The following is a 141212-nucleotide window of genomic DNA, read 5'->3' as shown; positions in this document are numbered from 1 at the left end:
CGAACCCGAAACGCCTGCAATCATAAACACCACTAATAAGACCACAACGCTTAACACTGCGTCAGGGAGGTCGTCCTTGTAGTCATGATTGCATTGTATTCTACAATCCTACTCAGTAGGTACTCATGTTTAGCAGTGAAAAGGTGGACGGTGCATATCGCATGGTGACGTTGTACCATACCTACAGATTTTGTCTGGTTTGGGGGATCATGGCCATGGGCTCCCGCAAAGTGACGCCTACTTCAATGCGACATTTTATTTCTGTGTAGGTTTTATTTTATTCAGATACAAGTTAGCCCTTGACTGCAATCTCACCTCGTGGTAAGTGACGATGCAGTCTAAGATGGAAGCGGGCTAACCTGGGAGAGGTATGGCAGTTTTTGCCCACCCATGCCCCTTTGGTTTTACACGGCATCGTACCGGAACGCTAAATTTCTCACGGCTTTGCCGGTAGGGTGATAACTAGCCACGGCCTCCCACCAGATCTGACCAGAAATTTAGAAATTATAAAATTCCAAATCCTGCCAGGAATCGAACCCGGGACCTCCCAGCCCACTAATAAGACCACAACGCTTATCACTGTGGCTCTAGGGAGATGTGTAGGTACACGTAATCGTTCGGAAGACAACTCTGTGCGGTATTTTGAGTAGGTATTCTAGATAGATAAATATATAACATTGTATAATTATACAGTAGATATTTTACTTTCGATCAGCCCGTGATATAACTAGGGGTCATGCCTGAAAACCAGCGCTGCAGTCGACTGACTGAGACATCAAGCTGAGGTAGTAGCGCCCAGTTCAGCCAACTTAGATACCTAAAGATTTAATTTCAATTTCAATTTTCATTTATTGCATAACTCATTACATCATATTGATCTTTTATCGTTTTGTATTTTATGTCTTTTTTCTTGTACCTTTATTTGTATTTAAATTTATTATTAATCATCTAGTTAGTGTAAGTGGCACTGCCGTTCTAATTAGATATAAAATAAATAAAATAAATAAATAAATAAAATAAATATTAAGCATGTACAAAGTATTATGGATACCCAGTTTGGGTGTCGCAATTTGGTCCTTAGACCTTGGTAGGGAGACCGATATTATTATTTATTTTTATGTTCGTCGTTTAGGAAATCATTTACGGCATAGTAGCCCTTTTCTAATAAAAAGTTTTTTAATATTTTGTTGAATTTATTTTCATTGTTTATGTTACGAATTTAAGAAGTGGGTACCTGGGTATAGCTCTATCTTTGTTTTTTTTGGTGGTTTGGCTGAATTAAGAACATTTATTTACCCATAAAAATGTGTTGGTGAAACACCGTATTGATACTAAAGACATCTATAGCGCGGTATTAATATTGGCCTCAATAACATGAATATGGATAATCATTAGGTTAGTGAATTACTGAGGTTACTTGGTTGGATAAGATGGGTCGGAATACTAATTAGAAGGTGTGTAGTGTGTACTTTAAATAATATGAAGGTAATTTCTATTAGGTACCTACTTATACAATAAGCGGTGATAGCGTTGTGGTTAAGTTAAGACGTCGGCCTTCTATTCGGGAGGTCGGAGGTCGGAGGTTCGATCCCGAGCTCCTCTAACTTTATGTTTGTTTTATCCAATTAAATATCACTTGCTTTAACGATGAATTAAAACATCGTGAGAAAACCGGGCATGCACCTGAGAGTTCTCCATAATGTTCTCAAAGGTGTGTAAAGTCTGCCCATTCGCACTAAGCCAGCATAGTGGACTATTGACTAAGGCCAAACCCTCACTCTCACTTCTCACTATGAGAGGAGACGTTCCCAGTAGTGAACCGGCGAATAGATTGATCATGATGATGATGATGACTATTACCACGGAGGAGAGAAATTATTTTTCTAGTCCGTGCCTACTTACCTATTTCTTAGATAGGATAGATAGTTTAGATAATTTATCTCTATGCTATTGAGTATCATAAACCTAGAATTATTTTAAAGTGCCTAAGTTAGATACCTACCTATTTAAGTCGTCATCGTCCGACAGACATTCACTGCTGGACATACTTAGGTCACTTGTAGGCATTTCCACACTTGCGTGGTCTTGGATCCAGCGGCTCCCATCCCAGCTCCCTGCGACTGGTTTGATGTCCACCTATAGTGGTTTGCCATTTGTACTTTACTTAGGTACTGATACTTAATAATTATACTTGACCTTCATTTAACTTATGTAAAGGTGCTTCAAGTTAAGTGAAGTCATCCGTCTTCATTCAAAGCAGCTAATTAGGTACCTATTCAAGATGCCTTGGGTGAATCACTTGTTAGGTAGGTGTCTACCTACCTACTAAACGAAAAATAGTACCTACATAGTAATAATGAATACGTAAGGAATTATATTGTGTGATTACTTACTTAGTTTGGTAAAAAGGAAGTTCATATAGGACTGATATTTATAGTAACTACTTACGGCGAACATCATACTTGCTAGGTACATCTTGTATCTACCTAATATTATAAATACCTACTCTTTTTCAATAAGTTAAGTATCTACACACGACGATACAAAATTCTAATCACGATTTCGTGAGCTATTTGTATCTACTTAGGTACCAAGTAAGTTTAATTTTTTACTTAGATTTTTTGCTACGTCCAAGATCTTAGATCCTAGATCTTAGAGACGACCTACTTCGACTAAGTATTAGGTGCCTAAGTAGTTAGGTACCACTTCCTGCCTAGGTACATCTACCTACTGATTTATTTAATTAGGTAGTCAGGATTGTAATTTATCATATTTATAATTTGTTTATGATAGTGTTTTTACTACACCATACACTTCAAGATCGGAATTGCGGAATCGGCAGGAGCGTCGGGTGCGATACCAGGAGACGCAGATTCGAATCCTGCCGGTTCCGCAATATTCAATATGTATTTATCTAAAAATTATTTGTAACTAGATGATACCCGCGACTTCGTCTGCGTAGATTTAGGTTTTTAAAAATCTTGTGGGAACTCTTTGAATTTTCGGGATAGGTATAAAGTGGCCTATGTCCTTTCCCGGGACCTATCTCTGTACCAAATTTCATCAAAATCGGTTAAACAGATGAGCCATGAAAGGCTAGCAGACAGACAGACAGACACACTTTCGCATTTATAATATTAGTATGGATTTATCACATTTATCCAGCAGAATCGGCTATGCGATAAGACCAGTCCCGTTCTACCATAAAATAGTCGCGGGCTAGTGTTTAAAGTTATCGTAGGTATAAGTAGATCACATACTTAGAAGCATTTGTTATTTTTTGTACCTTTTTTGCTGCTTTTTTGTCAACACATAGGTAGGTACTAGGTAGGTACTTACCTGCTGCTATAAATCTCCTAAAACGCGTAGGTACTTGCATCTATTGTTACGTACAGTGATCCGGGTGTAAATATGGAGATGATGGTACTCTTAACGTCTTTAATGCGACATTGTGAATATCATTTATGTCTGATATCATTGAACATCGCAGTCCGTGTGGTGATTAGCTTTTCCGAGCACGGACGGGACATTGTTCTTCGAACACCTATATAAGATTGGGAAGCGTCCGGAGCTGCATTAGAGTCACAGCTGTTGACAACAATCCCGTCTAGACCTAGAGCCTCTAGATTTGGCCTTGTTGCGAAATTTTCGGATTATTTTATCATTCACCATGTACAAACTGGTAAGATTATTACTTTCTTAGCCTATAATTACTAAGTATATAATCCGCGATTCACCCACACGTCAAACTGCATTCAAAGGTTTTCTAAAATTCGCTTGTCTCACCCGGGAATCGAACCAGCTAAAAATTAAATTAAACCCGCTATTTTACTTTACTAGTCGATACAGTCAATGTTAAACATAAAATTTCTCCAACAACATTAGGTCTGTCGTACAAGATTGCTAATTATTTCTAAGTAGGTACCTTACCTTGTACCTAAGACTTTAGACAAGAAAATCGTTTAATGGTAGAATACCTAATTATTTAATGCTATGCACATTCCCTTCTTATGAAAAGTACGAGGCGTTCTGACGAAAAGTTAAAAGTGGAATGTTTAACTTTGTTTGCGGACAGTAAGTTTTGAAATTTGAACGAACATTTTGAACATTTTTATCGATTTTGTTTTGTTAAAAAATCTGTTGCAAGTGAACAGTTCTAGATAATGTTGATTAAAGAACTTGTATACTAAATATCCGATTTTATGGAAATTTTGTACGACAGACGAATGTTTCTTGGAGAATTTTTTTCTTTAACATTGACTCTATCGACATGTGGATTAAAATAGCGAGTGTAATTTTTTTTGTTTTTTAGCTGCTTCGATTTTAAGAAAATCTTTGAATGCAGTTTTGCTTCTTTTTAAAAGTAAGAGAAAGTTTTCTTTGGGTGTAATGATCTAACTTCAGGCTTTAAGGTTATTCCCCTGGAGGACCCACACTTTTTTTCCACTCTGTATAAAATAATCCCTGGGTCTCTCAGTCTCTTTCGATTCCGAATACTTAAATGATTATTGATTTTGACCTCAGGTCAATGAATCTAATTTTAAAAACCTCAAACCTCAATAGCTCAACGACTGAAATCCGCAAGGTCGGCGAGGCGGTTGAAACCCCACCCGTTGGCCAATTTTCTTTTATTTTCGAAAAATCTTGTTGACAGTTGTTGCTGCTCGTCGCCGCCGTGCTGCTGGTAGCCCCGGCGCTCGCCAAGCCACAAGTGCTTTACGACTACGGCTATTACGCGCCCGCCTACGTCTCCTCCTACAGTGTGCCCCTCGCGTACTCCTACCCCTACGCCTACGCTTACTCTTACCCCTTAGCCTACTACTAGACATATAAAAATACGGCACAAGTAAGTACTTGTAATTTGTTACAATGTGTTAGTGAGACTTCATCATTCATCATAACTGCTAATTTGATTGTACTTAGAACGTTACTAAATTAAATTAATGGGTCTCAAAGTATCTTAGTAGCTATTTTTTCCATGAGGGACACTGTGAAAAGCATAGGACTATATTTAGAGAGATCGTGTTCAACAGAATTAGCACCATTGTGATATTCCGCCATATTTAAAATATAAACTTAGGTAGTCATTTATCTTACTTATTAATAAAAAATACTGCTTCCTACTTTACTTAGGTACATAGGTAATAGCATGGTAATAAGTATTCCTCGTGTGTAAACAAAGATATACCTAAGTCATGAGATAAGAGGAGCAGTGCAGTTTATTAGTAAAAGCCACTAGAGATAGTGAGTGGTCTTCCAGGTCATGAATCTACCAGTAGGTACCTTATTTTTATATCTTAAAACACGTGTGCAAAGCGTAAAAGTGAGTAAAAAGGTTGCAGATGTTGGTGAAAGTAGGTAGGTACCTAGGTAACAGTTTACCTACAAATGTAAAACCTACCTGTACCTAAGTGTAAAATTTTGTATTATGTTCATCATTAATTTATATCCATTGATAAATTAATTATATTTCACGGCCAAGACGATGTTTAAAAATTGTTTTAATGACAATAAAATATATAATATATTATAATTACTATAGGATTTTATTTAGAATTATCAGATCCAAATATTGTATAGGTACACGCAATCTCTAAAGACCGATTCACATTTTCTGCGAAATGTTACCTAACTGTTTATGGCAGCAAAGTGCCGCTAATTTATGTGGCGTCCTTACCTGCGAGGCGACAGCAGTCGTTGATAAACCGTCTGTCGTTCCTTGTCCACGGCTCCCAACACCATCACTTTTTCTGTTCACTTATTAAGTAGGAACCTATATTGACAACTTGCAATTTGCCTGGCACTCTAAGAGTCCAGATCGGGCGAAATGATGTGTTGGATATACCTACTTATTAGTACGATTTACTTATTATCTACTCTATACAATTTTCCATACCTTAATCGCATTTATATTATCACACCTATTTTAAAAGTTTATGCCATAAGTCGTCACTGGTCAGGCGAGCTAAGATCAGTAAGGCCATCATTAGTAAATCTATGTAAAGCTTTACCATGAGTTTGCACCAAAAAACATTAAACATGTAAAAGTTTGATATGTCGTCGTATGTAACGAATCTTATGTTTTGTTGAATTTACTATCACACTGCAGAAAATCGGGTATTTTTAAAAATTAAATAAATTAATTTAAAAAATAATTGAAATGTTATATCAACAGAAAACAGAGTTTTCAACATATTGTAAATCTTAATATTTAGTGCAAACTCAGCGTCTAAAGTCTCGGTTTAAGACTATTGTAGCTAGGTGACAATATGAATTTTGAATATAATCACTATCAAAGAGATAGGTCATGTACCTATAAATCCGGATTAGTAGACGCATTGAGGAAGATGACATAGTCCATGACACAATATCGTGGCATGCTCAAGGTTTCCTGTCATTCATTCATCATTTGTATGCAGGGATTGAATCGATTTGACAGCTCACATGGCTCACATCATTTAATTGTGAACAGTGAACAGTCTGTTGGTAGCTAGGTAGGTATCCTTATATGCATTATGCACGTAATAATATATAGCCCAATTTTTGCCTTTGCTGCATACCTACATATCTAATCACGCTTTTTAGGGTTCCGTACCACAAAATGGAAAAACGGAACCCTTATAGGATCACTTTGTTGTCTGTCTGTCTGTCTGTCTGTCCGTCTGTCTGTCAAGAAACCTACAGGGTACTTCCCGTTGACCTAGAATCGTGAAATTTGGCAGGTAGGTAGATCTTATAGCTGACATTTGGGGAAAAATCTGAAAACCGTGAATTTAGGGTTAGATCACACAAAAAAAATTAAATTGTGGTCATGAACTAATAATTAGTATTTTCAACTTTCGAAGTGAGTGACTATATCAAGTGGGGTATCATATGAAAGGTACATTCTAAAACACATTTTTATTTATTTTTATGCATCATAGTTTTTGAATTATCGTGCAAAATATCGAAAAAATACGACTGTAGTACGGAACCCTCATTGCGCGAGCCTGACTCGCACTTGGCCGGTTTTTTTTTGTTTGAGCTCGATTTTTATCATCAGGTAGGTAGTTATAGCTATGTTGCCATAGCTTTGCACGGATCGGTATTTACATATTCTATAGATAAACATCTATCTATACTAAGTAATATTCTAAATGCCAAAGTGTGTTTGTTTGTTTTGTCTTTCCTTCACGCCTTAACTAAGGACCCAATCGACTTGATTTTTGGCATAGAGATAGGTGAAAGAACGAAGAGTAGGTAACATCGCGAGAAGTCGCAGGCATCAGCTAGTATAGTATACAAACAAAACTTCTTGAAATGTTCTAAATAATGATGAAAACCATATTTGATATTAGAGTCCATGAAAAAGAGATAATAAGCGAATTCACAGAAAAATTCGGATTATGACTTGTGTAGATAAATAAACTAGATGACAAACCCATCGATCGCCGGCCCATACTGGACATGGACGTCTCCTCTCAGCATGAGAATGGTAGAAGAGAAGATATAATAGGAACGTATAGTAAAAATAGAAATACACTGGAGTTTGATGGTATGTGAATGATGGATAGATAATGAAATTTATACGACTCCAAGTAGGTACATTTTTAAAAGTTGGTTGACTATTAAGTTCATTAACTTGTAAAGCCTACTTAGCTTTGTATAGTGTGTGTGTGTGTGTGTGTGTGTGTATGTGCGTGTGTGTGATAGTTGTCCAATAACTATTTAGCTAGCAGCAACCATTTAGCTATTAGGGGGTGGGGAGCACTTAACTCTAGAACAAAAATTAGCACTTTAAAGCTAAATATTTTGCAAACGGATCCCTGAATCGAAAAATAATTTTCACAGACTGACAATATTTTAAGATCTATCCAAAGACTTCCCAGGCCACGAAAAAAATTTGACCCACTTTACGTGTATATTTTTTTTTAAGTACCACTTTGTCCACATGTTTAATATGTATAACCATGCGGCGTGCCAAATAAAGCTTTCTCGTACTAATAGTCCCTAAATTAAGGCGCGGACGGGTGGACGGACAGGAAAGCTGAACATAGCGATGTTACTTAAGAGTCCCTTTTTTCTACGGAACCCTAAAAATGCACATGGTTTCCAGTTCAAATATAAATATAATTTAATTGAATTATCTTATACTATTGTAATTTGGCTCCGACAAAATAAACATTTAGTTGCCACCAATAAATCACTATTTTAAACTAAACTAATTTTAATTTCTCGAATATTAGAGTTCAACGCGCTTTTGTTTAGTTGCTTTGCTACATGGATGCTACGAAGATTGTTATTTTGGGGTTAATTTTATTTTTGTGTTTAGGTTTTACAGATATATCCGAAAATTTATTTGCATCCAACTTTTATCTACTTCGCAAATGTGAAATTATATTGCAAATAAATACTTAGCTACACCTATAGGTAATAGCAGCCTAAGGTAGGCTTACTTAATCTCACAAAATTGATGGTTTCTCTGATGTTGCTGATGTTCTGCTGTAATTATAACTCATATAACACTACACTACGTACCTACGTATAATAGATAATAACTTAATATCACGTGATTCTCTTGCATGCTTAATTCATATTAATAAAAAGAAACAATGCGGTCCGAACTAACAAAGGGGAAAAGGCTCCGCCATGTTGTGACGTCTTGGAAGAAATAAAATATTTTGATTCAGTACATTATTTTAGTGGATTTTGTAGGGCCCTTTGTTAGTTCAGACGCACGATATAACTTTCAAGTTCCATGAAATAAATAGACTTAAGTATGTGTTCGACTTTATTTATTTACTCTTAATTATCTTTATTGTATATTGCCAATACCTAATATACTAAATAGGTACTCATATATTATTATGTAGGTATATGCTTTTCAATTATTAATGTTTTGTATGTTTACACAATAAACTGATAGATACTATATTGAGTTATCTAATAGCTTACCTCGCTAAAGTCTACTAAATCGGAATTACCAAGGTAATACATAGTTATAGTGGTTAAAGACGTAAGTTTACACAATATAAAGGTCTAAAGAAAATGGCACACCCAGTTAATTATAATTTCAATTTTTAAGTTTTTTTATTTTTACTATCATTTCTTGTAGTGATATTCTCGTGAGTCTCTTGCCGGCGGCGGCGCTTCTCAGTAGATTCTGCCTTCCGAATCGGGCAATCGGTGGTTGAGTCTGACATACTTACCTAATATCATCAGTACCCATATACTTAAATAAATGCGAAAGTGTGTTTGTTTGTTGGTTTGTCGTTCAATCAGGCTGCAACGGAGCCATGGATCGATGTGATTTTTTGCATTGGGATAGTTAAGACCTGGAGAATGAATAAGCTACTTTTTATCCCGGAAAATTACAGAGTTCCAACAGGATTTTACAAACCTAAATCCACGCGGGCGAAGTCGCGGCATCAGCTAGCTAATACATAAGTGGCACATGGTGTCCTACATGAAATAAATTTCCTTTCATTTCCTTTCATATATACTTATTCATATTTTCATTCTCATAATATTTTGATTTTTTTGAAAATAGTAATTCATTTGCTTCACAAAACCAAGAACCAAATGAAGAGACCTAAGGATGAGCCCTGATTGAAATTTTTGAGTGAAGTAAGCTTCAGTTTCTTGTTTTTAAAATTGAAACAATAATGAATAATTGAACAAAACATTCTGAAAATGTTTTTATTTTATTTTATGAGTGATTTATATTCCACGGTGATATTATTTGGCAATTTAAAAAGTATTAAAGTAAGTAACGAAATTTACTAAAAGTCCTTTATTGGGATTGCACAAATCGTTGTAGGTATTTGTACAATATTTTAGGTAAGTAGGTAAGATTTTATATTTTCGGTAACGAAACGTAATTAAATCTGTTTCTTATAGATGTATGTATTCCCAGTATATGCTTATATTCTATGTATGTAGATTGTAGGTACCATGTAAAGAATAAAATGTATAAATAGATGTACCTATACATTATTTTAAACAGTGGGGGACACTACAGTTAAGTTAAGATCAACACATTTCGCTACTACTTATTTACGAATAATTACAACCAATAACTTAAAATCACTATACAGAATCTTAAAATCGTAAAATAGTAAGTACTTACAAGGAATCTTTTTAAAGTAGCTGTACTCGTATTTAGCTTTAACAATTGTTATTCCTATAGATAAATTAATAGGTACACTGAATTACAGACGGAACAACAAAATCCTAAGTTTATATTTTTTCTAAAAGTTTTTTTATAAACGGAACTGTCTCACCTCGTCCTTGCCGAGTCCTTAACGTGAATCTATTTGTGCACTTTATTTAAAGATATCTGTCGAGTTTTTAACCGACTTAGTAAAAATATTTATTAGTCATTTATTTTCAAACTGAATCCTGTTATGATTATAAGTTTATCACTTTTTCACTGGCACTTAAGCAACTTCAAGATCAGAGTCTTCAGAATCGTCGGTGGTAAGGTCGAGGGGTGGCGGCGCGGGCGGCGGACGCGCTGGAGAGGTGAGACGCGCCCGCGCCGACGCCATTGCGCGCCGCAAGCTCTCTCCTCTTGAAGCTTACGAAGCCGCTCTTGCTCTTCGCGCTTTGCTTGCGCCATTTCGCGCGGCGATTCTTGAACCATACCTGTAACAGAAATTTCTTTTAATAAAAAATACTGAGTACTTACATGTTATTATATTATTGCAAGCATTGATGCCATTGCCGTGTTCAGAAACTGCGACTGGATCGCTGTTTATAACTATCACGAATAAGAGCTTCGCTCATGTGCCTGTGGGCTGATCTACCTTATTTTGCGCACGCCCACACAGTGAGAATACAGGGTACCATCACCTTGTGATTATAGGAAGCTGGTCTATGCTCCGGTCACGGAAAATATCCTGTTCAATCCTCATTTGTATACCTACTTGTGCAAGTGTCATAAACTGTTAATTTAAATTACCTAAATATTTGTTTGTACAGTAAATATAGGTACTAGTGTACTGTGTAGGTACCTACTTTAGTTTATCTATTACCTACTATGCTTTTTATCATACAAAGGTTTTTCGAATAAACTCACTCAACCACCTGCAACACACTATACCTGTACACTTGTAGCTGCTTTACTACCTTTAGTATACCATTACATATTGAGCTAGTCTCAGCAAAGTCGACCAGGCAAAAGTTAGTTCGTATCAAATTAAGTACTTATGTGTCACCTTTCTGTTCAGCATCAACATTCTTAGGAGGTATAATTTAATAGGTTATGCCTAAAGATATTTCTGAATGTCAATTGAAAAGCAAAAAACAAATCTATTCCTAAAATAGACGTAGAGTATTAACAAAATTGTTCAAGGTATGAAAATTAATACCAATGCATCTGAATAGATCATTCAAATATCAAGTCAATATTCAATTTGCTGATTTGAAGTTCCACCAATATGTTTATAATACAGCGTGTTTATTCGGGACAATTGTGCGACCCAGTTTCATTTAGTGATGACCGCGCTACTGTACTAACAGCTACGAGTAAAAAAATTTGTTTGTTAGATGATCAATGACGTTCTCAGTACGTCTCAGCTTCCACTCGACTTAGCATCGCACAAGTGTCGAAAAGTTGAGCTGCTGGGTGGTCGGAGCGGCTTACAAGTTTACCTTCAGTCACAAACACTATGCGGCATCTTTGCTACGCCCCCTCATTCATAACTTCGGAAGATGACCTATTATTGAGTCTACCAATATCACTATTCATTACCAATATCATAATAATGAGTGATAGGTAGTAATTATTTCTGACTGGTAGCTTAGTTAACTCTGCTGGTAGGGTATATTCTAATTAAAAACCTAATAAGAACTTAATACAGTGAAAGTTATTCTTTAATCTACTTTATTTAATTAGAATAGAGAATAATTTTGTTAAGTTAATAAGAATAAACATCCCTACTTACTAATCTGGGATTTTTAAACTACCAATAAGTACGATTATCGTTTGATAGCTGATATTTAGTTTAAATAGAGGCGGAAATGAACACAGAGAGTTTTTTTATTCAAAAGAAATTATATTTTTAACTTAAGTATTATTTCTTATTTCCATAGAGGGATTTCAAGTTAATGTAATGCTACTTATTTTTAGGTGTATCTAGGTAAATTTTCAAGTAAGTAGGTATCTACTTACTCGATACAAGAAAAGTGCACCACTCAACCACAGTTTTTTTCGTATCGCAACCCTGAACACAAAGTAACTAGCGAAACCCAATAACAAAACGTGCCGAGTTTTAATGGCGTTGGAAGCTTAGAATTAATTCGTTAACGATACCACCATTGTCGGAGTTAATTGCATTACAAGTGTCGGTCGGGAGCTCGACAAAAGCCCCTATTAACTTTCGGAAAATGAGTGAGGAGCTTTCGCACTCATCGAGCGTAGGCCATTGTGCTGCGCTCATGCGGCAAATATGGCCGATGCCAGCGGCAGACCTGAGGGCTCCTTCCTCAGAGAATGCACGCTCCGTCTCCGTTCCTGCCGTTGTTGTCGATGCTCGCCCGCAACAAGATTAGCCAACGCCCTTTTGTCCGACACGCATTGTACTCAGTTTAACCCATTTGTTTGTTTTATCGAGTTTTGATTCATAACTTTATCTAAGCAATATTTAGATATTTGTGCACAAAATTCAATCAAAATCGGCCGCGAAAAGCTAGCAGACAGAATATTATACTCAGTCAGACTTTTCCATTTATAATAAGAGTATGGATTTAAATTTCTGTGAATATACCTCGTACCCGGACCGCGTTCCAAAAGAAAAAAATTGTTACTTATACTATCTCTTTGCTCGTTTCTAAGTATAACAACTTTATCGCAAACTGAGTTAATACTATATACCTAGTTCCTATTGTTTTAAGTCCTACACACAGGAAATTACCGAATTCTAATATATAGGCGCTGCAGCGCGCCAACATGCATGTATAACCAGCTCGGAGCATAACAAAGACAAACAGAGCTTCATTGAAAGGCTAAACTGCATAGTAAATGTGTATAAGTTTCGCCTTTGTTCCGGTTTAACTACACTGTGCTATAAGTACTTAACCGGTCTAGCTAGTCAAATCTTTAAGCTAATTAAACATAATTAATCAGTATACAACCAATATAAAGTTTAACACTATAATAATAGGTACCTACGTACTTGCGTAAACAATATCTGACAATAGGTAAGTAAGTATATGAATTTCAGGATAGTCTAAAAACATTGTGAGGAAACCTGCATGTCTGAGAGTTCTCCATAATGTTCTCAAAGATGTGCCCTCAGACACAGCACACATGGTCAGCCGCCAGCCTTGTGGACTATGGTCTATGACTTGAACCCTTCACATTCTGAGAGGAGACCTTAACTCAGTAGTGGGCTGATGATGAATCAAAATGATGATGATGTATCAACTGCATTTCTACGCATCACCAGGTTTTCCTCATGCATCAACTGTTTTTTTTTGCTTTTTTGGTTTATAGACTACGACAGTAAATTTAAAATACTTAGTAGTCTTAGTATTAGATTATCTTATCAACGTTGATAGAATTCGAGCATCGAAACACTTTAGCATCAAAGTATAATGGATCTTAACTGCCTTGTTTTGAAGTTCAAGTTCGCCCATGTATCTACAGCAAACGCTATATCTGAGGGGAAACGTTTCGAAATCAAACTTGGCGGTAGGTACCTACCTACTGAATTTTTTACTTCGAAGTTCAAATACTTTCAGGTCCACTTTTACAAGACTGCTCAAAAAAAGGTGTAGGTTTGTTTCTGGATGTAAGTATATGAAACCTTATTCCACCCAAACTTCTAAATGCCCTGAACAGATTTAGATATAGGTAGGTATATCGTTAGAATCCTTACATCATCCCGAGTGACATTGGCTATAAAATTGGAGAAAAATCAATATTGTATGGCGTCATTTTCAAGTAAAGGAGAAATCTTAACGACGTGAATTTGTGGTTACATCACAAAAATAATGTGTGATGAAAGACTAGGTAAGTAATTTTCTAAATCACATATAAATATGGCGCAGTCTGTGTTCTTCATAAAAGTGTGTGTTCGATATATCTTTTATGATGGTAAGGAACCCTTCGTGTGCCAGTCCGACTCGCACTTGTTCGGTTTTTTACTACTTGTACACTAACGTTAGTCGTGTTTCGACGATCGGATTCTATGAACTTTGTTGAGAAGTAAAATCTCATACTAACCACACGTATTGTTGTTTAGTTTGCGATGCGGCACAGATGTAGAGCTCACTCGCCCGCAGCTACGCACTACGCCTCGACGCCTGGCATCGGGACGCGCGCGCCTGCGGCTCTTTAATGTAACGCTCATTATCCATTTATTATCATTTCAATCAGATACTACCGCGATTAATTATTGTCTTGTCAGGTGAGGTGACAGAAGGGCCGGCTTTTTTTAGCGCAAAGAATCAGAGTGTTCGGTGCAGTAATGCAGCCAATATTTTTTGCAACATTCCTACGTGGGTATGACATTTAGTACTTTATAAGATACCCAGTTACCAGTCAACCTTATAAAGAGTACTACGAGTACCTACATCATTGTCATTTTTGAACCAAATAGGTATCTAGCGCGAATGAAGTTTTCTACGAGAATGAATGATGAATGTGTGTTTCTTTTAATTTATCGATTAGCGCTTGGCTGCAATCAGAGTACCTGCTGGCAAGTAATGATGCAGTCTAAGATGAAGCACGGTTGCCTAGATATACGTTTACTTATACTTTTTATTATAACTGCACCACATAGAACAATACAAAGAACGAAACATAGTAGGTAAGCATAACAATGTACTTATCGCTACGTAGGACAGCCTAATTGAAGTTAAAAAAAGGTTTCACAAATTAACTGCATTCACAAGAATTAATAGTTCAAATTAACTTTGTATTTTCATAACTTGTTATCTTGTCCGACGGCAGAATATCCGACGCTGCCGCGCGACGACGCGGCAACGCGCGACGTTCGGCTTTACGCCACTTGCTACGACGTAGACGGCCTCGTAGCCAATTTGAACGTAAGCTTTTCTAAGTCCAGACCGTACAGTGTTTTTTGTGATAATATTTCTCACAAATAGTGTGTGATACAATAAGGAAAAAAGCAGTATTTATATAAACTAGGCTTTTCTCGCAACTTCGTCCGCGTGGATTTAGTTTTTTAATCACGTTAAAAATTCTCAGAATCCTTTTAGTAGAGGTTCTGAGAGCTATGTTAGGTATATAGAAAATTAACATGCAAAATCTCAAGTTAACCACTGGGTGAGCCCTAGATATTTGAGCTGCCATTGATATACTTATGTCAGTCAGTCAGTGTGTGAAACTTTAAATTACGGAGGTATGCATACTGACTCGTGCAACCCACTGGGCTGTTTTGGTGTGGTCACAGTTTAAACACCTAAACATAAGCAAAATAAGGTACAACGCCCATAGAGATAAAAGTTACATTGGTTGATTCATAGATTCCTTCGTTGTGTGATTTACAATTGCACATAGAGAATTATTTATTCATTAGCCTTTTTTTACAAAAATAGTTTTCATTTAGGCAGGGCGCCCTAAGATGCTCAAGATAGCGAATATGTCCGGTTTTTTTAAACTGCGCCATCATCATCAACCCAACAACGACTGTTCATGAACAGAGTATGGTCTCCTATCAGAATGAGAAGGGTTTGGCCATAGTCCACCACGCTGGCCAAGTGCAGATTGGCAGACTTCACCCACTTTTAAGAATATTATCGAGAACCCTCAGGCATGCAGGTTTCCTCATGATGCTTTCCTCCATTTTTGACGCAAGTAATATTTTAATTGCTTAAAAAGTACACAACTTGTTAAAGTTGGCGGTGCGTACCCGGGATCGGATGCCTGACCCCCGAATAGGAGGCCGAGCTGTATACAAATGTAAATTAGTAAAACAATAAGATTTCAGAACGTTTTGAACGATAAAACTGGTGTAGTGCTCATGGCTATTCTATGATACAGAGCAAAAGCAACGAACGGGGGCTAGAAAAGCAGCAAACATGCGACAAAATATAACTAGTGGAGTAGGTATGGATCAGCAAGCGGTAAGGGAGCAGCAAGGGAGCAGCGTGTGAACCGCACGCTGAGCTCGAGTGCGGCGGAATGCCGCGGCGAACCGAACCCGAACTTATTGTAATAATGTTGTTAGAACAAACCACCGCCGTTCTCTCGCTCCCTCCGCTTGTTTGAGATTACAATTACGGTTTTTAGCGAACGATTGATTTTATAATGGAACCGCTTGATCACCTCTGATACTTTAATTTCGATTTAATTTACATTCCATGCTCCTATTGTTACTTCGTTCATCGAGTGTTGTTCTAACTTGTATGTATAACCTATAGACAGCAGCTCATTATGTAGGTAGGTACTTACCTTACTTACTAATTTGTAGGGTAAGTACCCTACCTATCATAATGAGTATGTAGGTAGGTACTTACCCTACAAATTACTCATAACCCTTATAAAATAGCTAATTACTTATTAAATAAAGCTCATTTCACACCACAGGATATAAATTATACCTATTATGGTCCGGTCAATATTCGTGTTCCCAATAGCTACCTATTCGTACCTATTTGGAGAGTGACTGGTTTATATGTCATGACTAATAGATATATTTAGTTATAATTGTTATAAATCTGTTATATTATTATTATAATATGTTACCCAATAGATAACTAAAACAAAATTAAGAAAGACAATATTTGTCTCTGCATCCACCTCTTAATAAGATAAGATGAGTTGTGTGCAAAATTTTAATTTTATAAAATATTAAATTAAAACTTTCGCGCAACTCATCTTATCTTCTGCCAGCAGATAAACCTACTTATGAAAAAATCTGAGTGTGGGATAGCTAAATAGTTTCTTCAGCCTTTCCGCTATCAATGGTTTTATAGTTGATTTAACTAGGTACCAACGAAGGTATATAGAGAAAACTTGGAATCGCATAAACTACTAAAATGGTGATTGGTCTATGTAGGTACATATTATGTATGCGTACCTATTTTTTAATATATTTCAAAATAATACAAAATAGGTAGATAATGCTTATAGCTGTCAACAATTTTCCACGTAAGCCGCGTCTAAACTCTCACACCTGTCGTGTTCCGACTCCCCATTAGCTGTGAAATGCATTAGTCAATATTAAAGATTCCGTCCGCGAGTATAATTCCACAAAGGGCACTTCAAATCACACCCATCTCTTTTCGGTTAATGTCAAAACATTACTCCTCTTCGCGGCCGGAGGCTGAAAAAGTATCCCCCAGTATCTGTCACTTCGTATCAATTACCACACGCAAACAGCCGTGCTAGCGCCCCATAGCCCCCATACTGCCATAAAGGCCTATCTGCGTACAATGCAGCAACCAAATCGAAATTCAATTGTCAAAAGATTGCTTTAATGGTACGTCTGAATTAGCTCAGATGGAAAAAGTACTTTGTCATTTGTATTATGATGTAAAATAAAACTTATTTTCATGTTGATAAACGTGAAAATCGTAGAGTAGCACCGCTCCGCAGGGTATCCCGGAGGGCTCTTTTGCAAACATCGGGCTCCCCTAAACGTTATACTTTGAAAACAATAATTTGTATTGCGTATCGAACGCGTCCATAAATAATAGAGTGATACATCGGCTGAAGCCGAGGTTGAAGCGGAATATTGCTCGAATTAAACAATGAACTTAACACACTCAATTGATGATTATAAGATTAGGCACACAGATGAGGTAAGAAAAAGTAAGTTTACCCCTGCTAAATTTGTTAGGTTTGCGCAACAGGATTGGTAGTACCAATTTAATTTACTTTAGTTTGGAAAGTTGTTTAAACCAAGATAGTGTAGCATCTCGGTGTTATAAATGACCTTAAACGACAAACAAGATGACAGATCGAATTGCAACGACAAAACATACACACATATTTTAATAAGTACAGGGTCTGCATTTAAACAGGTAAGGTACGGATAATCTTCTAGCTAGATTAGATAACTAATGGGTAATGAATCTAATATGGTAATCTACCCATCCAGAGGCTTTGGTACGTGAATAAACATAGGCTATATCATTAGTGAGAGATTAGGTACACACATTTAATGAAATAGAGCGTCAGAACATGAAGCCTAAGGGGATAATTCGTAACAAAAGAAAATATAACGATTAATTAAATTATTATTAAGTATTATACATCGCTCAGAAACCCGTTGTGGTCTAAAAATAGAATAGCGTAACGTAAATTCATCAAGTAGTTTTGCCAATCGACTTTGGGTTGATTCCCAGGAGACGGAGACTTTATCCCAATCGTGAGGCATTAGGCATAGACTGACGATCGATGTTTATACCTTGGAGCACCCTAATAGTGTAAACTTTTTACTCTCCTTAAAAATAAACTGCCCCAAATTCAAATATTTCTATTTGACTTTGATCGGACGTTTAGCTTGTTAGTTGTTTGAGTATTTCATCCAAGGTTGTTTGCAAATTGCAATTGGCTACTTACGATTCTAACCGCTAAATCCACGACAGTTAAATGGTTAGTTTTATTCTATTTTAAAAAAATTCGACTAACATGCTAACAATTTACTCTAATTTAGTTTATGAACTTTTATCTAGGACTAGGTACCTACACGATTCCGAAAAGTAGGTAGGCACGTGTTTATTTATATATAGACACATATTTGCTTACATTTTTGTAGAGATAGGTACGAGTAGTCTACCTATATCTCAGGTATCACTTTAAAATGTTTGTTTTTAGGAATTGCATAAAAGAGTGATTCAAGAAAATATTGTGTTATCGAGAGTAACAGTCACACAAAACAATCGAAAGATTGAGTTATGCACGTTTCGTTTGTCAATCAGAAATGGGCAACAAGCGGAAAATGAAACGGGACAGAACCTTTGATCAGCGACGGTGGATGTTCAACTCATAAAGGCGTTATTGCTCGTTGTCGACACGGAAGCAAAGACAAAATGGCGCCGCTTTATTACTTAGTAACACATTGCGAGCGTATCTCTTTTATTATAGCTCTATTACGAGATAAGTCCTGTCAGGGAGGCTGCAGTTGACTAGGAAGCGCCCGGGTCGCCGCTTGGCGCTGGGCGGAGCGCCACGCCCACTTTTTCTTGCTCTTGCTGTTCGGGGATGCTTTGTCATCCTGATGTTCGCATCGCATGAATTGTAATGGTGTACCTACCTACCTACGTAGCTATACTTACATTGTTCTGTTTAACTTTTATTTCAATAAGCAGTGAGTGCACATGTTTCAATATGATTCAATTTTCATATTGCGACATTTTGATCTCCGTATTAATTTATTAAGTACCTACCTACTATTACTAACTATAATTTGCTTAGCTATACCGACGAGTCGCAAGGAGCCGCTGGATTTGCGGCGCGAGACCGTGGCGTGTGGAAGTTCCTTCGAGAGACCTATGTCCGACAGTGGACGTCTTCAGTTGATAACGATATGATGATAGTCACGCAAACAACATTAGGGGAAGTTTTCCCTAATGTTGTTTGAGTGATTATTACTAGGTATAAGTATTAAGTTAGTATAAGTAGGAAAATTAAGCTTTTGCTTATTTTAAAAACCGGTGAAGTGCTTGGCGGGCCACACGCAGTGTAGGGTTCCGTAGTCACAATTAACCTCGAAAAACAGATATAACTCCTTAACCTGTGAACCCTACTTAGGCTTGATAGTTTTTCTTTAAAATTGATTATATATACTACTGCTGTGAATTTTTTCACCTTCCTATATACTAGGGTAGGTGTGCAGGGCGTCCCCCCGGCTCATACCCCGATTGCTATCTCGACCTGACGCGAACTATTACGTACCTACGTGATCTTATTATGATTTCATTACGAGAAATTTTAAAACGAAATACAAGCCAAATTAGTGTAGGTAAGCCTCGCATATCAGACCGTATGTAGATACATTCAGTTATATCTAAGGCTAAAGCAGACTAGCATTAGGTTGATTATAGCAATAGTTAATTTGGAAACACAGCCATTTTTAGTTTTGACAAATTTTAAACGGAAACATTAAACTTACGGAATAAGGTGTACCGTATAACGCATAAAATTTAACTCCTCACGCGCCATTTTAACTTTTTATGTCAAATTTCATGTCAAAAGTAGGTACATTTTAGTCCTTATTTTAAAGGTGAACCGTACTTTTAACATGATGTTAAAATGGCGCGTGAGGAGTCATTTTTTACGGACTATAAAAATAGATACTTGAAGTAATGGACTCTGGACCTTCTGAGGACTGTCTGAGACTTTTTCACCAAACTTTCCATGTGCGTAAAGATCAAAACTCTTGCTCTAGAAAAACATAGAGAGAGTTGGACGTGGAAAACAATCAAAGGTTCTCAAAAACTAAGTATCAATCGGAGAGGTACGGTGCTAAAACAAAAAATTCTTAAAATCTCGAACCCACACTAAAGTATAATATTATACTACTTCATTTTTCTATATTGCGTGTAAGTACTATCCAACACACCTAGTTTCTCCTTTCACCAAAGGTTGCCTGGTAGAGATTTCTGTGAGCAATAAGGCCGCCTTTGCATACAATTATTTTTTAGTTTTAGTTTCTGTAATAATTATGTAATATTTTTTGTGTGCAATAAAGTATTTCTATCTATCTATCTATCTATCTATCTATCTAAAGTGGCCCGTCAAAGGGTTCAAGATTTACGCGCGATATACTAGTTATTTTATGTAGGTAATTCTTAAAAAGCGTTTTCTTTATTCATTTCCAAGTAAGTAGGTTGAAGATTCAAGGTTTTAAGAGTCCAAGTACCTAGGTAATTAGGTATAAGTATATGACGCGCCGCCGCCGCACTGCTAGTAGGTAATGCTAGTATGGCTTCAGCCTAAGATTAATATTGGAGTCTGTCGCCCGCGGCGGCGAGGTTACAGCGCTCGAGACTCGAGACAACCCGAGATGTGTAATCTCATTTTGTCTCTTTAATTATTAACTGTGTAAAGAGTTGGAGTTACATTACAGCAACGCCACCCTTCCATTGTCTTTGCGTTTGGGTACATACCGCTGCTCATCACATTAAACAATGGAGAAAAGGAAAAACGTCTTTTTCGTTAAGTATTTATTAAGGAATTCACGTAGGTACTCAACCAAGAAATTCCGTATTATTTCTGCGAAATTTCGAGATAATTATGAATATAATATTGGAAACCAGATTCCCCGTTAAATACTTAGTTACCTATGTAATATTATATGTAGGTATATACATTCCCCTAGAAAACTCTATATCGATGAAAATTAGAACAATCTTTGCCGGTATCTTCTCAGGTAAGTCTGCTTTTCAAACCGGGCGGAGGTAGGTAATAAATAAGTATTAAGGTTCTGGTAAGGATAACTGATTTAGATTTTTAATAAAATCCAATCAGTATTTTTGAGATTAGCGCTTTCTCTATCCATTAAGTATCTCTTCAAGATTGTTTTAAACAGACAGGAATGGCACCTAATTTTTATGTACCTACCTAGGTAATTGTATACCTACCTACCAACACTAATACAATTTTATAAATTCAAATCTGTCAAGATTATTGTTTGACTTATTGTTTGTTTGTTTCATCTTTACGATTTAACTACTTAACTGATTTCAGCGAGCACAAATCTGGAGACATATACTTTATATCCCGGGAAAATAAAAAGATTTCTATAGAAATAAAAAACCGGTCAAGTGCGAATCAGACTCGCGCACTGAGGGTTCCGTAGTACAATCGTATTTTATCGACGTTTTGCACGATAAATCAAAAACTACTTACTAGATCTCGTTCAAACCAATTTTCGGTGGAAGTTTGCATGGTAATGTACATCATATATTTTTTTTAGTTTTATCATTCTGTTATTTTAGAAGTTACACACATTTTACAACTTTGGAAGTGTCTCTCATAAACTATTCAGTTTAGAAAAAAATTATATAAGAAACCTCAATATCATTTTTGAAGACCTATCCATAGCTATCCCACACGTATGGGTTTGATGAAAAAAAAAATTGAGTTTCAGTTCTAAGTATGGGGAACCCCAAAATTTTTTCTTTTTTTATAATTATTTAAATCTTAATGCGGTTCACAGAATACATCTACTTACCAAGTTTCAACAGTATAGCTCTTATAGTTTCGGAAAAAAGTGGCTGTGACATACGGACGGACAGACGGACAGACGGACAGACAGACATGGCTACGGAACCCTAAAAAACACGTGAATCATCAATTAAGTAAATCGCAGACAGAAGCTAGATACAAAATAGAGATGAAATTAATCAAACGTGAAAAAATTAAAACAATGAAATTATAACAAAGCATTTGGTCGTGCGCTGAACTCGATTTTCAGCAAGTGTTGCGGTGTCTAAACAAAAGCGTTTTAATAATGCATTTTCCAATTGGCGCTGCGCAAATAGCGGGCGCGCGGCCACCGCGTACCGACAGCGCACCGCCCGTCGCCGCGCCGCGCCGCGGCAAAAACAACCTTTTGACAAATAACACGAATTGTTGCAGAAGAAAACCTCGTACAACACATTACTCTAGTTGATTATTTACTTGCTTACTTGGGTACTTCCATGGTACTTCAAAAACGATGGTAGGTAAGTAGGTACGTAATGAATTGTAAAATGTACGTGATGAAAATATTTTTAATAGACATTTAGTCTTAGTAACATAGTAGGTAACCAGTTCCTACCTAACTGACTGTGGCGAGTATCAAATTGTTGATAACTTAATTATTTTTGGGTTCCGTACCAGAAGGGTGGCAACGGGGCTATTACTAAGATTCCGCGGTCCGTCTGTCTGTCTGTCAGCGGGCTGTATCTCATGAACCGTAACAGTTCACAAGGTTCCCAATATGTCCGTGTCACAGAGTTTGCCGCTATCGCAATAACAACAAATCAAACAGGACGGCATAAAAAAAGGTTATTTTTTGTACGATGGTATACCTACCCTTCGTGTGCGAGTTCAATAGTCCGATTTGAAAATACTAAATAGTATTTTCTTTAATATATTAAGGTACTTTGCGATTTGACTGTGATCAACTCTTGGTTCTTGGTAGGGACATCTACCTCAGCTACATTCTACGTCAGCTAGGTAGTGACAGTGAATCATTGACTAGGGTCACTAGGAAACTATAATTTTTTTTTTTTTTTTTTCCTAAAAACGCAACTTTATCAAACAGATTATTATTGAACCATACACGCACCCGGAAAATTAAATCAATACTTATAATGAAACCTTCGGATATACCTACCTAAATCCTTATCCAGAAATATAAAAATAATACATAAAACCATTCGCTTTTTATTGCCTTTTTATAATCTTTGAATTCAAATGTACAAGTGTATCTAAGTAATCGACTTTTTATCAGCCGACATTTCTAATATAAAAAGGCTTCACACAATATCTTTGATCGTACCTACACCCAAGTCACGAGTTACGCAAATCGGAAAAACACTGTTATCCGAGGGAAAGCCTTAAAAGTGACCCTCATTAGCCTCATTGTTGTACTTTTATCGTTGCCGGCGCCCTCGGCTCGGGATAGCATAAATAAATCAAATTTAATTAACTCAGATTAATTTTCGCGGCGCCACCGTCTCACCCGCCTCAGCGTCCCTTTTTATTTGCCCCGAGGCAAAATTCTCAGTTCTACACTCGGCTCTCGGTGATTTACTACGGATTCTTTAATAAAAAGTTTACACTTAGCTGTAACGTGTCGCCCATTACTCGTACTTTCCCGCCGCAAAGCCGTATAAGGTCACTTAAATTAAATCTATAACTTTTAGCTCAAGTTTATTTGGAAATTATTTTAATTTGTGAGTATACACTTACTACGATATAAAAGAAGACCTTCGTACAAATCCGTGTTAATGGATTTGAGTTTTAATTAGGAAATGGACCGACCGAGATGTACCTACCTAAAGTATATCTCTTATTCTATATCAAATCTCTGAATCATCTAGTTGATAGAATTGACATCTAAAATGTTCTCATTATCATAATAAACATAGGTATATTTTTGTACAAATCCGCATTAGTGGATTTGAGTTTTGATTAAGAAATGGACTGATCGAGATGTGGGTAGGTAACTTATTATAACTCAAATATCTTTATAATTATATTGGCCATCCATCTAGGTGTATTTTTGTAGTTTATTATCGAAGTAATTTGCGCAATACTTAGTATAAAAAGGCGGGCATGTAAACAGTAGACGAAGCGCAGTCTGGGTGGCTCGCTGGAGTGGTCGGCACACACTTGACCAACACCGGTAGCCGCAAACATCCAATATCCCAAATTCTAGCTAACCGGACAGTTAAGCTGGACAAACATTGAGTAACGATTTATTTGAGCCACTATACTTGCCTGATAAAACAGTGTTCCTACATAGTTTTAAAATTTGAATAAGTTAACAGTAATTTTTTTCTTTTGTAGCGTAGTAAGTAGCTTTGCGATACCTATACAGTATGCATAATATGTAAATATACAGTATTTTACACCAAGCGAGAAAAAATCTTATAATGTATAACATAAACAAGATATAGTATTCGCAAAGAGCAGTCGAAAAATGTTAATTTCAGTATATAAAATTATCTAAGGTACTTGATACAAATAAGGCCTATGCTCGAAAAAGGCCTACTCTCCCGAAAACCCGGTTACCTTAATTTATTTTATAATTCATTTTAAAGATTTCACTTTTTTATTTGTTCTACAAATATCCAAAACGCATGATACCGTAGCCGCCATCCAACTGTGACGTCACATGGATTGAAATTGTAATATTATTGTAGGTATTTCACTAAGTAAACACCGTTGCTTACCAATCCGTGTGACGCACGTGTGACGTCATCACAGCTCATAAACTTAAATGGCTACGTAGCGTTTTCGGGGCAAAATTTAAAATGCAAAATTTAAATGCACTATTACACTTATCAATCGAATAAATTTTTGGTAAATTTTTTGGTAGTTTATTATCACTTTAGGATCAAATTAAGACACTTTTCTAAAACCGGCCAAGTGCGTGGCGGGCCACGCGCAGTGTAGGGTTCCGTAGTCACAATTAACCTCGAAAAAAAGATCTCAGAAAAGAAGAACTCCTTAACCTGTGAACCCTACTTAGCCATGATAGTTTTCCTTATTAGAATTAGAATAGATTTGTCTCTGAGATTAACCGAGGACGGACGGACCGACAGACGGACGGACATGGCGAAACTATAAGGGTTCCTTGTTTACTACGGAGCCCTAAAAAGGGTAATACCCTATTGCGTAGTTGTTGATTTCTGATATTGATAAGTATTGATAAGTATTTGATTTTCATATTGATCTTAATTTTTAGACAAAACCTATGAGTATAACATTATTACTACCCATGTTATAAATGCGAAAGTATGTCTGTCTGTCTGTCTATCTGTCTGTCTATCTGTCTGTCTAGCTGTCTGTCTATCTGTCTGTCTGTCTGTCTGCTAGCTTTTCACGGCCCAACGGTTTAATCGATTTTGATGAAATTTGGTACAGAGGTAGCTTACATTCCCGGGGAAGGACATAGGCTGCGTTTTATCCTGGAAAATCAAAGTGGTCCCACAGGATTTTTAAAAACCTAAATCCACGCGGACGAGATCACGGGCATCATCTTAGTGTCTAATAAATTTCTTCTATTTTTTTCTTTTTATCCAATAACTTTTAGAGTCATTTCCAGAAGCAAATCAAAGATTATACTTAAGTAATAAGTAAAAAAAGAGGGCAGGTTAAACAAAACTTAATATGTTTTTGGATGGGCCACCCACATAATGTTGGCACAAAAAATGTCACGTCAGCTCTATTGACTCGTAGCGCTTACCTCGTCCAAACTATCTGCCTCGACAGTAATCTCATAGTTGAGCTATACAGCCAATGGAAATAATCGACTTCTTTGGTGAATGAAGCGAACGACTTCGTTTAGACCTACTCGTGCAATTACAGGGTAGTACAGTAGGTACCTACATCGAATCGACATTTAGAAAGAGATAGCGGTTTCATGGGTATGTTGACAGAGACAACGCTCTACGAAGCCGAAACCTCTTTCTAATAGTCGATGTAGGTAGGTACAATATATCCTGCCGGCTACTAATCTCGTATAGTTGAGGTATAAGCGAATGAGAAAAATTACGCTTCTTTAGGTCTACTCGTACAATTACAAGGTAGTAAATGATCATCATCTCGGTGATCATCATGATCTACCCATCGACGGCCAACTACTGACCACGGTTGTCCTCTTAAAATGAGAAGGGCTAAAACCATAGTCCGCTACGCTGGCTAAGTGCGGATTTGTAGACTTCACAGACCTTTGAGAACATTATGGACCTTTGAGAACTCTCAGGCATGTAGGTTTCATCGCGATGTTTTCCTTCACCGTTAAAGCAAGTGTTTTATTTATTTTTTTAAATGCACACAACTCCGAAAAGTTAGAGGATCGAACCCCCGACCTCCCGAAACGTCTTAACCACTAGGCTATCACGTTTATATGTGATATCCACACTTGATATGCGGAAATGTGTCTGTCTATCTGCAAGCTTATAACTGGCTAATAATAAGGCTATGAAGGATATAGGCTACCTTATGACCAGAAAAATCAAAGAGTTCCTACGGGATTTATAAAAACCTGAATCAACGCGGACCAAGTCGAATAAAGATGACAAGACTTTAGGTACGTACATACCTACTTTGTAGCATTTAGCTACGCCAACGTTTTCTACGTAAGTCCTATTAGGGTATGAAGGATGCTAAGTGTTCGTACAAAACCCTTCGTATACGAGTCTGACTCACACTTGTTGTTATTCATTTCTTCTGTAATAAGTCGCAGGACTCGTAGGTATAGATATTTTTGAGAGAAGCACCGAATATACGGTTAGGTGACCGTAAGTAGCGACTAGCGACTAGCTACTAGCGACGCGCGATGCTTTGGGCGTAGCAGTGAGCTTGGCGGTATATGCATCCGATCTAGGTACAGTAATTGTACCTACATCAATGTTCATTTTTAACCGACTTCAAAAAAAGGAGGAGGTTCTCAATTCGTCGGAATCTTTTTTAATTTTTAATATTATCAAAAGTTTACATTTATGTATGTCAATAAATGCATGTTTACGTAAGTTTATAATAACAAGTTTTTTTTAACTTACTTATACCTACTTACAAAATGCATATCAGTTCTATTTTTGTTGTACCCAGCTATTCTTCTTCTTTTTCAAACTCTCCCAATGCGAAGGGTAGAGACTGCTGCGAAGGGTACAGATCTTTTATAGAGATAAGTGCTAATGCACTGTTATCTTTTTACTGTTAATAATTTTTGGTACAAAGAAATAAAAATAGGAATAAAATAAAGGGTAGGTAAGTACTTTCTCTACAAGATTTTGCAATTTTATCGCACTGCATAACATCTTGTACTTTATTGATCAAAGGTAAAACCAAGAAAAGTAGGTCGGTATGAAAGTTGAGAAACATACCTCTACACGCTCCTCTTTCAAGTCAACCCTTAAAGCGAGTTGCTCTCTAAGCACAACGTCGGGGTAGTGCGTCTTGTCGAAGGTGCTCTCCAGCTGCTCCAGCTGCTCCTCCGTGAAGATGGTTCGGTGACGCCGCTTCCGCTTGGGCGGCGGGCCCGACAGCCCCGCGAGCGCCGCCGCCGCGTAGCCGCTGTACAGGCCGGCGTAACCTCCGGCTGACGTCACCGCGCTGCCGACACCTACACAATTTCAAAATTCAAAAACAAAAAAACACGACATTTTATATCTGCCTAGCCTATGCCCACGACTTCGTCAGCCTGGACTACACAAATTTCAAATCTCTATTTTAAATTTTAACTTAATTTAACAAAAAGCGGGCAAGTGCGAGTCAGACTCGCGCACCGAGGACACCGTACTGCGTACTACACTAAGTACACACGTACACGTATTACAGAAGAAGAAAAACGGTAAGAATCAATTGTGCTAATAAACCGAAAAAACTAACTTTGTTTGTAGAGGATTGTTAATATCACAAAAACTATGAGTAAGAGATAAGTTAGTAAGAGAATTGAAAGGTCGGACATACATAAATGTAAAAGCCTATTTATAAAAGATTTAAAAAAACTGTTTATTTTTCCTTTACAATCACTTCTATTGACCATAATTATTTCAGATTTGCCGATTAGTAAACTTTGGAGATAAAGGGGCGAGCGGTATTATTTTCAACATTTTGCACGATAGGTATAAATTAAAAAATATTTTGCATAAAAATAAATAAAAATCTGTTTGTCAATGTAGAGATAAAGTCCTTTCTTATGATACCCTACTTGGTGTACTTAGTTATCTTACTTTGAAAATGGAAAATACTAATATATAATATATATTAATTTTTTTCTTGTGATGTAACCATAAATTCTCGGTTTTCGGATACGTACCTGCCAAATTTCATGTTTCCATATCAACCGGAAGTACCCTATAGGTTTTTTTTGACAGACACGACATACGGACAGACAGACAGACAACGAAGTGATTCTATGAGGGTTCCTTTTTTTCTTTTAGAGGTACGGAACTCTAAAAATACACTAAAGCTCAGAAAACTTGAACTATCTATTTGAATTGAACAATACTTGCCTACCTATTCGTCACCACCAAATAGACGATTCGAACATGTCAGCGTCTATTAGAATTAGACTAACATTAGAACAGCCGAACCGTGAATATCCGAGCTTAGGCCCCATAAGCACTCCCCAGGCGCGGTCCAATCCGTCTGAACAATTCAAAATATATTAACGCTGCAAAGAAAAATTGAATATTTTTGCATACTTCCGGCGTTGGCAGGGTATTACACTGTATTATTTCCGATAGAAATATAAAAGCTTTTAAGGCCGCCAGCGTATTTGTAAGGCGCCATCGGTGGTTTCCTACTCGCCGTCTTTGCATTTACGCGAGCGCTCGCCCGCCTAAGCCGTATTGATTTAAAAATACCTTGCTTGTAATGTGGAACAAAATATGACACCGAGAAGACGAGTCATATTTTATTCTCGTATTCTGTTTATTTTACAATGTTACAATGTTCTTAATCCATTAGACCGATATAGTCTAGTGTAGGTACATACACTGTAATCCTGGCAGGGTCGCCATGTACCTAATGTTGGAGGCCCAAAACAAGAAAGATGTTGCTTTTGTGCGTGCTTTATTGATAGGTATTGTTCTCTTATTCTAAGGTTCATCAGTACCCTTATTTCAGTACCCTTATTATAAATTCGAAAGTGCGTTTGTTTGTTGGTTTTACCTTCAATCACGTAGCAACGGCGCGGTGCTACGGTTTGACGTGATTTTTGCATAGGTATAGATAAAGACCTGGAGAGTGACATAGGCTACTTTTTATCCCGGAAAATCAAAGAGTTCTCACGGGATTTTTAAAAAACCGAATTCCACGCGGACGAAGTTGCGGGCATCAGCTAGTTACATTATAATTAGTGCTTAATTATGTACTACTTCAAGTGCCGTGGGTCGGGTCACACACTACAACACTACACCCGAATAATTAAAATACGGTTCTCGAGCTTACAAGTTCAATAAAGATTTTATTTAAAAAATCATTTTTAGGGTTCCGTACCCAAAGAGAAAAACTATCTGTCTGTCTGTCCGCATGTCACCGGTCTATAGTTCGTAGACGAAATGAGTTTCAAACCTGAAATTTCGTTATTTGGTGTAGAACGTTAACCCAAAACCAAATATTGGATTCAATTAAATAATTTTTTCAGGGGGCTCCCCTCTCATACATGAAAAGGAATCCGGAAAAATTTCACTTTTTCTCACCCTTGCATGAAGGATAATATCATTGTTTAGAGATCATTTAGAGTAGGTACCTACCTACGTAAAAATATTTTTTTTTTAATTAAAAAAAATTGTCTTTCAAAATAATGAAAAAGGACCGTTAAAGTCATGGGCGCCGCCAGGATTACTTTCAGGGAGGTGCATCTGCTACCAGGACCTTAACCGACTCCATTCATGAGAAAAAACTTGCTTGGCTTTATGGGGTTACCTAGTGGATGTATAGCTCGCGACAGGTCGAAATGGCGACCAAGATATGAGGCGGGCACCTGCGCACGTCACCCGTGCTCGCCCGCACCGGGTTAGCGCGGAGGCTGTGCAGATGTGCGGGGCGTTCCCTCCCCGATTTCCATCTCAAGCTGGCGCGTAATATAACCTGGTTAATTGGATTTTACCTTCCGATTTATCAGTAAGATAGAATTTAACGATAAAAAGTAGCGCGAGCGCAATTTTTTAGGGTTCCGTACCTCACAAGGAAAAAAGGAACCCTTATAGGATCACTTCGTTGTTTGATGTAAGATTGCTATACCAAGTGGGTTATCATAGAAAGGGCCTTACCGGTACGTTCTAAAATAGATTTTTATGCGTAATAGTTTTTTATTTATCGTGCAAAACTTCTAAAAAGTACAACTATACGGAACCATCGGTGCGTGAGTCTGACTCGCACTTGGCCGGTTTTTCAATTCAGCTACACTGAAAAAAAGAATCAACCAAACTAGTTTTGTTGCTTAAATTTTAAACAAACTTTAGTCGTTAATAAATAAACTTTGACTATTTATTACATAACTAGTTTAGTGTGTGTTCTCAAAGGCAGTTGGGTTAATGTAGTAGGTTAATAAGTTACAAAACGTTTGGTTACTAGTTACTGAAACAACGTAAACCAATTAGTTTTTCTATAGCAACAAAACCGATGTCTAATACATAACATAACTATTTGCTTATTATTTATTTAATATTTGATCATATTTTACAAAACGTGTACATTTAGTGAATTACCAAACTTTTGTAGACATTAAAAAGCTCAATAAATTTGATAATAACATGTTACTTTATTTATTATCTACAAAGGTTTTACAGGTGATACCCTATTTATTTTACTGATAACAACCGTACTAAATGCTGTATTAATATAGTCAAACTTTAATTACAAATAATCTAACAATTTCAAAAATAACAATCAAACTTTCTTTGATATTTTAGCCTGTACGTTGTCCTGTTTCAATTTTATTCAGTGATCAGTGAGTGTGTTTATTTAGAGTCAGCAAAAGGATTGCCTCGTAATTAGTGTTTACACTATTGTGTCTACGGTGCGGTACGGTTTCTACAACAGGTGCCTAATGGTTTTCGTAAAAAAGTTGTACCGTACAGCGCCTGGCCGAATATTTAAGAACATGAGCGACTTCGCGGAGGCGGCAGTGTCTGACGAAGGCACAATGCTGGCTGAGCCTGACAATATCAATCTTCTATGATATTATCATAGAAGATTATTTAAAGTCGTGGGGCCTCGAGATGTACATTCCGAAATTTAAAGGTATGTACGCTGGTAGTAAGTATATTCAAAGTAGGTAATAGGTAGTTGTATGGTGGTTGCATCATGCTTTTTTCTGCCCATACAAAAATTTAACTTAAAATAGTCCCGTCGTCGTGGGCTGCCCCTTTATCGACACCCTGATCCTGATTGTTGGAATATCTAGATCTAGACCTTCAAAGTAGGTGCATAAATCATAGTAGGGTATAATAAAGGACGGTTTATAAACTGTCTGTGTGCCAAATTTCATCGAAATTTTAGTGTACCTAGGCGTGATAGTGGAATGTGGAACTAACAAATATCCATACTTTCGCATTTTTAATACAAGTGATATTATATTTGTCCCGCCCGTTTTAAATGGTTTGATATGTACAGTGTTGCGTGTTTTTTATGTAGGTACTTAGTGTGTATCAGCATTTAATCATTATTTCTGAATTATGTTTACAATTATATTCTAGAACATGGCATTGACTTTGAAACAACAAAGGAACTGGTACTTATGATTGGACACAGCGAAACTGATAAAACAACTATCCACAGTTAAAAATATGCTAACAGATGCTTTTCCGTCAGACCAGCAAAGTGATGTAAGTACAATCTTCTTAGCATGTGCGAGTTAGCTCTCTGGTGTAGTCGTCCTTCTCTAAATAAATTAATTCTTTGTTTAATTTTTTCAGTGTCCTGTCCTGTGGATGAAAATATAGAAAAAGCAACTACAACAAAACCATACTTCAGATGATTTGGAGCTCCAGAAACAGAACAGATACAGAATGTGTATGTATAAATAAGTTTTGCAGGTAGGTAGGTACTTTAGTAAGGTTGAATTTTTATTTGTTTAATGCCAATTTAATGAAAACATATTTAATGAATAATGCATAATACTATATAATTGCTGTCAAATTACAAGTGAAGATACCTTCCTACTTAAAAAAGCTTGTGTAATTTCATTTATGATGATTAAAAATATTTTTGTTAATGATAGAGTTATTTTTGAATGTATACAAATGACATCATAATATTATTAAATTTTTGTAGACTTGTTTTTATGACTGTAACTCAAATAACTGATTAATAATTAAGGTAAAATGCTATTTCGAAGCTATGTTATAAATAATACTGAAGCGGGTCAAACCATCCTCCAGGATAAAAAATAGATATTTCATACAAGAAGCCACTGCTCATTGGAAAACGTATGAAACAGCCCTTTTTAATTCTGGAAAATCGTCTCATAGTAAAAGCTATGTTTATGTTTCATCTGTAAGTTTTATAGGTTTGTATTTTTAATTTTGATATTGAGATTGTCAATTTTGATTAAGTATACTCGTACCTACCTACCTATGTATGTGAGACGAAAAATAAATAAGTAGAAAGTAATGTATAATTTTATTTCAAATCAGTAACTTTAGCCAATATTAATTAACCAAACTGTTTAGTTATAACTTATTACTAATAAGTAACAAACCTAGTAGAGTAATGGTACGGTTCATGAAATCTAGCTTGTAATAGTATCTTTATTCTTATTTTTTTGTAACAGATGTAGTTTGTTGCTGAAATGTAAATGTACCGATGGGTTTGTTGGTTTTTGAACAAACAGACACAATATTGGTATAGGTTTACATTTTAGCTTGCAAATTATATCTACTTACTGCAAAAAAATAAGTATGTAAATACTATAAGCTAGATTTCATTAACCATAATACCATTACTCAACTAGGTTTCTTATTTATAACTGAACAGTTCCCTACCATTACTCAACTAATTTAGTTACGTATTACTAAACAGTTTGGTAACTACTAACACACCAAGATATCTTAATAACAATCACACTGTTCACATATCAGTAACAATAAAAAATAGTAATCCGTTGACAAAGTGTTTTGTAACCAAATGCACACCATTAGGCTACCAGTAGGTAAACAGTTTGTTAAATTGATACAAAACATTTAACATATTAACAACATATCGACTTGTTAATAACAAACGCACAGTAAAGGTACCAGTAGGGCGCAGGTTGCTTAAAAGATACAAAATCGAAAAGTACTTAACAAGAAGATGGAGTGTTATGCGTTCATAAACTGGTTGCTTAAAAACAGTAAAACAGTTCAATTAACTTCAACAAAATAACTTTAGCAACTAGTACCTCAACTCAAATAGCAAAAGTCAGTTTTGTAGCTAGTAAAACATAGTTTGCAAGTCACTTTTTTTGTGTAAACAGTAACCAAAGTTTTTGTAACTGTATACAAAACATTTCTTTCAGTGTAATCGATTTACGAAATTTTAGTAAGCTTTTAAATGCAAATTTTTTTTAGAGTCAAGTTCGTAATCAACCGAAATATTTATTCCAAGAAAACTTTTACTCTGCTTTTAGCGATTAATGGAAAGGAGTCTCGACCTTCAGCAATGAGGACTTCAACGCGACTTCACTGACCATACACCTACTTTGTAAACAAAGGATTAATGAAATCATATCGGAGTTATTTTTATTTTAGCAAACCTATAAAGCCCTAAAGATATTTTTAAATATTAAAATGCTTTCTAAGAAGGAAAAAGTATAATTGGGATATAAACCCTGTCTTCACCCTCGGTCCCCGCGCGGCGCGACGAATGGCCCGAGGCCTACACCCGCCCCCCGCCCGCCGCGCTTCTCTCAACGTCCACTTCACAGATAGGTAGACGTAGGTACCTACGCAATACGCATAGGAAAATCCATCACTGACGATTCGTTTTCCGTACCCTTATATAAATGCGAAAGTGTGTTTGTTTGTTGGTTTGTTGGTTTGTCCTTCAATCACGTCACAATAGTGCAATGGATTGACGTGATTTTTTGCATGGGTATAGATAAAGACCTGGAGAGTGACATAGGCTGCTTTATATCCCGGAAAATCAAAGAGTTCCCACGGGATTTTAAAAAAACCTAATTCCACGCGAACGAAGTCGCGGGCATCAGCTAGTTACTAATAACACCGAATCGTGACTGACCAAGCGAAGCGAGGTCTTTGAGTCCATCTGGGTGAATTTGTGGTAATAATCCGTCTGTCTGTCCCCCGGCCATCAGTCTTATAACTTAACTGAATTATCTGTAAGTATACCTATGTATATGTCAGAGAACAAGAGGATGGCCGATAATTATTATTGATCTTTAGCCGACATCAGAAGGTAGTAATTAATAAGTAGGTACTTTAATCCATGTTCTTTACAAATAGTTCTCAGTAACGTATCGCACGTGCAAACCATCAACGTAACACAACCAGATCACCCTAACCTAACCCTACCTATGGTCGCCTCCAACCACCCATCACAGCGAACCCTCACCTCACTCTAAACTAGCTAGCCTGAGCTAAACACTACATCGTGTGATTAGAGCGCAATTGCCATTGCAACCTCTCAATCAAATCACGACCTATTCCGTTATCTAATCATCTCAAGGTAATCAATCACAACTTCATGAACGCTCTTAAAAGGATCATTGCGTTGACTCTCTTACGATCTAAACCCGATCGTATTATTGACTTCTCATTACTAATTCAGAATATCGCAATAGCTCTACCTTCTCCACTCTGTGCACATCTACACACAGAACACCGTGCGCCACACGCGCTACGACTACTATCCACCCAAATAAGCGATCACAACAGAAACCAGGTAGAATGTAAGCTATTCGATCTCATGGGCAACTCATTGTCTAATCCATTTCAACATTACACGAGAGTCATCAATGATTCTTTACCAACTGGGTCATTTCAGCATTAATCCATCGATATTCCATATCACAATCACACCAATATTAATCATGCTAGCAGCCTTCACTAATAATAATTATTCTAAGCTAATCCTAGCTAATATTCTGATAAATTGCAATTCTTCCATTCTAATTGACAACCACGCATGTCAGAGCCAAATCACTCTTTTCATAAAACATTCCTTTTTAATAGAATCCATGACAGTAAGAACTCTTTCAATATCGACCCGCCTATACATATATAAAAGTCCTGACTGACTGACTAATATAGTGTGTTTTTTAACTGGGACAATATGGGGAAATAGGAGATACATAGAAACTGTCTTAGGAACCTTAGCTCTTTTTTTTTGTGAAAACATTGAAATCGACTAAATTTTTCTTAAATGTCGATCGTCTCAGTTTCATGTAGGTAAGGATCATTTCATTATATCGAGTATTCTACAATTCAAATAGATATTTTAATCTTTTTAAGGCTTTAGTGTAATTTTAGGGTTCCGTACCTCAAAAAGAATAAAGGAACCCTTATAGCATCACTTCCTTGTCTGACGTTCCCTTTATCTCCAAAGTTTAGGTACTAATCGGCAAATCTGAAATAATAAATGGTCTATCAATTTTACTTCTTCTGTAGTAGGTACGGAATTACAGAACCGTCGGTGCGCGAGTCCGACTCGCACTTAACTGGTTTTTTGGTCAAGCGTGCTGCGTGACTTGTCCATAAAAATCAATGAAAAAGACTAAAATTTTTAATGCCGATCGACTCAGTTTCATGTAAGGATCATTCCATTGTACCTAGGTACATACTAACAGAAAAAATTTATTATAAAACCTTCTTCCAAAACCACTTAGTACCTACACAGTAAAAAAATAACTTAGGTAAGTTAAGTTATTTTTTATACCTACTTACTTACCTACATTTACATACTTAATATCATGATTTTAACCTCAAAACTGACAGAATTTCATAGCCATTTCAAACCCCTATTTTAACATCTTAGGGGTTGAATTTTAAAAAAATGCTTTCTTAGCGGATTCCTACGTCATACCTACTATCTGCATGCCAAATTTCAGGCCGATCCGTCCAAATATAGCTTGAGCTGTGCGTTGATAGATCAGTCAGTCAGTCAATCACCTTTTTCTTTTACCTATATACCTATACTTATAGATTAGACTAAATCATAAAATTTCGCGATTCTAACTTCAAAACAGACAGACTTTCATACAAATTTCAACCCCCTATTTTACCCCTTTACCTAGGGGTTGAATTTGAAAAATCCTTTCTTAGCGGATCCCTACGTCATAATCTATCTGCATGCCAAGTTTCAGCCCAATCCGTCCAGTAGTTTGAGCAATGCGTTGATGCGTTGATAGATCAGTCAGTCAGTCAGTCACCTTTTCCTTTTATATATTTAGATTAGTTTTATTAATATTTTCGTTTTAAAATACTTTATATTAAGTAGTAAATAGGTAGGTATTTGTTTACCTTTGTATTTAATGAGCTTGGCTTTCATAAGGTACCTGGGTCGAATATGGTCACCTTAAGGTTTCGTGTCTATTTTTTTCATGTTTTTGAAGACTAGAGGGCATGTCAGAGTATTTATCTCAAAGAGTACCTATTAAACTATATTAATACTGAAAAAAGTATGAAAAACATTTAATAGTGACAGATTTTCTTTACTTTTTGTAAAAAATGGGAAAATGGTCGTATTTCCGACGGCATAGATTAATATGCCCATAGATATGGCCATATTTATTGTTTCAATAGTAACTGTTTTTGAAGCAACTGCAGAAAGTTTAGTTAAATAAAAGAAGATATCATCAGTTTCGATAGTATATTTCTTATTACAGGGCCAGTATTGTGGCATGACCTAAAATAAAAAGTAAAAAGTTCAGGTATCCATAATTTTATACAGTAAGTAAATAAGTATGGCCAATAGCCAATGGCCATATTTTCAGTCACGCCTTTTTTCTTTTTATTCAAACGGATCATAAACACAAAAGTATTTTGAGAAATACACACAGAAATTACAAAATACAATTGCCAAACAGCATGAAAACAAATAGAAACTAATGAAATCGAAAACTAACCTATAATGCAGGACAAAACTAACGTGAGATTTTAATAACGGTGACATGGTTTCCTATTTGGACGACTCCTGAGGAGCTGGTGTCTGTGCGGGAGAGGTGGCGGGTGCGGTGTTCGGATCAAGTCGCGAATCTCGACCATGTAAGGCCACGTTTAGTTTTAAAAAATGTTGCGTTTTAGAAATAATACTTAGTATGTGGCCATATTTATCGCCTGGCCATATTCGACCCAGGTACCTTACTTAAAGTTCGTGCGCGAGCTCCATGCAATAGGCCGCTGAGGGTCCTTGGTTTTATTTTGAAGTACCTACCTACTTAGTTGTAACATTTCCATTAGGTAATATTTGCTTCGAAATAACCACGTCTTGGCTGGTGTCAGAGGCATTTTTAGGCGACTGAGTGGTATTCTGAAATTTTTAGTAGGTAACTGTCAAATTAAGGCTACTGAATAGTATGACATACTTACCAAATAGTTCATGCGCTCTGTGGAAGGGCGTGTGCGCCAGATGATGCAGCTGCAGCGGTGGCATGGGCGGCGGCGGGCGCGGCGCCAGGATGCTGTCGATGGTGAAGAGCGGCGGCGGCGGGCGCTCGCCCAGCGCACCACCAGCGCCGCCCAGCAGCAGCGCCGTGCTGAGCAGCGCGGGCGCGTCGCGCGCCCAGCCGCCCGCCCCGCCCATGCCGCCGTTTGCCGCGCCGCTCGCGCTGTCCGCCACGCTGCTCACCGCCGACCGCGACACCTCCGCGCCGACTCCACTATCCTCAACGGTTTACAACTCATCGTACTTCCCCAACTTTTCTTCTAATCATTCTGAACACACTGTCGCACTTTTTGGCACTATGTAGGCTCTTTAACGAAAACTCGAGTCCAAAAATCAAAGCTCCGTCCAGTCAGTCACCGATAAAACTCGATTCGGCCGGTGATTAGTAAAATGAATAATATGATAGGATAATAGGATGGACGCGTGATGCGATTGCGAGCAAATCGTTTTAGTGAGAAGTCGCGTCGTGATTCGAGTGGTGGGTCGCGCGGCCGGGTGCGAGTGGGGTGGCGAGGCGGGCGTGCGCGCGCGGTGGGCGTGCCGCGGCCCCGCCCCTGCAGAGCTTAATGGATGTGACAATACGGCGCTCCCAAAAGCTCACTAATAATAGTAATCTTTATCCCTTCCTTTGATTTATCTATAAGTACTGTACTATCTGTTTATGTAAAAGTATTTTGCTTCAAGGAGTTAAATCTCTATGTAGATAAGTTTTACTTAATTAATTAGGTATTTACTTGTTTCATATTGGAATCGGAAATGTCTTTCATGTGTAAACACATACCTAAAACCTACTAGTTATTAACAATGCTACAAAATTTTGTCTAGTGTCACCGGCGCAGCGCTGAAGCTTTTCTACCTACAGAAACTAAAACATTAATCATGCATCAAAATAGCATCGAAATGGCATCGAATGATTGAATTGTCTAGCAACCTCTCCCTATCTCTACACCTAGATACCTAACTTGCAGATAGTAGCCAACAAGAGTCAAGATCGAGGCGATCAGTTTATAGGGGACCGGCTGCCTTGACTTGCAACAGCCGATTCTGCTACGCAAACTGATCAAGTGATAATTCGAATAAGTAAGTACCTATGCAAAAGTGTACTTATCGAGATTAAGTAGGTACCTGCTTACGCGTAATTAATTGATGTGTTCACCATATTTGAATAAGTACCTAGGTACCTACAATCTACATAGGGAAAAAGGGGCTAAAGGCGGAAAATCAGTACTTGTAAGTCGATATGCGCTGGCGGTGGAACCTCAAATGCCTGTTTTTGTACAATCTTAAGGCGCATCCAGGTTTGTGTAACACGTAATGTACCTAATGTACCTATCCTGAAATGTACCTAACGCAAATTTTGCGTGTGGACTGTACTGCGAACAATGGTAGGTACCGACAGTACCTAACGCTCGCTACGACGACACGCAGTCAAGTGCTACGGCGCTCGCGCTGATCCGTCGGCTATCGGTTCTACCATGGGTCAACTGAGTGGAAGAGCTCTGGATAGGATATGAACAAGATTCGTGATACTTACATAATATTCGTGATGAGATCGTATCCGCCCACACTAGCCGTGTTACATTTCACGATACATTACATTACAGGTTACACAAATCTGGACACGGCCTTAGAGTTACTAACTATGTTGTGAGTAGGCAAGTACTTACCTATAACATAAACCGTAGAGCACAATTTGATCTCCAGGCTGGTCGAGCCTCAAAAGGTGGGTAGGTAACTATGAGATGTCACAACACAATGTTCAGTGACGATTGTGAGTCGCGAGGATTAACTCTTATCTAACAACGAACAAATTGAGCGTCGGCTTACCTACCTACCTATTTTTCTCAGCAACGCCCGCGGCGTTCACGGAGTGTTCGCCTTTTTGCAGCTTTACTTACAACACAATATCTAATTCAGATGTAATACTAAGCCTACATACAAAACACATGTCCTTTTTAGCAGCGACAAAAAATGTATTCCTAATTTGCTGAGGCTTAGGAAATAAAAAATGGATTGACAGAAAATCCTCCCGCCTCATACCCCGATTCCGCTTGCCATCTCAACCTGTCGCGGACTATAGCTACCAACGTGGACGGATCATGGAACCGCTTGTATCGAAATTAAAAAAACCTTAGGTAAACATATATAGGTATCTATACCTACATACAGTGCTAAACATACCCTATTCCGGTAGTTGAGTGAAAAGAAAATCTTCCCCTTTTAGGGTTCCGCACCTCAAAAGGAAAAACGGAACCCTTATAGGATCACTTTTTTGTCTCTCTGTCTGTCTGTCTGTCGATCTGTCAAGAAACCTACAGGGTACCTACTTCCCGTTGACCTAGAATCATGAAATTTGGCAGGTAGGTACCTAGGTTTTATAACAGAGATTAGAGGAAAAATCTGAAAACCACAAATTTGTGGTAACATAAAAAAAAAAATTGTGGTCATGAACTAATAGGTAATTAAGGTATCTACTTAGTATTTTCAATTTTCGAAGTAAGATAACTAAGTAGGTATATCAAGTGGCCCTGGGGTATCATATGAAAGGGCTTCACCTGTGCATTCTAAAACAGGTTTTTATTTATTTTTATGCATCATAGTTTTTGAATTATCGTGCAAAATGTCGAAAAATACGACAGTAGTACGGAACCCTCGTTGCGCGAGCCTGACTCGCACTTGGCCGGTTTTTCTTTTTCACCTGGTTTTACAACTTTGTGCAAGTAGGTATTATACTTACCTACTTACCAAAAATCTCTCTCAAAAGTCTTCTACCCACCAGGCTGTACTAAACAACCCTTCAAAATCAGTTCATTCGTGGTTTAGACAAACAGTAGTCAGACATACTTAACATAATACAACAATGTTTTTAGGGTTCCGTACCTCAAAAGGAAAAACGGAACCCTTATAGGATCACTTTGTTGTCTGTCTGTCTGTCTGTCTGTCAAGAAACCTACAGGGTACTTCCCGTTGACCTAGAATCATGAAATTTGGCAGGTAGGTAGATCTTATAGCAGACATTTGGGGAAAAATCTGAAAACCGTGAATTTAGGGTTAGATCACACAAAAAAAATTAAATTGTGGTCATGAACTAATAATTAGTATTTTCAACTTTCGAAGTGAGTGACTATATCAAGTGGGGTATCATAATATGAAAGGTCTTCACCTGTACATTCTAAAACAGATTTTTATTTATTTTTATGCATCATAGTTTTTGAATTATCTTGCAAAATGTCGAAAAATACGACTGTAGTACGGAACCCTCATTGCGCGAGCCTGACTCGCACTTGGCCGGTTTTTTTTTTGGGTTTTAATTAAAGTAGGTAAGTAACATGCAAATAATACCTATACTTATCTATAATCCGATTCTTTTATCTAACTAAGTAGGTGTTACTTCTGAAATGGGCTGAAATCCAAAAGGAGGATGTTTTTTATAAACACTACCATTTTTAGGATTCCGTAGTTAACAAGGAACCCTTATAGTTTCGCAATATCCGTCCGTCCGTCTGTCCGTCCGTCCGTCCGTCCTCGGTTAATCTCAGAGACTATTAGTGCTAGAAATCTGTAATTTAGCATGGGTATAAATATTAATTACGCCGACAAAGTGGTGAAATAAAATTGTGATAAATATTTTTTTAGGGTAGCTCCCCTGCATGTAAAGTGGGGGTGATTTTTTTTTCTCGGTTTTTAAGCATACTTTCTTTAAAAAATTGAACTTGTATTTAGAGATAGTGGATAGATAGGTACCTACTGACTGACTGATGAAGCCTAGCCGAAAGTAGAGACGGCGGCGGGCGGCGCGCGGTTCTCTTCGCAAATATTTACAAAGGTGGGAGCTTCGAAATCCGAGCGCGCTTCTGTTTGCCTGTAATTGATGTAATTAGTCGTGTCGACCAGCTGCCCAAAATAAAACCTCGCTTCTAATGTTTGAATAGTTAATACGATACTTTCACGGGCCGGAAACATCTTTACGGTGTCCTGTTCTGGCAAATATTGGTCACACTCGACGATGCCTGACGGCGCGGCGACAGAGGTGGATGTTATATCTCTTTTTCGGTATTACCACGTATTATCTACTGTTACTGCCTTTATAAGTACCTACAGAGTACAATTACAGACCTAAGTCAATAACTTAACTAAGTAATCACATCTAATCAACCTAGATATACCTACCTACCTACCTAATATAATAGAACGTACCTACCTAAATTGTACTTTATTAACCATATACTTAGGTAGGTAAGTAGGTATATGGTTTATTACTGAAATACTAGGTAGGTACCTACTATTAAATATATACTATTAACTATATAACTGTTAACTTTTTACTTAGATATGTATTTACCTACCTTTGTGCCTATGTACCTAGGCATAGTTATACCTTAAATTATTATAATTAAAGGCTATTTACATATTTTAAACTTTTTTGACACAGACACTATAGACCGGTAGCTATCTACTTACCTACTTTTTTGCATCCTAAACAATAATAAGTATTCAACCCACATTCAAACTGAGAACTTGGCAAATATCTATTTCATATTACACATTTGGGTAAAAAAACCGGCCAAGTGCGAGTCAGGCTCGCTTAACTAGGTACAGTGTTACAATTTTTACAGAGTGTAGTTAATTACCTATTTCTATTGCCCCTATAACAACAAAAAATAAAAATGGCCCCCAAATTATAAAAAAACAAGCCAAGTGCGAGTCAGGCTCGCGCACCGAGGGTGCTCCTCGGTGAAAAATACTACAGTCGTATTTTATCGACATGTTTCACGATAATTCAAAAACTTACATAAAAATAAATAAAAATCTGTTTTAGAATGCACAAGTGAATACCTTTAATTTGATATCCCACTTGATATACTTATCTTACTTCGAAATATGAAAATACTAATTATTAGTGCATGACCGCAATTAAATTTTTTTTGTGTGATATAACCACAAATTCACGGTTTTCAGAATTTTCCCCTAATACCAGCTATAAGACCCACCTACCTACCAAATTTCATGATTCTAGGTCAACTGGAAGTACCGTGTAGATTTCTTCACAGACAGACGGACAGTAAGACAGACAGACAGACAACAAAGTGATCCTATAAGGGTTCCGTTTTTCCTTTTGAGGTACGGAACCCTAAAAACGACATTGATATTCACCAATGCAAAATGGGTGGGTCCTTACGTATTCGTACATGTCACAGATTTGTGTCGCTAAACAGGCAGCTGCCTGGTACAAGCAATGGAAAATTAACTGCGAATAATACGGCGATTATCCGCATATGACTTAATTCGGCCGGTCACATAAAGCATACCAACAATAGGCCGGATTATCCCGGCTAACCTAGCAGCGGCTAATGTGCGCTGTCTAACCGCTTTCGTTCTGAAGCAGTGGGGTACCTACAGAGCTTTGTATAACATTGCTGAAATCGATAAATTTAATCTTAATATTATATAAAAACCAGTCAAGTGCTAGTCGGACTCGCACACGAAGGATTCCGTACCGTCATACAAGAAATTACTGTTAGGTACATTTTATTTTTAGGGTTCCGTACCCCAAACGAAAAACGGAACCCTTATATAGGATCACTTTGTTGTCTGTCGGTCTGTCAAGAAACCTACAGGGGTAGGTTAGGTAGGTAAGGTACTTCCCGTTGCTTAGAATCCTGAATTCAATTGAATCATCAATTTGGCAGGTAGGTTAGGTGTTATAGCAGACCTAAGGGGAAAAATCTGAAAACCGTGAATTCAGGGTTACATAACAAAAAAATTAAATTGTAGTCATGAACACATAATTAGGTAATATTTTCAATTTTCAAATTATGAAAGGAATCGTATCATAATTATGAAAGGGCTTTACCTGTGCATTCTAAAACGGATTTTTATTTATTTTTATGCATCATAGTTTTTGAATTATCGTGCAAAATGTCGAAAAAATACGACTGTAGTATTTTTCACCGAGGAGCACCCTCGGTGCGCGAGCCTGACTCGCACTTGGCTTGTTTTTTTATAATTTGGGGGCCATTTTTATTTTTTGTTGTTATAGGGGCAATAGAAATAGGTTATTAACTACACTCTGTAAAAATTGTAACACTGTACCTATTACAGTTCATGAGATACTGCCCGTAGACAGACGTACACAAACAGACAGACGGATGGACAGCGGAGGCTCAGTATTAGCGCATAATTGGCACCTGTCGGGCAATGGCGTGCAGGTCATAGAGGCATAAATGCACTGCTTACCCTAGTTGTAATAGCTCAATGCATATTTTTCATTATGACCTGTCAATAACAGATTCCTACCTAACTAATGCTTACCCTGGCTTCAAACACTGTGCACGCCACTGCCGTCGGGTATGGAACCCTAAAAAGACTTATCCTGAATAATTGACTGACTGAACTATCCAGCACAGCTAAAACCGCTACGGTTAGGTCAGTAGTTTTCTTTCATCACTTATGAAGTGAAAACGTCAATTAAGTATTTACTTACGAATAGGTTTAGGCTGGCGAAAAAATAAATAATTTATACTTAGTATAGGTACTAATGTAGAGATGTAGGTTGTACCTTACCTATTTCTATTTGCTTTGAACAATAGGACGTAGGTATATTATAATTTCCCTAGCCGCGATCTTTTCGGGATATTGACATTGTGCTTAGCTGTCAAACAACCGCGGTAGGGCCACTGCATGCCTGAGATTTCTCCATGTTCTCAAAGGTGTGTGAAGACTGTCAATCCGCATTGGGTCAGCGTGGCAGACTAATATATGGCCTAAACCCTTCTCACTCGGAAGGAGACCCGGCTCAGTAGTGGGCCGGTAATGGGTTGATCAAAGGTAGTACTAGTACCTACCTACCTACACCTAGGTATACTTAGATTAAGTAAGTAGATCTGAAGAGAATAGATAAATTAGTAAGTTACACAATATATAGGTAGAAGAGTTTTACTGGAGTAATAACATTAACGTAGGACTTCTAACAGGATTGTGCGATGTAGTGGGCTAGGCGGCTAGGCTTCTTAGTGTATAAGCGGGCATAAATACGACGCTCTCCATACGATAAGAGCATTAGTACAGGGCTTAGGTATATTAAAACTAGGTCTTTCTTAACTTGATTGTAAGACGATGACGCTGGGGTGACTGTTTACAAGAAGGTAAATATAGTAAGTACTTAAGTGTGTAGGTAAGTAAACATAGATATTTTCATATTTTTAAAGACCCATGACTTAGGTGTTGTACCTATTATATTTTATATTATATTTTAAGACACAATAAAGTCATAAAGTTACCTACCGACCCTGAAACCGGAATGTAGGTACAATTTCGGGAAAGAGATTAGCTCTCGTTTCCAACTTACAGTACGCGGCCAAAAGTGATGAACATCGATCTTTAGAAGGAGACAGCAGATTTGTAGAGCACTGTCTCGGTCGTTGAAACCGACAAATCGTCATATGGGTATGAGTGACAGAGACAATGCTCTACAAAGATGAAATGTCGTTCTAAAGGCCGATGTTCATCACTTTCGGCCGCGTACTGTACTTAGTTCGGGAACCTTCGAGTCGATTATAATATGCGGATCACATCCATACTTCCATACTAATATTATAAATGCGAAAGTGTGTCTGTCCGTCTGTCTGTCTGTCTGTCGGTCTGTCTGTCTGTCTGCTAGCCTTTCACGGCCCATTCGTTCAACCGATTTTACCGAAATGTTGTACAGCGATAGCTTGCATCCCGGGGAAGGACATAGGCTACTTTTTATCCCGAAAAATCAAAGAGTTCCCACGGGATTTTCAAAAACCTAAATCCACGCGGACGATGTCGCGAGCATCAGCTAGTTTTAAATAAAGTGTTTGTAGTGATGCATGCAAGTTCGTTTGATTCTGATTGTGATGAATAAAATGTAACTTAAATCAAAAAATTGTAATAATTTTATTCTCCTTTTCCAAAAAAAATTAATGATATCGATTACCCGGTAGGTAAGTATGTGATGTCATCTCGCTAGAAAATTGCAATGTCGACCTGTTGCGAACTGTAGTTTTCTACCCATCATAATATAATGAATATTTGGTAACATTTTGATCTAGATTTCTTACAGTATAAATATGAACACTAAGTATAATTACTTACCCGCCAAACCGTTGAATGATCACATAACCTTGAAAACCGTGCGTCTCTTGAAATCAAACCTTTAGAAAAGCGTCCAGTCTACCGTGACGATCGTGAACTTATTCCGTTGCGTAACCCAATGAGTCGAATCTCATGTAAACCATTCAAACTTTACCTTTAGTGAGGAGGGTTACCTATAGGGTTATGTCACCTAGATCAATGGATAAGATATCGATGACGTAATAAACGGACCGTAAGTCAGCTTAGGTAATTTCCCAACAACAGCATTAGCTTCGCAGTTTTCCACGCTTAGCAGAAAACTTGTCCTATTTGTACGTATGGTATAGTAAAAAAGTAGGTATATTTGACTAGCCTTTGCCCGCATCTTCGCCCGCATAAAATTAGGTTTTTAAAAATCCCGTGTAGCTTAGATCACTCCTTGTATAATAACCCTCTACCTGCCTGCGAAAGTCGCTTCAAAATCAGTTCAACCATAAGTAGAACTCAAATTACCAAACCGAAACCGAAAGCCAAAATATAGGTACCTACGAAGTTTCGCTGATATACCTACTTACCTAACTACTGAGTTTTTACTAACTTGAAAAATTATCCAAACTTTCATTTCATAATTATTAAGCCCTTTAAGGATCGAATTTTCAGAATAGAATAGAATAGAATATGTTTTTTATTCATGTAAGTAAACTTTTTACAAGTGCTTATGAATAGTCAGGTAGTTTGAATTTACCACTGGTTCGGAATGCCAGAAACTTGAAATCCTTTTCATTTTTAACTAAAACCGAAAATACCAAGTTTAACGGATATGACTTCAAAACTGTCAGTCTTTCATACAAAGAAACCCCTATTTTTTCCCCTTAGGGGTTGAATTTTCAAAAATCCTTTCTTAGCGGCTGCCCACGTCATAATAGCCATCTGTATGCCTTTCAGTCCAGTAGTTGAGTTGAGAGTGAGTGTGAAAATCTCAGTCTTGATATTTTGTCATTTGTCCAGATGTTTCGATTCTGGTGACTTATGTATGTGTAAACCTTCTCGCAAAATCAGTCTAAATAATCAAAAAATCAAAAAAAAAACGAATGAAAAGCCCTACAGTAGTTTCTGAGATTAACGCTTACATACCTACCTATTATAAGGACAAACTCGGCGAAGGGATTTTTTTATAATAGGTACGCAGGATACCTAGTAGTGAATTTGAATTTATTTAGATTATTTATTTGAATTTATTTATTTACTTCATCTAGGAAAGCTCGTGCCACTAAATGATATTATTTCAAGACTATACCATTCAAAAACCAAATTATTAGGTATAAGAAGAGCCGGCACCCGGCTGAGTTTGTTGTGGGCTCTTCTCAGACCTGGGCGCGTTTGGAACCCTCGTAGCTTTAGTTTTGAGTTTGCGTGATAACTATCACCACTATATCTTACAAATCCAACAACCGACCATCAAAAAGATGTAATTTATCACCTATTTTCATTTTTTTTTAATGTTACAATATTATGTAAATATGCAAGACTAGGTACATACCTAAGATGCTGAACGCAAAGCCGACCGTGATCAAAAGTTCGATGTTAGTTTAAGCCGAAGCTTATTATGTACAAACAGATACAATACAAGTAAGTATATCTATCTTGTTTTTGTGTGAGATGCAGTGTCCTACCTGCTTTGTCATAATCTCTTCTGAGCTTTATCAAAAATCTCAACTAAACTCTAAAGCGTGTATAATCGAACTGAATATGCAAACAGAGAGATATTGTAATCGAAGATACCGGACGTATGGAGCAAGGGCGTGCACTAAACAAGTTTAGTCGTTCGGAAGAATTGTTTAACGCTATCCAAACAGCGGTGTCCCTAACACGAATGGATCCACTAAGCAGATAATTTCAGAATGGTTCGAGATTATAAGCTGTCAATCAAGTTGGTTTAATCCCGCAAATTGCTAATGCGAGTGGCCGCCATTTTAGTGACGTCAGCACTAGACTGAAGTTTCGAGCTGATGGTACCTATATTTTTATTTCGGCTGACATCAAAATGACGTCATTTCGATGTTAATGAGACATGATTCCAGCGCAATAGCAATTTGCGGGACTTATATACATCATCAATCAATACTACTTATAATAAAACTGTAACAGGTCAAATTCTGCACATTGAAGATATTTTGAAATTTTTTTTTCGAGGGCACTCTATAATCGATACTGAACCCAAAACTGTAATTTTTTTCATTTTTGTCTGTCTGTCTATCTGTCTGTCTGTCTATCTGTCTGTCTGTCTGTCTGTCTGTCTGTATCACGGCCGCGCATCACGCTGAAACTACTGAATGGATTCCAATGAAACTTGGTACGATTTGAGGTCATACTATGAGGAAGAATATAATACTTTTTATCCCGAAATTCAGCATGGTTCCCGTAGGAGAGGGGATGAAAGTTAAAATGTATACTGAGTTGTACTTCATTAACGCATAGTCCGATTTCATTCATTCTTTTTTTTGTTAGAAAGGGGATATTTTAAAGATTGTTCCGTAAATATTTCAAGGTCATCGGTTTTTAACCGACTGTCAAAAAGGAGGTGGTTCTTTTTTCTACATCGATTTTTCGAGGTTTCTGGACCGATTTGCAATTTTTTTTTTAAATCAACAAAAAAAGCTTTCGTGGTGGTCACATAAAAAATTCTGGATTCAACTCCTTAATCCTGATGCTGCAGGGTTACTGCCCGCCTGAGTTATCAAGATTCAGGAAGTGTTCATAGTGAATTCATATTGTAGGTACCAAGCAACGACTTTATTCTCAGACTTCAAGTCCCAACTCTTCAACCCTGATGATGTAGGGTACAGCACTCCTAAACTATAATGTTTCAGTAACTGCGGATGATGCAAAATTAATTTAGGTACCAAGCATAGGCTACATTATTGAACTTCGGATCCTAACTCCTCAATCCTGATGCTGCAAAGTACTAGAGTCCTAAATCGTGGGGATTTTAGAATTTCTGATACTGAATTGATATTTTAGGTATCAAGCAACGGCTTCACGATGACACTCCCAGTCCGAAATACTCCACCCGAGCGAAGCCGGGGCGGGTCAGCTAGTCTTGAATATATGAGCTACTCGTGTGATATGCGTAAATGAGAACATTATTTCAATGAGTGAATGAGATGGCATCGTTGGTATAGTGGTGCGGTTAGCACGTTCGACTGTGGATTACAAGGCCCCCGGTTCGGTTCCCGGGTCGGGTCAAAAGTAGCTATTGGGTTTTTCTGTTAAGAATTTCTTAGTACCTACTAGTGCCTGGAGTCCCGCACCTTGGAGAGCACGTAAAGCCGTCGCGCTGTCCTGCGCCTGATCTCCGGTCCCAATTTCTGTCCCGTTGGGCTATGAGAATAAGATAAAATAGAGAGTGCACCTGTGTTTGTGCACTATAATAAGTATCTCCCACGCAGTTGGCTAATCTCTATGGAGATTGACCGCTGTGGCCAAATTCGGTCAGGACTCAGGAGGACATCATCATTTCAATCAGCTTATTAAAATATAGATAGGTACAGTCAAAACTGTTTAAAACGACAATTTTTATTGTGACATTTTGCTTAATCACCAAACTATAAATCTTAATATTCTCAAACTATAAATCTTAATATCTTAATATTTGTACTTAGTGTAAAGACATTGGCACTGGTTATTACAACTAGCGGCTTTTGCGATCTAATCGTGGTCCCATAACAGATTTTGACTGTACACCGGGTTAGCGCGGGGGCTGTGCGGGTGTGCGGGTGTGCGGGACGTTCCCTCCCCGATTACCATTTCAACCTGTCGCGTACTGTACTTAGTAATTATCTACCTACCTATAATTTTACTGTATGACAGTCATTGTAATAAACTTGAGCTTGAAATAAACTTTTTAGGTATTTAACATTTAGGTATGTGTTTGTTTGTAGCTGATGCCCCCACGTCTTCACAAAATATCATCCTGATGCTTCACGAAGTAATAATATATTAGGTAGGTGTGTACCTAAGTACTCACTTACATATTTCTTTTTGTGTCTTTTTATTTTTATTTCTTGGTGTACAATAAAGAATATTAAATTATTTGATTGTCCCTGAACCAGTATCCGCTGATAGACAGTTGCTTAATAAAAATGTTTCTTCACCGCCTAAACTATACTAGCATCCAATAATATAAAACAGACAAACAAGTGTTCAGAGGTCAGTTACAACCGGACTTCCGATACAGACCGCCGCCGAACATGAGAGGGTTTATATTGATAGGAGTGCTGTGCGCGGTGGCGCTCAGCGGCAGCGGGGCGGAGGAGGCCGGCGCCGACGACCAGGCCGTCGCGGCCAGCCACCACCACGAGCACGGCGGCGGACACCACCACCACGGGCACCACCACCACGACCACGGCGACCACGACCACAAGGGCCACAAGGGGCACCACCACCACCACAAGGGCCACGAGGGCCACCACGGCAAGCACCACCACGGCGAGCACCACCACGAGCACCACGGCGACCACAAGAAGCACTGGGACGAGCACGACGACCACGGCGACCACCACGAGCACGGCCACCACCACAAAGGCGAGAAGCACGGCCACCACGAGCATCACGACAAGGGCGAGCACATCGACGGCTACCACAAGAAGCACCACAAGGACCACTTCCACAAGGACCACCACTTCCACGACGGCCACCACCACGAGGGCAAGCACCACAAGCACGGACACCACCACGGTCACCATCACGATGACGAGGGACACCACAAGAAGGGCCACCACGGCCACCACGGCCACCACGAGGGCCACCACGGCCACCACGGGCACCACGACAAGCACCACCACGACGAAGGTCACCACGACCATCATGGCCACCACGGACACGAAGATCACGATCACCATCATCACGACCACGGCAAGAAGGGCCATCACGACGACCACAAACACTGGGGTCACCACCACAAACATTAATTTGATCGACTTTAGTTGTTACGATAATTGTTTATCATTATCAATTATGAAGTTTGTTATTGTTATTTTTTGTACTTTTTTACCGTTACTACCTAATATAAAACTCAAAACTTATTGGGTAATTAAAGTTTAAACCCTAAAGGGGTAACTATATAAACCATTTTTACCTACCTAATACCTATACTCTGTCTTTCCTCAACACCATTAAGTTATTATATTTATTACCTAGGAGTTTCTGTAAGATTCTATATAAACTTTTAAGATAGTAAGTATCTTTAGCTAAAGGTCGTTTTATAAAGATAATTTGTTCAAGAACAACAAAATAAAAACCGGCCAAGTGCGAGTCAGACTCGTGCACCGAGGGTTCCGTACTACCGTTACCGTACTCCGTTTTCGACATTTTGCACGAAAACTATTATGCATAAAAATAAATAAAAATCTGTTTTAGAATGTACATGTGATATGACAACATTTCCATATGATACCACACTTGGTATATTAATCTTACTTTGAAAGTAGAAAATACCTACTATTATTTTATTTGTTCATGATCACATTTAAATTTTTTTTTGTGTGATGCAACCACAAACTCACGGTTTTCGGATTTTTCCCCTCACGTGTGCTATGCCTATAGCACTCGGTGGCCTATAAGAACTACCTTCCTGCCAATTTTCATGATTCTAGGTCAACGGGAAGTACCCTATAGGTTTCTTGACAGACACGACAGACAGACAGACATACAGACAGACAACGAAATGATCCCATAAGGGTTCCTTTTTCCTTTTGAGGTACGGAACCCTACAAAGAAAAAATTACTTCGTGGCGTTTTCGTCAGATGGACAATCCAAGTTGCGACAGCAGCTTCTTATTGAAGCCAGCAAACGTTAAGAAACTTTGTTTGGTAAGTTAGGAATTGCGATTAAATACTGTACACTTTTCTAAAATTTTCATTAACGACGTGAAGGACAACGGACATTAATTTGATATAACTAACTAGATATTTTCGAAATTGACATAATCATCATCATCAACAGCCAATAGACATCCACTGCCAGACATAGGTCTCTTGTAGAGAATTCAACACGCCACGGTTTTGCGTCGCCTGAATCCAGCGGCTCCCTGGGACTCGCTTGATGTCCTCCGTCCACCTAGTGGGTGGTCTTCCAACGATGCGCTTTCCGGTGCGTGGTCGCCATTGAATTGTTTTTTGAACTATGTGCCCTGCCCATTGCCATTTCAGCTTCGCCACCCGCTGAATTAAGTTGGTCACTCTATGTTGGTTTCTCCTACGCCCTATGGCCCTCCTCCAACAGAGCTATTCTTCAAAAAGATTCAATTTCCTGAAACTTATTGTAGGTGCTAGACCCAGGAGGTGAAACTGTACGTTGACATTACAGTTATGTACGCATTCACTTGTATGTCCTACATATTATTATGTTATACCTATATGTAGTCCGAAGCTTTTCTGCACGGCACATCATGAATCCCAGGAATACCCAGAGAGCGTCCAAAGCAAAAATGATGAATAATGAGTTTCAGGTAAATACTGGATACTGGATGAGCACGCGTGGAATTCTTTCTTTGCTTTTCGATATTTGTTCTGTAAAATTATTGAAAGCTAGCTTCGTTCGTGCTTATACTTATTTTTAACCGACTTCGAAAAAGGAGGTTATATGCACCTATTCGATCCGTATAACGCGTAAAATTTAACTCCTCACGCGCCATTTTAAGTGTTTGTGTCAAATTTCATGTCAAAAGTACGATTTTAGTCCTTATTTATAAAGGAAAGGAGAACCGTTCTTTTGACATGAAAGTTGACTCATAGAATAAAAATGGCGCGTGAAGAGTCATTTTGTACGGACTATATGTATGTATGACGTACGGCTATAGATATAGATACATGGGCGTACACAGGTTCTGGGCCAGGGAGGGGCAAATCAGATTTTTTTTATAAGCACCTAGTCAAACAAATGATCATATATTAAAATAGGTATTTTTTCATATAAATTCTTTAATTACACAATAGCTATTTTAAAAGTAACTTTCAAGGATCTTCAGCAAAACGGTTTATGACGTCTACCGTGAAAGAATCGCCCATAGCGATAACAAAATTTTTATATACTTACACTGAGCAAACCAAGCCCTTATTATTTTTATATCTATCTTCAATTATAGCCGATCTTAGCCACGTTTTTACGTGTCTGAGTGTGCTGAATGGCCTTTACGCCATGCCTTATTCCACTGCTACAAAGCAATGGAATAAGGCATGGCCAAAGCCAGGAATTGATTTTGGGGGGAGGGGGTTTATCAAGGCTTCAACTTGATGGGGTAAGTACCTGTTTAAGGGAATTTTACCTTTAAATTTGACAGTAAGACAGAATACAAAAATCGCGCATTGAAATGCGAGCGCAGCGAGCGAATTTTTTTTTGTTGTTATATAGAAAAAATTATAATTTTTAAATAATATATAGCGATAGGAAAATGAGCTCAGCCATAACAAAATTTTATGTTTTAAAGAATTTAAAATGTGTGAGTGACATAAAATCCCTAACCATACTGATATCATAAATACGAAAGTTGTCTATCTGTCTATCTATCTATAGGTACTGTTTCATAGCCCATCTTCTTAGCCAAAATTCCGGAAACGGACATAGGCTTTGCATTCCGGAAAATAAGAGTTCTCACGGGATTTTTAAAAACCTAAATCTATATGGGCATCATCGAATCATCAAGTGGATGTTTGGATGTTTCTTATTCAATTACGCAAAAACGGCTGAACGGATTTTGATGTAATTTGGGACCGAGATAGATTATACCCTGGATTAACACATAGGCTACTTTTTATCCCGGAAAATCAAAGAGAGCCCACGGGATTTTTAAAAACCTAATTCCACGCGGACGAAGTCTGGGGCATCAGTTAGTAAAAAATAAAAGCGCGAGTGAAGCGAGCGTGAAATTTTTTGATATAATATTTAGTACAAAATAATCTAGGTACGTATGTTATTCTTTAATATTATACATGCGACTGTGTATTTGTCTATCTATTGGTTACCTTTTTACAGCCCATCTTGGTACTATGCAGAAATATGCATCACGGAAGATTTTCTATGAGATTTTTAAAAACCTAAACTCACGAAGTTGAGGTCAACAAGGAACACAAAACACAAGCGCGAGCGAAGCGAGCGCGAAATTTTTGATATATTTATAAACAAAATTGGTTTTGCAAATGACTAAAAGATATTTTTCTTAACTTTTATCGACAAAAGTAGATAGCTAGTAGTAAACAAAATCCCCCCCCCCCCCCCCCCCCCTATCGCCCATGTATAGATATGTACCTATGTAACTAGTATATTAACAGCCTATTCGCAGTATAGTTTAGGAGACAAAGATTTCTCGTAAGTTAATTTTATGTAGGTATCCCCACCTAAAATTAACACTTTAATTTACATAAACAACAATAAACAATTACATAAAATTAACTTACGAGAAACCGCCAAAAACTGGTAACGCCACAATGCAAGTAAGTAGGTATTGTCTACGTAAGGCCAGTACTAATATTATATATTCTGTGGTAAAGCGCAGAAATTCTTGGTGGGTCTGAGTATTTGCTTCTATCTTAATATGATCCCAAAAGAATTTTTAGATTTGCCATTTTGCACAAAACACAAACATTGTGCAAAAACACACTTATTGAGTCCTCACAAAGTTGCGTGGAAGCAACCGGCTGAGCTGTCAGTTGCCCACAAGATGTTGTTGTTTATACCTATAGTGGTTTAGTTACATATTAACTTTTTACGATTTGTAACTCAGTGGAATTTTCATTCCGAACGGGCGGTAGTCACAGACGTAGTATGATACACTAGCTGTTGTCCTGCCAACTTCGTTCGTATTACAGCGTAACAAAGAAGTAGGTATTGCTCTTGAGACTTATATCCTCAACGGTAGATATAGTACGCGACAGGTCGAGATGGCAATCGGGGTATGAGGCTGGGGGACGCCCCGCACACCCGCACGTTACCCGCTCTATTCTGCACTGGGTTAGCGCGGGGGATGTGCGGGTGTGCGGGGCGTCCCCACCTCGATTGCCATCTCAACCTATCGCGCACTATACCTGTCTACCTACCTACATTTTTATTTACTTGATGCAATCAAGCCTGTTACACTTAGTTACGAGCCTTCAGTCTTCAAAATATATTAGTGAAGATGTCGATTTAACTGTTTATCTATTGAAATAAATGTTTTTCAATAACTACCTATCACCAAGACTTAAAATCGAGACTTAAGACAAGTTAACCTTTAGATAAAAACCTGTGTAAAATTTATTGTATTGTAGGTCCCTACCTCGATTACGACCGTTACTTTTAAAACAAAAAACCTTTTGTGCTCTTACTTGCTGGGTTAAATTATTGACCCAACTTATACAGTAAAGTTAACTGGTCATAGAAACCGTTTTAAGATCAACTTGGAAGATTTTTAAAATAATGAAAATAATTTTTCAACTACTTATATTAAAAGTGCGTTACATTACTTCGCAACTAATTGTTTAGGCGTAACGGTCGCAGCAGCGGCGTCCTTGCCCGGTAATTTCACCAGCTGCAATCAGCTACTTTAATGATTGATATAAATGCCCTCTCGTTCTGTTGTAAAGCCAGTTCAGTCATAGTGTTAAAACCTTAAACGTAGATAGCAAAAACGCGGCCAAAATGAGGACGCTGGTCGCCCTTATCTTGTTGGGATGTATTTTAGTCGCTTGTTCTGGTCGAGAAATCGGCCAGCAAGGGTCTGACTCGGTAGCTGCTGCCAGCCACCACAAGGGACATCACCACGAGGAGGGCGGCGGCAAGGAGCATCACCATCACCACCACCACGAGCACGGGGAGAAGGGACACAAGGGGCACAAAGGGCACCACCACCACCACAAGGGCGATCACGGCGACCATCACAAGCACCACCACAAGGGCCACCACCACGAACACGGCGGCGGACATAAGAAGCACTGGGACGAGCACGATCACCACGGCCATCACCACGAGCACGGCCACCACCACAAGGGGGGTAAACACCACCACAAGAAACACCACGACAAGGGGGAAGAGACAGAAGGTTATCACAAGAAATACCACAAAGACGAATATCACAAGGACCATCACTTCTACGACGAACACCACAAGGATGGCAAACATCACAAGCACGGCCACCACCACGGTCATCACGAAGATCACGGTGGTCATCACAAGAAGGGAGGCCACCATCATTCTGGCCACCATGAACACCATCACGGCAAGAAAGGACATCACGACAAACATCACTACGACGAGGACCACAAAGGACACAAAGGCCATCACGGACACGAGGAGCATCACCATCATCACCATGACCACGGCAAAAAGGGCGGCCACGAAGACCACAAGCACTGGGGATTCCACCACGGAAAGCACTGAACTTAATTTAAGGATAGCTATTACTAATTGTTGTTCTTGTACATCTATACTGTAACCGTCGATATTAAAATATTATTATTATCATGTAAATAAATAAAATAATAATAAATAATTAACGCCATAATTTTATTAATTATAATGAAAATATAATAAGTACCCATATGTGTGAAGGTACACTGAATGTTTAACATTGAAAATTACAAATTTTAAACATTTAAAAGTACCTGGCATTTAAGTTTAAGAAAAAGCAATTTTCCTATAAAACCTAACAAAATCGCTTTGCGGCCACAAGGTTTTACGGAACTAATTTATTTACAGTGAATTACGGGTGTCGTCACCATAACCGACGGAATCACTCGTCCAGAAATGAGTAGCAATGTGATTGCCAAAGATCTCTGTAATCGACAACCGATGAAAGCGGCATTATCTATAAATGCAATCTGTAGAAACGATCATAACACAACACGCCTGGCTCTCCTTACCGCCATACCTTCTAGTAAGACGAATTATTTAAATTCAAGTATTTTAAAGTAACGATAGAATCAATGTAGTGATTTGTTTATAATATTTACTTGCAGGCAATATGAAGGAATCATTATTTATTGTGCTGTTAGCATGGGGTCTCATAGCGGTGGTAGCTCGTCATGTTGAAAGTGAACCAAAGAAAGTAGAAGACGTAGCCCTAGCCGCGAATAATGCAAAAGTAGAAGATGTAGCCGTAGCAGCCACTAACGCGAACGTAGAAGATGTAGCCGCGGCTGCGTCCGACGCGAAAGTAGAAACAGGAAAATCCGTAGACCAAGCCTCCTCGGGAACCGAAAAAAAAGCAGCATCAAGTAGTCACAAAGAAGAAGGTGGCGGTCACGAACATCACGCAGATCATCACAAGGAAGAGGGTGAAAAGGGCGACAAAGGATACAAATCGCATCATCACCACGATAAAGGGGAAGAAGGCCACCACCAAAAGCACCACCACGAAGGACATCACGACGAGCACGGTGGACACAAGAAGAAACATCACGACGAACACGACCACCACGGGGAGCATCACGAAGCAGCACACGGACACAAGGGCGGCAAGTTTGGACACAAAAAAGGCCACAAGAAAGGCTCGAAGACAACTGGCTACCACCACAAGTCTCACAAAGATGAGTACCATAAAGAACATAAATTCTATGACGACTTCCACAAGGGCGGTCATCATCACAAGCATGGCGATTTCCATGGCCATCATGATAATAAGGAAGGCCATCACAAAAAGGGCGGTCATCATGAAAAGGGACATCACGAAAAACATCACGGCAAGAAAGGGAAACACGACAAAGGACATTACGACGAAGACCACAAAGGACACAAAGGCCACCACGGACACGAAGAGCACCACGCTCACCACCACGACCATGGCAAAAAGGCAGGACACACTGGAGGCAAAGAGTTCGGTTACAGCCATGGAAAGAAAGCGTAAGGAACACGAGTTCCCACTAGTGAATACTGTGGTTTATATTTTTATATACTTATCAGTAATATTGAGCCATGTTGATTATTTTTAAATAAAAGTTAATTTAAACAAAATCTAAGTATCATACTATATTATTATTTGCAAGCGATTTTATTCCTTGTCAAGTTAGCCCTTGACGACTATCTCACCTGGTAGTAAGTGACGATACAGACGATGGAAGTAGGTTAACCTAGCAGTATGGCAGTACAGCATCGTACTGGAATGCCAATCTCTTGAGACTTGGCTACATTGGCACACACACGCAGGCACACTTATTGGCTTGGCTTTGAAATAATAAGTAGTACCTAAGCCCCGTAACAGTAGTCTAATCATAGACGTAAAATCCGTCTTGCTGAAGATGTACTTACTGTGTCGAACAGAGTCACTTTTCAGATTTTCATTATTGTTCATTTCAGAGACAATAAAGATTCGTTGATTCGCTGATCCATTTAGATGCAGCCAGTAGGTATATCTACCTATACAATTTGTTTGTTGAAATCAAATAGATAAGTAAGTATATTCAAATTATGTTACAATTCTTGTTCCAATTTAATAAAATGATCCTTTTTATTAGTTTCGTTTTCAGCTCTTTTGTTATTGAAGTAATTGATATTGCAACAGTTATTGCAGTCTGACCCACTTTAATGAATTTTATAATACCAATGTAACAGTTTTTTTGGCAATCACATAATTTTGTTTTAAGTTGCTTCAGCAATGTTGTCATGAGTTGTGACAGTAATTATGATGAAGGGAAATGAACTGCAGCACAATTAGTCAAGCACTCCAGCCATGATTGCTAGACAAATACAGATACCATTGAGCCAAATATTAATCTAATAATATACCTCATACTTACTTCGGCAGAGAGGAGCGATGCACGCACAACAGACTGAAACGTTTAAGTGCGGAAACCAGCCCAGAGTGAAGAATACCTCATACCTGTGTTCCCGCCAAGGGCGGATCCAGGGGGGGGGGGGGGGGGTCATGGGGGTCATGACCCCCCCTGGGCTGCGTCCAGGACCTAGGTGGACCACTAATTAAAATTGTTAAACAATGTTTTTTATATTTTTATATACCTAGATTTTATGTAAGTTCCTTCAATACTTAATCAATTTAATATAATATTTTGTATGATGGCAAAAACATTATGTTCTTGCGAACAAACGCATCCAAAATTTGAATTTTACCGCGCCACCGCTACCTTTCATCGAGATGTCACATTTCGTGTGACGTTCTTCAATGATTGAAGAACATCACACGGCACTTGCCCAGGGCCCACGATCGATTGGGGCCCAGTAGTCCCTGCCAGATTACCAAACTATAACAGACCAACCGATATTTTAATACCCAAAAACATATTTATTTCGATAAAATCAACGGTCAAAAAGCCACCTCAAACCCGTAACAAAGGACCGTAGAGATTGTTAAATAGTCTTATATCCGATCTTTCTCATTATTTTTCACACTTTTTAAAAAATTCCCGACAGTAAAAACCTCTAAAAGTAAAAAATAATATGTATTATATACCTATAATGTATTGGTCGGATTGGTCCTTTACGTTTATTATTTATAGTAAAGTTTTTATTATCCAAGCGCTCGTTGCATCTGGGGACCCCTAAAGATAATAGAACTATTCTTTATACAACAGATGACTTTATAGTTTTTAGTACAAAATTTCTGGCATTTAACTATATCGTAATACAATATTTCTGACATTTATCTTTTCTTTTTTTGTAAATAATGTCATAAACTTTGCGCTCGCTTCGCTCGCACGTTCTGTTCACTGCGATTAAAAATCCCTTCCGAGATGCAAGCTATCACTGAGTAGTACCTACCTACCTACATTTGGCCGTGAAAAAGTGCCTAACAAGATAATAGACAGACAGAAAATTTCGCGCTCGCTCCGCTCGCGCTTTTGCTCTGTATTAGTTGTTGCCCGCCCGCAACCTTGTCCGCATTGATTTAGGTTTTCAAAAAACCGTAGGAACTCTTTGATTTTCCGCATAAAAAGTGTATGCAGGTTTCCGGGATGAAAGCTTTCTCTGTGTAGTACTTGGTCAAAAAGATAGACCGTCAAATGGTAACAGATAAGGAGATAGACACGCTTTCGCATTTATAATATTAGTAGCTACCTTATGATTTTTCGTAAATATATGAAAAATTTTGCGCTCGCTTCGCTCGCGCTTTTACTTTATATTGATTGATGCGCGCAACTTCGTCCACATAGATTTAGTTTTTTAAAATTTCCGTGAGAACCCTTTAATTTTCCGGGATAAAAAGCCGTTTCCGAGCGTAAACTATCTCTGAATAGTACCAAATTTTGATTTAGAATATGGACTTTGAAAAGATAACAGATAGATAGAAACATTCGCATTTATAATACGTCTAGAACGTGACTTATCTGCTTTCTTTGCCTATTCCAAGAAAATAGTACCTACTCTGTCAAGATCATAGGGGCCCCGATATTCTAATGTGCCCAGGGCCTCCAATAGGTTAAAGACGGCCCTGCATGCGGGTGTGCGGGGCGTCCCCCCCCAACCCCCGGTCGTCATACCCCGATTACCAACTCGACCTGTCGCAAGAGGTCGAGATGTTGTGACTTGACCACGACTATGTGACCCCCCCCTGGCACTAAAGCTGGATCCGCCCTTGGTTCCCGCACCATACCCACCCATTGCACTATTATCGTACCTATTCCTAGCACAAGCTTTACGCTTGGTTGGAGAGGAAGAGGAATATTAGTCATGATAAGCATAGCTTATATTCCTTAAAAAAATACATCTAAAAGAATCGAAACATTGTAGTTGTTGGTGGCACTTCGGTGAGGGTTTCTGACGTAGTACCATCATCGCACATAGCGTGGCGCGCTCCTTTGCTAGTTGTAACTACTAGTAGTAGTAGAGTAGCTAATACTTTCTAAAAGGTCATTTTGTTCAGATTTTATTTTCTCTAAAATAAATGGCATACTTGCTTGGATCAATTATCTCCAAAGATATGCATTTAAACCTCCCAAAATAAAGCGTAGTATCAACTATTATAATTGTAAAGATAAAGGTGATATTGTAAAGAAAAGGGACCCATTATTTACTTTCCTTTTATTTTCCTTTATCTTTTACATCACTGTAAAAATAGTTTAAAAAATACTTTACAAAATCGCCATTAGAGGTGCTAAATGTTCAAACTCAATCTTCTCTGTGATGTTTTTAGTCTTGATGTTTTCGTCCTGTGAGGCAATAAAGATAAGGGTTCCTTCATCCTTCCATCCATACTTTTTTACCCAGTGTTTTAAAGTTACATCTGAAATTAAATATTATAAAATATATTACACATCCAATAAATACACCTGTTTTAATTATTGACAAAAGCCATGAATTATCAAGGGAGTTAACTAATTCAGTTCTATTCAGCAAAGAGTTAAAATCGACATTGTGGCAAATTTTTTTTCAAACAACATCACATCAAATTACACAAATCTTTAAACAAAACTAAATTGATTATCTAAATCTAGTGCCATCCTTTTCCACAGGGAGCATTATGAAAGGGATAACAATATTATTTAGACCTGTCATATTAGTTTAATTATAATTAGGCTCAGTGTGGCTAATTCCGTTGTACAAAATCTCTACACTAAACTAAATTGACACGTCTAAATCTATTGCTATCCCTTTTATAATGTTGCTTGCAGAAAAGGATAACACTAGATTTAGACCTGCTAATTTAGTTTAGCTTAGAGACTGTGTACAAGAGAATCAGCCCCATTGGTGAATTTGACTTATGGTGAAGTATAACAAAACATCAAAATATGTAGTACTTATTATTACCATCGATTCCTCCCAAAAGATTAGCCAGATTATTTTTTTCAATAGTCTGGAAGGTGATGCCCACAACGTGGCATACAAACTTGCGAATGGAGTCATGGAAATTGTTGATACGATTGCATAGCTCTGGCATTTGGTGTACTCTGTTCCAGAATTGAGCAAAATCACATTGCTCTAGTATATCAGCCAAATATTTGATTTGTGAAATGGTCTCATTTTCCACCTATTATTATTTAAGAAAAATTATTTGATTACAACATAGTATATTGTATATTTAAAGACAGTCTAAAAGTTATATAACTAGTGATGCCCACAATTTGATATCCATCTATATAAATCCCATAGGAACTTTTTGATTTTCCGGGTTGAAAAGTAGCATATATTATGTTAATTCAGGGTTATAAGCTATCTCCATTCCAAATTTCAGCCCAATTGAGTATCATTGTGGCGTTAAGGAACAAACATCTAAACTTTCGTCTTTATATTAGTGTGACTAGCAGATGCCCACGACTTCGTCCGCGTGGATGTAGCCTATGTGTTAATCCAGGACATAATCTATCTCCAGTCCTTTCAGCCAAATCCATCCAGTTTTTGCGTGAAAGAGTAACAAACGTACACACACAAAAACTTTTGCCTTTATAATATAGCGTGATTAGGATGGTAAGAAAATAAATATAATATAAGTACTTACTACAGACTCGAGGAGTAAACACTTGCACAATGTAAAGTCGGTATGTGGAAAATTTGTAAGTGCCTTCAATAGTATTTGACACGTAATATCAGCGTTAAACTTCTCAGGATTAAATTGATAAAGCTTTAAGACAGCCAAATTTGCTTCCAAATCATAGGTGTTCTCCCTCGATTGCATTTCCACGTACCGCTCTAGGGTTTGAAGATTAGCAGGGTTGTATCTCTCAATGCTTTTTAATATGCTTGCTACAGTTTGTCTCATTGTTTCCGCCATATTGAATGGTCAAATCGCTAAAATAATTGTTAATTATCTATTTTGAAAAACCTCCTCTTGTGCTTTTTTCTTAACTTTTTACGATAAACGCGTGGTTTGGTTTTATTTTCGTGACACTGACATCCATGTGTAAAAAGTACTCTGTGACTGACATTCACCTGACATTATCATGAATCATGATGACATTTCGTAACAGTGACGTTTTTTAAAACTGTTTTTACGGCTCTGGATTCTAGCCTTTTTGAGCCTGTGACGTTCAGGTAAGTTAGCCCACTGCAATCTCAAAGTGGTAAGACGTGATGATGGAGTCAAATGGAAGCGGGCTAACCTGGTATGTAGTTTTTAGGGTTCTGGACGTCAAAAGGATAAAAAGGAACCCTTAAACTTTCATCGCTGTTTGTCAAGAAACTGACAGGGTAGGTACTTCCCCAATTTCTACACGGGATCGTACCAGAACGCTAAATCGCTTGGTGGCACGGCGGTACCTAGTTACGTGGCTAGCCACGACCGAAGCCTCCCACTAGAGGAAGTTATTTTCTGGTTGGAGCCTTAAGCTCTAGGTTCTTGTTTTAAATAGCAATAAAGAGAAAAAAAAGTTTGTTTTGAAAGTTGTGCCACATATTACCAGCCTACAGCTAATCTAGCTCTTCCTTCGATTTTGGCCAAGACTTTTGAGTTACTTGCCTGTTTGAACCACCGCCGCTTGGCCCTTGTAAAGTATGGCGCCATTAAACGCTATTCATCAAAAATGATAAAATACACAAATAAATAGTTTAGATCCAGTATTTATTAACAAGAACATTCATACTATAATAGTAACTTAAAATAAAAGAGGTACAACTAATCACTCAGCAGTCTATTGTTTCTTAAAACTTTTTAATATTGGATAAATATTATCAAATGCTTCATATATTTCTTGACGCACTTTGGCACCAGTTAACACTACTTTTCCAGAAACAAAAATTAATAATACTATTCTAGGTTTCACCATTCTATAAATGAGGCCAGGAAAAAGCTCTGGTTCATATGAACTGAATTGTCCATGTGTAAGCACTAGGCCTTCAAGACGGATGGGAAATTTGACATCACAACTGCCAACCATGTTCTGTATTTTGAAGTCTAAAAATTTTGCCTGTAACAAATAAATATTTTTAAAAGGCAGGTTTTTTTCGGGTGTACTTCCGAAAAGCGCATACCGCCGATGAATCTGAAATTTGGTGTTAATATTTTGACCTAATCACAGTTATCATAATATGAATTGGCGAAAAAAAAAGTTCTTAAAATGTGGGAGTGACGGCCCACAGTTCCTAATCTCCGCTGTACACACACCCCTAAAATAGTCTAAATCGGTAAGAAATGCGCGATTATGCACACCAAACAAAAAGAGGTTTTCCTTCGTTTTTCAAAATGGCGTTTGCGCCAATTTTCGTTATGATATTCGTGATTAGGCAGTCAAAATGCGTATGCGCTTTTCGGAAGTTTATCCGTTCTTTCTTAACGTTTGAGTTCTGTTTCTTCTAATGACCCTATAATCATAAAATTAGAGTATAAAACTGAATGATAACTGAAAAAACTGCTAGAAAATAGCAGTTTTAGAAATAAACTAGAATCAGTGATAGTCTAGCGGCTACTTGACGTCGTCGGCCGTCTAGTGGGAGTGCCCAGGGTTTTATCCTGGCACAAACCCGTAAATTTTCAGATATGTGCATTTTAAGCAATTAAATATCACTTGCTTTAATGGTGAAGAAGACATCATGAGGAAACTTGCATGCCTGAGAATTCTACATAATGTTCTCAAAGGTGTGTAAAGTCCAAAGTGCCAAAAGTTGAATAAACTTTTAAAAAACCCTTCTCATACTGTGACCTGTTCTCAGTAGTGAGTTGGTGATAGATTTAGATGATCTCTTGTGCATGAGTGATTCTAATTTCATTTTACTCAAGCTGTTCATAAATTAAAAGCTTATATTTTAAAATTTCTTTAAAGCAAAATATTTGATGGTTTAGTTATACTAACAGTAAACCCAAGTTTTTGAATAATTCTGGCATATTTTCTGGCAGCTAATCGGGAATCCTCTTCACTTTTAGCTCCAGTGCAAACCATTTTGCCAGATGAAAATATCAAAGCAGTAGTTCGTGGCTCTCTTATTCTCATAATAACAGCAGCAAATCTTTTTGGATTGTATTCTGCATTCCGGGCATGTAAAGCAATTTTTTTCAAATCCAGTTTACAGTTCAGATTCACTGTAGACACTATGTTTCTGAAATTATAACAATTCAGATTAATTCATAATAGTGAAATTAAATCCAAACCCTCATCAATATTTTGAGTAATCCATACTGATATAATTATAAATGTGAAAGTGTGTCTGTCTGTCAGCTAGCTTTTCACTGCCCATCTATTTAACCAATTTTAATGAAACTTGATTTTGGATAGCTTATTTTGCTGAGAAAGGACATAAGCTACTTTTTGCTCTGTAAATACCAAAGAGTTCCCAATGGATTCTTAAAACCCTAAATACATGTGGAAGTCGTGGCCATCATCTATTTGCTATGTATAATGTACAGAAATAGCTCGCATTTTGGAGGCAAGCATATGTAGCTTTTTATTGCAGAATATCAAAAGTTCCAACAGGATTAATAAAACTAAATTCACATGGACAAAGTCGCAGGCATCATCTAGTATTAAAAGCAATAGAAACTAGTTTATTTACTGTAATTGAGGTAATATTCCAGGATCAGCTGAATGTGGTGTCATAGGTGTCATGGGTGCAGGACTGGCTTGGCCCAGTATTTGTTGACCAGCTATGGTACTTCCCGTAATCATTGGTGACATTAAGTTTTGCTGTAAAATTAAAGGATGACAACATATCTTATTTTTTTTATTTTTTTTTTAGTTCTTACACCTTTAAACCTGATTTACATTGTGACTTATAAGTTGAAGTTTTAACACAAAACAGTTTGCTAGACTAGGAAGATAGATAAGTGTAGGGCTGGCAAAATTCTTGAATGCTCGCATTAGCATTATCAGCAGGAAGCGAGAGCAGAGCATATATCTGTGGGCACAGCATATTTATTGTGGGGCAAAGTAAAGGATTATTTTTAGCATTTAACAGCTTTTTGGATACAGGACAGAAGTATACTGTTTATCCTCATTATATACGAGAAAGGTGTATACCGGAGTTTGTGGCTGCATCATCTGCTGAGGAGTTGCATAGCTGGCGGTTGGAGCATAGGTGTGGATGGTTCGTTGCGGGGTGCCCATAAGTTGCGCGCCAAATCCTGCAAGCGGCGACGAGCTCAAGGAAACCAAGGAATGTTGTTGCTGTTGCTGGCCCTGCTGTTGTTGCAAAGCATTGGGCAGAATTTGTTGGTCCTCTTCAGGCTGATGCAGTGGGGTACCTATTCCCGGTATGTTGTAAGGACTCGGCAGCATTTGATCCATATTTGTAAACGGTTTTGGCACTTGGTTTATGTGAAGATATTAATGTATATTGTGAATAATTTAATAATGTAATGTAAATCTTCAAACTTTATAACTATAGTATTTATTTTACACTATTTATTTATAGATATTTGTAAATTTTTATACTATTTTTATCTGAGATTTTCATTCTTGCTCCACATAAAAGGCTCCACAGACCAAAAACTCCTGCCTCGCTCAATCTTGCTTGACACTTGCTTGTTTTTTAACTGTCTTTACGGCTCTGGGTTCTAGTCGTTTTGACCTGACGATTTTTGTTACAGTTCTAGAAGAAGAGTTGCCTTATTAGAAAATAGTAGGTACATCGAAAACGAGCTTGAGCTCGGCTCGCTACAACTGTTACAGCCGATCACACAGCAATGCACCATAAATGGCTTCTACACACCTTCAAACTATTGAAGCCATTATAAAATTTAGTAAAATTAAAACAGAAAACTAAATAAAAACTCGTAATATTCGCAATAAATTACTATCACAGAAGTTTTTTGGGCACAGATGACAACTGTGCCCCACAAAAAAAATCTAAACTATAACAAACCATGTTTTTGTCTTTAGCACTCTTCAGAGTTTTTCTACATGTTTTCCACACTTGCTCTAGTCTCCTTGATTCTTAGTCTGAGACAAAGAGTATACTACGAAGTAGTAGGTACTTAGAAATTCTTTGGAGTATATATAGGTAATCACTACGTTTTTTGTCTGAGCCCTGAGGTGGCAAATGACTCTGAGGCGTAGATAGAGTAATAAAGGTAGATACAGGAACGTTTGCTTTCTCATTCACACTAAAAAGAGAGCACAGATAAAGTTACTAATGTGATAAACAGAGACGCAGCTAACCTATTTTTTGTCCCTTGTCGTGTAACTGGTTTTTTTCAAGAATACATACAACTTACATACAATGAGGCATGCAAGTTTAGTTGCGAAACAAACTTTGAGAATTTGTGGCGTAATTGTATTTCGCATGAGTTATTTACTTGTTTTCACATAAAAATCGTTTAATACAAATATTATTGATCGGTTAACACAAATATGGTCTATTGGCTACAATATACCTGTCAGTGATAACCGACCGATCCCAGTAGAGCCAGGGCACTGCTATTTTCAAGAACTGACATTGGGTCATACCTATAGTACGGCACCTCAGTATCTACAAGGCCATACTGAAGAGCAAGTTGTTGATGGATTATCCTGACTACTTGATTATGCCTGTGCAAGTATTCGCCGTTAGCAAGATAAGAACAACCGGATATAATATGTCTGAGGGATTCCCCAGGAAGATGGCACGCTCGACAAATGTCAACAGTACCATCTTTCATTATATGTTTCCGGTAGTTATTAGTCTTGATAACTTCGTCCATAATTGCACAGATAAAACCTTCGGTTTCCCCAAATAGGTCACCGAACTGCAACCAGGATACTGAGGCTGTGGAATCTACATCCGGTCTAGTTAAGGCCTTGTAGAATCTTCCATGCAACTCCTTACTCCCCCATACCGCCATGCGATCCGAAGTACTAAGTACTACGGGCTTACGCCAGTTATTTTTGCCTAAGGAAAGCGGAGTAAGACCCTTATCAACTGCGACTACATCCCTATGTATTCCCACATTTACTTTGAGAAAATAATCTCTGAGGTTGCATATTTCACGATTATGAAGGTTCTTGGCATTTAAAAAACCACGTCCTCCACACTTGCGTGGGATATACAATCTCATAATAGATGAACGTGGATGATGCATACGATATGTAGTCAGCAATATTCGAATCTTTCGATCCAAGGCATCCAGTTCAGTTTGAGTCCATTTTAGAATGCCAAAGGTGTATATGAGCAAAGGCATGACCCAACCATTAAAGGCACGCACCTTGTTGCCACCAGATAAAAGACTATTAAGAACTTTTTTAAGGCGACCAAAGAAACGTACCTCCACTGCCTGTTTCATTGTCTTTACCTCAATACCAAGCGCCTCTGACATTCCAAGATATTTGTATGTTTCACCTTCACAGAGAGATCGGAGAATCAAAGTCTCTGAAAGAACTAGATTCTCAGAGTTCACAACCCTACCTCGCTCTATATTGACAACCGCACACTTGTCAACACCAAACTCCATCCCTATGTTATTGCTAAAGTTCTGAGTAATCTTTAGAAATCTCATAAGGTCTGTTATAATTATTATTATTATTATTATTAATAAATTCTAGTAAAAAGTGGTTGTTTATGTTGTGTTTAACTCTGTGTTTAAACTTTAACTCTTTGGCAGTACCAGGGTCTTAACAGATAGAACTAATGTTGTTTAGTATAAAAAATCTCCATTATTTTAGTTTGTGCAATTAGAACTAGATGGCGTTTTATCAAAAAATAAATTACGGTGCGACAAGGCTATCTTGGCGCGTGGCGAAATCGGAACTAACGGTGCCGTCAAGTGTCCCCTTTGTTCTTGTTTGAATATTCTAAGCCTTTGTTCTCCAATAGCGCCCCCCTGTCAATGTCAATCAAGTGGCAAGAGAGCCTTGTCGCACTGTAATCTGGTATCTCTACGACTTCCTATAAAGCAAATTAAGAAGAAGAAGAAGATCTCTACGACTCAAAAAGTTTTATTTACTACTAGGTGCTACTAGCCACAGGACACTATTACTCCTATGCTACTAGCTGAAGCCCGCGACTTCATCAGCGTGGAATTAGGTTTTTAAAAACACTGAGGGAATTCTTTGATTTTCCGGGATAAAAAGTAGCCTATTTCACTCTCTAGGTCTATATCTATACCCATAGACTATATGTATAGTCTATAGTATACCCATGCAAAAAATCACGTCAATCCGTTGCACGTTGCGACTTGATTGGAGGACAAACCAACAAACAAACACTCTTTCGCATTTATAATAAGAGTACTATAGCAACCTTGACATCCATGTTTGTGCCATATTTTTGTTTACGCAGTCTTACTGCATCCGTGATCCATCCATTCAAGTGTACTGCTGGGATATTCACTTTCAAAATCATGCTAAATTCAACATAACCTAATACCTATAGAGAAGCAGTACAAAAATCATGTGTAAAGAAAAAAATAAAATTTAGTTTTAAATAATAAATTACGGGTTTTGTTTTATTACCTCAACTTTTAGTACGGAAAGTAGGTACTTCTTTCAATGTATAAAATAATAAATAATGCGGCTGAACTAAGAATAAGACTGAATTTCTGCCATATTGCGACGTGTACCTAAGCAGGATTATAATTTTTGATTCGTATTTTCTTTGAAGTCACTACCTATAAAAAATAATAATGAATCAAACCTGCACACGTGTTATACCTGTTATACGTATAGCTATATAGTTGACCTTAAAAAACTAGTATCCAAGGCCGGAAAAAATTTAAAATAATTTACATACAATAGTTACTGCAATTAGAAACAGATGGCGCCACTACGAAAGATTAGCTGTCGTCTCTATACCAGTATATATAATGTACTCTGTGGGCAGTACTCTGTGCTCTTTTGTTTAACTAACTTGCTGTCCAAGAACTAGATCAAAAATATAAAACATTTTTAAAACTTAAAATTACATTACGTATATAGTGATTATATTCTCAATCTCTTGTAACATTGTATTCTATATATCTTCAGCTGTTAACTTCTTGTAGCTTATGGTTTGATTAAATATGTATTATTATTATCAACATATTAATGAATAATATAGGTTTATAACATGAGGAGTGATATGGATAAGGAAGCTGGTACATATATTTTGAAGAGTTACGGAGATTTTTTTAAAAAACAATGTCAAGATTACACTGCTTTATTGGAAGATGGAAATAGAGAAAACAAAACTTTTAAGCCAGTACAAGTAGTCTTGGAGTCAAGTGAAGTTACGCCAGTGACAGATTTAGTTGCATCTGATAATGCAGTGATAACTAAAGTCTTAAGTGTGCTAACATCTTTGTGTGTAGAGGTTAATGCATTAAAAAAAGAAGCCTTTGAAAGGTGTGCTTAAATGATTATATTAAACCTATGCATAATAATGAACAAATTTGCATCGTAAAATTGAACAAGAAGTCTACAATCTAATATGCTTTTGTTCTTGTGTTTACAGTCATTTCCAGTTTCTGTCAGTTTACGATGAGTATACTAGAAGTGATATACCTGCTCAAATAGAATCAATATGTTTATTAAACACATTTTTAAGTCGCTGCAATGACACACTACATAATTTGTGTAGTCAAATTTTTGCCATTTTCAATGGAGAAATTATAAACTTAAGTAAGTTCATTACATGTGAAGCTTTGTAAGATAATTGGTGGCTTTGACTTCATAGAGCGCTGTCTCATCACTCATACCTATGTGATGCTTTGTTAGTCTTGTACTTGTCAATCTTAATTGAAAGCTAAGCTGAGCTATAGCTATCTTCAGCTGTCAATTATTATCTAAGTGCATAATGGACTATTCACAAAATGTCCTTTCTCATAATTCTCTTTCTAAAGCTCAATACTAAGTACTGCACTATTTTATTATTTGCATCTTGTTTTCCAACTCTCACATCTATGTCAACACTGAGGTAAAACTATAAAAGTTTGCAATATGTAGGAGGTAATCTCCAGAACTATTGGTCCGATTTTAAAATTATTTTCACTGATGATAGATAACTACATTATCCACGAGGGCCACAATTTATATCACGGTCATACCAGCAGACATAAGCTTATTAAAATATTATTAAGATATTTTGTTCATTGTTATTACTATTATTCGTTGGATGCAATTAACTTAATGTATTTTTGTTATTTTTTTCAGATGGTATTCAATGGCACTTTGTAATAAATAAAATTGGTGAAATGTTTACATTGATAGTGATTTTAGAAATGTTAATATCAAGGTGCACTATAACATCAAATTGGAATAATTTTTGTAAGAATCTAAAAGTGTACAACTCCAAACCTGAGGATCTAGATTTAGATGAGGAGAAATTGACAGCTTTATCTGGTGCTGTCAACAACATCACAGTCAAACTAATGAATGATGACATTGTTCTGAGCACTTTACAAAATCTTCTTTTGTTAAGAAAAAAGGTGTTGTCAGTTAAGAACTGTTCAGTTGTATCAGCTGAGATTACCCAATATTTAAAACTTGCTATACTAAATTTGGATAAACTGGCTCAGGATAAACCTAGTGGTGACAATTTGTACAAGTGCATTAAAATCAATGCTCTATTTGTTTTGAACACACATCTTTTTGGAAATAATGATAAAAAAACATTTAAAAGTTTAATGGAATTGAACACAAAGGTGAGAATATTTTGTTATTAAGACAGTTTCTACAATATTTATGTATACTTACTAATGCATTTTTATTCTATTTAGGCTCACAGCATTTTTGTCATCGGGACAGCTATTTGGTTTCCTGAACAATTTCTCCAGAGATTTGTCCCAGCACTTTGTGGCAACTACAGCAAATTATCACAAACTATGCTTAAAGCTAGACAGGCTTATATGAGTTCCAAAAAAATTACTCTAACCAAAGATATCATAAGTCTTCAGTATATATGCTCACATTGGGCATTGACAGTAGAAGAAGTTTTCTCGAGCAAAAATAAGTTGAATGCTGCAGAAATGACTCTTCATGCAAAGACGATTATGGATGGCTTAGATGTGGCTTCGAATATAAATTATTCAGTTTTATCTTTAATCAATTTGCATCTATCTTTAGGAATGCCACTAACAAAACAGATGTTGATGTCGCTGTTTGAAATTATGGATATCCTTAAAAGTTTATGGAATGCAGTCAGTAGGAATTATGATCAGATTATAAATTCCATGAATATGATCATACAACATTTAACATTTCAAGCATTGTCTTCAATACTTGAAATTAAAAAGACATTGATGAGCGATAAGAAGTATGCCAATAAGAGACTGGATGAGCTCACTTGCATTGTAATTGCAGAACAAACCATAAAAGGTGCATCCACCTTGGAACGCAATATAGCCACTAACATTGCCCTCAGTTTTGTGCCTGAAACAACATACATTGAAGATAGCTATGTGAGATTAGGCTTGTTGCTTGAAAAAATACAAATCTTATCTGATTTTCCCGACAACATTAAGAAACACTGTAATTGCTCCTGGCTGCTATGGCATCAAAATATAGTCCCAATATATTATGAACAAAATTTTAGCATTCAATTACATGCAGTAAAGTTGAAGTACTTTCTAATGGCTTTAGATGATTGTGTGATTTTGTTAGAACAGACAGACAAACAGTTTAGCATGAACAGAGCTAATGAGTTTAAAGACAAACTTAAAATCATATTTGATGAACGTGTTCTGAAAAATATCAGTCAGAACATAGAAACTAATCTTCGTCTGCACATCCATTCCCATTTACAATTAGACATTGTGGATCCTTTAAATTATGATATGATCAAAAAACTGTTACTTCTATTAGACAATCTTCGTTTTCACAATGAATACATGTCTGTCAAGCCCTGTGTAGAACATTATCTTTCAAAGACTTATTACAATTTGACCACTGTTGTTTTGTCAGACTGGAAAACATATGGTGAAATGCGCCAAATGGCTAAGCTCAAGTTCAACATTTCAACTATACAGGATAACCTTCCCACACAAACTTTGGAGCAAGGTTTAGATGTGTTAGAAATCATGCGCAATATACACATCTTTGTTTCAAAATATCAATACAACCTCAACAATCAAATCTTTATTGAGAAAGGTAGCAACAATAAACATCTGAATTCAATAAACATTAGGCACATTGCTAATTCAATAAGGACACATGGAACTGGCATTATGAATACTACAGTTAATTTTACTTATCAGTTTTTAAAGAATAAGTTTTTTATTTTCTCCCAGTTTATGTACGATGAACAGATAAAATCGCGCCTCGCTAAAGATCTGAGAAATTTTAAGGAAACTGCAGGTGAACATGGAAATGTTTATTTGTACAAGAATGCAGAAAAATTCAACAAAGGAATCAAAATTCTGGGAGTTGTAGAGGATGGACAAAGTTATTTGGATCTATTTAGAGATCTTATTAGCCAAATAGGCAACGCGATGGGATACGTGCGCATGATTCGATCTGGCGGCAGGCATTGTTGTTGTGATGCAACGGCGTTTCTTCCCAACCTCGACATAAAAGATGTTAAGGGACTCTGTGAAAAAAGTGGTCTGAACGAAAAAACAATACAAACAGCTGACAATTTAGATGACAACATTAATGGCCTCATAACAAATTTCATTCAAGGAACAGAGTATTTCAAATTACTCGTAGAAGTTTTTGCTCCTGTATTCAGGAATCCTAAAAATGTGCATTTGAAGAATTTTTTCATCATTGTACCGCCACTCACGCTGAATTTTGTTGAACACATGATATTGTCAAAAGATAAAATGTCAAAGAAAAATAAAGCTGGAGCAGCTTTTACAGATGACGGCTTTGCAATGGGCATTGCTTATATTCTCAAGTTGTTGGACCAGGTACTTACATTATTTATTTCAATTTAAAAAAGAAAATGAAATATCGATCAGTTTCTCAGTTTTAAACTTCCAACTGCTGAGTGCTGAGAGTGGCCTGTGGCAATTAAATAAGTACCTATAGTACACGACAGGTTGAGAGGTCAATTGCGGAGGAATCCTCTTTATATTATAGCATTGATAAATAACTAACTGATGCCCACGATTCCGTCCGCGTAGATTTAGGTTTTTAAAATCCTGTGGGATTTGAGATCTCTAATTTTCTGGGACAAAAGTAGCACATATCACTCTCCAGGTCTTAACTACTGATACCCAGTGGCCTGCAGGTCATAGAGGCATAAATGCACTGCTTACCCCAGTTGTAATAGCTCAATGCATTTTTTTCATAATGACCTGCATGTAAACAGGTTACTACCTAACTAATGCCTACCCTGGCTTCGAACACTGTGCACGCCACTGCTGATACCCATGCAAAAAATCCCGTCGATCCGTTGCGACGTGATTGAAGGACAAACACACTCACATTATAATATAGGTAGTGATTTCATTCATATCCTTTCATTGCTTAATTTTTTCCAACAGGATTCCAGTTTTGAGACGCTTCACTGGTTTGATACAGTATGGTCCCATATAAAAAAGGAGAGGGAAAATATAAATGAACAGAAAAGTAAAGGTTCTGTACAGTTACAGCAAGCACTAGCTCTCACGGAAAAGAAGATTAAAACCCTAGAAGAGGAGTTCAAATTGCTATACTACAGTTTAACAAGTGCCAGAATTTTCTTTAGATAAGTAAAGCTTTTTTTTCATTAAAGTAAAATTCAAAAATGACTGTTTAAGGATAACCCTTCGAGTATTTTTAGAATTAATTTTGAACAGAACAGTTTAAAAAAAAAAAAGAATATTAGCCAAGTTAATTGCTGTATAATATTCCCCTTACCCCTCCAATTAAGCGTAAAGCTTGTGCTAGGAGTAGGTACGACAATTAGTGCAACGGGTGGGATTTGAACCGGCGACCTTTCAGTTTTAATGGACTTAAAACCGAAAGGTCGCCGTCGCTCCTTTATCCGCTGAGCAATCGAGGCTCTTATACTATAATAAATGATGGTAAAATATAAAAGTTAATTAAGTTTGTTTGTTCGTCACCTATGCATTGGCGCACCGTTCATCAGATTGAGTTGAAACTGTACTTGCGCATTTGCATGACCGTACGCGTGGATTTATCCGTACCCAAACGGTTCAAAAGGGACCCTATTACTAAGCCTTCGCTGTTCATTCGTCTGTCAGCGGGCTGGATCTCGTGAACCATAATAGGTAGTGTTGAAATTTTCACAGAATATCTGTAATTTATTATATAACAACAAACAATAAATGGCCGCCATGACAATTAAAGGGCCAATTTTATTCCGTGGGAATCCTTTAGATTTTCCACGATAAAAAATACCTAGCCTGTCACTCGGCTGTCGGCACTCCCCAGATCAACTGTACCCATACAAAAATCATCGTATATTATCTAGGTGGCGCGCAAATGGTTAGAACAAATTACAAAGAGGTATTTCAAGTCGCAACGCTACCAGGCAATAACAGCAGTAGTAGTAAAATAAAAAGCGAAATATAGAGACAAATATTTTAATCATCTCTAATAAGGTATAATATTGTATAGAAACACATTTAATACATATTATTAAACTGTGCTCTTGCAAATACCTATTATAAAAAATCGCTACTGCACCTGCATTAAGTCAATTTCACTTCAGAAATGTTACTAGGTTAGGTTTTGTTGAAGAAAGAACAAAATATAATATTAAAACTTGATACTTAACCTTAGAAATTAAACTACAACATCAACTGCAGTACTAGCATTGAACTAAGAGCTAGCGCGTGCCAGACCTTCGTTATTTTGTAACGGCGCATCCACACCGCAGTTAACATTTGTGGAGCAACGTTTCCAAATGTTACTCAGCAACAAGAAAACCGTGAAATACTTATCGGTAAGTATCGATTGCACCATATCACTATTAAAGAACCGTAAAAAAACAGGCAACACACGAAACGTTATTTTTGTCTCCTGCATTAAAATAGTCAATAGTATTGTGGCAACACCCTTAAAATTTAAGGGTGTCAATATAAAAAATGAGACTTTATGCTTTGACGTAAGATTTTTGACACCTTTATTACCTGTCTCAAAGTCACCATGATCCAAACAAACGTTCCTCACAGTGTAGGGGACAATACACAGAGAAACTTTCAGCTTTTATAAAATAACGAAGGTCGACACGTGCTGGCTCTCTGTCTATATGTCTGCGGAATGAAAGTGTTGGGACAAGTTGGCCGGCGTATCCAATTGAAACAAGAGTAAATGTATATATAGGGAATATAAACCACTTGCCCATGAAATGAAAGCTTACATTACATGCTTCAATTTTTATTACAAGCAGAATGCTGTAAACCGCTGGAGAAAAGAGATATCACCCCTTGCAAGTACCATAAAAATGTGCAGTTTTTACTAGTATTCATTGTAAATTATAAGTAGTTCAGCTATAAACCGATTTTATTACTGTACTTAAATCACCCCAGTCCGGCCAGGTGCGAGTCAGACCCGCGCACCGAGGGTTCCGTATTCGGGTATTTTTTTCAACATTTTGCACAATAAATCAAAAATTTATTATACGTAAAAATAAATAAAAATTTGTTTTAGAATGTACAAGTAAAGCCCTTTCATATGATACGCGCAACCAGCAAGTAAGAGGGCCTAGGTCATGTTACATAATGTAACTAAGTAATTATGCAAACAACTTAATAATTTATTTGAACATAGTGATAATTTTATTCAATTAAAATCACAGTAGCATTTTACAGGATGTTTCAAACTGTGCCCATAGAAATAGTTTTAAATACACATACTTAAAGAATAAAGAATGCAAGCAAATAAGATAGGATTAGGAACCATTTTTAGTCTGAATATATTTAGTCTTACTTGATACTGGGGCCGATTCTCTTGTACATAATCTCTAAACTAAACTTAATTAACAGGTCTAAATCTAGTGCTATCCTTTTCCGCAAGCAACATTATGAAAGGGATAGCAATAGATTTAGACGTGCCATTTTAGTTTAGTTTAGAGATTGTGTACAACGGAATTAGCCACACTGACGCGCGTATACTCCGTTTAAATTTACGTTGTGAAACTAACATTATAAAATTAAACTTTTTCTTGTTATTTACATAAGAAAATTACTTTCCACTATCAGGAGGAGTCCAACATGAGAATCATTCACAGAAAAGTACACATATGTACTTTATTATTTTTTACAGAAGTATTGGTTGGCGCAGCTTTGGCAGACCCATCTCCGCTAGGTGCACAGACAATAAACAAGTGTGGAAGTCCCTACAACTTACAAGATACCCATGTCCGGTAGTGCATGTCTATTGTCTATCGGTTGACAAGTATTTGTGTGATGAATGAACTGATATCAACATAGCAGACATGTTAAGTTAAGGTACTATAGGAGCTGTTATTGTAGTTGTTGAACATTATTATTACCACAGTCTATAGATACTTTATATTATATATTTGGTAAACTGTGGCAGAGCAATCCTGTGGGGTAGGAATTACATAGACCGGCAGAACAAACGTCACACTCACTGCATGTATATGTGCTATTACAGAAAATAATAGAATGTACCGTGGTTCGCAAAGGGGAGTATATTAAGGACGTTCATCGTAACTGTTATCTTGGTGCCGGGTGACCAGATCAAGTTGTACACTATGGTGATCTTATTAGTTTCAAATGGAAGCGACCTACGACGCGGACTGTGATGGCACATTTACATTCGGTCGGGTCGGTCGCCGAATACGTCGACCGATCTTTCACGTGCTGCTCGATTGCGGTAGAATGACAGCTACAATGTCACGATCGCGATCACCTCTGACTGGTTGACGCTGACTCACTATTGGCTACAATGCATTGTTGCAACAAGAATTGCATAAGTTCAGTCAATCACAACAATTGAGATTGTAATAATGATGATTGATGCAGGTTTTACGAAATCGACCTATTGATTGAACATCGGTCGATGAATTTGGCTACCGACATGTAAATGTACCCTGAGACATGTTTGAGACTGCAGAGCGTATATCGGCAGTGTGAAACGTTAGCGGCCAGGGGGGGCTTCGGTAGGCCGCGGAGTGTGGAGAAGCTTCACGAGTGGGAGCTGTCGGAGTCGGTGTCCGGCATGGGCGATATGAGCGGCAGGATAGGCGCGGGCGGCGCGCGCGGCGGGTAGCGGTTGTAGATGCGCACGTGCGTGACGCGGCGTCAGTCGGCCTCGTGCGCGTGCAGCTGCGCCAGCAGCGCAGCGCGCCGCGACTCCAGCTCCGCGTCGCTCCACGCCACCGAGCCCGTCGACCTGCGCAGTGCATCATATCAACCCATCGCCTCCAATACTGTACTGACTGACAGGGAAATCGTTAACACTACCAAAACATTTCGTTATGTTAAGTAAAAAAGGTTACTTTAATAGTTGCGACATACCAATATAATTAACGTTTTAAAACGCACATAACTCCGAAAGTTAGAGGAGCATGCCCGGATCGAATCCCGCTGGTACTCTGTTCAAATGGTAACAGTTTATCTTCGTTTCCTCCCGTGCCTAGGAGAGCACGCTAACCGTCGGCCCCGCTTATTTTTTTTTTTTTGCGAGGGAGGGAGGGAGGAGCATAGCCGACCTGTCCTTTTTGTCTTTCTTGTCCTTCTTCTTCTTAGGCTTGTGCGCGAGCTCGGGCGGCGGCTCGGGCGAGCTGGGCGCGCTGCGCTTGGCTTTGCGCCGCGCCTTCGCCGGCTCGTCGTCCGAGATGCCGCCCTCCTCCGGGCTCGGAGACTTCTACACAACAACATTTGATTTTTGAAGCGATTGCCCGTGCGAAGCGATTTGAATGTGCCCCGCGCAAGAGTAGCGTAGCGGTAGTAAAATTAAAAATACTCTTTTAAAAATTAATTTCGTCATTTTCAAAAATAAAACGAGCCAAATGCTCTTTATTCAATCGTCTGTCCTTCTCTAAGTTGTAAATTAAAATAATGTGTACTTAACGCTGGACCACACACGATCAAGTTTACTGTCAAGCTTGCAACAATCAGGTTTACTGGACGCCGCTTTAAGTCCGCACGATATCATGTACACTTTTTGTGGTACGTTTTATGGTTGCCGTATCAGGTAATCACGTTTTATGTAGTTAGTTGTTTAAGAAAGGTGTCTTATATAAAAACTATGAGAATAAGGAAATAGGGCATGCTCACCCAATAGTCGCTTCTCGGCCCAGTGTCGGCTAGAGCATAGAGCTGGTCATTGCCAGCAGAGACGAAGGCAACTATGAGAGTGAGGAAATATCTCCCTCTTCGGTGACCGAGACAGTGACGATGACGATTTTTTCAGGCTTTACTCCCAGAATTCCAGCGCATGAAGTTTGAAAGGAAGCTTTGCTTCAAAAATTGTAGTTACCGGCGGCGGCGAGTGTTTGCGGTGCTTCTTCTTGGCTTTCTTGTGCTTGCGCGCCTCCTCGTCCGAGCCCGACACGCTGCCCGACGAGCGCGACGGCGACGCGCGCGGCGGCGACACGCGCGGCGGAGACGCGCGTGGCCGCGGCGGCGACGCCCGCATCACCGGCGTCGCTGAGCGCGACCGCGACCGAGACTGAAACGTTCACTTCACTGAGACACGGCGCAGACGTCGCGTACATTTACGCAAACACATAATACTTTTTAACTACTCACGGCCTATTCGTTTTTTTAAACGATTTCGACATGTGGTGTAGACACCTAGCATCCCGGAGACAAACATAGGCTACTTTTTATCATGAAGAATCACAGAGTCATACCAAGATTTTAAAACTTAAATCCAAGCGGACGAAAATATATTATTACTTGTGAAATAGAACGCGAGCGTTGCTTCTTTTTCTTCGACCTCTTCGATTTCTTCGATTTTGGATGATGGTAGTGCATACAACTCTCTTCTTGTTCATGTTGGAAGTCCTGAAAATAAAAGGTAATTTTGAGTTCTAACTATAAATATTAAGGACCCTAACACAGTCACGATTGTGTAAGATTGATCCTTGCATCAACTTGCTCCACGACAGGATATACCCGGGGCCAATGTGGCCGTCGCTCGGGACACACGGACGATGCTCGTACCTTGTATAGCCGCGCGCGCTCCTCCTCGCTGGTCACGGCCGCGAACTCGGGCGCGGAGAGGTCGAGCTTGTCACGCACCTCGCTCCACGGCAGGTGGTGCTCGATGTTGGCGTCGCTCAAGGCCCACTTGAAAGCACTCTCGATCTTCTTTTGAGCTTTCGACTCCTCCTTTAACTTCTCTTTGTTCTTCGTTTCCGCCTTGGAAGTTCAAAATGATATTACTTCTTAGTTAAAGTGGTCAATAAGTAAAATTAAGGTCGAGCTCGTGAGCTCTACGACGCACCTTCTCCAGCAGCGAGTTGTAGGTGAGCTTGACGTTGCCGGCGTCCAGCGAGGCAGACTTGCTGTCCTCGCACACCACGGTCGCGAACTCTTCGAAAGTGGTGTCCGGTTTCACTTCGAACTCCTTTTCTTTTAGTATTTCCTTTATCACTTTTTTCTCGTCGTGGAACCGCGCTTTCAGATTTTCCACGTAGAATTTAAATAAATCTAATGGCGTGGATCCACTTTGACCTGCAATTTATTATAAGTTAGGTAAGTTTACAAAATAAATAAATACATAAAATTTGGTTGGACAAATTATTGCATTAACGCTGTTAATTAATATCATATTTGCAAATTATTATTATCAATCATAAATATGATAATGAAGATTACTGTTCGTAACTTACCCAACATGGCGGAAAATCGCATGTCTGCGGAAATAACGGGGTAAAGCTCTACCCACAACGACATGGACGTGAGCTTGCCCTCCTCGTGGAGGCCGTCCAGCAACGCCTGTGAGAGACCAATAATGTATATCTATTTACATACAAGAACAAACTTACTGACATGGCAACTGTGCACTGGCAACTATTTCAAATTTTGGCGATTTCACTTTATACTATTTCGTATTCTACAGTTTTTTTGCAGTTGGAGTTTATTTTATAAAGTTGTTAAAATTGAGATAGTATTAGTACCAGTTAGTAGATAAATATCAAACACCTTAAACCGCTTGGCTCTAGAAACTTGAGTTTTGCATGTAGGTTTCTTGATAATATGTAGATCACAATTCCACACTAAGGCCTCGTTTACGGAGTCTGGGGGCGTCGCGCGTTGCGATGGGCGGCGCGGCCCGCACTGAATTTAAACATAGTGCGTTGTATGAGTGCGTTTACGGAGAAGCAATTTTATACGCGTTTGTTTGAGATGGAGCGTTTTTTGCGGCCGAGCCTGCGGATGGCATCGACGCGTCCCACGCGGCGTTCATCGTGGCAGCGCACGCGACGGCAATTCGCGATGAAGCGATGCCCGCAGCGGAACCTTCTGCCAGTCTTTATTTGGAAATCACATAACGCAGACGCGCCCGCCGCCTCGCATCTCTATGAACAACATCGTATATTGTCATAATTTTGTGATTACGCGTGCGATGCTAAGTGCCGCTTCACGCGTCGCCTCACCGTAAACAAAAAAAAACGTACGACGCGCCGCGAGAAGCCACGCCACACGCGATGTGCGACGCCCCGCATCTCCGTAAACGAGGCCTAAGAAATGCTTGTCATAAATTCAACTAGGCTTTTGCCTGTACCTCGTTGATCTGCAGATTATGAGGTTGTTGTTGAAAAAAGTTGGGTTTTAAGGATTCTTGTAGTAAAACAAGGAACCATTATGATTTCGTCAGACCCGCCTGTCCATCTGTCTGTGGGTCACAGCAATTTTGAAAATAAGCTATACAAGTTTTAAAGTTGAAAAGCATAGTTATAGAAACCTATTACCACTACACAGAGGCATATTAAAATTTTGAAAAGAAAGATTTTTCAGGACTCCTAATTATATGAAAAGGGAGTCGAAAAAAAATTGGTTTACGTCCTCGAGTGATACCTCATTAAATAGGTATTTTAAAATCATTATTAAGTTTATGGGACAGTTTTTGAAAAAACTACCATTTGAGAAATAGTGATCGTTAAAGCTTTTAGCAACTACCATTGCTACTTTATGCATGTTCTAACTTCTGAGTTTCAAGAAATTCTCAGTAGCAGCTCAGAATTGGGTAGATGGAAGTCTTACACCCCTGTCAGAGTGAGGGAGCCCTCGGTTTTGGTTCTGAATCGATGATATGTTAAATAGTAACTATTCATAGCGTCAAACGTAGGAATATTTGACGCCTGCCAGTAATGTCGAAGCCTAGACATTTTCTTACAAGGTACCCAACTGTCGTGAACTTAGCCCCCGTGCCTACAGAGCTGCATGTACAGCCGTCGGTCCTACTCCTGATCTCTAGTTGTGTGTATTGAGTTAAGGAATATACAACGCGTCTGGATTAACACACATACAGGATGTAACCTAGAACGCTAGCAAAAACGAAGACAGGTGGATACTACTGATGATAACACTAAAAAAATCACAAAAATAATCTTTAAAATCGATATTTTGTAAAAGTTATATTGCAAATAAAACAGCTGATTGACGGACGGAGTAAATGCCGCGTCGTAGGCGCGGCAGTCGGCATAAACATACTGCAGCAAATGGTTATTGGTATTGGATTGTGTTTAGGTAGTATAACAATAACGCTAACTTTTTGCTAGCGTTCTGGTACACCCTGTATAATATCTTGTTAGCTAGTCTTCAAAAAGGTACAAGTATTCCAGTAGATATTTTTACATATTTTACATACCAAGAAGTTATCTCTGTTTTTTCGTTGTTGACGTTTATTTCTTTTTTTGATCTGTTCTCGCTCTTGCAGATACTCGGATTCCAAGTTTCTGATATGCTGTTCGAATACTAAAAAGTAATTAAAGTAAGTTAAGGAAGGTTTCGTTGCCTGTTAGGGCGCAATTAGAACTCTTTTATAGTTATTATTCGAAAAGAGTTACCACCATTACCTCGCTAGAATGAAAAATATTATTTTTAACATTCAAAAAATCTTTTAAAGCCAAATATGTAGTAAAAATAAATTATTTCCTGATTAAAATATCCCATTAGAGCTTACCTATTAGAGCATCTTCTTTGTCCATGCCCAACAAACTGACATCATTCTTAAAAGCCGCATTCTCCAACAGCAAGACTTGGGCCTCACTCCAGGTGCTACTGTATGTTATTTCAGTCATATTTTCTAAAACCTATAAAAAAACCGGCCAAGTGCGAGTCAGGCTCGCGCAATGAGGGTTCCGTACTACAGTCGTATTTTTTCGACATTTTGCACGATAATTCAAAAACTATGATGCATAAAAATAAATAAAAATCTGTTTTAGAATGTACAGGTGAAGACCTTTCATATGATACCCCACTTGATATAGTCACTCACTTCGAAAGTTGAAAATACTAATTATTAGTTCATGACCACAATTTAATTTTTTTTTGTGTGATCTACCCCTAAATTCACGGTTTTCAGATTTTTCCCCAAATGTCAGCTATAAGCTCTACCTAACTGCCAAATTTCATGATTCTAGGTCAACGGGATGTACCCCGTAGGTTTCTTGACAGACAGACGGACAGACAGACAGACAGACAGACAGACAACAAAGTGATTCTATAAGGGTTCCGTTTTTCCTTTTGAGGTACAGAACCCTAATAATTAAATATTCCCATTTTACATTTTATTCTATAAATCTATATCCATTCTACCTTTACATCGTAATTGGTAACTTTTATACTAACTTCTTAAATACTAAAATATAATATATGAATCAGTTTTTTTTACACATCAAGACATTTTTGATGTGAATCGACTTTACATTAATTATTATTTACGGTAAAGTAGTAAATAATACACACAGCTTAAGAAAGAGATAATCGGCAAATTCGGCTTCATAGAGCGTTTCTGTCACTCATTCTTATGACGTTTTATCGCTGAGTTGTCATTTTCAACGACAGAGACGGCGCGTACAAAGTCGACGCAGCCGATTATCTGTATATTTAGAAACTTTCGACTGTAAACTGTTATTGGGGGTACCTACCAAGTACTTTTTTGCTAGCGTTCTGGTTACATCATGTATATATGGGTGTAACCAGAACGCCAGCAAAAAATAAGCGCATCGCGTCACGTCGCGCAGCGCAGCGTAAGTGCGTTTTGGAACTTAAAGCTTGACGAATAATATTTACGGCCGGATAGTGGATACAAATATTATTATTTTTTTATTTATATTGAATACTAGCTTATGTCCGCGACTTGGACTATACAAATTTCAAACCCCTATTTCATCCCCTTAGGAGTTGAATTTTCAAAAATCCTTTCTTAGCGGATGCCTACTTCATAATAGCTATCTGCATGCCAAATTTCAGTCCCATCCGTCCAGTAGTTTGAGCTGTGCGTTGACAGATCAGTCAGTCAGTCAGTCACCATTTCCTTTTATATATTTAGATTTACTTACTTGTGCTAATATCTTCATGTTACGTTTCTTTAAAGCTTTCGCCTCCTCTTTTTCGCGTTTAGCGATTGTAAATATGCAGTCCTCGTATATGTCTCGTCTATCGGAATCAGGTACACATCGCCAAATCTATTCGAAAAACACGTGAAATATTACTTTTTTTCATCCAAAAAATTAATCTCGATTTGATGTTTAAATTCTTTTATGGTTTACAAGTACATTCGCCCTAATTAGTAATTTTTAACATGAACTGACATGGATACGGCACTGGTAAAGTGGAAAACAAGTTGTCCAATCTGAACTCGGAACATGGCGGCTGGCGCAGGTCATACACCTCATGTTCAGATTTGACTGCTTGATTTGCACGCACTATACTTTATGCCCGTTAAAATTGATTGCGTAGTTACTCAATCATTTACTACGAGCACAAATACAGAGAGATTATGCAGACTAACATAGATTACTTTATATCGCGTGCAAAGAATTCCCGCGGCACTTTTACCTAAAAACCTAAATCAGTAAATATGAGGGACAAAAAGTTTGATTCGGCGACCTAATGGACGAGGCTCATCAGCCACAGCGGCAACAATCTAAATAGTATGCACAAAATAAGAAGCCCTTGTTTATTGAACTTGATGGCCAGAGTAAAGTCTCGAGCTTTGTGGAACACAATTTATGTTCGGAATAGCCATTCTATAACATTTAATCCAATAATCTGCAATCATTCCTGTACAGAATCAGTCCTGGAAATGCACGTGCTGCCATCATCCGGTTTTCGGAATCAGTATGATACGCACAGCGTGTGCGTCAGCATTTAAAACCCACCTCAAGATTGTTAAACATCTCTTCGCACTTGTAATATTTAGTGAGTGACGTCACACGGTCGCAGCTCAGTAAGAATTCTTCCAAATTTTCTCTATTCTTTTTGGTTTTCAGCCTAAAATAGAATTTAAAAAGTTTATTTAATAAGTAATAAGGTTATGTAAGTAAGTACAAAGTGAAAACATTTTTTCTTTACAGGTTGGAAGCTTACGACAGCTTTAGAAATAAGGCTGCCTGTGCACCCTGTTGTATAGTTTCTTCTGTATCTCGCATTGTTTTCCTATATATATGTGTATGTTTCCTATTTATAAAAAACTATATTTATTTTTTATTTAAGAATCTTTATTGCACAAAGATTTCTAAATAAAAAATAAATAGCCTATAATTTACTATTCTCAATGCTTTTCTTACTTGCTTCTTAACTGAATAATACTCAGAAACTGTAAACACCTATTTCCTTACATCCAAAGGCTAAACAACGACCCATAATCTGATTTATATCGAAAAATTTACAAAATAAATACACTTTCTATGGAGAATAACAGTTCATTTGTAACGCACATTTGGTGCCCTCTAGGCGGAACTGATTGACAGTTTTCTTCCCCATTAACATTGTTTTAGACATACATAATATGAGGAGGGTGATCGTCATTGCACACAGTTCATACTTCTGCCGGATCATCGTTCTCATGTGTGTAGTACTGTCAATGTAAGCTTTGATTCCTAAATAAAAAGTGTAATCACTTATTTCTTTTTATACTTGATACTTTACAAGCATAAAACTATATGTATACACAACAGTTTCAAAATCTATATTCACACAAAAAATATTTAATTAATTGAGATTATTTAAATGAATTTCTTTTTTATCAGCACTCACCTTTGCTCTTCTCTTTCATCTTTCAACTTCTGTGTTTTATAACCATTGAATGCCTGTTTCTTCTCATTGAGTTTCTTGAATGTTACATAGCGGGGGTCTTTAGATATTATCTTCACACATTGCTCCCAGGTGGCATTCGAAGGAACATTCTACAAGACATCAAACAATAATTTATTGTTTTCATGATTTTTTGATATTCCCGTTAAGTCTGAGCATTTGATAATTATTTTTCATTTGAGACAACCACCATTGTGACCGTTAGTTTGGTCCCGCGGCAGATATTGGATGACCACATTTTTATCCCATAAACAATATAAAGTAAAACCAGACTACCTACTACCCGAGAACTGCTGATAGGTATGTGCTAGTAGTTATAATATAGTAAAATTGCTTTTTGCCGCTTGGTGTATTTTAACATTGTACTATATTTATATTTATGAACTCATAAATTTTTTCTCTTTCGTATTTTGATATCTCACTTGATACCATAGTAAAAAAAAATCAGAGTCCCCCACTTTTTTAATTGTAACATCTGTAATACTGATTTTGTTCTTATAAACTGCAGCTTATGTCACCTAGACCATAATAACAAATCGATTGACACCTCATCCATCAAATTCGGCTTAGATAGGTGTGTTTATTTTAATCCTATTATTAATGAAACCTACCCTATCCTTAAGGAGTTCTTTGAATGCTTCAATGGCTTCTTTCTTGTCTTTGTACTGCAGTTCTGGCTCATTGGCTTCAGAGCCAGTAGGCTGCGGCGGCGCCTCTATCTCCTCTGGTTTAACTGCAATCCAAAAATTCTCTAATTAGTAGAATTTATATTTGAACCCTTCTCATACTGAAGCAGATCATTGCTGGCGATGGGTTGATCATGATCATGATGATGATGATGATATTTTAACTAGCTGATGCCCAAGAATTCGTCCGCGTGGATTAGTTTTGAAAATCCCGTGGAAACTCTTTGATTTTACAGGATAAAAAGTAGCCTATGTCACTCTCCGGGTCTTGGAAAAAATCACGTCAATATGTTGCTCCGTTACGACGTGATTGATGGACAAACCAACAAACAAACATACTTTCGCATTTATAATATGGGTAGACAGTGTGGCTAATTCCGTTGTACACAATCTCTAAACTAAACTAAAATGGCACGTCTAAATCTATTGCTATCCCTTTCATAATGTTGCTTGCGGAAAAGGTGAGCACTAGATTTAGACCTATTAATTTAGTTTAGTTTAGAGATTGTGTACTAGAGAATCGGCCCCAATGACAATACAAGCAATAATGTAGTACAGTTTCATCCAAAATTAATAGGCGATATCATCAAAATCTGGATTCAAATAACTGTAATTCAGAGTAAGAACTGCATATTATAAAATAGATTAAATATATCGCGCTTTATGGTTAGTCAGAAAGGAAAGAAGAATATTGAAAACAATTTTTTTTAAAACATGGTTTACTTACTTTCTTCTGGAATTGGTATAGCATTAGCAAGAGATGGATCAATGGATGCAAGAGTTTTAGCCATGGCTTCATCCAATGCAGAACTGCCTGATGCCATGGCTGGGGAGGATGGCAGGGGCACTTCCCCTGGAGGCACATCCGCATTCAGTATTGCCCTACAATACAGACTTAGGTTAAGTTTTTATAGCACCCTAGCTCATTCAGAACATTCTAAACTATAGGCTAAAACAATAGACTGTAGGCAAGCCAAAGAGGCTTTTCCTAACATAGACAAACGTCAAACTAACTAACTACTCCGCCTGGACAGAGGTAAACTTAGGAAGGTGGTGGGACTCATAACAGGGCATAGCCCACTAAACAAACACCTTTTCGTTATAGGTGTCACCGACAGTCCTCTGTGCAGGGCCTGCATGGAGGTTGATGAAACACCGACGCACGTGCTCCTGGAGTACACGGGCGTAGCAGATCAACGCGAACGCCATTTAGGTTCCCCGACCTCACTCTAAGAAGCCCTCGGCAACCTGGGCGGTCTACTCGGCTTCTGGAGCGAGCTTGGATGGCTGGAGTGAAGACTTCGGCGGGCGATGCACGCAAAACAGAACGTTTAAGTGCGGAAACCAGCCCAGAATGAAGAAGAAGAAGAAGCACCCTAGCTCCCTGCCCCGGCTTCGCACGGGTAGCTTATTACATATTACAATTATTGTCGTAAGGATCTCTAATTTTAAAAAGTATATAGCGCATGTCACTCAGGAATAATGTAGCTTTCTACTGGTGAAAGGGTTTTCAAAATCGGTTCAGTAGTTCTAGAGATTACTTCCTACAAACAAATTTACAAACTTTACCTCTTTATAATATTAGTGTGATTAGCAATTAGATGCTAAATTAACATAAAATTACATAATTAAGTAAAAAAAGTTATTACTGTGCTGCTTCTTCTGCTGCTATTTTGTCCTTAATCTCTTGAAGTTCCTTAGGAATGACCCAGCTGGACTCCTTCGTCTCAATGTTGTGATAGTACACTCGACCTGCATCTGTGGTATATTCTTTCCAGACACAAGAGGACAGCATTTTCTATACGTTCATACAAAAATGTTAGGGACAGTAGTAATAACTTATTCAAATATTTATCTTGACACTGAAAATTAGGTTTGTCTGTCCTTTTCTTATTACATTGGTAAGAAAGAGATGTGGATAGTCTAAATTGTAGTTGCGCTCAAAATCAGTACCAATGCTAACTTAACAATATTAACTTACCTCTGCAGAAGTTTTTAAATCATCAGGCTTTTCCCACAAACTTTGTTTTGTGATGGAGTTATAATAGTATATGCGACCATCAGGGGCTTTGTGCTCTGACCAAGGGCAAGTTTGATTTGCCATAGGTGATATTTCTGGGGCAGGTGCACTTAGTTCCTTAAAGCAGAAATATATATTATGTAAATAACAAAATAATTATTATTAATTTTCCATACTTAAAACGTAATTCTTATACTACTACCTCAGTGTTTTTCTTCTTTCACACACATTTTAAGGTTCTCTACCTGATATCATCATGATCAACCCATCGCTAGCTCACTACAGAGCACAGATCTATCCTTAGTATGAGAAGAGTTTGGCCACAGTTGACTACGCTGGCCAAGTATGCATTAGCAGACTTCACATCTTTGATAACATTATGGAGAACTCTCAGACATGTAGGTTTCCTCACAATGTTTTCCTTTTCCGTTTAAGCATGTGATATTTAATTGCCTCAAACACACAACCCGAAAAGTTAGTGCATGCCCAGGATCGAACCCCCTCAAACAGGAGACAGACATCTTAACCACACAAATATTTTTTATATTTATATACTAATTGAAACGACATGGGAACTTTTTGATGTTCCATGATAAAAAGTAGCCTGGTCTATAAGGTCTTTAACTATACAGATGCAAAAAATAAATGTCAATGTGTTGCGCCATGCTTAAAGGACAAACCAGCACACTTTCGCATTTATAATATTAGTATTGATATAGAAAAACAGAAACCTCTGTTTTGTCTGTACCATACAGACTATAACAAACGTGTGACGTGATGATACAATCATTTTGCTGTAAATCTATCTGCAGAGTTAAATACTGTTTATAAAAATTGAGGTAATCAGCTATATGAGCTTATTAGCTCAAGCTTTCTGTTAAATACTAGATGATGCCTGCAACTTCATCTGTGTAGATTAGGATTTTTAAAGCCAGTGTGAATTTTCCAGGACCAAAAGTAGCCTATTTCCTCACCCAAGATGCAGGCTATCTCTGTACCAAATTTTGTCTAAAGCACGCCAAGTCGCGAAGCACATTATGCTTGACTCAAGCATCAAGCAAACTTCGTAAACGGCCAAAATGTTGACTCAACCAAAAATCTACGTGATTGACGTCAAGCATCTTGACTGTCTCGGATGCTCTTTACAAAAGCATTCAAACTGATGTACTTTGTGTTAGTACCAGTACATACCTATATTCTACTTTTAACTATAAGTGAAATTACAAATTAAGTTATACCGGTTTAAAAGGCGGAAATCCAGGTGGTGGCATGGAAAACGGGGTCATCATTGGTGGAAACGCCATCGCAGGTGGTAAAGGCCCAATATTTGGCGGCATCCCCGGCACTGGCGGCATAGCCACAGTACCCACGCTCGGCGGCATTGGCGGCGGTATGCCGCCAAGCATTGGAGGTGGTAGAAGAGGTGGAGCTATCAGCCCCGGCGAACTTGTCCCAGTATTGGGATTGTCCTGGTGTTAATATTCATTTATTTATTATGATTACAGAAAATTACGAATAAAAATCAAGTTTTGTAAATTAGACATATACGTACCATTTTAGATAAGTTCTTACTTAATTTTATAATTCATGAATCATGTGGGAGCCGTATAATTACAATTTGTATACGAGTTAAAATCCAATCACTTATCAGTTATCACCATGCTATGTCGTCTTCGAAGAAATCTCTTCGGACTATAATAACTAGCGCCAACTAGTGGTCATAGACATTTTTATTTGCAAGTGTTGCTACATTTAAAAATTCAATTAATTTTTTTAGTGGCCACATTGTCATAATCGCCACTGCCGCCATTGTCCGGTAGGAATAAGGCTAAGCGCGCACTGCGATGCGATTTTTGTCCACATGTTCAATGCAAAATTTAATCGCAATATTATTATTCCTACGCGCACCACGATTTATTTGCATACCACGAAAGACAGGGAGCCGAAATCAGTGAATACCTACTGTACCACCATGAAAACAAGACGTGAAGAACATTTAATAAATTATATCAAATAGAGTGAACATTTAAATATGGATTTAAAAAAGAAAATATGCATAATTATTTACTACTTAATATTACATAAAAGGAATTTGAAGAAGAAAAATACAAAACGTTACTGGGTCCATCCTTTAACAGCATTAAGGCCTCTAAAAGGCTTTTTTACGAACGATATTATTATAATGATCTTCGTGCATATAACAGGAAGTTCTTTGATTATTATCAAATTCGCATCGCACCGCAGGAACGAATATTAATCGCATGCGATTTTTCTTCGCAGTGCGTGGATGATAATGTATTTTGATGGTTCACAGATTTGCGATTTTTTTCGCAACGATTTATTTTCGCTATGCGCGCTTAGTCTTATAGTGTTCTGACTCTATGGTTGCCGCCCATGCCGCCATTTGTTTTTGTATCTGCTGTCATTTAATCCGTGATTATTTTTCTAATAATTTTGGTGTGATTTCATTGCTAATTCGCGTCGAGTTGAACTATCCTCAAAAGTGTTCAGCGCACCAATTGTTTTAGAGATTTTGAACTACGTTTTATATTAAGTACGTAGGGTTAAATTCAGTGCACAAACTTGGACGAATATGTACATTACACAAACTGTTTTAGAGATTTCGGACTTCTTTTATTAAATTTAAGTACCTATTTAGTGTTAAGTTCAGTGCACAAACAGTTTTAGAGATTTTGGACTCATTTTCATATTTAAGTATAAGTATGTAAATATCAAGATGTCAAATTGCTTTGTTATACACGGACAAGGTAAATGTTTTGATTGTTTATTTTATTAACGGCTGAATTCAAGTAATACCTAATCACTCTACCTGTAATCTGTCGATAAGTTACTTAGCAAAGTCAAAAAAACCGGCCAAGTGCGAGTCAGACTCGCGTACGAACGGTTCCGTACCAGTATCTATAATATCGGCAAAACAATCATGTCTGTTGAATGGGAGCCCCCTTAAATATTTATTTTATTCTGTTTTTTAGTATTTGTTGCTATAGCAGCAACAAAAATACATCTGTGAAAATTTCAACTCTCTTACTATCACAGTTCATGAGATACAGTCTGGTGACAGACTGACAGACAGACGGACGGACGACGGATTGGATGCAGAGTGCTAAGTGCGGATTAGCAGGCATGTAGGTTCCTCACAATGTTTTGCTTCACCTTCACCAAGCTGTGGAGTGGAAGTCTATCGGTTGAAACTAACATAATAATAATATAATTGTTAAGGTTTTGTACCAAAAATGTAAAAAAGCAAGACTTATATTTTATTATTGACTAAGTCTGTATGTCTGTCACACCTGCTTATTACAGTATCTACTTATGCTATTAACTTGAAATGACTATAGTTTTAAATAATGCAATGCAATTGCAAAATGTACGACTTGTGGAACATTATATGAAAGGGTTTCATTTACATTCTTATAAATAGGTTTTTATTTATTTTTAAGCAAAGTTGGGAAATTAAGGTGTAACACCCCTGTACCTCTGAAGACCACATACAGCTGTCTGTCCTGTTCCTGATCTCGCCTCTAGTTGAGCAAAGATGGCCATAGGCAAAATTCGGTTAGCAGGATATTTAATTTTGAAAAAAATATTAATTTTTTTACAGTTTTGACGCCAAATGAACTGAAGCTGAAGGAAATAATTACAAAGTTGAAGAAACAAGTGCGCAGAAAACAAGATAGCAAACAAGTCTCTTAATGATACAATCAGGTTTCTTGCCACATAAAATTATTCGTGCACTTTCGGGATGATCGCATGAGTCTCGATGGATTGACGCTAATTCCCTGAAAACAGCGAAGGACCCTTAATATGGAACACAACATTGGCAGTGTCCTCTCCGAGAATTACATATTATTATATTTTGTCTCATTTGCTGTGGAGCTGGAGACCCTGAGGCCACGGCGTAGTGCCAAAAATAAGGCTAGCCATAAGTGTTATTGTTAAATAAATCATAAAAAGTATCTATTGTTTTTGTTAATTTCCTTGATCCCTCCATTTTATTAATAATAATGATAAAGTCAGTCTAATGGAAACAGTGAAAATGGTGGGAAATCAAAAAATAAGTTGTGTATTCCCAGATTAACTAGGGATAAAGTATCAAATACGTTTTCCTAGTTAATCCGATGTCACAACCTATTTTTTTTTATTTCCCACCATTTTCACTGTTTTCATTAGATCTATAGTAGACATTTTAAGAGTATTCAATATAGTACGTAGGTATATACATATATATCGAGTTTTGTCTATGACCACTAGATGGCGCTGCATTCTAAGAAATAAAATTTGACCTGAGATGTAGGTACATCTATTTCAGGTATACATATTAATCTATGGTTATCACACAGACAGAGCAGGAGCAGCCATAGATGATAGAGTAGTATTCACAGGTAGTATTATATTAAGGAGTGACCGTAGATAGAGTAATAAAGGTAGATACAGGAACGTTTGCTTTCTCATTCACACTAAAAAGAGAGCACAAATAAAATTACTAATGTGATAAACAGAGACGCAGCTAACCTATTTTTTGTCCCTTATCGTGTAACTGGTTTTTTTCAAGAATACATGCAACTTACATACAAGACATGCAACTTTAGTTGCGAAACAAACTTTGAGAATTCGTGGCGTAATTGTATTTCTCATGAGTTATTTACTTGTTTTCACATAAAAAACGTTTAATACAAATATTGTTGATCTGTTAATACAAAATATATTGACTGTTTAGTAGTAATGGTATTCTAATTAATAATAATAAATAATAATAATTGTCGTGTTATTCATCGTTACGTCGTGCTATCGCTATCTCATACGCGGTTACACAGTACTTAAATCTACCTATTATTCTATCTACGGGGGTGGCTCAGAGGAGCAGAGCATAGCAGAGCCACACGCAGAGCAGACACTAAAACCATACAGTGATTTTGGCAAACAACGTGAAGTGAGGTTATGTTGACTCAAGATTCGTTTTGTTGTTTTTTGTTTTTGAAGTTATTGTGCAATGGTGGGTTGCATTGCAGTATACTAGGCTACAATAGCCGAAACGAACGTAAAATAGTTAGACGGAATAACATTTCACAAGTAAGTACCTCTGCTTGAGCGAGAGGGACTGAGAGGGGCCACGCTAGTTGCATATCTGGACATATCTGTGAAAATATTATACATAACAGACTTTTGTTTTGGTCCATTGTTCAAAACAAGCTAGAACTCGGAGCCGTAAAGCCAGTTGAAAAAAAAATGCATGTAATTAAAATTAAATACTCTTTAGAAAATTGTTTACAGTTTACACATAGGCTCAAGTTGCAAGTTTATTAAAAAGGTGTATTGCGCTAATTATTTGCCTAATAAACCCAACACAAAATGTCGAGTACATCACAAAAACATCGTAACTTTGTGGCTGAACCTATGGGAGAAAAGCCCGTTACAGACTTAGCTGGAGTTGGAGAGGTCCTTGGAAAGCGATTAGAAACTGCAGGTTTCGACAAGGTATACAAATCCATTGTTTTCTGAATACAATCCATTTTTGTTTTCAATGCATTGATTTGGTAGGTACTCGAATGTTACAAAAAAATATCTCTAGGTCCACTGTATAGAATTCGGTGTTAAACAGGCATCATCATCATCATGATCAACCCATAGCCAGTTCACTACAGAGCATGGGTCTCCACTAAGTATAAGAAGGGTTTGGCTATGTTTGGGTGGTATAGTCCACCACGCTGGCCAAGTGCGGCTTGACAGACTTCACAAACCTTTGAGAATATTATGGAGAACTCTCAGGTATACAGGATTCCTGACGATGTTTTCCTTCACCGTTAAAGGGAACAATATTTAATTTCTTAAAACCCCCTACCTCCCGAATAAGAGGCAGACATCATAACCACTAGGCTATTATGGTTTTTATTCAGATTATTTATATTTTTAATCTAAATCCTACAGACGTTGTAAAGTGCAGATCGATCATATAGGTGAAGAGAACCATGAGTGAGGGGATCATCCATACTTAACATTATAAATGTGAACATGTCTGATTGTTTATGACTCATGTGTTTGACCGATTTTAACAAAATTTAGTACTGAGATAGCAGGCATCTGGCGGAAAGGCAAAGGCTACTTTTGTCTAAGGAAAAGAGTTCTCTTGGGATTTTAAAAATATCTTAATCTAGACGACGAAGTTGTGGGCGTCATTGATTTGGCACAGAGATAACTTGCATCTGGAAGACAAACATAGACTACTTTTTATCTTGGAAAATGGATCCTGGAATGGATTTTTAAAAACCTTAACCCACGCAGAAGTCGTGGGCATCATAATAAATTATTATTTCTACTCCTTGTTTCAGGCTTCTGTTGTTCTGGGACAGTTTTTAGTCTTAAAAAAAGATAAGGAGCTATTTCAAGAGTGGATGAAAGAAACTTGTAGCGCCAACTCTAAACAGTCTGCAGACTGTTACCAGTGCTTAAAAGACTGGTGTGATGAATTTTTGTAACTTGTAACATAACAGATTTGCATTTAAGATTATTCACAATTTTATACAAATAATTATTTTGTTAAGGATAAAATAAAACATGTAAATAATAGCATTTTCTATTTTATAATGTGTGTGTCTCATTTGTATTTACGGAAATTGTTCAGCTGACTTGTGAAATATAAAGTACTTTCAACAAAAGTTGTGAATGTGTTTTAATTAACTTGGAATATTCAAAAAAAAAGTAGGTTCCTAATTTGGCCTTTATGTAGGTATCTAAACTAAACATGTACCTATGAGAACAATGAGGTAGGTATTTGTCTCTGTCTAACCACTTGGTTAAATTGAGCTTCAAGAGTTGCATTTGTAACAATATGAAAGGTCTTTACTGGTACACTTTAAAACAGATTTTTATGCATAATAGTTTATTGATTTATCATGCAAAATGTCGAAAAATACGACTGTAGTACAGAAACTTCATTGCGCGCGTCTGACTCGCACTTGGCCGGTTTTTATATTGTCTTATCGGAATTTCACTGGTTTTATTTTATTGATTAATTTAAAGAATCTTGAAAGTAATTAATTCAAAAATTTATTTTATGCTTTTCAGGGTTCCGTATTACTTGCGCTGTCCATCCGTCCGTCTGTCAATGGGCTGTGTCTTGTTAAACGTAGAGAGTTGAAATTTTCACAAAAAGTCTATTTCTACTGCCGCTATAACAACAAATAATAAAAACCGGCCAAGTGGGAGTCAGGCTCGCACAACGAGGGTTCCGTACAACAGTCGTATTTTTTCGACATTTTGCACGATAATTCAAAAACTATGAAGCATTAAAATAAATAAAAATCTGTTTTAGAATGTACAAGTGAAGACTTTTCATGTGATACCCCACTTGATATAGTTATCTTACTTCGAAAATTGAAAATACTAATTATTAGTTAATGACCACAATTTAATTTTTTTTGTGTAATGTAACCACAAATTCACGGTTTTCAGATTTTTCCCCTAATGCCAGCTATAAGGCTACCTGCCAAATTTCATGTAGGTTTCTTGACAGACAGACAACAAAGTGATCCTATTAGGGTTCCGTTTTTCCTTTTGAGGTACGGAACCCTAAAAATGTCAAAAAAGCTGCCATGAAAATTGAAAAAAAAATTTGATCACTATACGTAAAATTAGGTACACTATACGTACCTAAAGCAATAAACTTGATTGATTGATGGTACTGAACGCTTCGTGTGCGAGTCTGACTCACACTTAACCAATTTTTATTTTGTTGATTGGTTTAAAATCGTAGATAGAGTAATAAAGGTAGATGCAGGAACGTTTGCTTTCTCATTCGCACTAAAAAGAGAGCACAGATAAAGTTACTAATGTGATAAACAGAGACGCAGCTAACCTATTTTTTGTCCCTTATTGTGTAACCGGTTTTTTTCAAGAATACTATACTTACTATACTTGTATATACATACAAGGAATGCAACTTTAGTTGAAAAACAAACCATGAGAATTCGTGGCGTTATTGTATTTCTCTGTAGTTATTTACTTGTTTTCACGTTGATCGGTTAATACAAATATTGAACAATGGTAATAATAAATTCATCGTTACGTCGTGCTATCGCTATCTCATACGCGGTTACACAGTACTTCAATCTACCTTTATTACTCTACGTTTTCACAGTTCACTTCAAAGAGTATTATAATATACAGGGAACTTACTTTTTATTTTTGAGACTTCCAAAAAGGAGGTGGTTCTCAACTCGGCCTTTTTATGTTTATACATCGATTTTTTCGAGGTTTCTGGACCGATTTGGATTTTTTTTAATCAACCGAGGATGTTTCCGTGGTGGTCCCATAAAAATTTCGTTATCCAACTCCTCAATCCTGATGCTGCAGGGTTACTGCCCACCTAAGTTATCAATTTTCAGGAAGTGTTTATAGTGAATTAATGTTGTAGCTATCAAACAATGGTTTCATGCTTCATAGACTTTGTTATTGAATTTCAAGTCCCAACTCTTCACTACTGATGCTGGAAGGTACCGAACTCATAAGCTGTCTGGATTTGAAAAGTTTTTTAAGAATTAATATGTTAGGTACCAAGCAATGACTACTTACACTAAAAAGCTTAAAATAAAAAACAGACTTCCAAAACCACTACAGTAAGTAAAGTAAAAAATAACTTTTGTATCTACATTTGAATGTATACATATATGAAGTCTAGCGAGCATAATAACAGAAACTAGAAATCAAAGCGTGAAGCTCGCCCGAATTCAACATACATACATGTGTAGAAACAAAAGTAATTTTTTCACTTTGTAGTGGTTTTGGAAGTCAGTTTTTTTAATACATATTTACCTAATTAGCGTAAGTGTTGTTTTTCTTAAATGATATATTAAAGTAAAACACCTTAAATTACCTTTATAATATATTATTCTTATATGCATATTATATACACTATATTTCAAGATAATTTTATATTTATATAGTTACCTACCTATGAATATATTTAATATTTTAACATTATTGAAAATATTATCTAGTCAATCACACAAATATTATAAGATCGAAAGTTGGGACCCCAACGTCTATCGTTTAAAGCAAGTGTTTTAAACACTTTAAAATTAGTAATAAAAGAATTGAAATTGAAATTAAATAAAAATGTTTTTAGGGTTCCGTATCTCCAGAGAAAAAAAACAACCCTTAAAGGATTATTTTCTTGTCCGATGTCTGTTGTGTCTGTCAAAACCCATTAAGACAATCAAAGTCTCTATAGGGTCCCATGAAAGGCAGATAGCAATGTCTTATAGCACAAGTAAAGGGAAAAATTGAAAAAACGTGAATCAGTCATTACTTCATAAGATAAGTGTTATTTCTTGTAAAATGGTACATAACTCTGTGTGAAAGGCTGACTCGCGCTTGAGTTTTTTTAATCCTCTTTGAAATTGAATGTTTTTCCAACCCTGACATAAACCTTGTATTATACTTATTTTGATGATTAAAAATTATCTATGAAGAAATAGTTACTATTTATGTGTGCTCATTAAATATAGCTGTATTGTATAAATGTATAATGCAGAGTTAGATCAACTATTACTTTAGATGTGGCTTTTACTAAGCCATAAATATAACAAAGAATATAAAAAAGAAGATCAATACACCAAAAATTTTAAACATCAGTGCTCTATTGCCCGTTATATTCTGAAAGTATTTCATTATTTCTCTGTGACCTGCTTCTACATTCATTTCAGCTTCCTGTATGTTGGCATCAATTCTGCCAATAGCTTCATCTTGTTCTTTTACCATATGTGCCAATTGTTGGAATATTCCTCCCAATTCCACGATGGTGCTTTCAATATTATGCATTGTTTCCGCTCTTTGTTGCACATAAGTATCCGTATCGTCCCTCAGTGCCATTTGCTGTGTCTGCATACTGGAATCTTCACCAAGGTCTATACTCACTTCTTCAGGTTGTAATATAGAAGGTACTTCTTTAACTATTGGCGCATTACTTGAGAACTGCTCTCTTCTATTATTCTGATGTTTAAGATTTTCTGACCTCACTTCCAGGACCTTAAATGAGTAGGGTAAATCTATTGTAATGCTGTACTAAAAAGACATAAAAATAAATTAGATGTACATTTTTTAATATTATATTTACCTGTTTAAACTGATTACTCATAGAAGCAAGCCTTGATTGCAGAGCGAGTACAACACTTGAAGAATGACTGTGCATGCTTTTGCGACCTCTTGGCATTTCCCCCAGCCTAGCAATCTGCTGGTTCAAGGAATTCAAATCACCCTTAATAATGTATGTTAGCTCGTGTATTTCCATAGGTCTATCATCAAATAAAGATTTCTTTTTTGCCACTGTAACATATTTATGAAAATCAAGTAAGGAACAAATTGAACATCAGAATAATATTTTTATAGTTTAGTAAACTTAAACAACTTACATAAAGCCAGTTTTTCTAATTTAGTATAGGTACTTGTAATGTTTTTACTTATTACTTTAGCCATACTCATAAATTGGGAATATGTTGCAAGAACAGCAGCTTTTCTGTCATCTTTGACAACTGGTCGTGCTAACGTACGTCCTTGAAGACTTCTCACGGTAGATATAAATTCTTGTGTCCGATCCCTAGCAGCCATCACTGGTTCAAAAACTATCTCTTCCAAAAAATCAAATACAACTTCAGTCTCGACAAACCCGGGTTGATGGTGTTCACCCGAGTTACGAAAGACGGTCTGTTGGAAAGGCGATCCGTTTTTGTTCAACTTATTGTAGGGAATTAATTCATCCTGTGCTTTGGGCGTTCTTTCTGATATACCAACGTTACGACGACGAGGGAGCATTGCATTCTAGACCACTAGACAAGGAAAACCTGAAATGATTTATTCTAGGATTTGTACTGATTATCCCTGAATACCGTATTGTATATTATTGTAATGTTTAGATTTATATTACGGTTTAAACTTTAGACAAGATTAAATACACAAGTGAAACCTATGAAAAGTCACTTTTCTTTTTAACTTTTGATGAAAATTGAAAACACGATAGAAAGAGGAAAAAACATTTAACATAAATATGACAGATCACGTAAAAATAATGATGACGTTGATTGTGTATTTTTTAACCGACTTCAAAAAAAGAAGGTTCTCAATTAGTCGGAATCTTTTTTTTTATTAGACTGGTTTTAGGCTCTGGATTCTAGCTCTTTTGAGCCACGTTGATTGTCTTTGAAGTAACCACAGACCAATAGTATAAATGTAACGATCACAGATACATTACCTGCAGATGTGCAACTAGCATACTTACTCGATAAATATTATTCCATTTTACATCAAGCTTCATTGATATTTTATGATTATTGATTAATAATTATTAATGAGATTACTTGTTTGTTCCTTGATTTCAGGGCCAAAAGGGCTAGAATCCAGAGCCGTAAAACCAGTTAAAAAATCCTACTCGGATTCACTGGCGTTGGTAGTCTGCACAGAGCACAGAGTAGGTACTTTTTACATAAGGAAAGAGGGCACAGAGGTAGTCTGTCAATCAAGTGTCATCCCAATTTTGATTATTTTTAACAAAAATAAAGCACCAAACTAGGTTGAAAAGAAGTAAAATTAATAAATATACGTAATGTTATGATGAGTTTCAAAAATGATTACTTATGTAGCGAAAGCTGTCAACTTACTCGCTTCCCTGTTGCAAATCTTTGTTGGTATCACATCCTCAATCGGAAAAGTGATAGTAGTGGTGATGGTAGCAACCATCTCATTTATAATCAGTAGCTTATTAAACGTGATAACATTCTTCCAAATAGTTTACGAAGACAATGTATCTATATTTACGGAAGATTTGCCCAATATATCAATCAAATTCATCGAGGCGATATGTCAACAGTGGTATAATTTACACGATATTCTAACGAGTGTGTGTAATGAGACTATTTTCAAGTTTAATTTAATATTTAGCAATATAAAATGGTCATTCGATACCGTATTTGTCATATTTGGCGAAGTGCTCTTCATGTTAAAGAAAACGGTAATATTTTTAGGTAATACATTATGGCTTGTGCTTACATTTGTGCCTGTGCATCTTCCTTACTTGGTGAAAGCTTATGTGAAGTATATGAGAGACATTGTTATAACTTATACCATAGATGCATATATGGTCCTACTGAAAGTTACCAACTTTTTGTCAGATGTGCCTTTGGAGTCTTTTATAGGAATAATAAGTGCTATTTTAATTGTTCGCTCATGCATACATTTTAGAGAAGTAATAACATCTCAAATTACTGATTTTTATTGGACTCTAGTGAGAAAGTTTATGTATTTGTATTATGCTTTATATAATTATTTTATAAACCCTGAAGTAAGAATAATTGCACAAATAGTAGGTGAGCAACAAGTGACTTTCAGAAATGTAGATACTCATATGGTGACGGAGAATGATAATGATGATTCTGTAGATGCTCTCTGTGTAATTTGTCAGGAGCGGCAGAAGTGTGTATTAACTCTGCCATGTCGTCATGTTTGCCTCTGTACTGAATGTTGTGTGCGCCTATATGGATACCAACGCACATGCCCAATATGTAGAACCTTTATTTACCATTCAGTGACTATATATTTGTGATAAATAACTAAAACATTACTGCTTGAGTGAAATTTATGTGGTGCCAATGCTTCTATTTCAAACTCATAAAAATTTCCACTTCTAACCTTGTTCAAATGTTCATGTTACCTATCAACTTTTTTGCTTTGTCATAAAAATCAAACCGAAGAAGTTGGTAGGTACCTACATGAACATTTTTGAAAAAATAACATTTGTCACTGTACATACTTATTTTTTATTATATTTTACATACTTATTTTACATTATATTTAGATGATAAAAATATAGTTGTAACACCAGCACTACCTAAATATTACTGTACTGTATCATAATTTATGTACAGGCCTAGTCAGTACCTAACTGGATGCATTTCCCAATTTAGGACCTTGGGTAATCTGGGAAGTGGGAACATGTTCAGATGAATAATTTGTTATTCTGGATGTAACATTTTAATTAAATAATTAATTTTAATTACATAATATATTTTAATTATGTCTACAATAAATAATTATTATTTTGGTCTGATCTTAAGTGATTATTTTAGAATAATTATTCTTCTTTGGCTAATATATTATAATACTGCTGATGTCCTGATTACTAGCTGATTTAGGTTTTTAAAAATCTAGTGGGAACTCTTCGATTTTCCGGAATAAAAAGTAGCATGTGTTACTCTCTGTCCTTTCAACTATCTCTACCCTAAAAATCAAGTCATGGTTGCTCAGTTAGAGCGTGAAGGAAGGACAAACAAACATTTTCAAATTTTTAATATTAGTATAGATTATGTAGTATATACCTACTATATTATAGGTGATTTGAAATTAAAACTGTATAGTTCACATGAAACATGGTTCAATCTGAAGTTGTAACATGGCAGTTTGTCCAAGCCTGTCTTAAGGTCACAGGCCCAGCTCTGTTTTTGTACAAAGATCAAATCGCGGAACCCTCGTTGCGCGAGCCTGACACGCACTTGGCCGGTTTATTTTATTTATATTGTCTTATCTGAATTCAGTGGCGTGCAGGTCATAGAGGCGTAAATGCACTGCTTACCCCAGTTGTAATAGCTCAATGCATATTTTTCATTATGACCTGCCAGTAAACAGGTTCCTACCTAACTATTGCCTACCCTGGCTTCAAACCGTGTGCACGCCACTGTCTGAATTTATATAATATATATTGCTAAGTATAATAGATTGCTAAAACAGCTCTTTTATTTTAATATCGTCATTTTAAACAATATTAGAAAATTCAGTCTTTATTTAAAAAAAAGAATAGGAACTAATGAATAAAAAAATTGGTCAAGTGTGAGTCGATTGTAGACGAAGGGTTCAGTCCCATCGTACAATTACATAGACTAAATTTTCTAAACATTTCTTATTTGTTGTTATAGCGGCAATATAAATACACATTCTGTGAAAATTTCACCTCTTGACCTATTACGGTTCACAAGATAAAGCCCGCTGACAGACACACGGATGAATGGACAGCAGAGGCTAAATGATAGGGTCCCATTGGCACCCTAAAAAGCACTCTGCTATAAGAAATAAACCTGGTATTGAACCTTTTGTGTGCAAGTACTTGACCAATTTTTGTTTGTAATTTTGATCATCAATTAGCAAGGAACAAATTTTAAAAACTACTAACTTAATAATGGCAGGATAATTAATTTTATTTTACTGTACAATGACTAATGCAGGCAATCCTTCCTTAGTAATTATAAATTATGTATTTGAATACTATAGTATGTGACAGGTCGAGATGGCAATCAGGGTGGGGTCGGCGGACGGGAAAGCGGGTGCCGTGCGGGTGTGCAGGCCCCCCCTCCTCCCTCATACCCTGATTGCCATGTCGACCTGTCGCGTACTACACTTCTAAATCATGTATGTTATCCTAACTACAGATGAAGATATGTACTTTATGAAACTCTATGTCTAGAATTAAGATTTAAGTCTTTAAAACTCAAACTTGTATCTTTAAAGGTATTTAGAGTAAATACTGCAACCATTAAAATAAAGAAACCACAAAAACAGCCTAAAATGTCATAGGTTTTCATATGCTCCCATTCCCGAAACAAAATGCCAGAAGCCATTATGACTAACACTGTAAACATAACGTAATAAACTGGTGTAACAATATTTGTATTAAATATATCAAGCGCTTTATTTAAGTAGTTCATTTGTATTATGATACAAATAATAGACAAAATTAGCAACACCCAAAAAACATAACTAGAACTATATGGAGGATTTGTGTCACTCTTTATACTATCTTTAAGGCCTAAAGCTACTCCTTTACAAAAAACTACAGTTAAACTGCCAATAGCTGAACATATTAACAAATATACAATGATACTACTATTGCCAAATCTTGAGACAAAAACTGTCTTAATAATTAATGACATGGTTAATATAGTTAGGACATAACTTAAAAATATATGATCGCCTAATTTTGTTATAAGCTCTGAAAATTGTTTTATTTCTTCATGCTTAGGTGAATGTACAACAAATATGATTGACCCAATAATACACAAAAAACACCCAATCTGAAATAAAATATTATTTATTTATTATGAGGCAAGTAGTTTTACTATACATAAGTACTAAGTACATTTTGGTACAAGGTGTTCTGCCAGTGCCAGCCAATGGTTAAATACTGTTTAACAATTGTGACAAAAACCTTTATGTTTGTTTGAAAAACCATTGATGTAGCAAACAGCCAGCACTTAGCTAAAGTGCACCAAGATTTGCATAGTGAATCGGGCCATTGTATAATTTGTATACAAGACTTAAAATTAGTACTGTTTATTTTATCAAATTAATATAAAGTTTACCTTTCCAACAAAATTAAGTTTTTCTTTGAGAAATTTAGCAGAGAGTACTGCAGCAACAAGCACACTCAGTGCACCCAGTGGAGTCACCAAAGCTGCTGGAGCAAATGCATAGGCTACAAGGTTCGCCGCCTCTCCTATGCCCACTGTAAACAATCTCTATTTAGGAACAACAGGAAATACTTAAAGATTTTTATAATATAACAAAAATGACACTAATACATTACTTGTTAAGAAACCCAGCCACCATATCCATTGTTTCAAATAGGAATAGCCTCCTGCTGATGGCCTAGTATTCCCTAAAGCATTCATTTTCCTCAAAGCCATTTTTTTAATTATAAAACTCGACCCTATAAAAATACTAGATGATATTGCCAGACTAAGTCCGATTAAAAATGATGCTTGATCATAGTCTTGACCTTCCATTGTCATTATATTTTTAGAATATAAATTTTTTCTGATTTTGAATGTTTCCAAAAATTTATTTTATAAAATAAAATAGCCTATTTTATCACCATAATAATATCATCACAAACAGAACTGATATAATACTATGTACATTTAAGATGCATTTATATATTCTTTTGATTTTCCTCTACATAGTTCTGTTTATCAGAATATACTACTAGACTGATAAACTAGACATTGCAATCCTAAGAAAATATCTGGCGAGTGAGTAGTTGGGACCTACTGCTCAGAGAATACCACAAATCACTAATTATAATAGTCTGGAGGAGAATACTATACTTAACCGCTGCTAGACAAACGGCACACGACCATGAAGATCATATTTTACTACGATTTAAATGTTCTCAATTTCTCACATTATTCTTTACAGATCTTTGCGAGACCTTCACATTCACACTTCAGAGACTATATTTTGGGATCCGTAAGCTGTGTTCGTAAGTCTTGAAAATTGTATCACACAATAATTCACATTTGTTAAATAATTAATTATGAATCATAAATAGTCGAATTTTTAAATAAACAAACAATAGGTAGGTACATTTCGACAGCTATGTCCAAAATTATAGCAATACACATCTATGCTAATGTCGAATGCACGATTGGAGAATGACAGCTTGTCACGATAAAAATTGTATTTTATCCGTAGATAGAGTAATAAAGGTAGATGCAGGAACGTTTGCTTTCTCATGCTAAAAAGAGCACAGATAAAGTTACTAATGTGATAAACAGAGACGCAGCTAACTTATTTTTTGTCCCTTATCGTGTAACTGGTTTTTTTTCAAGAATACATACAAGAAGTTGCAAAACAAACTGAGAATTCGTGGCGTGATTATATTTCTCATGAGTTATTTACTTGTTTTCACATAAAAAATGTTTAATACAAATACTGTTGATCGGTTAATACAAATATTGACTACTAAACAATGGTAATAATTGTCGTGTTATTCATCGTTACGTCGTGCTATCGCTATCTCATACGCGGTTACACAGTACTTACATCTACCTATTATTCTATCTACGATTTTATCTCAGAATAAGGACTATTAGAAGTAGCCCTATTGTGACACTTACTGTTAGAGCGAGATAGCTAAATGCATTTTAGCTCTTATTAGTACGTGATAAAATGATTATGTTTTGTCCTTATCACCGTGGCCACTTTTTTTTTGTTTGCCAAAATGTACTCATACCTACGTGAGATTTTGGCAAACAACGTGAAGTGAGGTTATACTGACTCAAGTATTGTAAATAAATAATTGATTCGTTTTGTTGTTTTTTGTTTTTGAAGTTATTGTGCAATGGTGGGTTACAGTTTACATACAGGCTACAATAGCCGAAGCGAACGTAAAATAGACGGAATAACATTTCACAAGTACCTAAGTACCTCTGCTTGAGTGAGGGGGCCACGCTAGTTGCATATCTGTACATATCTGTGTAACAAATCCGAAATTAGCCGTCTCTTTTTAAAGATAGCTGTTCATCATCACTTTTGCCGCGTACTGTAATAGGCTCCGCACACGGTCAAGCATGTTTGTCAAATTTTACGTTTATTGACGTTTTGGATGAATCATTACCTGGATCATAAATGTATTTGTACGTGAGTACCTATTTGACAAACAACGTGAAGTGTAGAAGGAATGACATTTCACAAGTTAGAAAATCTGCTTGAGCGAGAGGGACTGAGGGGGCCACGCTAGTTGCAAATCTGGTCATATCTGTGGCAGACATTCAAGCATGTTTGTCAAGCACGTGAAAGACAAACATGTTTGACCGTCTGCGGGGCCTCTAAGTGAACAACTTTTGAAGGGTCAAAAAGCTAGAACCCAGAGCCGTAAAACCAGTTTTAAAAAGACAGCTTTTGACAGTTCCCTTCCCGCTAAAATCCTAAAATCAAGTCTCAACTCTCAAGTCACGTTTAATTTATACGTTAGACGGCACCGGTTTTCAAGAATTTTTAATTCTTCAGTTGCTTTATTAAGAAGCGCTTTTTTTCAGGACAAATGTAAACGACATAATCCAAGTTTAACACTAGTGGCCTAACTCTCCAATATATCACAAATTATTAGTTCATTTTAGTTAAATACGGGTCAAGATGGTCGGCAAAAGCAACAAGCTGTATGTTCTCAAAAGAGGTAAGTATCTAATTTAATTGCCTCCTGATGATTGTTATCATGACAAAAATCTTGTATTTAAGAAGCAAGTAAATCTTACATCAAATTTGTATGATAGTTATGTAAAGTAGTACAAAACTACTATCTATTTAACTGATGACCGTTATTATGTTCGACAGGTGGTCGAATGGAAGAAGTTCATATTGATAAAATTACCTCTAGAATCAAGAAACTTTGTTATGGATTAAATATGGATTTTGTAGATCCTGTGAGTATTTTTTAGTTATCAGCTTACAATACAGTTACTAAGTTTAATACACGACAGGTCGAGATTGCAATCTCGACCTGTCGCAGACTATACTTATCTAGTTAATTCTTAGGTTAAGTTCTCCTTACTTTTACTGGGATCTAGAATTGCTAACCAATTTGTTACCAAGTTGAGTTCTTTTTAGAATAATTATATAGATCATAAGTTATACTGAGTCCATATTGGCTGAAATGCCAGTCTGGTCATTGTTATAACTTAAAATTTATTGAATTATTCAAGTAATGTGTGTAAGCCTACTGAGCTACAAACACAGTTCAGCTAGCATTAAGTAATAATTACTATTATAGAATAAGACACTATTTTTTAAATTTCAACAGGTTAGTATAACTCTAAAAGTTATAAATGGTATCTATTCTGGAGTCACAACTGTAGAGCTTGATAACCTAGCAGCTGAAACAGCGGCCACTATGACTACTGATCATCCAGATTATGCAATTCTAGCTGCTAGATTGGCTATTTCTAATTTACACAAGGAAACCAAGAAGCATTTCTCAGGCAAGTTAAATTTATTTTTTAATGTATTAATTTTTGTATTGTCTATTTTGTTAGTTTTTATAATGTTCACCATTATTAGTACTGGAAAGATGAGTCTGGATTATTTTTGCAGATGTTATGACTGATTTATATAATATTGTTAATCCTTACACAAAGAAAAAGGCTCCAATGATATCTGAGATGCATTACAACATTATGCTGAAATACAAAGACCAATTAGATTCTGCAATTGTCTATGATAGAGATTTTAAATATAATTATTTTGGATTTAAAACCCTGGAAAGATCTTATTTATTAAAAATCAACAACAAGGTAATCTCTTTTTTTTCTCAACTACAAGTATGATACTATAACTTATAAGAGCATTATTGCTATGTGACTGTTTTTTGACATCTATTGAATAGAAAAAAATCACATAACAATGATGTTCTTAATGGCTCCCCCACACAGCCGCGTTATTATCATATCTGTTTTCAATGCATTTTGTATTAGGATGGTCATGTAGTTACACACTGCTGCGATAATACGTCCTACTTCCATTGCGGCGTTATTATCGCAGCAGTGTGTAACTACATGACCATCCTAATACAAAATGTACTGAAAACAGATATCGCAATAACGCATGCGATATTATCGTCCGATAATAACGTGGCTGTGTGGGGGAGCCTTAATTCTTAACCATGTTTTAGTATGGAGCCATAAGAATATTAAATGATATTGAGAGTTAAGAATCAATGATGGCTAACATGTGGCTTACTCATTAGGGTGAAAATGACTTTTAAATTAAATCCTATGTTTGAAAGTAATTTTCACCAAAAATTTGAGTTAGCTGCATGGACATATTAGGTGTTATTGATGTAATGTAATTCTGCTGATCTTGTAGGTTGCTGAACGACCACAACATATGCTCATGCGAGTTTCGATTGGCATTCATGGTGAAGATATAGATGCTGCAATACGCACATATAACTTGATGTCAGAAAAATATTTTACTCATGCAAGCCCAACACTTTTCGCAGCTGCTACACCTAGACCTCAACTATCTTCATGTTTCCTTATTGCAATGAAGGATGATAGTATTGAAGGGATTTATGATACCCTAAAACAATGTGCATTGATTTCAAAATCAGCAGGGGGTATTGGCCTCCATGTCCACTGCATAAGAGCCAAAGGAACATATATTGCTGGGACAAATGGAGTTTCAAATGGCCTTGTCCCTATGTTAAGAGTCTATAATAACACTGCAAGGTATGTGGATCAAGGTGGTAATAAACGTCCAGGTGCTTTTGCAATTTATCTAGAACCTTGGCATGCAGATATATTTGAATTCTTGGATTTAAAAAAGAATACAGGTAAAGATGAAGTACGAGCCAGAGAACTTTTTTACGCACTATGGATACCAGATTTATTTATGAAAAGAGTAGAAAAAAATGAGAACTGGAGCTTGATGTGTCCAAATAACTGCCCTGGATTAGCAGACTGCTGGGGTGAAGAGTTTGAGGCCCTGTATGAGAAATATGAACAGGAAAACAGATTTGTTAAACAAGTCCGTGCACAAATGTTATGGAAAGCAATCATAGAAGCACAAGTAGAAACTGGAACACCATATATGCTTTACAAGGATTCTTGTAATAGAAAAAGTAATCAAAAAAATCTTGGGACTATTAAATGCAGTAATCTGTGCACTGAAATTGTTGAGTACACATCATCTGATGAAGTTGCTGTGTGCAATCTAGCTTCAATAGCAGTAAATATGTTTGTTGAAAACAAAGTATTTAACTTTGAAAAATTAAAAGAAGTAACTAAAATTGCTACACAGAATTTAAATAAAATTATTGATGTCAACTTCTACCCAATCCCAGAAGCTAAAAATTCTAATATGAGACACAGACCCATTGGCATTGGAATTCAGGGAATGGCTGATGCCTTTGTGTTGATGAGGATTCCATATGAAAGTAAAGAGGCCATACTTCTGAATCAACAAATTTTTGAAACCATTTACTATGGTGCTCTGGAAGCCAGCTGCGAGTTGGCTGAAAAGGAAGGAGTGTATAGCTCTTACGAGGGATGTCCAGCCAGCCAAGGTATTTTGCAATATGACATGTGGAACAAGACTCCCACTGATCTTTGGAATTGGTCAGCACTTAAAGAAAAAATTGGAAAGCATGGTCTTCGGAATTCTCTTCTATTAGCACCAATGCCTACAGCATCCACTGCACAAATTCTTGGAAATAATGAATCGTTCGAACCATTCACCTCCAATATATACCAACGAAGAGTTTTATCAGGAGAATTTCAAGTTGTTAATCATCATCTTCTCACAGACTTGACTCAGGCAGACCTCTGGGATGATGAAATGAAAAACCTTATAATCCACAACAATGGTTCAATACAAAACATTGAAAGAATTCCAGAAGCAATAAGAAACTTATATAAGACAGTTTGGGAGATTTCAGTTAAAACTACTATTCAAATGGCTGCAGATAGAGGAGCTTTTATAGATCAAAGTCAGTCCTTTAATATACATGTGGCTGAACCAAATTATGGCAAACTGACTTCAATACATTTCTATGCATGGAAAATGGGTCTGAAAACAGGAATGTACTATTTACGCACTAAACCAGCTGCTAATGCCATTCAATTTACAGTAGATAAGTCTAAAGTTAAAGTCACCAATGGAAATGCTGAAAAAGATGAAGCAACTATGTCCATGATTGCTTGTTCCTTGTTGAACAAAGAGGACTGCTTAAGCTGTGGTTCTTGATTTACAATAATAACTATATTAATATGTAAGCATGCCTTAAAATAATAGCACTGGTTAACATTTATTCTGTTAGCAGGTACAATATAAAATATAAAATTAAGTTTAGTTTCGTTTACATTTAACTTTAATAGGTCTCTTTTTAGAAGTATTTTTTTAATAAAATGATCACTGAATTGATCTGTTTCATTTCAGTCATTCGTAATATAAAAGTTTGAGTTTGAAAAAATACAACTTCAATATTCTTATTTTTATTTATTTTCAATATGCCTACTATTTGGATCTTATAATTATTTATTTTATTGCTAACATGCCTAACTAGTTACAGATTTGTTAATCTTAACTGACAGAGACTGCTAAATTAGAACAATTATTTCATTTCTCAGATAAACTAGTTAATGTTGAGTTTCCCTAAGTAATCTACAATCTAATGACTAATGGACTAAGCATTCAATAGTCGAGAAAATTGATTCTTTGCTGGAATAAATCATTCATAAAGATTGTAAGGAATTAATGTGGCCCAGCCTGAAATCTGATCATGTGCGTTGAAACAATTGAATTGGTAATGTTAAAATGACCTAGTCAATTAACATTTTTCATAGTTTAGCAGAATTACTTTAGAATCAGGAATACTAGTTTTTCTTGAAACTCCTAAGAATTGGGTGTATAATATCTACTGCCTCATAAATCTCGTTCCTAGTCTTTCCACCTGAAAGAAAAAAAAAATTTGAGTGTCACAAGTTGCTATCTCATGCTTGACTACATTATGTTAAATACCTACACTTCTTTGTATTGGAAACGGTTTAACTTTGATAATATGGATAGTCAGTAGTAACCCTACCCCTGAAACTGATAGCAATTTTTTAATCATAGTTTTTTTAGTCTAATCATTGAATCAATTTTGGTAAGATTTATATCACAATAAATGGTGTTTAAACCAGCACAAATAATTTATATTTATAATAGAACTAACTGAACGATTTCTATTCATCACAACCTATATAAGCCAGCATGTGCCAGACTTTTCTTATTTCATAAAAGCTGAAAGTTTCTCTGTGTATTACACCCAACACTGGGAGGAACGTTTCTTAGGAAGATTGTCTGGGTCATGGTGGCTTTGGGAGATAACAGGTAATAAAGGTGTAAAATACCTTATTTCAAAGTATAATCTATTTTTTTATATTTTCTTAGAAACAGTATTAGAAATCACGGCATGTGTCACTTTCCTACCTGTGTTGGGGACAATATGCAGAGAAACTTTCCGCTTTTATAAAACTACGAAGTTAACATAATAGGATAGTTATTATCCCAAAAACAATAGGGTTTGTTCAGAGGCTGAAAATTGGTGATGTTACTCCATCTTAATCGTTTTTATTTTTAACAATTCTTTACAAAATGTAATGCTGTCTGGACTAATGGTTTAGTAAAGATCTGATCAATAGCTTCGAAGATACAGGACAGAACTCCTAATTGGATGTCCTGGATCCTGTAAGTCAATGGCGATCAGTGTAATAGATTAGCAAAAAAAATAGACTTAACAATACGTAACATAATAATCATACAATACATACATTTCATAACAAGTTTGATAGGAGTAAAAAAAATATAAACTTCTTAGTGCAATTCAATACAGGTTTCATTATCATTCAGAACATTTCAAAAGGATGTTTATAAGTATTGTGTAATACAACAGCACTCATACATTTTGTCTATGGGATGCAAAAGCCAATCTTAAAAAGCTCAGGCACATGAACTTGTATTACATAAGAAAACTATAAACCAACCAAAATATTTATTTACCTGTAATAACTAGTTTGCCATTCACAAAAATCAACAGGACAACCCTTGGCCGAATCATTCTATACACTAAGCCTGCAAATAACTCAGGTTCATAAGATGTAAACTGTCCATGTGCTTGTTGCAGTGCCTCCAACCTCAATGGAAATCTTAAATCTGCAGTTGCTATAAAATTTTGTACTTTAAAATTGAGAAATTTGACCTGAAAGTTAAAAGGTGATATAGGTACAGGTACAAATTTTAATTCAACTGTATTATAGTGTGGTAATTGCCCTGCTTAGTTCTCTTCAAAAGCAAAAAAGATGTTACTTTACCGGATAACCAAGTTTTTGAATAATCCTTGCAAATTTTCTAGCACCAATATAAGCATCATGTTCATTTTTTGCTCCTGTACACACAATTTTACCAGATCTGTAAAATTAGACTTTAATTTATTCAATAAGAACCAAAACGATATAATGATAAAAATTAGAACTTACTTAAAAATTAAAGCAGTTGTACGAGGTTCCAGAATTTTCATAACAACACCATTGAATCGAGATGGGTTGTATTCAGAATATCTCGTCCGACAATAAATGTCTAACAATTTTAGTTCACAGCCTAAACTGACTGTTGAAATACAGTTCCTGCAATGTAGAAATAGGTGGTTTATTGTGATAATAATATCATCATCATTATTAATATACATTATTTTATCAATGATTACGTCTTATGACAAAAATGATTTTAATGAATTTTAGAGCGGAGTGGACTAAAAACCGAAAGGTCGATGGTTCAAACAGCACCCGTTGCACTATTGTCGTACCTACTCCTTGCACAAGCTTGACGCTTAGTTGGAGAGGAAAGGGGAATATTAGTCATTTAACATGGCTAATATCCTTTTTAAAAAATAAAAAAAATGAATAATTCTTTATTTACTTCATTTTAATTTCATCATTATCATCATCATGATCAACCCATTACCGGCTCACTACTACAGAGCATGGGTCTCCTCTCATAGTGGGAGGGGTTTTGGCCATAGTCTACCACTCTGGCCATGTGCGGATTGGTAGACTTCAAACACGTTTGAGAACATTATGGAGAACTCTCATGCATGCAGGTTTCCTCACGATGTTTTCCTTCACCGTTAAAGCAAGTGATATTTAAGTTTTAAAAACACACATAGCTCCGAAAAGTTAGAGGTGCGTGCCGGGGATCGAACCCCCGACCTCTGATCGGAAGGTGGACGTCCTACCGACTAGGCTATCACAGCTTTTAATTACACTATTTTTGAAATTTGTTTCACAATATGATGTTACGATGGTCACTGACTACATTGAAATGAAGATTCCGAGTATTCCAGCATCAAATTCAGAAGTTACTCTTTTTTTTCAAAAGCAATATACTAAGTATCTACCCAGTTAAATGGATAACTTACTGCAATTTTATGCTACTTTTTGCCTGGCTAGCTGCACTAGCCATAGGAGTAATTGCAGTCATGGAACTATGTGGGTTTGCAGAATGTGCTTGTGGGGTAAACGTCCGATGGGTGGGTGTCAGCATAACTTCTCCTGACACAGGTGGCATGGGTTGTGGTGTTGATACTATACTTTCAGGGTTATGTTGGTGTGTCGTGCTAACACCAATATTGTGGGTGTTACTTTCGTTGTTTAATGTCTGATCTCGTAAATTATATTCCGGCGATGGAGACATTGTATAATATGGACGAATACCTTATCCTTGACCACAATAAATATCCTGTTACTTAGAATAATAATTAGTAACACAAGTATGCTATGATATTGACATAATATTAAGTACGATATCAAAACAAGTCGTACTGTTCACGTTTCACTCTTTTACTTGCTTAACACCTTTAAATTGTCTTATTTTCTAGATTAATTAAGTTCTAAATACTAGGTACTTTATGAAATTATATCAAGAAATTATTAAAACGTCGGTGGTCGGTATAATAATATCACATCACATCAAATATTCATATTTCACTCATGATTAACTCTGTAACTTGCCTAGCACCTTCAAAGTTCAAACTTATTTTTATGTTTTTAGTAGACCCTAATATTTCTATTTGTTGCCCTATTTCCTTTTGCTATTTCCTATCACAGAACACATTTACTCCATTTCCTATGAAGCTTCGTATTGCTTCGTTTCGTATATAGAGAAGCTATTTTTGTCTGGGTAATGTTTTTTTTTTTTTTAATTTATTTTACGGCCCTGGATAACAGTCCTTTAAGGCCTCTGGGTAATGTAATGGGTAGGTACCTCTGACTAAAGACACAGGCGCAGCGGGTCTGTAACCACAGAATAAAAACACCTCAAAAATTAGAATATGGAGTAGTGTCCGTTTGCTGCTTTTTGTTTGTGTGCATGTGCAGTTGCCACAGTTGCTTGAACTCAAAGAAATTTTAAGTAGTTACTACTTTTCTAAGAATTATTACTTTCTATATCGATGCTTGAACTTGATACAAACAGAGGCTATAGGTGGTGGCCTGTGAGTGTGACACATAGGTGTGACATGCAAAATTTGTAAGTTCATGCATACGTCATGCACCATGCACCTTGATCGGAATACCTACTGGATCTATGGTCATATTGTCATGTCACAACACTGAACAATTTGCAAGTTAAAAAAACCGACTTCCGAAACCTCGCCTATGCTCGCCCGACTTCATAGTTACCTACATACATACCTACACGCATAGGGGTGCAACTCTAGAACATTAAAAAATCGCAAATTGAAAATCGCTTGTGGTGCCATCTAAGCGCGAGCACGGCTAAACAAATAGAGAACAGTTTACAAAAGACGTCAATAGATGGCGGGCACATTGGTGTAATTTTAATGACATTAATAAATTATAACCATGTTTTCATGTTTTCGTGTGCTGTAGTAAATATTTATATTTCTGTTAAATTTATCTGACCCTGCTTTAATAACAGGACTCTGTAGTCTGTATTTCCTTTCACCACCTCGATAACTATATTCTAAGGATTGATTTAGTGACTCGATTCATGCCTGAACGATTGACCACGGCTACGGATTACGGACTTGTTTTTGCTTTGTGAAATGATTTTTCTGTGAATATATTTGTGCAGAAAAATGCCACGGAGATCTCGATGTGTGTCTGGATGTGACTAATTCGGTAAGTATAAAATCAGCTTACTCGTAATCTAACTCAAAATTACTTCAATGAGTCAAACTCTATGCACCATTAAGGCACCATTAGCACATTAGGTATTTTATCATGATACTAGGTATATAGTTCCTGCGATTTCGTCCGCTCGAAAAAACTATTTTAGAAATCCCGTGAGAAGTCCAATTTTCCGGGATAAATGTGGCCTACAAGTTACAACCGTCTGATGCAAGCTATCTCTGTACCAAACAGATGATGACCACCACTTTGTCTACGTGGATTTAGGGTTTTTGGGAATCCCATGGGAACTGTTTGAGTTTTCCGTGACAAATGAAGCCTATGTCCTAACCTGGATGCAAGTTATCTCTGTACTAACTTTCATCATAAACGGTTACACAAATTTACTGTAAAAAGCTAGCATACAGACAGGTTGACACACTTTTGCATTTATCATATTGCTATGGATTATTAACTACTAATTCTGTAAATTTTTTGTTTTGTAATTAAGTGTACTTACAACATTTGTTTTGAACTTTATTGACTAAGTTATTTTTATATTATAGGTATCAGCTATCAACTAATTAAGTACAATAAGTAAGTATAGACTAATGCATATTTTATGTTATTACTTTTTCAGATGTTTGCATGGCTTTCCAAAACCTGGCTACTCCTCTCTTTGAAACCATTTAAACAATGAAAAGAGATAGTAGGACAACATTTAGAAAGCAAGACTGATAATGGGGCCGATTCTCTAGTACACAAGCTCTAAACTAAACTAAATTAATAGGTCTAAATCTAGTGCTCTCCTTTTCCGCAAGCAACATTATGAAAGGGATAGCAATAGATTTAGACGTGCCATTTTAGTTTAGTTTAGAGATTGTGTACAACGGAATTAGCCACAATGAAATAATATATAGTTACGAATTATCAAATTTGCAATCACCAGTTTGAAGATCGTTGAAATACACCAGTTGTGGTAGTAATATGAAAGTTATGAAAAGTAAATAACCAAAAATTTTGGATTTGAGCGTTACCTATTTCACAATCTCGTGGGTCTTGAATTTGGGTATGTATTTTATGTACCTAGTTACGAATTTATGAAAATAAAATATTTTACAAAACCCTAAAACCTTTTTATTTCTATAGTGTTTTATAATTTAGTATCTTAAAGAGTCAGTCTTGTAATATATATTTTTAAACATGTTTTAAACAAACGTTAATGGAATTATTGATGTTTTTTTAAAACATGTTCAAAAATATAAAATATTCTAGTAAAGTACATTTAAATAGCATTTAAATTTTCGCGCTCTCGCACGCCTAGCGCGCTTTTAGTGCCCTCTAGATGTGAGCACACGCGTAACTTTGAAAAAGAAATCTAGAGTCGCACATCTATCTCTAGTATATAGTAGATAATCTATGCCTACACGTGTTGAAACTAGAAACAAAAGTTACCTATTTTTTACTTTGTAGTGGTTTTGGAAGTCAGTTTTTTTAATATTTTTTTTATTAAGCTTTTTAGTGTAAGTAGTCATTGCTTGGTACCTGAAATATCAATTCAGCAGCAAATCTTTCCAAATCCAGACGGCTTTGGAGTTCAGTACCTTGCAACATCAGGATTGAAGAGTTGGGACTTGGAATTCAACAAAGTCTATGCTTGACATTTACAATATTATTTCCCTAGGAACAGTTCCTGAATTTCTATAGGTACTTTAGGAGTACTGTATCATGCATCATCAGGTTTGAGGAGTTCGGTCTAGGAGTGGAATCATGAAGCCGTTGCTTGATACCTAAAATATCAATTTACCATCAGAAATTCCCGAATCCCCACGGCTTAGGAGTTCAGTACCTTGCAGAATCAGCATTGAGGAGTTGGGATCCGAAGTTCAATGGAGTGGTGTCTATGCTTGTCACCAAAAATAATATTGCATCATCCGCAGTGCCTGAATCACTATAGTTTAGGAGTTCTGTACTCTACATCATCAGGGTTGAGGAGTTGGGACTTGGAGTTCAAGCATAAAGTCTTTGCTTGGTACGTACAACATTAATTCACTATGAACACTTCGTGAATCTTGGCAACTTAGGCGGGCAGTAACCCTGCAGCATCAGAATTGAAGAGTTGGATCCAGAAATTTTTATGGGACAACCACCAAAACATCCTCTGTTGTTTAAAAAAATAATTTGCAAATCGGTCCAGAAACTTGGAAAAAATTACATAAAAAAATTGGAGAACCACCTCCTTTTTGGAAGTCGGTTAAAAAGAGCTAGAACCTCAGAATAAATACCTGCAGAAGTAGCCCTCTGCCCTATTAAGATCCGAACTGTTAGAGCGAGATAGCTAAATTCAGATTTAAGCTCTTATTAGAACGTGACAAAATTATTATTTTTTTGTCCTTATCACAGTGGCCACTTTTTTGTTTGTCAAGATTTATCTTGTACGTGAGATTTTGACAAATAATGTGAAGTGAAGTTGTTCTGACTCAAATTTTTAAAGAAAAGTTATTGTGCAATGGTGGGTTGCAGTATGAGTACCTATACTAGGCTGTAGCCTAGTATACTACAGCCGAAGCGAACGTAAAATAAAAGGAAGTACGTCTGCTTGAGCGAGAGGATAGGTAAATAGAACCCAGAGCTGCAAAGCCCGTTAAAAAAACAATTTGCACAAAAAAAAAGTCAAAACCTTGTCAAAACAACTTCAAAACAAGTGACTGTTGATCAGTCACTGTCAGACGTCAGTCACCGACTAGAAAAAAAGTGGCAAGTGTCAAGCACAGAGTACATTGAATATACGGGTATAGAGTCATCAGTCCCTATTTTTTGGTAACGCCATCTATTGAGCTAAGTTGCAACTACAGGATCTGCGATATATACTAATCCCTATAGGTACAGTATATACGCTACCTAGATAGGTACCTATATATAGGTTTTAAATTTTCTTTTATTTCTATTTTTCTATGGTTAATTTCAATAAAACACATAAATAAGGTAATAATCTTTTATTTATTTTTATGACTGGGCACACACTTTTTTTCTGTTATTACAGCAAATCGTAGTCCGAGAAACGTAGTCGGGGTTATATTAGTTAGGTACTTATAGAGCTCTTCTTTTTTCTTGTTTTATGGCTTTTTCCATCACATCCAGATCAGCACAATGCACTGTAAATCCATACTTTGCAGTTTCGAATAGCTGAAGAGGTACAAAGAAATAAAGAAAGTTGCTCGGTAGAGTTGTCAGAGTTCAAAATAAAGCACAAGTCACTTCACTATAACAGAATCACCAAAATCCAACTAACAAAGTCAAGTCGTTGGAAAATATCACATAAACACCTTGATATAATGGAAAACCTCGGAAAAAAGTGGTTGAAAATAAATAATTTTTATAGATATAATTTAATAGACACAGACCACAGACTTGACAATTTGTGACTGTGCCAGTGTTTCCATATGTAAATCAAGAATTACCGTGTTGTAAGGTTAAAAATACGGTGTTTCTTGATTAAATTACGGTGGATGAGCTAAAAGAATACCGTGTAAATTACCGTGTAATTTTTAAAAAGAAAAAAAACGTTACGAATTTGCTTTTTAATTAATTATTAATATTATTCTGAGTCTGACTCTCCTAGCATAGCAATGTCTTTTCATATATTTTTTTTATTGCATTCATCCATCACATTTAAGAATTTTTAATTAATTATTAATATTATTCTGAGTCTGACTCTCCTAGCATAGCAATGTCTTTTCATATATTTTTTTTATTGCATTCATCCATCACATTTAAGAATTTTTACATTTCACTTCTTGCTAATTGCTTGAATAAGGACGAAAATAGATTGCCAAGATTAATAATTGATACTTTAACTGTGTGTGCGTGAGTGTGGCGATAGATTAGAAAAATAATAAGATAAGATAAGTGGGGCGATAGATTAGAAAAATAATAAGGATTTCCTTGAAATCTGCCACAATCTACCACTTTGTTAAATCGTCAGCTTTTTCAAAAATTTAGGAGCCAAATCTGCCCAAATGGCAGAAATCTGCCACAAACGGTCACACTGCTGACCGGCCACAAAATTTACAAGTAGTGCCACCTGTTGCGCGTGGTTGGCAACAAAACTTACTACTAGTGCCATCTGTCGAGCTAAGTCTGAGTCAATGTACCCTGTGCGATTTTGTATTGTGGCTAAAATGTACTGAGTGAAAAGACCCTGGTGTCAAGCAAAAACTGTTGTGGGTGGTCATTTTATTTTCAGTGGTTTGATGAAATAAATCTGTATTAATCTCTATATTTATCTTATAATTTCTTCTGAATTTTATCTAATAATGGCTCCAAAAGCTGGAGGAGATTCTGCTAAAGTTAATTCAGGCGTATATAAAGATAAAAGCAAACCTACTGATATTCGCCTCAGCAATATAAATGCCGCAAAAGGTAAGTTAACATAATAATATTCGTATCTATGTGTACTTATAATAAATTACTTACAGAAAATGAAACTTATAACTGATTTCACTAGCTGGTAACCGGTATTGGTTTTTTACAGTTGTCAAATTCTTGAACCAGCGCATATTTCAATCACCTGTTATCACTTTTGTATTTTATATTAAAACTAGTAGTAAAATCATGAGAAGTATTTAATTAGAGCCCGTAATTTGACGAAAATAACCTAAACTATCATTTCTAAAATGGTTTCTAAATTTTCTGAAAAAAATATTAGTCAGTGTCAAGAGCGCCCATACACGGAGAGGCCAAACTGGACAGGCAAACCTATGGCTTGCCTCAGTTTGGCCTTACCTGATATAATATCCATCTGTCCATCTGTCTGCCACTGGGCTGTATCTCATGAATCATAGAGACCTGAACTTTTCATAGATTGTTTATTTCTATTGCTGTTGCAACAACAAATGAAGAATCTCACTAATCAGGACTATTCAAAACCAGAGGGTGCTGGATTATTGGAATGTTCAGTTTATTTATTTATTTTATTTTTATTTTTCATGTACCAAAATTGTAGTTACAAAGTAATAATAAATTAAGTTACATTGGAAATGCTTATCTCTAAACAGAGATTTCTTCCAGCTTCCCATTCAAGGTTGTGAGTAAGGCGTATCAAGAAGTGGAATAGGTCTACGGTACTAGAATCTAATAAACTACATAAATATCTTCAAAAAAATACCCCAATCAACTTATATACTGGTTTGTGTAGAAAATGCATAATAAATAAAATTAAGCATTTCATAAAGGGAATGTATAGGTATTTGCGTTTGTGTTCTACATGTTTTTTATAACTGTAACATATCACAATTATCCCCCTTCCATCTTAGACTGCATCACTTATCACCAGGTCAGATTGCAGTCAAGGGCTTGTACCGGAATTACAAAAAAATTAACTAATTACATTGTTGTAAAATAATCCTTAATTGAGGTCTGTTTTCTATGTAATTTGTAGTCCCTAGGTAGGTCCTTGGAGGCGCCAGATTGGATGTGTCAGTCTATTGAATTTCAAAATTGCCACCTTGAAAATTTTAAAAAATTAAAAAGAGTTATTTCTTGTACGATGGTACAGGACCATTTCTGTGCAAGTCTGACTTGCACTTGACTAATTTTGTTCCATTTTCCACAAATTTTTATCCAGTCAAGTGAAACTGAAGATAGAACTGTCTGTGTATAAGAGGCTTTAGACAAGCTTTAGACTAATATTGGCATGTTAGGTATAACAAATAATAATAATATAATAATATAGCAAATGTAATATAAATAAAAATTATCTTTCAGCCGTATCTGATGCCATCCGCACCAGTCTGGGTCCCCGGGGCATGGATAAAATGGTAAGCATATAGTATGAGTAAAATAATATTATGTACAAATGTATGGCAATAATTGCCAATAGTATTCTAGCCTCTATGAATTACAATATTTACAAACTTTGTCCGCGTGGAATTAGGTTTTAAAAAATCCTGTGGGAAAGTACTTTTGTAAGTAATTTTCCAGGATAAAAAGTAGCCTATGCCACTCTCCGGTCTTTATCTATACCCATGCAAAAAAATCACATCAATCTGTTGCACCATTGCGACCTGATTGAAGGACAAACCAACAAAGCAACAAACCAACAAACACTCTTTCGCATTTATAATAAGGGTACTGATTTGCCGGACTATGACACAACATGACAAGGCTTAGTAAGAACAATAAAATACCTTTCACCAAGAATCAATCTCTATCTTGTTGATTCTCTCTCCCTGATTGTGATAGTTACACTGTCATTTTACCATAATGAATCCCTAGATTTGTGTACAACAGAATACACTGCTAAGTACTATTGACAATTTGCTGTGTGTTGGTTGTGTGTCCCTTATTATTATTTTTTGTTATAGATTCAAGCAGCCAATGGTGAAGTAACTATAACAAATGATGGTGCCACTATCCTCAAACAGATGAGTGTGATTCACCCTGCAGCAAAAATGGTACAGTTGCAAATATGACTAGAATATATCTGGAAGAGAGATAGTTTTATTTGCTCGAATAAGGATTATTTCATAGCATGTTATATTTTGTATACAACCTTTTAATGCTAGAGCACCTAATTATGTAGCAAAAATCTCTTGCAACTATCCCAGTTATAAGTCAAAAATCGTTTTAAGTTGTCTTTGTTTAATTTTAGCTGGTAGAGCTATCCAGAGCTCAAGACATAGAAGCAGGTGATGGCACAACGTCGGTGGTTGTGATTGCAGGAGCTTTGCTTGATGCTGCTGAGAAGTTGCTTCAAAAGGGCATCCATCCCACCGTTATATCTGATGGTTTCCAGAAAGCCTTGCAAATGGCACTGCAGGTTATTTATTGATATATTACTAGCTTATTCCCGCGACTTCGTCCGCGTGGACTACACAAATTTCAAACCCCTATCTTACCCCTTTAGGGGTGGAATTTTCAAAAATTCTTTCTTAGCAGATGTCTACGTCATAATAGCTATCTGCATGCCAAATTTCAGCCAGATTCGTCCAGTAGTTTAAGCTGTGCATTGATAGATCAGTCAGTCAGTCAGCGTTTCCTTTTAGAATATGGAAAACTGGTAATATTTTTTAGTACACTGAAGAGAACTTTAGATTCATGTTTTAGTATTGTTTGTGTGTAATAGACTAGATTTGGCTATATCTATTTCTGATGATATTTTGTCAAAGTACCTATTGCCCCTCAATTCATAAATTTCGTATTTATGAAGCTCCAAAAAATGTGGGTAATTCAAAGTCAAAGTCAAATGATTTATTTTAAATAGGTAATTAATAACTCTTTTTGATGGTCAGATGTTGGATTTCTAAGATATAGTGGTGATAGTTATTACGCAAACTTAAAACTAAAGCTACGAGTTTTCCAAACGCACCCAGGTCTGAGAAGAGCCCACAACAAACTCAGACTGCTATACCCATCTGCTTTATGCTATTTCAGTCTCTTAGCCATCTTCCTTAGACTGCATCATCACTTACCATCTAGATCCATAATAGATAAACAATCAATTATTTATAACAGGTTGTAGAAGGCATGTCAACTCCAGTTGATCTGTCAAATGAGGATGCACTACTGAAAGCGGCTGCTACATCTTTGAATTCGAAAGTGGTGTCCCAGCATTCAACTATATTAGCCCCGATAGCTGTTCAGGCTATTTGTTCAGGTCAGTGAGATATTCATATAAAGTGTGAAGTGAAGTGTTCAGAGTGGAAGTGAACACTTCCAAACTGTCCCAAGTTTGGAAGTGTTCACTTCCACTCTGGTCTTTACAGTCATAATAATATTATTGATGCATGTGCAGTAGAATGGGTATTATTTTAATGCTACTTTTAAATTATGTATTTTCATTTGATGAAGTTAGTTTTTTCTTCACAGTGATGTTTCACAGAAAGTAAATTTTCGTATGTACCATAAATTAATTTAACTAGATGTTAATGTCTTTCTAACACGAAGCGATGCGATTGTTCTCGATCGCACTCTTTATCTTCTTTGTAGGGTTGAAGACCATGGGCGTGCGATATTTGAAAATAAAGCGGGAATAAATATTACTTTCAATTCATAATTATTTTCAAACAGATTTTGTTTTGTTATTTTTCACAGGCTACTTTTGATAAGTATATAGTGTTACATAATATGAAAAGGCTTTTCATGTGATCTTTGACATGCCTGTGAAATGATCCATCTCTAATCTGTCCACTTAGTGTGTGGCAACACTGCGCTTTCTGGTCTGAGGTCGACATTTTTGAGCTATATATGCTCCGTGTATTGCCGCATCGCAATCCGTCGAGCTGTATCGGTTGCTTTGGTGTTTGTCATCACGAAACATTTTGCTTATCATTTCTCATACGCATGGGCTAAGGTTTGAAATATTCTTTCCTACCAAATCCAGGTATCTTTAAAACAAGAGTAAATAGGCATCTTCTAGGTTAACGCGCCCCATCTTAGGCCACATCATCGCCTTTCATCAGGTGTGATGGAATGACAAAAATAGGAATGAATAAAAATACGTGGTCGGTATATGTGCAGTGATGGAGCCGGGGGCGAGCGGCGCGGGCGCGCGCGTGGACCTGCGCGACGTGAAGGTGATCGAGCGCATAGGCGGCACGGTGGAGGACACGGAGTTAGTGCGCGGGCTAGTGATCCCGCGCCGGCCCGCCAACGTCAACGGCCCGCACCGCATCGAGAAGGCCAAAGTGGGCCTCATACAGTTCTGCATTTCGCCGCCTAAAACTGATGTAAGGGCTTTTTTAGAAGCGAAGCTTCTTGTCGTTATAGTCTCTCCTGTCATTCTTTCATTGCTAAAAATCGTGGTCTTGGACTGATGCTACCTTTAAAGTTAATCTTTCCCTTAATTATTTTTTCCACTGGATTCTGTTGGTGGCCATCGAATGGTGGTTGAGGTCAAATAGACTCTCACAAAATATTATTTTTACTCAATGTTTTCTATACATGAATCAAGTTGTGGAACACCATTTCGGTCTGTTTCAAAACTTTTCTTATAGAAAAAAAAAATTTATTGTTGTAAATGTTAATGTTGTTTATAATTTGATTGAATAATTTTGTAACAGATGGACCACAACGTCATTGTGTCAGACTATGCTGCTATGGACAGAGTGTTAAAAGAAGAGCGTCAGTACATATTAAACATTGTGAAGCAAATTAAAAAAGCTGGGTGCAATGTACTTTTGGTTCAAAAGTCCATTTTGAGGTTTGTTTAATCACTTTTTAGACTGTATTCTCTGATCAATCCATACTGATATTATCTTTCTTCTTACTATTATTATAAATAAATATGAAAGTTTGGATGTTAGTTACTCTTAACACCACAATTACTGAACCGACTGACTCTTAGAACAGGGGGCAGCTTATATCCATGAATCAACATGTCATATGTTATCCCAGAAAATCAAAAAGATTGCATGGAATTTTCAAAAACATAAATCCACTCTGACAAGTCACTGGCATCATTTAGTATTCATATTAATTTATAGTTATGTATATCTCCGTGTTTATTACTTCTTGTGTTTCAATTACTTTTCAATTGATTTCCACAGAATTATTTTAAATCTGGAGGTCGGATACTTAAAATGATTGTGTAGATGAATTATTATCCTTTTATAATTGGATTTTTCTTTCTTGCAGAGATGCACTCTCGGATCTCGCTGTCCACTTCCTTGACAAAATCAAGACCATGGTCATTAAAGATATCGAGCGGGAAGACATTGAGTTTGTTTGCAAAACATTGGGATGTAGGCCAATTGCTTCCTTGGACCATTTCACTGCCGAAAACCTGGTCAATGTAGACCTTGTTGAGGAAGTGAATGAACCTGCTGGGAGATACATCAAGGTAATTAAGATAATACAATCATGCTCTCATTATCATCATCATCATCATCATCATCATCATCATCATCATCAACCGATAGATGTCTGATGCTGGACATAGGTCTTTTATTGGGCCATTCACTCCATGGTCTTGTGCCGCCTGAATCCAGCAGCTTCCTGCAACTTGTTTGATCCTAATCAGTCTTGCAACGCTGTGCAAGTTTTGTTTTGTGTGGCAAACAAAATAAAAATTTCAGACAAATTTATTGCAACTTTTGTAAGTACATCTTCAAAATATTATGTTGACAGATGTAACATAATTTCATGGACACAGACAAAGAGATTTGCTTCTAATGTGAACTGTTTTCCATACTCCTTTAATATAGACACCTAAGTTAAAGTCAAGAGTAAATAGGCATCATAATATGCCAACAGATTTGATTGCAGTCTAAAAATGAAAAAAAAAAAACAGTTTTTTTAATGTTATTCAGGAGATAATTACCAATTAAATCCAAGGGCTTATCTGCCTCGTTGCTCATTCATACTAGTGATGGTTATGTTAAATCTCTGTTTGGAGATAAGCTTTTGCAATGTAACTTAATTTATTATTACTTTGTAACTACAATTTTGGTACATGAAAAATAAAAATAAAATAAGTAAACCATTTCACTAGTCTCAATCACGGGAAAAGCCTTTTCATATTTACATCCAGTTAAATTAATTTAACAAAATATGATTGCAAGTGCAACAATTCATTTGTGAATGTGTGTTCTTGATCATAGTTCCTAATTAAATTAATGTAGCAAATGATTGTAAGTGAAAAATCTCAGTGAAAAGACACCTGAGAAATCCCTGTAAGCAAAAAAAATCACCAAATGAAAATGATTTAAAAGTAGCAATAACGACCGCTAGATGACGGGCGCGGGCGGCGGCGGGCACACGGTGTCGGTGCTGGTGCGCGGCTCGAGCGGCGCCGTGGTGGCGGAGGCGGCGCGCTCGCTGCACGACGCGCTGTGCGTGGTGCGCTGCGTGGCGCGCCGCCCCGCGCTGCTGCCCGGCGGCGGCGCGCCCGAGGCGGCGGCGGCCGCGGTGCTGGCGCGCGCCGCCATCGCCGCGCCCGGCGCTGACCACTACTGCCTGCGTGCCTACGCCGACGCGCTCGAGGTCATTCCCTCCACGCTCGCGGAGAACGCTGGTGAGTGCCACTAGAGTCTGCTACAATATTACCAGTTTTATAAGTTGCATCAAACAAAATTCGTTTGTGTTTCAAATCTAAGGAAAGAGCAACCACAGAGTTTCTTGCTTGCTAGTTCTTCTCGGTAGGAAAGTCATTCCGAACCAGTGGTAAATGCATTTGACGATTCAAAAGTACATAAAAAATATTTTTATTTATTTACTTTTGTAGAAAAACCGCTGGTTAAACCAATTATACACCAATGAAATGCAGACCTTATTGCTTGACGTTAAGATGTTAAACACAAGAACAACAGATACTCGTGCTATCTCGAGCACAATTCGCACACACAAAATACTAATTTGAGTGTGTCAATTTGGGTGTCGCCGCCACACTACTGGTTTCTTTTTAACCGACTTCCAAAAAGGAGGTGGTTCTCAATTCGGCCCGTTTTTTTTCTATATTGTATTATGAAGTACCTTCTGTGGCTAACGATACGTCGCCTGCTGCTGCCTGCAGTAACTTACGGACTTGTACCTTTATTCAGCAAAGACAACCCAATATCTATCCACTGTGTACATAACAACATGCCTATAGTCAGCTTTAAAAACGTCTGCGTCATTTTTTCGAAATCAGTGTGGCTTTGTACATTTTGATTTACGCTGTGATGTCGGGTGCTTGTCTGTCGCAGGCTTGAACCCGATCGAGACGGTGACGGAGCTGCGCGCGGCGCACGCGAGTGCGGCGCAGAGCGGCGCGGGCGTCAACGTGCGGCGTGGTCGCGTCACCGACATGCGCCACGAGCACGTGCTGCAGCCGCTGCACGTCACCGCGTCCGCGCTCGCGCTCGCCACCGAGACTGTGCGCGCCATACTTAAGATTGACGACATCGTGAGTATGCTTTACACCACTAACTTTGCTCTATTAAACTTTTCTGCATCCCGGGAGGGAGCTAGTCTCAGTGGATTTTAGAACCGAAAAAATGACATCATTGTTTAGTCCCAAAACCCTGTGATTTTTATCTAGAGGGATTACCAAAATTCTAAATATTGTAGTGGTTCAAAAATTGGGATTGCTCAGCATTGATTGTCACAATAATTGTCTTCATTGATGCATGATTGCACTGGCAACAAAATTTCAAAAAAAATATAATATTATCAAAAAAGTTTGATACAATTTTGGTTAGGTATCTTGTTAGTTTTACAAGTATGTAATACTAATCCTATTTTTTTACTTTCAGGTCAATACAATTAATTAAGGATGTCAGCAGTCAAAAATAATTAATTGCTTTTATTCAATCAAATAGTTTCTCACAATGGAAGTATTATTTTTATCAACATCACCAAAATATTGTAAATTTTGGATTTATTAATAAAAATATTACTTATTATGGAATGTAATATAGTAAGCCAGTGTATTAGATTAACATTCACTCAATTTATGTTGAAGAATTAATTAATTATTATTTGTTTACTTTAAAACAAATGAGATGCATTTTTGAGCTTGTATTGCAAGAAAAGGAAGAAAAGGAGCCTTAGAAGACTAATTTATTAATAAATTACTAAGACAAAATTCATGCGTTTTAATTAAATAAATCTCATCAGTTAATAGTGATTTTTTCAATATCCTTGAAGGCTGCTAACAAAGCACTATACTTGTATTGTACTATGCGTTTCAACTAAAGATAGCACTTATTTTAAACTCAAATTGCAGCTTTTCTTTATTGTACTGTTTTTTTTTTACATATTTCTTTTTTTTTCTTTAAAATAAATATCTTATGTATTTTTAAATCAAACAGGTTTGAGAGTGTATCCTAGTTACAGTTGCCGATGGTCTTCTGAATTGAAATGCATAGTATTTAAATTCTATTGCCTGTAAGGATGTATCTGATTAGCTGCTTTGATATTGGTCTTGATAGCAGATGGTGCCTTAGGCATGGTCGGTGCAGCAGGGCCCATCTGTGGTGTTTGCCCACGAGTGGGACCCATGCCAGGCCCACCAACTCCTGGTGGTAAACTGGGAGGCATTCCAGGTCTAAGTCCTTTTCCAGTTCCAACTGCTGTGACCAACGCATGAGTGTCAGCAATACTGTGAGTGGGTTGCATACCTTAAAAGAAAGCAACACATACTTTATACTGTTTCTTATCACTGTACAGTAGAATGTATGATCAGCCTGCTGCATTCTAGTCACAAAAAATACTAATTTTTTCCAAATGATTAGAAACTAGTTATTACTAGTTGATTCACCTCGGTTAGCTTGGGTGAAATTTGATATAAGTACCTATAATTACATATAATATGTATATGATGTATAGCCTAAGTTACTTCTGGATAAAGTACCTGTCTAATGGTGAAAGAATTATTAAAATCAGTAGTTTCAGAGTTATCAATAGTTATAGACAAACAAATCTTTATAATAGTAGTATAGATACATAGTGTTTGGGTTTCTATTTGGCTAAGGTGAGTCAGCTAGTAGACATATCAAAATATCTTTACTATATTAATGGACCAAGAGCCCGCGCGTGCCAGACCTTCGTTATTTTATAAAAGCCGATAGTTTTTCTGCATATTGTCCAGTACACTGGGAGGAGCGTTGGTTTGAACCATGGTGGCTTTGGGAGATAACATAAAGGTGTAAAAATTACGTCAAAGTATATATAAAGTCTTAAGTTTTTTATATTTTCTTTAGAATTTAAAAGTTTAACGATGTCTAGCAATGCATGACGTGATTTCTAATACTATTCTGAAGAAAATGAAAAAAAAGACTATACTTTGACGTAAGATTTTTTACACCTTTACGGCGATTACTCACTGCACTTCCGTCAGTGATTATAGATTATTACGACATATCTCATAAGCTCCCATACAAAACAAAAAGGAACGTATTTTCACGGACTCAGATAGGATGAGTGCGTAACTGCCGTTATTATCTGTTATCTCACAAAGCCATAATGATCCAAACAAACTTTCCTCCCAGTGTTGGGGACAAAACGCTGAGACTTTCAGCTTTTATGAAATACCGAAAGTCTGGGATGCGCTGGCTCTCTCTCTGTTATATACCTGCAGATCTCATTGATTCTCCCTCCCAATCCTCTCGACCTTTTGATATTATTTCCCACACATGGCTCACAACTTTGGTAAATTGAGCCACTTGTTTCTGTCAACAAGTAATGTTTTAAGTTAAAACCCGATTAATAGTTTGGTTTAGTATTAAATGTAAAAATTGGAGATCACTATGCAAGGTAATAATTTTTTAAGATCCTACAGCAAAAATGTAATGCTTAAGGACTGTGTAAACGGACAATAATTGTCACAAAAGAAAAGTCCTCATCTTTTAGTACAGCTTAGTCAGAACATGGTAGGTGTTTTGCTGTACTGTATTATGAGTCCATCATGTGACTAATGATGCAGTGCTTAGGTGACCCACGTTTGTCTTTCGCAGACAATGGACTCATTGTCTACACAGGCCTTAAAACTGATTCATTATAGTCAGTTTCTGAAGATAAAATTAAAATTATACAAGGTTTCACCTGTGCAGTATCAAAATTAAGGGTACTGGCTTTATGATTAAGCTGTTGTAGCCTCTGTTCTGCCTGGGGTTCAGGCTTAGTGCGCAACAAATCTGGAACCAAGTCATGAGTGCAGGCTGGCACACGGCCCTCTGTCAGCCGTGCTAGTTCCTCATCTCGCTCACATCCCAGCTGCAAGGGCAACACCACAACTGATTTCAGTGATGGTGCTAATTCGGCTTGTAATATTTTACTTAAACCTGTCAACTAATGAGGAGAGTTTTGAATTAGAACAAGAAAAAGTTATGATGAAATATTTGTATTTTTTTAAAGTTAAAAATACTTATGATTTAAACTTACGTGGCCCGATAAGATGGCATAGTTATCCAGAAACGTAGGCCAATTAATAGTTTCATATTCAGTTTCTAGCTTTGTAATTAAGGCCTGTATAGCACTTTTAAGATCATTCACTCTGTTTAGTATCGCATGTAAAGTTGCTTCTAATTGTTTCTCTTCACGTTGCATATTTCGAGGCTCTAACTAGCTAAATTAGTGAAAGGGTAAATAAATTCTAAATTCCGTCTCATGTAAATCACAGGATTGAAGTAATTACATCCATCCTATCCTACTCTATGGTAACTAGCTAGATTACCTCAGAACAAGGAGTAGCCCTATTGTGACACTTACTGTTAGAGCGAGATAGCTAAATGCATTTAAGCTCTTTTTAACGTGACAAAATCATTATGTTTTGTCCTTATCACCGTGGCCACTTTTTTTGTTTGCCAAAATGTATTTGTACGTGAGTATTTGGCAAACAACGTGAAGCGAGGTTATGTTGACTAAAGTATTGTAAATAAATAATGGATTCGTTTTATTATTTTTGTTTTTGAAGTTATTGTGCAATGGTTGGTTGCAGTATACTAGGCTACATAAGCCGAAGCGAACGTAAAATAGACGGAATAACATTTCAAAAGTAAGTACCTCTGCTTGAGCGAGAGGGACTGAGGGGGCCACGCCAGTTGCATATCTGATCCGTGATATCTGGATATTCTAGATTACTTTCACCACAGATATTTAGGTATTTATTCTGAGACCTATTGTCATTATTCCGTGGTCATGGCTAGAATCCACAGCCGTAGTCAGCTGAAATAAAATATAAGTGAATGTGCCATTTTGTCTTCATAACATAACCTTAAAATTACGCGTGTTCATTATTTATTTCTGGTCGGTGTTCATTATTGGCTGAGATTATTGGAATAAAACAGTCTAAAGACTGCAATATTATACTAGACTGTTATTGAATTAATTCTCTTAATTTTATAAACTATTCATTGTTTCTAGCATTTTAAAAGAGTACATTGCACATTTGTAATTGAATAAAAATGGTGCGTGCATAAGTATTTTTGTCTCTCGCCTCTAAATATGAATAATGGTTCTGACCTCTAGAAATGTTTTTTAAAAAAAAAATTCTTAAATGTCTTTTTTCAGGGAAAACAACGAAAAACGAGGAAAATTGTTGAGAAAAGATTTGCTCAAATGAAAAAAGTTATTAATCCACGAGATAGCAGAATAAAAGCCAAAGATAGAGTAGAACCAAAAAAGAAAAAGATTGACTCACATGAAGTTAAGATTCGTGAAGTTCCACAAGTCAGTTCAGCTCTATTTTTTCAATATAATACTCAACTAGGTCCACCTTATCACATTCTTATTGACACAAATTTTATAAATTTCTCTATAAAAAATAAATTAGATATAGTACAGAACATGATGGATTGTTTGTATGCTAAATGTATTCCATATGTCACAGACTGTGTTTTGGGTGAGCTAGAAAAGCTTGGAAGAAAGTATCGAGTAGCATTAAGGATAATAAAGGACCCTCGATTTGAAAGAATTGCATGTATGCACAAGGGAACATATGCAGACGATTGCATAGTACAAAGAGTAACTCAACACAAATGTTACATTGTGGCTACAAATGATAAAGACTTAAAAAGAAGGCTCAGGAAGATACCAGGCGTGCCAATAATGTATGTGGCACAGCACAAGTATACAATAGAAAGAATGCCAGATGCTTATGGAGCACCAAAGGGAGCTGTTTAGATAAATAAATAGTATTTTTTTTATTGTTATGTTTTATTGCTGTTGTGGTAGTCTGTATTTATTTCTATTTATGTTAAAGTGTATTTAGACCAAACAAACAAGTGAATGCCCTCTCTGGACCCTGTACCCACTCTGTCAAACTATCTTTGGTTTTTTTTAGGGTTTCATACCTCAAGAAAAAACAAACCATTATAGGATCACTTTGTTGTCTGTCTGTCTGTCAAGAAACCTACAGGGTACTTCCCGTTGACCTAGAATCATGAAATTTGGCAATTAGGTAGATCTTATAGCTGACATTTGGGGAAAAATCTGAAAACCGTGAATTTAGGGTTAGATCACACAAAAAAAAATTAAATTGTGGTCATGAACTAATAATTAGCATTTTCAACTTTCAAAGTGACTAGATCTTATAGCTGACATTTGGGGAAAAATCTGAAAACCGTGAATTTAGGGTTAGATCACACAAAAAAAATTAAATTGTGGTCATAAACTAATAATTTGTATTTTCAACTTTCGAAGTGAGTGACTATATCAAGTGGGGTATCATGTGAAAGGTCTTCACCTGTACATTCTAAAACAGAATTTTATTTATTTTTATGCATCATAGTTTTTGAATTATAGTGCAAAATGTCGAAAAAATACGACTGTAGTACGGAACCCTCGTTGCGCGAGCCTGACTCGCACTTGGCCGGTTTTTTATTTACTACATCCATAGGAAAAGAGAGCATTGCTGTTTTGTTTGGTCTACCTACCTTAACAAACAGGAAGTATAGAATCAAAATAAGACATTCAGAAAGCTTTTTATTTTAAATGGCTATAATACAGTTGTTAACTTAACGCCAAAAGTTTACAATATATTTTATAATAATTAGTAAAACTATATAGTTGTATTCAGAGCACTTGGAGAACCAACAACATCAATTATTTCTCCAATAGGTTTAGCTTCTCCATCAGTGTTTGAGTTGCATATTGATGCTGGAATGCTCAAAGTCTGTAACAATATAGTATATACCAATTTAATAAGATGTACATATTATTAATGGAATATCAGGTTAGAACAAACGTATCATTTCTGCACTAATTAAGAAATAATAAACATTCAAAAAATAAGACGTTACCTTTCCAGGGTTCAGAGCTTCATACTGATGTCTTAAGGCTTGCAATTCAAATTCACATGAAGTGAGGGCATTTTTGAGATCCAATGAAAGTGCTAAATCAGAGCGCAGTTCATTGAAATGTTTGCAAATTGCTTCTGTGGGGGTCGGTGCAGTATCTATAATTTAAACATATATTTGATATTTTTAATATACTATTTTTTTAAATATATCACAAACTTAAAATATTTTGCTATCATACCGATATTCAGGAGCCGAAGTTCTTGCTCAAGAGCTTTAGATTTACGTTGCCCAACTCCAGGGGGCAACTTCATGCGCTGCGACCGCAACCATACTCCAGTCCCACGGGCTTCAGGAAACTTAATACCAGACCACTCAACTGTCTGTAAGAAAGGATTTACATAGACAAAACGACGTCATTACAGAATGGTTTATTTTCATATACAAATGACTCACCACAGCTTCTACAGTGCGAATTGGTCTCTGCTGTGATGTCAGTTTCTTCTTGTGCAGTTTTCTATCATGTCTTCTTGCAATATTGGAGACAGCACTGGTGGGGGTATTGGGTCCATCGTTGACAACATTGGCTTGGCTGTTTGAGACAACATTGCCACTGTCAGCTCTGGATATTAACTTTTGTAAATCCTGAGTCTTCCTTTCTCTTTCTCGTTTACGTGCTTCTATTTTTTTCAGTTCAGCTAATAACATTTGTTCTTCGTCAATCTAAAAGAATAATTAATGAATGTAAAGTATGTAATTAAAGTTACAGTTAATTTTTTCTTGTTTTGATTGCAATGTTACACTCAGATTTTTGGTATACATATTTTAAATATCTTGTAATAAAAAGGAATTTAAATATCTATAACTGCAGTAACCTGTTCCTGTGTTCTATCAAAGAGTCTTTTCAACTGCTCTTTTCTCTTCCTCTCATGTTCAGCATCATAATGATATACTCGCTTTTCTCCATTTACCATGGTCACTGTGTTGGACCAAGGATTTGTTTTTACCTAAAACATGTACATCAGTTTAAAGGCAAAATATTTTAAGTATAGTAGTTGGATACTAAGTTAAACTTAGATAATAATAATAATTGTAATTAGCAACATTTTCATCATATTATTTCATTTTCATTCTATTCTACATTCATATTTTATTTCAATTTGTTGTAATAATACCCATAATATAATGTGAATTCACAGCATTGTAGAACATCTGGCAGTTTCATTACTCAAATAATCTAGAAGAGCCATATTATAAAATTACAGCTTTTATTATTAACTAACTTCTTGAAATTAGTTAGGTATAAAACATATAATAATTTACCTTGCTCAAAATAGCACAAATATTATAGTATCTTTCCTTCAGGTCCTCTACACTTCTGTCTCTAAAAGCGGCACGGTCCCAGCGATCATGTATCACAATAAAGCGGAGGTCAAACCTTTGGCACAAATCAATTAAATGGTCAGTTTCTGCTTGACTCCAGTCTTCAGACTTTAAAAATTGGTTATATTCTGACTCAGAGTATGATGGTATTGATACTTGCTGTAATAGAATAAAAGTATATTAAGATAAGATTAATCTAAAATATTTAACTTAATCAAGTATATAGACTTATTTAAATTTAGAAGAAACGTAGGTGTTACCTTATTGAATTGGGCAAATGGATATTCTTTTGCCTCATCCGCTGCCCTCTTCCAGTGGTGAAACACAGCATTATCTTTGCGAGCTGGATTAGTAAATGGTGCCCATACCCACTTTCTGACTTTTCTCATACCAAGCCTTGCTTTTGTTTGTTTGTATGCTTTACCTAAACCCAAATATAAACATTTTTAGCCTGCTAAAATCACACATGTATTGTGAATATTAGCTAGTAAACAAATAACAAATTGTATAATATATTAGCAAGCAGTGTATCAACCTGTGTCAGTAGGCAACAGTGGCGGTAATTCCTTGTTATCATTATAAAGGAGAGCGAATACTTCGCGGTGCATGCCCTCAGGACGCCGCACCGCCTTGTTTGTAACATACTTCTTCTTTGCTTTGTCGCCGTGAATAATACTCTCTCTTGTAATTTCAGATGCTCCTGGTTGTTCAATATCCAATATATCCAAAATATCTGCCATTGTATTTGATCGCGATAACTCGCGAGTTTGACTTTGATTAAACTATAAAACCCAAAAAACACTTTTAGTAGGTATTGATATTAATTATCACACATAGTACAATGTAAATAAAAGACCGAAATAAAAGCTTGGCAGTGGCTTGGCACTTGTGACTTGACTTGAGCGACATTGACAGGAGGGCGCTGTTGGAGAACAAAGGCGACGGCAACGTTAGTTCCGATTTTCGCCACGCGCCAAGATAGCCTTGCTCATAGATTATCTACTATATACTAGAAATAGATGTGCGACTCTAGATTTCTTTTTCAAAGTTACGCGTGTACTCACATCTAGAGGGCACTAAAAGCGCGCTAGGCGTGCGAGAGCGCGAAAATTTAAATGCTATTTAAATGTACTTTACTAGAATATTTTATATTTTTGGAACACGTTTTAAATAAACATTAATAATTCCATTAACGTTTGTTTAAAACATGTTTAAAAATATATATTACAAGACTATGACTCTTTGAGCTACTTAATTATAACTATATTATAGAAAGAAAAAGGTTTTAAGGTTTTGTAAATATTTATTATCATAAATTCGTAACTAGGTAGATACATAAAATACAATAGAATAGAAAACAATACGAAGTGTATGTAAACACTATAAAATACATACCCAAATTCAAGACCCGCAAGATTGTGAAATAATTACTATTCAAATTTAACATTTTCGGTTATTTACTTTTAATAATTTTCAAATTATTACCACAATTGGTGTATTTGTGTAGTCAGAAAACAATAAAATAATTGTTATATGAGCCAAAGATAATTAACATAAAGCTAGCTTTAAGTTTTATTGTAATATTCAAAATAAAAAAAATTAACATAAATTATATTAAATAAAATTCCCTGTAAATAAACTGTAAAATAATAAACATAAATTATACTAAATCAAGTAATCAATAAAACCAATCTACTAGATTGATTTTATTGATGGGAATTTATGTTTACTAGCTTATGCCCGCGATTTCGTTCGCGTGGACTACACAAATTTTGAACCCCTGTTTCACACACTTAGAGTTGATCTTTAACAATGAGATTTTAACATATGAGCTTAATAAAATATGTCATACTGCAAATTGCAAAAATATTAACTACAAAACTTTATAGACACTTCAAAACTGACAGAGTTTCATACAAACTTCAAACCCCTATTTTATCCCTTCAGGGGTTGAATTTTGAAAAATCCTTTCTTAGCGGACGCCTACGTTATAATAGCTATCTGCATGCCGAATTTCAGCGTGATCCGTCCAGTAGTTTGAGCTGTGCGTTGATAGATCAGTCAGTCAGTCAGTCAGTCAGTCACCTTTTCCTTTTATATATAGATTATATTATATTTGACTAGTGCCACAAAGGCAGTAATATTAAAAACATAATTACACAAATTAATCACACAGGATTGGCAAGAGTCTGTGATCAATCTACAATTAACAATTTAATCCCCCATATTTGTTAAAAGGAATACAAAACAATTTACTAAAGAAAACAATTTAGTAAAGACTGCCAAACGGATATAGCTTCTGTTAGATATTGATGCAGAAGATGACTTACGAATGTGCAATAGTTGACAGAAGCTTGAATGATTCCCCTTATCTAAATATATAAAAGGAAAGGGTGACTGACTGACTGACTGACCTATCAACGCACAGCTCAAATTACTGGACGGATCGGGCTGAAATTTGGCATGCAGATAGCTATTTTGAAGTAGGCATCCGCTAAGAAAGGGTTTTTGAAAATTCAACCCCTAAGGGGGTGAAATAGGGGGTTGAAACTTGTGAAGTCCACGCGGACAAAGTCGCGAGCATAAGCTAGTTTTATCAAACGAAGTCTGTAATTCAACTACTGATTTCATTAGATTGCATAAAATAGATTATTTACCTTTATGTGTTTGATAATATCTCAACGCCTGAATTTTTATGCTATCATTTTCAGTATCTGAATTTTTACCTTTTAAAATTTTATTTACATTATTGCACCAGCTGTGAATAATCAATTTGATCACAAAATTTATTATATAATTTTTCAAATTGACTTTGTGTGTATCACATGTTAAAAAATCAAAACTTGTACTCTGATCAACTAATAATTTTATCATTTGACTTTTGCCACTTTTCCCAGGATCATTTTTTAACATGCTTTTTACTATTTTTATTATATTTCTCACACAATTTGAAAAGTTACGCGAGGGTCGGTAAAGAGATCTCCTTGTGATATCGATAGAATGTATGTATTCATCTGCTTGAGGTGGGGTGGTGTCACACAATTCATTATTGCATTTTATACAAGATTTACACACATTCCTTTTTAGCTTTTTTATGACAAACCCTGTCACATACTTTTTAGTTTCAGAGATTATTAATTTGTCTCCAATTTCTGAACTACTATCTGCCAAATTTTCTATACTTAGATCTGTATCCATTGGCTCATTGCTCATCGGGGGCTCTTTGATGTCATTTTCTATCAAAAGACAATCTAAATTTTGTAACATTTTGTTAGGATCTTCCTCACAGTTAGCCCCTAATGAGTGACTTGAATTTAAATTATTTACAAGTAATGTTTTGTAAATACTTTCAAACTGCTGGCAGGTAGGGTTTGTGTTTCTAGCCCCGTGGCTCCTCACAGAGGAGAAAAAGTTTTCCACAGGATCTTGGTTAAAACAGCGCGTTAACAAACTAGTTACATTATGTTTTTCATTTAGATATAGCCACAATTCTTTCATAACTTTAATATTGTGGATCCAATTTTTAATTGATGGAACCTGTTCATAACGAATACTTACTGTTCCATCTTTTTTTTTTGTTTCCATCTTAAATCGCATTGATTTTAATATTGGCACACTTTCATCCCATAATTTAAAATGGTCAGAGTTCATTTTCAAACAATTTTTATATATTTTATGGGTCTTTTTATAAGACCCTCCATTAAAGGAGTCAAAAAGACGATCAAATAATAGCAGCAAGTCGGCTGTGTCAGCACACTCTTGTGGTAGTAAATTATTTTCTGAAAAAGAAAAAAGATTAAAAATTAAATACTTAAATAAATACTTAAATATATTTTTTTATACATAAATGTCAGGCCACATTTACATGGATTTGTAGCTGATGCTCGCAACTTCACCCGCGTGGATTTAGGTTTCTTAAAATCTATGAACTCTATGATTTTCAGAGAAAAAAGTAGTGTCCTTCCCTAAGAAGTTATTTGTATACCAAACGTCAAAATTGGGTGGGCTGTGGGTCGATTTCATAAAACCGGCATCAATCATTATTACAATCTCAGTTGTTGTGATTGGCTGAATTTGTGCGATTCTTGTTGCAACAATGCATTGTAGCCAATAGTGAGCTGGCGTCAACCATTTATAATATTAGTATGGAGTTGTGGATGTTTTAAAGTTGCACTATCATCACATTACAGATGTAAAATAGCGCCATATATGTTGCTAATAAATAATTATTGAGAATAAGATTAGTCCTTGCTAGTCAAGTAGTACCAAAGTCTGATGAATTAATTCTAAAGTGAAGAAGGTCTTCAAATATCAGGTCTTTAAAAGTTTCAGAACATTAACAGTACTTACTTGCACAAAATCGTAGCGCTCCTGATACACGCTGACTAAAAACTTGTGCAGCATGTTTTACTTTCATCTTCGGAATTTTCTCTATGAGTACATGAGCTTCTGTTAACTTGTTGCACATTCGTAAGTCATCTTCTCCTGCATCAATATCTAACAGAAGCTTTAAATGTATCCATTTAGCAGTCTTTACTTCGTCCTCCTGTGTGAATCTTAATTCTTTTGTCAGTAAATTGTTTCGTATTCCTTTTAACAAATGTGGGGGATCAAATAAGGGGAATATATTATTATTTTCTACAGCAAAACTACTATCCCTAGGCTCGTTGCCTAATCTAAGACAATCTACTTTAGTCTCTTTTATCAGCTCATTTATAACTTTGTTGTTAATTGTAGATTGATCACAGACAGTTGAGACGACAGCCAATCCTGTTTGATTAATTTGTGTAATTATGTTTTTAATACACCTTTTTAATATTACTGCCTTTGTGGCACTTTTGCAAAACAAATAGCAAATTGGCTGTTTGAACTTAGCTTTTAGCCCCTTTATCATGAATACCAAAACATGGTCAGCAATATTCTCTGTAATTTCATTTCCCCCAAAATCTTCAAATCCGATTACTTGATCGAATGCTGTATTGAAATGTAGGGATGGAGACAAAGACATTTCATCAAAGATTAATACACATAATCGTTGCTCCATCCCCAATTTGTCTGCCGCATTTTTCAAAAGTTTAATTATCGCAGGGTTTAAGCCTGGTTTAATTGTTATTTGTTTAAGGACATCCAGTAATGTTCGTTTTGATGGCAAAGTTAACATTTTTCTCAAAAAGTTATAGCCTTTTGGACTTTTCTTATATATCGAGAGTGACATTAATTTTTCTGCATGATTAAATCTTCTTCCACGGCTTTTTTTTGTTATGCTGTGTTAATTGCATTTTTACAAGTGTTTGAGCAGGCATAGGTAAGTATTTTAGAACCTTGTTAAATAATTTTGTTTTTGACATTTTTTTGCTATCTTTACTTGGTTTCTTTGTTCGAATAATTTATTTTTCAAATGAACTATTTTCCTTAACAATTTCTGAACTTTGAGATTCACATGTCTTTGACCAGCTTTTCCTGAAAAAAAAAGGTGTTTTTATTAAGTATACATTAACTATTAGACAATTTTCAATACTCTATTCTTGTTAAAATCTTGTTAAACAGTAAAGATTTTTTATCTCTTATTTAATTAAATTAAATTAAATTTATTGGATATTATTACATATTAAATTACATATAAGGAACACAAAAAATACTTATAATACAGATAAAAACAAGTAATAACAATTAAGTAGACCTAGGTCTAGTGGGGTGCCAGCCAGGTAACCTCCCAGTGTGTATGTGTGTATGTGTATTATTTGTTGTTTATGGCCACAACTTACTAGTAATTATTTTTTTCTGAATCTGAGTTTGAGAATATCCTGCTTGGATGTTGTGAACCACAGATGGGGTACTTTGAGCGACCGATTGATTATGTGTAGAACTTTCTGGTTGATTTATTGTATTAGCATCTAGACTTGAATCAATGGCACCTGAAATATGCAAAATAGAGTTTTAGAAGAAGTGTTTATGTTATAATTATTAGTTATACATAGTTAGTTTCTGTCTGCAACTTCATTAGGAGATTTCAGTTTTGAAGATTCCATAGAAACATTTGTACTTATTACATTTGATACCAAGTGGGGTATCCCGTAGCGCTGCCAAGTCGATTTTTTTGATATTAACAATAAACCTCTACAGTTTTGCGGCTTGTTAAGAAAAGTGATCTGTTTTACTCTTGTGTATTACAGAACCCTATGTGCTGTGTCCAACTCGCACTTGGCCAGTTATTTTCTACATAACAGTTCTTGATTTATCGTGCAAAACGTCGAAAAATACGACTGAAGTATGGGACCCTCTGTGCACAAGTCTGACCCACACTTGGCCAGTGTTTTCAAGCTTCTACAATCTGTGCTTTGACCTATTATTGACATGTCAATCAATGTAATTTCTCAAAATCCTCTCTACTGTAATAACTAATAAATAAAACTCACCAAGGTTAAGAGAAGGAAATGCTGTCTTTGCTAGTCTTTTACTGTGATGGTATAAAAAACGATCTTCAAAGTGGTGATTGCAAATTCGATAATTCGTATATATTTCATCATCAGTCTTGCTTTCTAAATCTTGTCCTACTATCTCTTTCCATTGTTGAAATCGTTTCAAAGAGGAGTGGCCAGGTTTTGGAAAGTGATGCAAAACATCTGAAAAAGTAGTAACATAAAATATGCAATATATTATTGTATTATCTATACTTATTGTACTTATTTACTTAATCTCTATAATATATATATAAAAATGAATCACTGAATGTGTTGCTAAGCGCAAATTTCGAGAACAGCTGAACCGATTTCGCTAATTCTTTTTTTATAATATTCCTTGAAGTACGAGGATGGTTTTTATGGAATTGCCCGAAATCGACTAGGCGGTAAGACGTTCGCTGGGGCAGCTAGTAAAATATAAAAAAACCATAGTCATTAAAGTTCAAAATAATATCTAATGTTGTACCTACGTACCTACACTTAATTACAAAACAAAAAATGTACAGAATTAGTAGTCAATAATCCTTACCAATATTATAAATGCAAAAGTATGTCAGGCTGTCTGTCTGCTAGCTTTTCACAGTCAATTTGTGTAACCGTTTATGATAAAAGTTAGAAGGTACAGAGAAGCTTGCATCCAGGTAAGGACATAGGCTACTTTTGCCTCGGAAAATCAAACAGTTCCCATG

The 141212-nt window shown here is 36.6% G+C and overlaps 18 protein-coding genes and 2 long non-coding RNA genes across 21 annotated transcripts in view; 10 read left to right on the top strand and 10 right to left on the bottom strand.

The window, feature by feature from the left end:
* Positions 1-4958, top strand: part of LOC117984703 (WW domain-binding protein 4) — a 10689-nt gene extending 5731 nt beyond the window's left edge. The window contains exon 8 of the mRNA XM_034971348.2: positions 4653-4958. Within this exon, the coding sequence (XP_034827239.2) occupies positions 4653-4825 (173 nt within the window). The 3' untranslated portion in view covers positions 4826-4958. The remainder of the gene's footprint in view (positions 1-4652) is intronic.
* A 3799-nt stretch (positions 4959-8757) lies between these two features.
* Positions 8758-38196, bottom strand: LOC117984416 (visual system homeobox 1-like). The gene is made up of 3 exons (XM_069500342.1): positions 37657-38196; positions 27505-27743; positions 8758-10626 (listed from the first exon to the last, which is right to left on the bottom strand). The coding sequence occupies exons 1-3, from the start codon at positions 37868-37870 to the stop codon at positions 10444-10446; spliced, it is 636 nt and encodes a 211-aa protein (XP_069356443.1). The 5' UTR covers positions 37871-38196; the 3' UTR covers positions 8758-10443.
* On the top strand, positions 30535-32910 carry LOC138402633 (uncharacterized). Its single transcript, XR_011236991.1, has 3 exons — positions 30535-31372; positions 31828-31956; positions 32047-32910. It is a non-coding gene; the product is annotated as an uncharacterized lncRNA (long non-coding RNA).
* An 11883-nt stretch (positions 38197-50079) lies between the features above and the next one.
* On the top strand, positions 50080-50799 carry LOC117984525 (small histidine-alanine-rich protein-like). The gene is made up of 2 exons (XM_069500467.1): positions 50080-50115; positions 50164-50799. The coding sequence occupies exons 1-2, from the start codon at positions 50080-50082 to the stop codon at positions 50797-50799; spliced, it is 672 nt and encodes a 223-aa protein (XP_069356568.1).
* Positions 50800-55477: 4678 nt separating this feature from the next.
* On the top strand, positions 55478-57836 carry LOC117984356 (sarcoplasmic reticulum histidine-rich calcium-binding protein-like). Its single transcript, XM_034970980.2, has 3 exons — positions 55478-56238; positions 56563-56736; positions 56819-57836. Exons 1-3 carry the CDS (start codon positions 55503-55505, stop codon positions 57703-57705), a joined length of 1797 nt encoding a protein of 598 aa, XP_034826871.2. The 5' UTR covers positions 55478-55502; the 3' UTR covers positions 57706-57836.
* Positions 57837-60818: 2982 nt separating this feature from the next.
* eIF3k (eukaryotic translation initiation factor 3 subunit k) lies at positions 60819-62663 on the bottom strand. Its single transcript, XM_034971366.2, has 3 exons — positions 62248-62663; positions 61560-61779; positions 60819-61035 (listed from the first exon to the last, which is right to left on the bottom strand). Exons 1-3 carry the CDS (start codon positions 62518-62520, stop codon positions 60884-60886), a joined length of 645 nt encoding a protein of 214 aa, XP_034827257.1. The 5' UTR covers positions 62521-62663; the 3' UTR covers positions 60819-60883.
* A 624-nt stretch (positions 62664-63287) lies between these two features.
* On the bottom strand, positions 63288-66201 carry Tbp (TATA binding protein). The gene is made up of 4 exons (XM_034971365.2): positions 65696-66201; positions 65232-65362; positions 64535-64778; positions 63288-63652 (listed from the first exon to the last, which is right to left on the bottom strand). Exons 1-4 carry the CDS (start codon positions 65960-65962, stop codon positions 63377-63379), a joined length of 918 nt encoding a protein of 305 aa, XP_034827256.1. The 5' UTR covers positions 65963-66201; the 3' UTR covers positions 63288-63376.
* A 3274-nt stretch (positions 66202-69475) lies between these two features.
* On the top strand, positions 69476-74997 carry SWIP (strumpellin and WASH-interacting protein). The gene is made up of 5 exons (XM_034971363.2): positions 69476-69970; positions 70080-70246; positions 70778-71268; positions 71344-73473; positions 74053-74997. Exons 1-5 carry the CDS (start codon positions 69696-69698, stop codon positions 74257-74259), a joined length of 3270 nt encoding a protein of 1089 aa, XP_034827254.1. The 5' UTR covers positions 69476-69695; the 3' UTR covers positions 74260-74997.
* Positions 74998-75080: 83 nt separating this feature from the next.
* On the bottom strand, positions 75081-90122 carry Prp40 (pre-mRNA processing factor 40). The gene is made up of 18 exons (XM_034971155.2): positions 90017-90122; positions 89703-89933; positions 88426-88581; positions 88094-88242; positions 87172-87326; positions 86370-86491; positions 85702-85850; positions 84825-84936; positions 84003-84128; positions 82622-82751; positions 82307-82413; positions 80325-80430; positions 79937-80166; positions 79654-79851; positions 79387-79494; positions 78965-79156; positions 78195-78349; positions 75081-77875 (listed from the first exon to the last, which is right to left on the bottom strand). The coding sequence occupies exons 1-18, from the start codon at positions 90017-90019 to the stop codon at positions 77785-77787; spliced, it is 2520 nt and encodes an 839-aa protein (XP_034827046.1). The 5' UTR covers positions 90020-90122; the 3' UTR covers positions 75081-77784.
* A 3409-nt stretch (positions 90123-93531) lies between these two features.
* baf (barrier to autointegration factor) lies at positions 93532-95136 on the top strand. Its single transcript, XM_034971367.2, has 2 exons — positions 93532-93960; positions 94812-95136. Exons 1-2 carry the CDS (start codon positions 93835-93837, stop codon positions 94956-94958), a joined length of 273 nt encoding a protein of 90 aa, XP_034827258.1. The 5' UTR covers positions 93532-93834; the 3' UTR covers positions 94959-95136.
* Positions 95137-97350: 2214 nt separating this feature from the next.
* On the bottom strand, positions 97351-99552 carry Syx5 (syntaxin 5). The gene is made up of 4 exons (XM_069500160.1): positions 99404-99552; positions 98892-99320; positions 98597-98805; positions 97351-98508 (listed from the first exon to the last, which is right to left on the bottom strand). The coding sequence occupies exons 2-4, from the start codon at positions 99289-99291 to the stop codon at positions 98050-98052; spliced, it is 1068 nt and encodes a 355-aa protein (XP_069356261.1). The 5' UTR covers positions 99292-99320; positions 99404-99552; the 3' UTR covers positions 97351-98049.
* Positions 99553-99969: 417 nt separating this feature from the next.
* Positions 99970-103623, top strand: LOC138402656 (E3 ubiquitin-protein ligase RNFT1-like). The gene has a single exon (XM_069500162.1). The coding sequence runs from the start codon at positions 100100-100102 to the stop codon at positions 101072-101074; it is 975 nt and encodes a 324-aa protein (XP_069356263.1). The 5' UTR covers positions 99970-100099; the 3' UTR covers positions 101075-103623.
* spict (magnesium transporter spict) lies at positions 101480-104941 on the bottom strand. Of its 2 annotated transcripts, XM_069500161.1 has the most exons (4): positions 104630-104941; positions 104105-104227; positions 103881-104023; positions 101480-103592 (listed from the first exon to the last, which is right to left on the bottom strand). In XM_069500161.1, the coding sequence occupies exons 1-4, from the start codon at positions 104664-104666 to the stop codon at positions 102966-102968; spliced, it is 930 nt and encodes a 309-aa protein (XP_069356262.1). In that variant the 5' UTR covers positions 104667-104941; the 3' UTR covers positions 101480-102965. The 2 variants fall into 2 exon arrangements, with proteins under 2 accessions (XP_069356262.1, XP_034826694.1); XM_034970803.2 differs by having other exon boundaries at positions 104105-104940.
* Positions 104942-106228: 1287 nt separating this feature from the next.
* On the top strand, positions 106229-110213 carry RnrL (Ribonucleoside diphosphate reductase large subunit). The gene is made up of 5 exons (XM_034970992.2): positions 106229-106474; positions 106633-106721; positions 107099-107276; positions 107389-107588; positions 108160-110213. Exons 1-5 carry the CDS (start codon positions 106435-106437, stop codon positions 110038-110040), a joined length of 2388 nt encoding a protein of 795 aa, XP_034826883.1. The 5' UTR covers positions 106229-106434; the 3' UTR covers positions 110041-110213.
* Positions 110214-110283: 70 nt separating this feature from the next.
* LOC117984423 (TBP-related factor-like) lies at positions 110284-113954 on the bottom strand. The gene is made up of 5 exons (XM_069500469.1): positions 113252-113954; positions 112314-112460; positions 112149-112245; positions 111838-112036; positions 110284-110746 (listed from the first exon to the last, which is right to left on the bottom strand). Exons 1-5 carry the CDS (start codon positions 113524-113526, stop codon positions 110670-110672), a joined length of 795 nt encoding a protein of 264 aa, XP_069356570.1. The 5' UTR covers positions 113527-113954; the 3' UTR covers positions 110284-110669.
* Positions 113955-117712: 3758 nt separating this feature from the next.
* Positions 117713-127527, top strand: CCT4 (chaperonin containing TCP1 subunit 4). The gene is made up of 12 exons (XM_034970807.2): positions 117713-117733; positions 119177-119384; positions 120729-120781; positions 121328-121417; positions 121615-121782; positions 122478-122619; positions 123483-123691; positions 124025-124164; positions 124599-124803; positions 125694-125976; positions 126647-126846; positions 127196-127527. The coding sequence occupies exons 2-12, from the start codon at positions 119279-119281 to the stop codon at positions 127211-127213; spliced, it is 1614 nt and encodes a 537-aa protein (XP_034826698.1). The 5' UTR covers positions 117713-117733; positions 119177-119278; the 3' UTR covers positions 127214-127527.
* Positions 127523-130093, bottom strand: MED8 (mediator complex subunit 8). The gene is made up of 4 exons (XM_034970805.2): positions 129825-130093; positions 129486-129731; positions 129016-129112; positions 127523-128062 (listed from the first exon to the last, which is right to left on the bottom strand). The coding sequence occupies exons 1-4, from the start codon at positions 129987-129989 to the stop codon at positions 127821-127823; spliced, it is 750 nt and encodes a 249-aa protein (XP_034826696.1). The 5' UTR covers positions 129990-130093; the 3' UTR covers positions 127523-127820.
* A 508-nt stretch (positions 130094-130601) lies between these two features.
* Positions 130602-131585, top strand: Bka (FCF1 rRNA-processing protein Bka). The gene is made up of 2 exons (XM_034970806.2): positions 130602-130849; positions 130953-131585. Exons 1-2 carry the CDS (start codon positions 130847-130849, stop codon positions 131562-131564), a joined length of 615 nt encoding a protein of 204 aa, XP_034826697.1. The 5' UTR covers positions 130602-130846; the 3' UTR covers positions 131565-131585.
* A 767-nt stretch (positions 131586-132352) lies between these two features.
* Positions 132353-134973, bottom strand: DMAP1 (DNA methyltransferase 1 associated protein 1). The gene is made up of 8 exons (XM_034970804.2): positions 134598-134973; positions 134323-134486; positions 134003-134221; positions 133555-133686; positions 133136-133402; positions 132921-133062; positions 132683-132837; positions 132353-132555 (listed from the first exon to the last, which is right to left on the bottom strand). The coding sequence occupies exons 1-8, from the start codon at positions 134800-134802 to the stop codon at positions 132442-132444; spliced, it is 1398 nt and encodes a 465-aa protein (XP_034826695.1). The 5' UTR covers positions 134803-134973; the 3' UTR covers positions 132353-132441.
* Positions 134974-137085: 2112 nt separating this feature from the next.
* Positions 137086-139410, bottom strand: LOC138402628 (uncharacterized). Its single transcript, XR_011236986.1, has 2 exons — positions 138413-139410; positions 137086-137841 (listed from the first exon to the last, which is right to left on the bottom strand). It is a non-coding gene; the product is annotated as an uncharacterized lncRNA (long non-coding RNA).
* Between the last annotated feature and the right edge of the window lie 1802 nt (positions 139411-141212).

Source organism: Maniola hyperantus, chromosome 8, assembly GCF_902806685.2.
Source record: "Maniola hyperantus chromosome 8, iAphHyp1.2, whole genome shotgun sequence".
Lineage (NCBI taxonomy): Eukaryota > Metazoa > Arthropoda > Insecta > Lepidoptera > Nymphalidae > Maniola > Maniola hyperantus.
This window is presented reverse-complemented; position numbering and strand designations above follow the sequence as displayed.

Bases quoted from the DNA above. Each gene is read 5' to 3' on its own strand.
- LOC138402656 (XM_069500162.1), top strand. From the start codon at position 100,100: ATGATTACTTATGTAGCGAAAGCTGTCAACTTACTCGCTTCCCTGTTG.
- eIF3k (XM_034971366.2), bottom strand. From the start codon at position 62,520: ATGGCGGAAACAATGAGACAAACTGTAGCAAGCATATTAAAAAGCATT. The intron at 61,780-62,247 runs GTAAGTACTTAT...AAATAATAATAG, and splicing joins GTTTACTCCTCGAGTCTGTA to GTGGAAAATGAGACCATTTC. The intron at 61,036-61,559 runs GTAATAATAAGT...ATTTAATTTCAG, and splicing joins TCTTTTGGGAGGAATCGATG to ATGTAACTTTAAAACACTGG.
- spict (XM_034970803.2), bottom strand. From the start codon at position 104,309: ATGACAATGGAAGGTCAAGACTATGATCAAGCATCATTTTTAATCGGA. The intron at 104,024-104,104 runs GTAATGTATTAG...GATTGTTTACAG, and splicing joins GTGGCTGGGTTTCTTAACAA to TGGGCATAGGAGAGGCGGCG. The intron at 103,593-103,880 runs GTAAACTTTATA...ATTTTATTTCAG, and splicing joins AACTTAATTTTGTTGGAAAG to ATTGGGTGTTTTTTGTGTAT.
- SWIP (XM_034971363.2), top strand. From the start codon at position 69,696: ATGAGGAGTGATATGGATAAGGAAGCTGGTACATATATTTTGAAGAGT. The intron at 70,247-70,777 runs GTAAGTTCATTA...TATTTTTTTCAG, and splicing joins TGGAGAAATTATAAACTTAA to ATGGTATTCAATGGCACTTT. The intron at 73,474-74,052 runs GTACTTACATTA...TTTTTCCAACAG, and splicing joins TTCTCAAGTTGTTGGACCAG to GATTCCAGTTTTGAGACGCT.
- MED8 (XM_034970805.2), bottom strand. From the start codon at position 129,989: ATGCAACGTGAAGAGAAACAATTAGAAGCAACTTTACATGCGATACTA. The intron at 129,732-129,824 runs GTAAGTTTAAAT...TCTCCTCATTAG, and splicing joins ATGCCATCTTATCGGGCCAC to TTGACAGGTTTAAGTAAAAT. The intron at 128,063-129,015 runs GTATATAACAGA...CTTTCTTTTAAG, and splicing joins AGAATCAATGAGATCTGCAG to GTATGCAACCCACTCACAGT.
- LOC117984416 (XM_069500342.1), bottom strand. From the start codon at position 37,870: ATGGGCGGGGCGGGCGGCTGGGCGCGCGACGCGCCCGCGCTGCTCAGC. The intron at 27,744-37,656 runs GTAAGTATGTCA...GAAATTGTGTAG, and splicing joins CAGAGCGCATGAACTATTTG to GTGTCGGCAGCGCGGTGACG. The intron at 10,627-27,504 runs GTATGTTTCTCA...TTTCTGTTACAG, and splicing joins TGAAAGAGGAGCGTGTAGAG to GTATGGTTCAAGAATCGCCG.
- Prp40 (XM_034971155.2), bottom strand. The intron at 88,243-88,425 runs GTAAGTTAATAT...ATGAACGTATAG, and splicing joins ATTTAAAAACTTCTGCAGAG to AAAATGCTGTCCTCTTGTGT. The intron at 79,495-79,653 runs GTACGAGCATCG...TTTTATTTTCAG, and splicing joins AGCGCGCGCGGCTATACAAG to GACTTCCAACATGAACAAGA.
- LOC117984356 (XM_034970980.2), top strand. From the start codon at position 55,503: ATGAGGACGCTGGTCGCCCTTATCTTGTTGGGATGTATTTTAGTCGCT. The intron at 56,239-56,562 runs GAACTTAATTTA...ATTTACAGTGAA, and splicing joins ATTCCACCACGGAAAGCACT to TTACGGGTGTCGTCACCATA. The intron at 56,737-56,818 runs GTAAGACGAATT...ATTTACTTGCAG, and splicing joins CCTTACCGCCATACCTTCTA to GCAATATGAAGGAATCATTA.
- baf (XM_034971367.2), top strand. From the start codon at position 93,835: ATGTCGAGTACATCACAAAAACATCGTAACTTTGTGGCTGAACCTATG. The intron at 93,961-94,811 runs GTATACAAATCC...TCCTTGTTTCAG, and splicing joins AAACTGCAGGTTTCGACAAG to GCTTCTGTTGTTCTGGGACA.
- LOC117984423 (XM_069500469.1), bottom strand. From the start codon at position 113,526: ATGTCTCCATCGCCGGAATATAATTTACGAGATCAGACATTAAACAAC. The intron at 112,461-113,251 runs GTAAGTTATCCA...TCTACATTGCAG, and splicing joins AAAAGTAGCATAAAATTGCA to GAACTGTATTTCAACAGTCA. The intron at 110,747-111,837 runs GTAAATAAATAT...TTTTTCTTTCAG, and splicing joins TGGCAAACTAGTTATTACAG to GTGGAAAGACTAGGAACGAG.
- CCT4 (XM_034970807.2), top strand. From the start codon at position 119,279: ATGGCTCCAAAAGCTGGAGGAGATTCTGCTAAAGTTAATTCAGGCGTA. The intron at 121,418-121,614 runs GTACAGTTGCAA...GTTTAATTTTAG, and splicing joins TTCACCCTGCAGCAAAAATG to CTGGTAGAGCTATCCAGAGC. The intron at 122,620-123,482 runs GTCAGTGAGATA...GTATATGTGCAG, and splicing joins TGTTCAGGCTATTTGTTCAG to TGATGGAGCCGGGGGCGAGC.
- RnrL (XM_034970992.2), top strand. From the start codon at position 106,435: ATGGTCGGCAAAAGCAACAAGCTGTATGTTCTCAAAAGAG. The intron at 106,722-107,098 runs GTGAGTATTTTT...AAATTTCAACAG, and splicing joins ATATGGATTTTGTAGATCCT to GTTAGTATAACTCTAAAAGT. The intron at 107,589-108,159 runs GTAATCTCTTTT...CTGATCTTGTAG, and splicing joins TATTAAAAATCAACAACAAG to GTTGCTGAACGACCACAACA.
- LOC117984525 (XM_069500467.1), top strand. From the start codon at position 50,080: ATGAGAGGGTTTATATTGATAGGAGTGCTGTGCGCG. The intron at 50,116-50,163 runs GTGGCGCTCAGC...GCCGACGACCAG, and splicing joins TGATAGGAGTGCTGTGCGCG to GCCGTCGCGGCCAGCCACCA.
- DMAP1 (XM_034970804.2), bottom strand. From the start codon at position 134,802: ATGGCAGATATTTTGGATATATTGGATATTGAACAACCAGGAGCATCT. The intron at 134,222-134,322 runs GTAACACCTACG...ATTCTATTACAG, and splicing joins CATTTGCCCAATTCAATAAG to CAAGTATCAATACCATCATA. The intron at 133,063-133,135 runs GTGAGTCATTTG...CCTTTCTTACAG, and splicing joins TTCGCACTGTAGAAGCTGTG to ACAGTTGAGTGGTCTGGTAT.
- Syx5 (XM_069500160.1), bottom strand. From the start codon at position 99,291: ATGCTCCCTCGTCGTCGTAACGTTGGTATATCAGAAAGAACGCCCAAA. The intron at 98,806-98,891 runs GTAAGTTGTTTA...AATATGTTACAG, and splicing joins ATTAGAAAAACTGGCTTTAT to TGGCAAAAAAGAAATCTTTA. The intron at 98,509-98,596 runs GTAAATATAATA...TACTCATTTAAG, and splicing joins TGAGTAATCAGTTTAAACAG to GTCCTGGAAGTGAGGTCAGA.
- Tbp (XM_034971365.2), bottom strand. From the start codon at position 65,962: ATGGATCAAATGCTGCCGAGTCCTTACAACATACCGGGAATAGGTACC. The intron at 65,363-65,695 runs GTATACACCTTT...TTAATTTTACAG, and splicing joins TGATGCAGCCACAAACTCCG to CAAAACTTAATGTCACCAAT. The intron at 64,779-65,231 runs GTAAATAAACTA...TTATAATTTCAG, and splicing joins GGAATATTACCTCAATTACA to AAACATAGTGTCTACAGTGA.